At 42.4% G+C, this 144,179-nt stretch overlaps 1 protein-coding gene across 1 annotated transcript; it reads left to right on the forward strand.

Annotated features, from left to right (window-relative positions):
• Positions 1-1,354: 1,354 nt before the first annotated feature.
• ell (elongation factor RNA polymerase II) lies at positions 1,355-120,052 on the forward strand. The gene is made up of 12 exons (XM_087975839.1): positions 1,355-1,486; positions 8,784-8,831; positions 53,581-53,702; positions 69,403-69,566; positions 78,626-78,876; positions 82,186-82,310; positions 89,601-89,694; positions 93,210-93,705; positions 104,607-104,673; positions 108,376-108,547; positions 109,326-109,370; positions 114,749-120,052. The coding sequence occupies exons 1-12, from the start codon at positions 1,355-1,357 to the stop codon at positions 114,863-114,865; spliced, it is 1,833 nt and encodes a 610-aa protein (XP_087831965.1). The 3' UTR covers positions 114,866-120,052.
• Positions 120,053-144,179: the final 24,127 nt, after the last annotated feature.

Below are 144,179 nucleotides of genomic sequence, written 5' to 3' on the forward strand. Positions count from 1 at the left end.
ACTTGCTGTTTTAATTCAAGAAATACTACAGAGGTCCACACCCTGCTTTCTATCCCAATGCCTGTCACTGGAAGTGTCTTGGCAATTAGAGTAAATGACTGTTAGAAAGGAATTGGACACTTGCTGATTCTTTGGTTGTCATCTTTGTGTACTAACAGAATATTTTAATACTTTCAGGCAGACCTGACAGTAGTGCAGATGGACAGAAATTGTCTGTTCGTGTTTTCCCCTATTCGGTATTTCAGTTTCATTTATAGATTAAAACATTTTCGGGTTGGGAGCTGATTCGTTTATAACTGACATTTCTATTAGAGTTTCGATTTTACAAAAATAGCTAAAGCATAAAATACAGTGTGCAAAACATAGCTGTGAAGAGTTACCAATGTATGATGGCTCATTACTTTGGAGATCTGATTTGTCAGGCAATGGATTTGAAGCAACTGTTTTAATTACTAATCCCAGGTACAGTAAATGAAAAGTCTACAGGGTCCACTGCTGTCACATCTGCTTAGTGACCACATCAATGGTGAAATTGGTATTTGATTATCCCACACTGCTCCCTCCCCCCTCCTCCCCCTCCCCCTCCCCCTTCCCCCCCCCTCCTCCCCCCTCCTCCTCCTCCCCCCAGGCAATGCTAGTGGTAAACTATTCAACTTAAGGAATGTAACCATGCCTGAGCCCTTCTGTTTCATTTTGCTACGACACGTGCCTTCCAACAGGGATTTCTGGATGGTGATCAGGTGGGGAATCCCAAACTGATCAGAGAATCATAGAATGATAAGCATACACTTCAGTTCCTTGTGCCTGAGACAGCTTTTTTGAATGAGCTATCCAATTAGTGGTTACTCTGCTCATTTGCAATTACCCTATGAATTTTTCCACTCCATATATTCAATTAATTTAATTTCAATTGAATTTGCATCCACCTCCCTTTCAAACAGTCCATTTCTTGAAATGTACAAAATAAATTCTCCTAATAACCCTTGAATTCTTCCATTGATTGACTTCAATCTTTGTCACCTGATTGCCGTCCTTCCTGGAAGTAGAATAGAGTCCTTGGCTATTCTGTCACAATCCCTCATAATTTAGATTTTTTTTAATTTAGATTTTATTGTCATGTATACTTACTTGGGTACAAGAATACAGGAGGACAGAGTTGCCATACTCTGGCACCATCTTACTATTCAAAAAACAGAAGCAGAAATAAAAGAAACAGGGGACCCAAGTGTTTGCAGATTGAAGGATGGACTGTAGCTGTTTTCCTGGCAGTGAGGACTCATGATAGAAGCAAGAGGAAGTGATCTTGACATTTCCTTTTCTTTTGGCTGAGTCCCCACACAATACTGCAGCCAGAATGCCATCAGGTACAGGCTCAGGCTTGGCCCAGAGCCGTGCTGCTGATGCTAAGACCATGTCACCATCCTTTGCTATGTTGCTGCTGCCAGAGTCCACTGAAGCTGCTGGTCCTGAAATGGGCTCAAACCCAGTACTAGGTTGACCATGCCGAAGAACCTGATGTTTTGGCTTATGTTGGTGCTGCTCCCAATCCCTGGGACAATCGTTTCAGTGGAGGAGTCCTTAGCTGTTTCCTCTTCTTCCCCACACCCCCAGACACTGAAAAGCAAGAAGAAAAAGAGCAAAAGTAATTCAGGGAAAGTAAAAAGCATAATGTCAAATAGCTCCATTATATCACACTTCAGCACAGATAAAGAGTAATCGATGGGTGTATTTTTATGTTTCCAAAGGACTTTTGATAAGGTGCCATACCAAAGGGTTGTACAGTATTTTAGAATAGGTGGCAGATCTTTTTTCAGTGGAGAAGTAGTAAAGGAGAGGTAAACTGACAGGACAGTGTAACTGATGGACTGCCACAGTGATCAATACGAAGGTCTCAGCCATTTTCAAACATCTGGGAGGATCATTGTCAACCTTAATCAATGGGCATTCTCATTAATTGACAAGTGGGTTCTTCTGAAGCCATTATATAATAGAGATTATTCAACAGCTCGAACCAAGTATCGGGATAGTTAAGTGAGCGGGTATTGTACAACTTCAGCAAGACCACTCAAACCCAACATCAGGCTGGAAAAACAGCAGTGAATGACCTTTGTTGAGATACTGTAGAACATATACTAACTGACAAGCAAAATGCCACAGTTATCAAGGACTGAGAGAGGATAAGATTTAACATCGTCTCTATATGGATGCCCACAAGAAATTCCTCAGAATCCGTATTCCCAGTTTTTGAGAATAAAATCAATAACCAGTTATTCTCCTGTGCACAATATTCTATCAAAGCCTTTGTATAATAAACTTCATATTACATTCATCGTATCTGGTTTTATTTGGGCAGCACTGGGTTCACAAGCCAGACTTTCCATTAAAATGTCATCTCCAATAGAAGTTCTCCAAACTTAAAGACACCTGTACACTGAGCCAGGATTCCCCAGACACTTGGAAAATCCAACATCATTAGCAACTCAAAACGTTCTATTAAGAGGCTACAGTACACAACAACTCGACAGACAGTGGTCAGTTTTGAAAGCTGGTCACTGTTCAGTCTTGTGCACATTCCACAAACATGCTTTATCACTAAATAAAATTCCTCATTTGACAGAAATGCAATATCACCATGGTGATCTTCTAATGTGCCGAAACTCAATATCATTTCCGTAGAGAGGAACTATTTTGAACAAATAAATGGTACTGCTGTGGAATCTCCATTGTCACTGATTGTTTTTAATGTCTTTGCGGGGAAAAAAAATTGAACAAGCAACTCTGGATTTAATGCTGTCAGTTTCCCAGATGCAGTCCTATGGCCATGGATGTAGTATCTGTCATCCTGTTTTAGAGAGCAGGTATGTTGCATTTCTTGGCCTGCACTGCTGTGGTCATGTCCTGAATTAATGCAGCTTGGGGGTGAGTTCAAAATTGACGACATATTTTTGTAGTTCCCTGTACTATTAATCCATGATCTTTTATAGGTTTGCTGCATCTTCTCTGCTATTGTGGACTATGAATGGCATATCTGTCAGTATCTCGTAAAGATTCTGATGCAAGCCAGTAGTCTCCTTTTCAATGATGGCTCCTTGGATTGAAATGCAGTATTTAAATAGGACCAAGAGAGAATTACATGCAATGTTTGTACAGGGGATGCAAAATAGTTCAGTGAATTAAGTTGGATACTCACCTGATCAATGCTCTGCATTTATCAATGGTGACATTGACTAGGGTGAGTTGTAACTGATGGATTGAAGGTGAGGAATTGGATAAAGCATTAAGGAATGGGTGCCGCTAAAACTTAAGTATGTGCGATGAGTGATGTATAGACCATGTTGGCAATGCATAGTGCCAAGAGGGAGGGTTCTATCACGTCGCATACACGATTCAACAAAAGTAGTCAATTTTCTGACTCTGGTAATTAAGCTGCTAGTGCTGCATCTAAGACTGGGCACAATGTTTTTGCTCAGCTCCTATGACAGCACCCATCAGTAATTCCAGGGAAGCATCAATAAATCTAGTTATTACTGTTGCTGTTTGTGAGTTCAGTCTTAGTAATTCCTGCTCCACCCAAGTTCAGTTTCTCCAGTGATGCTTTAGAATGAACTTCTGATCCTGTCCTGTGGGTACATATCATACTCACTGCATAGCTTAGAAAAAGAAAACCCAGAAGTCACAACTTATTGCTGAAATTGATCTGAAATTGCTTATTAGAGGCCTTTATTTATGGCTTGTCTTTCTCACGTTCCAATTCTCAATCCTGGCTCCAGTTTGGTCTTTCACTTGTTGGGGAGGGATTTTAATTTGATCACCAGTTACAAAATTTAGTTGTGCTTTGTTGACAAGGTTGTAGAAACTGTTACCACAAGAAGTGATTGAAACAAAAAGCAAACATGTATTTGAAGTGTTACAACAGGAAAGCAGACAGCCAAACCAAATCAGTCTTTCTACCAGTGTATTCACAACACAGCAAAATTAAAACCTTCAAAGACCATCAAAATTGGCCCCAATGGTTCCTAACCAGAGTTGAATAACTAATTCCAAACTCTATGTATAATCAATTCCAGACACTGGTTTATATCTTAAACAACCTAGCAATTTATTAACAATATATCAACTTCAGGGTAAAACTAAAGACCAAAGTAATCTAATCAGTCTATGGTTTAATCCCAAAACCTTTGTTTTCAGCCCCATTCACATAAAAGGCAGGCAAGCAGTTAATTCATAAAATAACAAAATGGCCAGATTACTTAAGTTTTTTCGATGATTCATTGTTCAACAGCCATAGATGGTTTCTTCGTTGAATTTCTGAAGATGTCGATCAGGGTTACCTTTTACAGTTCACTCAGATAAAGGTGGTAGGACTTGTAACTTCCTTCTTTCTGAGCTGCTAAGGATTGCTCATGGAAGATTAGACAGGGAGTTTTCACATGTTCATGCTGTAGCATCAACATCAGGCGCCTCACAGAAAACACAGTCTAAAACCCAATTCAAACTCTGGCCTTCCTGACAGATCAACTCTCTTTTCCATAAAGTCTTGGTTACAATTCGACAACTGTCATCTACTTGAGCATATGGTCCTTTCCAGACTTGCTGGAACTAATTTCCAGGTACTGACCTTGCTAATAGCCAGTTTGTGCAGTATCTCTTGAAACATATTACTCTTCGGTGATGATATTTGATTTAATTTATTATTGTCATATGTACCTAGGTACAGTGAAACATTTTGTTTTGAATGCATTACAAGGAGATCATACCATACAAAGTGCATTAGAGTAACTGAATAGAGCAAAGAGTACAATGTTATGGCTGCAGAAAAAGAGCGAGATCAGCATTAAATTTAAAATTTGAGGAGTCCATTCAGAAGTCTAATAACCATAGGGAAGAAGCTATTCTTAAACCTGTTGCTACATATGTTTAAGCTTTTGTATCTTCTGCCTGACAAAAGTGGTTGGAAGAGATTATAACCAGAGTGCGAGGGGTGTATGATGATGTTGGCTGCCTTCCCGAGGCAGCAAAAGTATAGATGAAATCAATGGGTGGACGATTAGCTTGTGTTGTGACTAAGAGTGTGGTGCTGGAAAAGCACAGTAGGTCAGGCAGCATCTGAGGAGCAGGAGAGTCGACATTTCGGGCAAAAGCCTTTCCTGATGAAGGGTTTTTGCCCGAAACATCGACACTCCTGCTCCTCGGATGCTGCCTGACCTGCTGTGCTTTTCCAGCACCATACTCTTGTCTAGGATCTCCAGCATCTGCAGTCCTCACTTTTGCCTAGTGTGATGATTGAGCTGGATTCACAACTCTAATTTCTTACAGTCATGGGCAGAGCAGTTGCCATACCAAACTGTGATGCATCCGGATAGAATGCTTTCTATGGTGCATCTATAAAGATTGGTAAGAATCTTTATCGACATGCTGAATTTCGTTAGCTGACTGAGGAAGTAGAGGTGGTGTTGTGCTTTCTTGACCATAGCTTCAACATAGGTTGACCAGGACAGATCATCATTCCTTGGAATTGATGCTCTTGACCATCTCCCTCTTTGTGCTGTTGATGTAGATAGGGGTGTGCCCTCCACCTTGCTTCCTGAAGTCAATAATCAACTCTTTGACATTGAGCGATTGTTATCTTTATACTACACCACCAAACACACTCTGTCCCTCCTGTGTTCTGTCTCATTATATTTGAAATCTAGCCTACAATAATGGTTTCGGCAGCAAACCTATAGATGGAGTGAGGGCAGAATTTGGTCGCACAGTCATGGGTGTGTAGGAAGTAAAGTAAGAGGTTGAGTACACAGCCTTGCAGAGCGCTGAGGAGGTATTGTTGCCTCTTCTTGTTGATTGTGGTCCGGGGGTCGGAAAGTTGAAGATCCAGTTGCAGAGGGCGGTGCAGAAACCTAAGTTAAGGTCTTTGGAGATTAGTTTGTTGGAATTATGGTGTTGAAGGCGGAACTGTATCATTAAGTAGGAGCTTGATGTCCTTATCCTTGTTACAGAGATGCTCCAAGGATCACTATAGAACAGGGGAGGTGGCATCTGCTGTGGATCAGTTGAGACGGTAGGCAAATTGCAAGGGATCAAGGCAGGCTGGAGTTGATGTGAACCATGACTAGCCCTCAAACACATTTCATCATCATGCAGGTCAGAGCCACTAGGCAGTAGTCATTGAGCCACGTTGCACGAGCTTTCTTAGCATTGGGATGATGAAGGGTCTCCAGACTAGTTTTAATGGGGTGCTAACCCGCAGTTAACTTCTAACCTGGCCTTTAGAATAAACAAAAATGCTGAACGAAGAGACTTTGGAGTGCAGGTTCATAGTTTCTTCAAAGTGAAGTCGCAGGTAGATAGAATAGTGAAGGAGGAGTTTGGTATATTTTCCTTTATTGGTCAGAGTATCAAGTACAGGAGTTGAGAGGTCATGTTGCGGCTGTACACGACATTGGTTGGGTCATTTTTGGAATATTGTATGCAGTTCTGGTCTTCCTCCTATCGGAAGGATGTTGTGAAACTTGAAACGGTCCGGAGGAGATTTACAAGGATGTTACCAGGTTTGGAAGGTTTAAGCTATCGGCTGGGGCTGTTCTCCCTGGATCATTGGAGACTGAGGGGTAACCTTATGGAGGTTTGTAAAATCATGAGGCTCATGGATAGGATAAATAGATGTGGTCTTTTCTATAGGGTGGGGAGTCCAGAGCGGGGGTGCCTAGGTTTACAATGAGAGGGAAAAGATTTAAAAGGGATCCAAGGGGCAACTTTTTTATGCAGAGGCTGATGCTTTGGGACAATGGAATGAGCTGCCAGAGGAAGTGGTGGAGGCTGGTACAATTACAACATTTTAAAAGGCATCTGGATGGGTATATGAATAGGAAGGGGTTAGAGGGATATGGGCCAAGTGCTGGTAAATGGGACTAGATTAGTTTAGAATATCTGGTCAGCATGGACGAGTTGGACTGAAGGGTTTGTTTCTGTGCTGTACAGCTCCATGACCCTACAAAAGCTTGTTCGGTCTATCTTTCCTTTTAAGCTGTTACCAGCACTCCAAAAAGTCATTTTTAGCTCATAGTTCCTAGTTCACAGCTCTAAACCAAAATTTATATAAGAATAAAACAATAATAGTGAAAAGTTAGCAAGGGCTCTAACAAAAGGAATGCTCAAAGTGTATGAGAAATTGAGGTGAAGTAAGGTGGGCAGAGGCTCCCATACACTGCTGTGCTTGATAGAATGACATGTCTTTGCTGTAAGAAGTGATTGTTCCTATTTCAAACAGAGTGCCCACCCCACTGGACCCAAGGCATTAGTTGCTGATGATAACATTTTGTACTTCATTCTATATTCATGAGGCTACCTAGGTACAAAGCAGTGAACCAGGACTTTCTATGGCGCATAACTTAGCTGTTGAATATTTTAACCATTTTTGAGTTATTAGGAGAGCTTCAAATTTATAAAGTTTAAAGGGTACAAGAGTCATGTACTAAACCGTGATTGTATGATGTTGCTGTACTGATTTGCTGTGCATCCTGTTACACAACTTGATCCAAGTCATTAAGTACTACTCTCCAAATAACATTTGTTACTGAATGTGGGAAGTTAAGTTGCAGCAGCTTCCACTGTTTTCAGCTGTTTTGGAGAACTCACCTGTGTTCAGACATGTTGGAATTGACAAAGCAATATTGGCGCACTCTAACCCGAAGTCATAGAGATGTACAGCATGGAAACAGACCCTTTGGACCAACACGTCCATGCCGACCAGATATCCCAACCCAATCTAGTCCCACGACCCATATCCCTCCAAACCCTTCCTATTCATATACCCATCCAAATGCCTCTTAAAATGTTGCAATTGTACCAGCCTCCTCCACTTGCTCTGGCAGCTCATTCCATACACGTACCACCCTCTGCATGAAAAAGGCTGCCCCGTAGGTCTCTTTTATATCTTTCCCCTCTCACCCTAAACCTATGCCCTCTAGTTCTGGACTCCCCGACCCCAGGGAAAAGACTTTGCCTATTTATCCTATCCATGCCCCTCATAATTTTGTAAACCTCTATAAGGTCACCCCTCAGCCTCCAACACTCCAGGGAAAACAACCCCAGCCTGTTCAGTCTCTCCTGATAGCTCAAATCCTCCAATCCTGGCAACATCCTTGTAAATCTTTTCTGAACCCTTTCAAGTTTCACAACATCTTCCTTCACTGTAATGTATCGTATGGTTTTGTGGCACCTTTTTGTCACTAATTTCCTTTGCCCTGTTCTACCTTATGAAAGAGGTGATGTTCAATTTTTAGTTGGGAGTGGTGAGACAAGGCAACTTGATAGTTTTGGTAGTTTATTGGAGAAACTATTTCTAAAGGCTGGAATGTTGCTAACGAGAGGACTCAAATTTAAGGTAGCTAATTACAGAGTTGTGATGTGGAATGTGCTGTTTGAAAGTGTTGGCAGCTAATTAAATAGTAACATTCAAAACCAAAGTGGATCAATTCTTGAAAAGAAAAAATATGCAGCATTAAGGATAAAGCAAGTGAGTGGGGCAATTGGTACATAACTCTTTCAGTCCAATGCATCATTCTTTGAATGTACTACTGACTTCCCATATGCCTCTCCATTCTTAATATAGCATTTGAATCACTGCCAGCTATGGCACCATCTAGAAACTGCTGGTATTCTGGGTACTGAGTTTTGCCATACACTGTAGCAACACCTTTTTCAGAGGTTGATGCGTGCTATATAATGTAACTGGCTATGTATCCAGTACTGAAATGCCTAACTGTACTTCTATTCTTTTTTAGAGCAATCTGTCTTGCCAGCCTGGGATTCGTTTTGAAGGAAATCAAGGGGTAAGTCTTTGGAATTTCTGTTTTTTGTTTGAACCTTTGAAGCATTTTCTTGCGCAGTTGACTCTTTCTTTGTTCTTGGAAATGGCTTCACAAACCATTCAGCCCCTCGAGTTTTTCTGCCATTTACTTAATTACCGCTGGTGTGTATCCCAACACCATCTATTTACTTCAGATCATAACCCTTAATAAATATTTTTACCTAGAAAAAACTGTTTTTAAACTTCTATTTGAACCTATACATCCTTTTGGGGGCGTGTCCCTAGATTTCCATATTATTTAAATGAAGAAGTGCTCCCTGATGTCAATCCTGAGTGACCAGGCTCTGATTTCTTTGGCTATGCTTCTTGGTCTGGACTCATTTTAGAGGAAATAGTTTCTATCTAAAATATTGAATCTTTTAATCATTGTAAACACATTGTACTATGACTGCTTTGAGATTAATCTGAAAATATGAATTAGGAGAAGACCACTCAGCTCCTTGAGTCTGCCATCCAGTAAGATGATGGCTGATCCGATTATTCCCTTAGTCTGCCTTCCCTCCTATCTGAGCCTGTCAATGTAGTATTCTTATTCTTTCAAGAAAACAGTTAATAAAAACTAGCATTCTAATATTCAGTAGGATATAGTGCAGTACTGGTGGAGTGCAGCACTATCAGAGATGCTGTCTTTCTGTTGAGGTGTTGGAGGTGTTGGCTTTGGTCTGTGATTAACATGCAAGGTCATGTGCAATATTTAAAGAAGGGGGAGTAGAGTTTTCCTGCAATCCGGAGCCAATATTTATCTCTTAACCAACGTCGTTGAAAAAATGAATAGCTGATGTTGAAACATGCACTTTCACCAGGGGTCATCAGGTTGCTGCCATGAACACTCTGTTAAGTCTTTATCCCTGCACCTAACACTACAGGCAATTTAGCATAGCCAATTCACCTAACCTGCGCATTTTTGGACTGTGGGAGGAAACCGGTTTTGAGGATGTGTTTATGCATGTTTTTCCAGTAATTTATTTGTCAACTATCAGTCCTTGACTTTATCCCTTACGTTTTCCTACCCCCACCATTCATATGCCAAATTTGATGTGTTGACATTGTTTCTCATCTCCAACTATTGCTTGCCTCTCTCAATTGTAAAAGTGAGTTCTGAAATCGGTGACTAAGAATTAGGAAAGGTGATTTTGGAATGTGCTGCAGTTGTGAAGTGATGGAATGACTCTGAGATTGATTGCTACAGCACCATGGAGATACATGCGTAATCTGTAGACGCCAATGGCCTGACATTAATTGAAGCAGATGGACTGGCCAGGGTTTCTGTTCTTTTATTAAAATCCTATCTCACACTTTTATAGAAATATGAAACTTGAACACAAAGCTATTTATAGACTGAAGCAAGTGCCACTTGTCTACATAAGTATGCAGCTCTCAGTTTTGATGTATGAATCAGCAAGGTTAACCCATTTTACTAATGGTTCTGTAAATTCAACTGTTTTAATCATGCAAATACAATTCACTGTCAATGTCAGTCACAGCCTGCCTTTGCTCTTTCAGTTGTTAAAGTGACAGGCACCCCTATTGTGTAATTGAATGGACTTCAGTTTGCGCAGTGTTAAACCACACAGGTCAGAGCCTCCTGGCATTTGATGAGTTGAATTCCTAATTGGGTTACAACTCCTGATTGCCATCCAGTAATGTCTACTAAATATTGCATGCTTCCTGAAGCCAGAATAGGATTTTCCTTTGTGTTGTTTGAGGTTGAATATCCTGCATCACTCACAACTATAGTTCACAAATGGTCATTTTGGTAAATTGCTAGAGAATGACTGATCAGTGCCTTCAGGATAGGTGAACATTTGGTCAACAATCAACACAGCAGAATTACTTCAACAGATCTAGGCTTAAAAGGTATGAACTTCGATCAGAGGTGTCATTTAGTTCTGAACTGTAATGGCTAGTTTTATTGGTATGTAAACGTAAGCAGCAGGCTATTTTAGAAAATACATCTATATAGAGCTGTATCACATTTTTAAAAAAAAATCACAAGTGCTTCACACAGTTAATTGCCCTGAACTGTTATGCAGACAAGTGTCAAATACAATGCAAAAGAGTACGCAGTTCTTTTTGATATTATTGTTCAGGGGAAGAATGTGGCCACACTCAAGGATTTTTTACTCCTCACAAATGATGGCATGATACCAACCATGTCTACCTAAGATGTTAGAATATGCTGATGTGATCTTTATTTAATAACTCATTAAAAGCATGGTTCTAGTCAGCATTCTCTCAATATTTGGGTTCTGGGGTGATTTTTACCTCCTGAGCTGAAGTAACGCATTCTGCTTTGAAGGGATCCTGAGAGTACGTGGGGCAATGGTGCTAGAGTGTATCCCTAAATAAATAAAATTGCTGTGAAAAGTTGGTGGTGAGCTTGTGCTCTGACCCCTGCAGCACTTGTAGTGATGGTGTTCCCACAATGGTGTTACATTGGATGTCCAGAATATTTCTGTTGAGGGAATGGTTATACATATCCAAGTCAGGATAGTTTCTGCTTTGTATGACATCTTGGTAAAGATGGAATTCCAATTCCATTCCCAAACCTATGACTGTTCTTTGCTACCTTGAGTGTAGATTGCAGGGAAAGAATTGTGTATTTTTGATTGTACATATTGCTGCTACACTAAAACACTCATTAAGAGTGGATATTCAGTTTAGTGACTAACTCTTAAGCAATAATTTGGGTGGTGATGGTAGTTAGCTTCTTGATTGTTCTTACACCTTCAGCAATCTAGGCTAGTGTTTCTTTACTTGTTCAGAGGATTTGACCAGAGAACACTTGTGGCTCAGTTGTTAGCACTGCTGCCTCACAGCACCCGAGTCCCAGGTTCGAATTCAGCCTTGGGTTACTGTTTGTGTGGAGTTTGCACATCCTCACCGTAGGTAAAAACAATGACTGCAGGTGCTGGAAACCAGAATCTGGATTAGAGTGGTGCTAGAAAAACACAGTAGTTTAGGCAGCATCCGAGGAGCAGGAAAATCGACGCTTCGGGCAAAAGCCCTTCATCAGGAATACCCGTGTCTGCGTGGGCTTCCTCCGGATGCTCCAGTTTCCTCCCACAATCCAAAGGTGTGCAGGGCAGATGAATTGGCCATGCTAAATTGCCCATAGTGTTAGGTACATTAGTCAGAGGGGAAACAGGTCTGGATGGGTTGTTTTTCGGAGGTCTGGTGTGGACTGGTTGGACCAAAGGGCCTGTTTCCACATTGTAGGGAATCTAATCTAATCTAAACGTGTTGAAATGGCAAGCAACTGGTAGCTCAGGGTCTTTTTTTGCAGACAATGTAGGTGTTCTGCAAAGCAGTCCCCCTTGTTTTCAAGTATAATTTCCTAGTATCTCTCATCCAGAGGATTATCAGCTGCCATTGCCATCATCTCCAACAGGATGCCACCATCAGACAAATAGTTCCCTCCCCTCCCTTGTCAGCCTTTTGCAGGGGCTGCTCCCTCCCAATACCTTGGTTCACTCATCGTTCATTCTCAACATATTCCCATGGCACCTTCCTTCGCAAATGCAGAAGGTGCAACACCTGCCCATTTACTTCCTCACCCCTCACTGTCCAAGACCCAAAACACAAATTCAAGATGAAGCACTGCTTTACCTGCACTTCACTCAATCTAGTCTACTGTGTTCCCTGCTCACAATGTGGTCTCCTCTACTTTGGGAAAATGAAGTAGAGATTGCTTTACAGAACACCTACGTTCTGTCTGCAAAAAAGACTGAGCTTTCACTTGCCTGCCACTTGAACACACCATGTGTTCTCTGGCCAACATCTCTGTCTCGGACTTGCTTTAGTGCTCTAGCGAAGCTCAGCGCAAGTTGGAAGAAGAGCATCTTAGTTTCATCTTGGTAACTCTGCAGCCTTCAGCACTTAGATTAGATTAGATTCCCTACAGCATGCAAACAGGCCCTTCGGCCCAACCAGTCCATACTGACCCTCCGAAGAGTAACCCACCCAGACCCATTTCCCTCTGACTAATGCACCTAACACTATGGGCAATTTAGCGTGGTCAATTCACCTGACCTGCACATCTTTAGACTGTGGGAGGAAACTGGAGCACCCGGAGGAAACTCACGCAGACATGGGGAGAATGCGCAAACTCCACACAGACAGTTGCCGAGGCTGGAATCGAGCCTGTGACCCTGGTGCTGTGAGGCAGCAATGCTAACCATTGAGCCACCGTAACAGGTTCAACAATTTTAAGGCTTAGGCATCTTTTCCTATGCTTAACCCCACTCCCATACATTAGGCCGTGTCATCACATGGGTTGCTACCACATACAGCTTGTCAGCTATTAATAGACCCCATTAGCAGCTATTCATTCTCCTTGGCTGCTCTTTATCTATTCCTTTTGTGGTCAAACTCTTTTCTCTGTCTTTGGGCTGCATTTCTACCTACAGTTACCCCTCCCCTGCAATAAAAAGCATCCTTTTCTTAACTGCCATCAGAAGAAGGGTCACTGGACCCGAAACGTTAACTATGATTTCTCTCTACAAATGCTGCCAGACCTGCTGAGATTTCCCAGCAATTTGTAGAGTCATGGAGTTATACAGCACAGAAACAGACCCTTTTGGTCCAACTCTTCCACATTGCCAGATATCCTAAAATGATGTTTCATTTGCCAGCATTTGGTCCATATCCCTCAAAACCCTTCCTATTCATGTCCCCATCCAGATATCTTTTAAGTGTTGTAAGTGTACCAGCCTCCAACATCACCTCTGGCAACTCGTTCCATACACGCACCACCCTCTGTGTAAAAGATTTGCTCCTTGGATCCCTTTTAAAACTTACCCCTCTCACCTTAAACCTATGCCCTTTAGTTTTGGACTCCCCTACACTGGAAAAGAAACCTTAGCTATTTATGCTGTCCACGCCCCTCATGTTTTAATAAACCTCTATGTGGTTAGCCATCAGCTCCCGCCGCTATAGGGGGAAAAAGCCCCAACCTATTCAGTCTCTCCATGAAGCTCAAACCCTCCATTCCTGGCAAATTCCGTCTGCCACTGTTTAGTCTATTGACCCATTTGATGAAGGTTCTGATGTGTTCTGAGATAACCTCCTTCACTCTTCATTATCCCTCCAATTTTGGTGTCATCTGCAAACTTAATAACCATCATTTGTATAAATGATGAAAAGCAGTGGACCCAGCACCAATCCTTGTAGCATACCACTGGTCACAGGCTTCCAGTCCAAAAAACAACCCTGTACCACCACTCTCTGTCTTTCAAGCCAATTTTGTATTCAACTGGCTAGCTCTCCCTGGATTCCACATGATCTAACCTTGCTAACCAGTCAACCCTATAGAACCTTGTTGAATACCTTGCTGAAGTCCATACGGACAATGTCTACCACTCTGACTTCCTCAATCTTCTTTGTCACTTGTTCAAAAAAAATTGAATCAGGTTAGAAAGACACGATTTCCCACACACAAGGCCATGTTGACTATCCTTAATCAGTCCTTGCCTTTCCAAATATGTGTATGTCCTGTCCCTCAGAATTTCTATTTTTCTTTGAAATTTCCAGTATCCACAGTTCTTTTGATTTTTGTTTAGTGTTCCAACAGACTTCTGATTTAACTTGTGGAGAGACTTTGTAGGTTCAGGAGGTGAGCTGTTTATTGGAAATTAATCAGCTCTGAAGTAAGGTGACTTTTTAAGACTGTATTTACCTGACAACGACCTGGCATGTATGTTGTTTTTACTTATTTGGATTATCTGAATTCCTGTTGAAACCTAGTATAAACTCCTTCACTCTCAAAGCCTTTAAATACATCTGAACATTGTGGTATCATAGCAAACTTCTGCCCTTCTGGTGAAAAGAGGTTAAAAGGTCAAAACTCTTGAGCGAAATGTGCTTCCTTCAGAAGCTGTTGTTGCTCTTTGGCCTCAATCAACTATTGCCATCTTTCTTTGTGGTGACTGTTACCCCACCACTGCAGCATTTTCCTAAGACTTCCATTGGTCCCAGATGTTTGAGAGGTCTTTGGTGCCCTGTTTATCCAAAAACTGTCTTAATCTCAAAAACAATTATTCCCGATTCTTGCATGCCATCAAGACTTTGTGTACCCTCAAGCATGATGGTGTTGATGTGCTATTATTATTGATATCTGCCTGTATTCTTGAGCAGTGCTGGTGATCTGCATTATAGCTTTTTTCCTGCTTAGTGGGTTCTTTGCTTGTGGTTGTTAAGATGCTGAAAGGGTGAAAAAGTTACAGAAAAATTTGCATTAGGATCTTTGTGAAAACTTTATTGGGTGATGCAATTGGCGAAGTTTTCATCAAGCTGAATGAGACTTAAGATTGCCTTTGGGCTTTCCTGAGTGACTCTGTTTTGTGTCAGTAAGTAACCCAGTAAATTTGAAAGCTGAGAATTAGTTTAGTTTCCTTTGCCCAACTTTTCAGATACAATGTCAGAAGGTGGTTTAAAAAAAGACTTATATTATGAGGTTTTGGCTAGTAATGAAGAAGAAAGAATTCAAAACAGAACATCTAAATTGGAAGAAATCTAATTTCTGTAAGATGACAGGAGATTCAAGTGGAGCCAAAGACTATCAGGAGAACTAATGGAACATCTTGATCAAGATGTTTCATGTTCAGGCTTGGTGTGTATCAACAATTACAACAAGGACCAAAACCAGAATTACTTGGATTCAAGTATTATAGCGATGATACGAAACAAAGCAAACCATCACTTTGTTATACAGAGCTTTAATATTGCTGAGAAACATGTTCCTCAAGTTTTTTTTGGTTGTCATCATCGATGAAAATGCAGCATGGATTTTAGTCTATGTTGATACAACTATAGCATAAGGAGAAGGATTGTTCAGCAAGTGCTGCCCAATCACAAAATTGAATCTATGCACTCAAGTGTTGTTACTTGATTGCACTGCCAGTGTAGTGGCAGGTATGTAGACCTTACATGCCAAGGATTATACTTTAAATGTCCTTGGTTTCAGAGTAAAAGCTGTACTTGACCAACCTGTTTCTGGATCAGTGGTGCTGGAAGAGCACAGCAGTTCAGGCAGCCTGCTGCTCGTCGGATGCTGCCTGAATTGCTGTGCTCTTCCAGCACCACTGATCCAGAATCTGGTTTCCAGCATCTGCAGTCATTGTTTTTACCTCCTTGACCAACCTATGCCTATAAGACCCAAACATGCCTGCTGTTATGTAATTTTGCAATAGGACTGCATTTGCCGAACAATCCTGAGTGCACTAATGACTACACTAACAAATAATTTATGATAATTAGTTAAGCTCATAACATGGCTCATTTATGTTGGCTAGCAGCACATACATTCATATGTATGGACCTGGTCTTTGCAAAAAGGAATGTGCTTAAGGCTTGTGCTTTTGGGAATTTGGGGAGGCTGGAGATTCCCATTGGCTGAGGCAGTGAATGCAGAAAGGAATCAGAGTCCTCTTGCCAAATAGTTAGCTTTTTTCCTAATGTATAAATTGCTCTGATTGTTTGAAATTTGGTATTCTGGCAATGTGCCAGAAAAAACTGAGAACATACATAATTTTTGGTGCTGTTACATTATATATGATGCATGTCAGGTGAATTCTTCAACTGACAACCAAATCAAATATAATGGGGGGAAAAAACCAAACAACTGCAGATGCTGAAAATCAGAAACGAAACCAGACATTTCTGAAAAACCTCAGGTGTGGCAGCATCTGTGGAGAGAAAGCAGAATTAATGTTTTGAGTTCTGAAGGAGGATCACCTGATCCAAACATTAACTCTGCTTTCTCTCCATAGCCTCTGCCAGACCTGCTGAGATTTTCAAACCATTTCTGTATTTTTTTCTATCAAATGATAGGTTGAGGAGGAAACCGATGATGAAAATAAGATTAGCAAAGGGAGAAAATGGAAGTCAAATGTCAGTTAACCAAAGGGAAGCTAAGAATCTTGCATCAGCATATAAATTGTAAGTGGGTAATAAGAGATGGGGCTGACTGGGGGTAGATGTTCGCAGGTAAAGGGACAGCTATAAAATGGGAAGCCTTCAGAAATAAGATAACGAGAGTCCAGAGACAGAATATTTCTGTTGGGGTGAAAGGAAAGGCTGATAGGTATAGGAAATGCTGGATGACTAAAGAAATTGAGGGTTTGGTTAAGAAAAAGAAGGAAGCATATGTCGGGTATAGACAGGAGAGATCGAGTGAATCCTTAGAGAATATTGGCAGTAGGAATATACTTGAGAGAAATCAGGAAGGCAAAAAAGGGAACATAGCTTTGCCAAATAGAGTTAAGGAGAATCCAAATGGTTTTTACAAATAGATTAAGGACAAAAGGGTAACTAGGGAGAGAATAGATTCACCTGCACCTCCACCCACATTATCTACTGCATCCGCTGCAGCCGGTGTGGCCTCCTCTATATTGGGGAGACAGGCCGCCTACTTGCGGAGCGATTCAGAGAGCACCTCTGGGCCACCCGGACGAACCAACCCAATCACCCTGTAGCACAGCATTTCAACTCCCCCTCCCACTCCACCGAGGATATGCAGGTCATTGGACTCATCCACCGCCAAACCACAACAACGCGACGGTCGGAGGAGGAGCGTCTTATCTTCCGACTGGGAACCCTCCAACCACAGGGGATGAACTTGGACTTCACCAGTTTCTTCATCCCCCCTCCCCCCACCTTGTCTCAGCCGAATCCCTCCAGCCCGGCACCGCCTTCCTGACCTGCAGTCTTCTTCTTGACCTCTCCGCCTCCACCCTACTCCGACCTATCACCCTCACCTTGACCTCTTTCCACCTATCACATTTCCAACGCCCCTCCTCCAAGTCCCTCCTCCCTACCTTTTATCTTCTCCTGCTGAACACTCTCTGCTCATTCCTGAAGAAGGGCATGTGCCCGAAACGTCGAATCTTCTGTTCCCTAGATGCTGTCTGACCTGCTGTGCTGTTCCAGCAATAAAGTTTCAGCTTTGATCTCCAGCGTCTGCAGACCTCACTTTCTCCCCAGAGAATAGGGCCCCTCAAAGATCAGCAAGGCGGCCTTTGTGTGAAGCCGCAGGAGATGGGGGAGTTACTAAACGAGTATTCTGCATCAGTGTTTACTGTGGAAAAGGTCATGGAAGATGTAGAATGTAGGGAAATAGATGGTGACATCTTGAAAAATGTCCATATTACAGAGGAGGAAGTGCTGGATGACTTGAAAGGCTTGAAGGTGGATAAATCCCCAGGACCTGATCAGGTGTACCCTAGAACTCTGTGTGAAGCTAGTGAAGTGATTGCTGGGTCTCTTACTGAGATATTTGTATCAACGATAGTCGCAGGTGATGTGCCGGAAGACTGGAGGTTGACTAACGTGGTGCTACTGTTTAAGAAGGGTGGTAAGGACAAGCCAGGGAACTATAGACCAGTGAGTCTGACATCAGTGGTGGGCAAGTAGTTGGAGGGAATCCTGAGGGACAGGATATACATGTATTTGGAAAGGAAAGATCTAATTAAGGATAGTCAACATGGCTTTGTGTGTGGGAAATCATGTCTCACAAACTTGATTGAGCTTTTTGAAGAAGTAACCAAGAGGATTGATGAGGGCAGAGCGGTGGACATAATCTATATGGACTTCAGTAAGGCACTTGGCAAGTCTCGCTATGGGAGACTGGTTAGCAAGATTAGAATACAGGGAGAACTAGCCATTTGGATACAGAACTGGCTCAAAGGTAGAAGACAGGGTGGTGGTGGAGGGTGTTTTTCAGACTGGAGGCCTGTGACCAGTGGAGTGCCCCAAGGATTGGTGCTGGGTCCACTACTTTTCATCATTTATATAAATGATTTGGATGTGACCCTAAGAGGTGTAGTTAGTAAGTTTGCAGATGACACCAATATTGGAGGTGTAGTGGACAGCGAAGAGGGTTACCTCAGATTACAACAGGATCTTGACCAGATAGGCCAATGAGCTGAGAAGTGGCAGATGGAGTTTAATTCAGATAAATGTGAGGTGCTGCATTTTGGGAAAGCAAATCTTAGCAGGACTTATACACTTAATGGTAAGGTCCTAGGGAGTGTTGCTGAACAAAGAGGCCTTGGAGTGCAGGTTCATAGCTCCTTGAAAGTAGAGTCACAAGTAGATAGGATAGTGAAGGCAGCGTTATTGGTCAAAGTATTGAGTACAGGAGTTAGGAGGTCATGTTGCAGCTGTATAGGACATTTGATAGCCCACCACCTCAACAGCAATTCAGGATGGGCAATGAAGGCCTGGTCTTTTCAGTGATGGCTGTAATCCATAAATAAAATATTAACTGGTCTCTCATTTCATTGCTGTTTGCACTCCATCTGAACCAGGGTGAATTATCCACACATCAAACTAAGTCTGAACTTGCCTAAAGTCCACAAGTGGTGGTTCTCTCCAGTACGTGTTCCTGGTGAACAGAGCCAAAGGTCTCCCCTTATTTTCTCACATGTTAGCCCATTGACGCTAAGGTCAGGTGTGGAATCCTCAATTTGGTTGATGGCATTTAACTGAGCAGAGACCACATGTTTGACCCTGTGCTCAGACTTCTGCAGTTCAAGTTGTCATTGGATAAACTTACTGAGGTATCAGAAGAGCTGGATGTGTGATGCTTTGCATTCTGCTGGCAATCAGCATTTAGCTACGTGAGATTTTCCAGTGGCTGAAAAAGGGCTAACATGAGCTCTGTTACAGTTGGATCGAGTAAGGTTTCTGAAATTTTGTGATGTAGTGTTAGAAAGTTTGGAGATGGAAGAGAGGGAGACATCATTGAAACACCGATCTTTTTTGATGGTTTTCTCAGTGTTTGACTGTTTGCTGGTTAATGAAAGTGGAAAAAAAATTGGTAGTAAAGCATGATTTGTTTTAGTAACTGACCTGTCGTTTTTGATAGAGGACTTTTTATATATTTGAGTGTGCATCTGAATAAAAACAAAGCATTTTAAGTATTTTATTATTCATTGCTTTCATTCGAACTTCACTACTGAGATTTTCAGTACTGCAGTTTCTGTCCTTGTTTAGTATTCATGACCTGGCTGATAAGCCCCAGATGGCCCTGTTTAATTGCTTGTGTTGTGCAAGTTTTGGCTTTATAGGTTATATTCTTAGCCTGTCTCTCTGTAGTTTAACTATCCTTAAATAAGTTGGCAAATTTGACTTCTCCGCCCTTCACATATCTCCTGAAGCACACTGCTTCTGCGTCAGAGTTCCCAGGAAAGCAGCATTTGGGAGGCAAGTGCCCATCTGGCCTGTAGTATGAGCAAACTAGGTTTATTTTTTTAAAAATGGTGCTCAAGAAGAAAAGAGGATTTTAAAATTTATTTTGAATGCTTTGATACCGGAAGGATGTTGGTAAAAAGCAGGATCTTGGATGTAGAAGTCATTTGATGCAATCTGCAAGAGCCAAAATTATTAGCTAATCAAAATTATTAGGAGTTTTGAAGTATGCACTCCATCTGCCAATGAAATCTGCTCCCAGTAACATACTGGTTATGGAATTCACCCCATTTGTGCTGATGTTTGATAATGACGAGAATAATGTGCCATGATTATCAACAGCCCATCATTAATCCAGAATTATCTCTAGATAAAAACACAGTACTGGAGCAATTCCTGGTAGCATTTGTGAAGAGGCAAACAGTTGATGTTTTCAATCTGATAACATTTCTTCAGAGTTTATTTTTTTAAATAGTCAAACTCTTGAATAAGAAATACCTGCCTTTTTGCAATTAAATGAAACTTACATTGGTTTAGAAATGGATAGTAACTAAGTGACTAGAAAGAATGAACATCAACAGAAATAAAAATCTTAAATAAAAAGTAAGCAAATCCCCAGACCTGCTGGCCTACCTCCCAAGGGTTCAAGTACAGGGAGCTGCAGACGTGGCATTGGTTTTCCAAAATTTACATGATTCTTGAATTGGCCTCATGAATTAGATGGTACAAAATGGGCAGCGTGATGGCATTGTGGGTTGGTGCAGGCTTGATGGGCCAAATGGTCTCTTTATGTACTGTAGGGATTCTGTGAACATGCTATTGGAGAAAGGAGTGGGGAGAGAGAGAATGGTGCACTGCAGACTTATGGTCTTAACAATGCACTTAGAAAATCGCAAAATGATCAAAATCAGTCTTGTTTTACAGAGAAATTGTATTTGAAAATGTAAACAAAAATTTTAATGATCAATCTGGAAGCATGAAGATGAGCTATTAGATGGAATAAGCATAAATTCCTAAATAGAATTGTATAGGTGCCACAATAAATAAGATAATATTTTACAATTGAAGGTTGATTAATGATTCGAAAGGAGGGTGTAGAAAAATGAGACATTTCCAATTTAGCATGTAGTGAAATGCTCGAAGGGTCAGTGTTGGATCTTGGCTCTTTAGGTTTTATTTTGGAGGAAGAGAATGGGAGCAATGTATCCATAAAGAGTTGTAGATACATACAGCATGGAAACAGATGCTTAGGTCCAATTCGTCCATGCCGGCCAGATATCTTAACCTAATCTAGTCCCATTTGCCAGCACTGGCCCAAATCCCTCTGAACACATCCTATTCATATACCCACCCAGATGCCTTTTAAAAGTTGCAATTGTACCAGCCTCCACTACTTCCTCTGGTAACTCATTCCGTATAAGCAAGACCGTCTGTGTGAAAAGGTTGCCCCTTAGGTCCCCTTGATATCTTTTTTCTCCTCGCTCTAAATGTATGCCCTCTAGTTCTGGATTCCTTCCAACCCAGGGAAAAGACTTTGTCTATTTATCCTATCCATGCCCCTCATGATTTTCTAAACCTTTATGAGGTCACCCCTCAGCCTCAGAAGCTCCAGGGAAAACAGCCTCAGTCTGTTCAGCCTTTCCCTATAGCTCAAATCCTACAATCCTGGTAAATCTTTTCTGAACCCTTTCAAGTTTCACAACATCCTTCCAATAGGAAGAAGACCAGGATTGCATGCAATATTCTAAAAGTGGCCTAACAAATGTCCTGTATAGCCACAACTCCTATACTCAATGGTCTAACCAATAAAGGAAAAATTACCAAATGCTGCTTTCACTATCCTATCTGCCTGCGACTCCACTTTCAAGGAGCTATGAACCCTGCACTCCAAGGTCTCTTTGTTCAGCAACACTCCCTAGGACTTTCCCATAAAGGGTATAAGATCTGCTTTGATTTGCTTTTCCAAAATGCAGCACTTCGCATTTATCTAAATTAAACTCCATCTGCTACTCCTTAGTCCATTGACCCATTTGATCAAAATCCTGTTGTAGTCTGAGGTATCCTCCTCCACTGTCAACTGCACATCTAATTTTTGTGTCATCTGCAAACTTAGTGACTATACCTCCTGTATTCACATCCAAATCATTTATATAAATGACGAAAAGCAGTAGACCCAGCACTGATCCTTGTGGCACACCACTGGTCACAAGCCTCCAGTCTGAAAAGCAATCCGCTACCACCACCACCCTCTGTCTTCTACCTTTGAGCCAGTTCTGTATCCAAATGGCTAGTTCTCCCTGCATTCCATGAGATCTAACCTTGCTAACCAGTCTCCCATGTGGAACCTTGTCGAACGCCTTACTGAAGTCCATATAGATCGCGTCCACCGCTCTACCCTCGTCAATTCTCTTTGTTTCAATTCAAAAAGCTCAATCAAGTTCGTGAGTCATGATTTCCCACATAAAAATGACTATCCCTAATCATTCCTTGCCTTTCCAGATACATGTTAAGTCCTGTCCCTCAGGATTCCCCCCAACAACTTGCCCTTCGCCGACGTCCAGCTCACCAGTCTATAGTTCCCTGGCTTGTCCTTACCACCAGTCTTCCGGCACCTCACTTGTGACTATCGATGAAGCAAATATCTCAACAAGGGCTGAAAATGTGTTGCTGGAAAAGCGCAGCAGGTCAGGCAGCATCCTGTTCCTTGGATGCTGCCTGACCTGCTGCGCTTTTCCAGCAACACATTTTCAGCTCTGATCTCCAGCATCTGCAGCCCTCACTTTCTCCTCGAAGATCTCAACAAGGGACCCAGCAATCACTTCCCTAGCTTCCCATTGAGTTCTAGGGCACACCTGATCAGGTCCTAGGGATTTATTTACTTTTATGCATTTCAAGGCATTCACCACCATCTCCTCTGTGATATGGACAGTTTTCAAGATGTCACCATCTATTTCCCTATATTCTGTATGTTCCACGTCCTTCTCCACAGTAAACACTGATGCAAAAAACTTGTTTAGTATCTCCCCTATTTCCTGCAGCTGCACAGGCTGCCTTGCTGATCTTTGAGGGGCCCTATTCTCTCCCTCGTTACCCTTTTGTCCTTAATGTATTTATAAAATCCCTTTGGATTCTCCTTAACTCTATTTACCATAGCTATCTCATGTCCCCTTTTTGCCCTCCTGATTTCCCACTAGGTATACTCCTACTGCCTTTATACTCTTCTTAGGATTTACTCGATCTCTCCTGTCTATACCTGACGTATGCTTCCTTCTTTTTCTTAACCAAAACTTCAATTTCTTTAGTCATCCAGCATTCCCTACACTTACCAGCCTTTTTTTCCCACCCTAACAGAAATATTGTGTCTCTGGATTCTCGTTATCTCATTTCTGAAGGCTTCCCATTTTTCAGCCGTCTCATTTATCAGCTGTTCCTTTATCTGCAAACAGCTGCCCCCAGTCAGCTTTTGAGAGTTCTTACCTAATACCATCTCAATTAGCCGCCTTCCAATTTAGAAATTCAACTTTTAGGTCCGACCTATCTATTTTCATCACTATTTTAAAACTAATAGAATTATGGTCGTTGGCCCCGAAGTGCTCCCGCACTGACACCTCAGCCACCTGCCCTGCCTTATTTCCCGAGAGTATATCAAGTTTTGCTTGCTAACTGTATAAAGCTAGAAAGTAATAGAAGATACTGCAAAGAGGTCTGGACAGATTGACTGGGCAGGAAACAAATGGCAGATCGAATACAATGTGGATAAGTGAGAAAGTATTCACTTTGATAAAGTGAAGGAAAGCAGAATTTCTTGTGTTTTTAATATTTTTAAAAAGCACAAACATTTACTGTTTCAGGGCTTGAGCTTTATTGGGAACATATTAATCACATGCAGGTACAGCAGTTGGGAAAACCAACATTTCGTCTTAATGTTTTGAGTACAAGGAGCAGTCTTAGGAGTATTACATAGGGCTTTGGTGCGATCATATCTGGAGGGTTATGTGCGGTTTTGCACTCCATTTTTAGGTAAAAGGTATACTTCCCTTGAAGGAATATAGTGAGGGTTCAGCTGGTTAGTTACAGAGAGGGTCGTCTCCTGTGGTGAGACACTGAGTAATTTGGGTCTGAATTCTCTGAAGACTGTAAAAATGAGAGGTAATCTTATTGAAGCATAACAGATTCTGGAATCATTGGCAAGTAAGTCTGTTGCAAGAAGCCACTGCAGTGTGTACAGAAACAATTTAATTTCAAATGTCATATGTTCAGTTCTTTTTTTAGTTGCATGCCTTCCGATGTTTGTTTTGCATTTACAATGAAAGATGCCAAATTTGCCATCCCCTGCTCACCTTGCTCTATCAGTAATAACTCTATAGTGTCAGTCTGGGTGGATCATGAAACATTTAGATTTTCAAAATTGGCACTATATACTGTTAAATAATTGAAGGATAATGTAAGCAGATGTCAGATTTTTTTAACATACTGAATATAGATGATGCTTCCTGTAATGGAATGGCAAAATCTCTGCTCAGCAACTCTTCTGGTCAATGCTTTGTTGACATCTGACAATCACTGTCAGAGAATTGGCTCTCAGTGGTACTGTGTAGAGTGAGCTTATTATTTTGAAGTATTCTAACTGCTCAGCAACTTTTGAATTGAGCCACTGGTAATTAATGATTTAATTTTTTTTCATTTGATTGTGATCACACACCATGTTGTGAAAGGTCTGGCCATCACTTTATTTGAACTTAACAGTGTAGGGTGAGCATTTTGTCATCTGCAGTGAATGTCCTCCTGTTCTGATCGGTCCTTTTTAGTAATTTGATTCTAGTTGTCAATCATTACACTAAAGTCATTTTACCTGAACTTGCAGCCATGCTCGTGCATTTCTCTAAAATCACCTGGTCGACATGTGCTCTGTTTTTGTCGATGACAAAAGGCCTTCGACCTGGCAGCAGCTATGTGATTGGCTCGCCAGTGGCTGAACAGGTTTTTGGTATGAATATTTGGGAAACCATCGGATCTCCAGAAAGGAAAGAGCTGTCCATTTCTGCAATAAAAAAAGAGCCTGAAGAAAGCTGGTTTATTTTTCCTCATCAGTTGTGTAAGTCAGGCACATCGATATTATAAATCGGTCACCTGTGGCTTCTGCAAGCAAGTTAAAGTACCTGGAGAAGGAAGGTTGAGAAAGAGCAGCTCATAACTATCTGGAAGGTTTATCTCAGCAAACCTTGCAGACAGATCATTAAGCTGTCTTCCCAGTTAGGATCCCTGCCTTTTCTGATATATAACACATAGGCATGTGAATAAGTATTATGCTGCAATCTGAACCTTGGGAGTTCGGGGCAAAATTTTAATATTTTGCCAAGTATGTAAACCTTGGAAGGATTATGAACTGTGAGGAGCATAGTATTGAACTTTAAAAGAGCACAGAGTGAGGAGGCAGATGAAATTTGATACAAAGAAGTGCGAAGTGATTCATTTTGGTAAAAAGAACACAGACACTATCAAGGATAGTTTTTTAAAGGGATGCAAGAGCAGAGGGACTTAGGCGCATATGTGCACAAATTATTGAAGGTGGCAGGACAGATTAAGAGCATGCTTAATAAAGTATGTAGTAACCTAAGTTTTTAATAGGAGCATGGAGTGTAAAAGCAAGGAAACATTATTAAATTTGTCTTAGATCATTGATTTAGCTTCGCCTGGAGTATTATGTCCTGTTCTGGGTGCTATACTTTACCAAAGAATGTGAACTTATTAGCAAAAGTGATTCCCTGGATGAGGAACAAAAGCAACATGCATCAGATTTGAAATACAAAGCAAATGCTGAAGAAATTCAGATGGCTGGCAGCATCTATGGAGAGAAAAACAGAGTTAACGTTTTAGAACCGAAGGCTGGAAAATGGTGCATTTTGTACTGTTGACAAAGAAGGATAAGGAGCAAATTGAACAGATTGTGGTGGTCTACATTCTCTTCAGTTTTTCCATGGCAGCCAATGTGTTTGCTTCCACACACTGGTCAATGTGCACAGATGATCTGAGCGTCTATGTGGCTGCACAGTTTAGATGGAATATTGGTAATGGAGCCTGATGAAAGGTTCCAACCTGCAACTTTGACTCCCGGCTCCTCTGATGCAACTTGACCTGCTGTGCTTTTTCCAGCTCCACAGTTCATCGACTCGGCCAAGACCAAAACAAAGAGAGTGCTCATGGTAGAAAAGGAGAGATCTAGGTAACAAAATAGGTGTTAATTACAACAAGCATGAAAATTGACATCCATTTTTGATTTAAAACTCTGTTCTCCGATCCCCTGCTGTGATATTTTCAAATCAGCTTGTTCAGAGATGTTACCACACACTTGTGGAATAGGTGGGATGTGGACTCAGACCTCCCGGCTCAGAAGTAAAGATACTACCACAAGAGCCCTTTTACTTTTTTAATTTTCTAATCAACCTATTCCGAGCAGGTGGGACTTGAACCTGGTTCTCCTGGGGGCCTGTGAAGGGGCCGGTTTTAATGTCTTTAATAGTAGCTTCTAACATCACCACCAGTGATGTGCTAAGCTAACTGGCCTGTAATTTCCTGCTTCCCCCCCCCCCCCCTCCCCCTCTTGAACTAATTACCCAAGTACACTACAGCCATGGGCTGGAATCTAGTCCAGACCAAAGCAAGCGCATACAGTCTCCATTTCTCAGTTGCTTTTTTTTTAACACATAGCATAAATGATAGATGTAAATTTAATGAATGCTTCTAGAATTTCCGTTTGCTTTTATGAAGTTCTCAAGCAGAGCAATTTTAGTGGGTTAGTTGTCAAATGTCAAGCATTGTAGTAGATTGAAATACTTCAGATATTTTGCTGTCAGTAGTTTGCAGTTCCTTTCCGATATCCTGACACTCGAGTAAGTGGCTGACGGAAAAATTAGTTTGCCATTTCTGATTTATAAAAACACAGATTCAGTCTAATTAAGTGTAGGTTTGCTGTTTCTTATGTTTCAAGCCAAGGTTTAGATGTTCCCAGGTTGGTTCCCTGGTCTTTTCACTGTTAACTCTTGAAGGCCAAAGCATAACATGGAATTCTTCAATATCTCACGGTTGCATAAGGCTGCATCAGCTACATTTGCAGCTTCTGGTCACTAATTAGAAGGCACAAAAGAGAACCAATGACAATGCTGGAGTGCAGTTTCGCATCTGAGAAATGGAGGAAGGGGGAGGGTGGTTGGGGGGTACATTTCGCTCACTGGTTAGCACTGCTTCCTCAGCACCAAAGACCCAGGTTCAATTTCAGCCTTGGGCAACTGTCTGAGTGTGGTTTGCATGTTCTCCCCGCGTTTGCGTGGGTTTCTTCTGGGTCCTCCAGTTTCCTCCCACAATCCACAGATGTGCAGATCAGGTGAATTGGCTATCCTAAAATTACCCAGTGTTCAGGGATGTGTAAATTAGGTGCATTAGTCAGGGGAAATGTAGAGTAATAGGGTAGGGGGAAATGGTCTGGGTGGGTTATTCTCCAAAGGATTGGTGTGGACTTGGGCCAAATGACGTTTCCACACTAGGGATTTTCTGATTCTATGATTTCAATTTTTCTACTTCTCAGTGGGCAGTGAGAAAGTTGCAAAGATGACACTACAATAAATCTAAATTATCTCAAAACAAATTCAAAAGTGCTAAATTGAGTAAGTAATAGAAATTGCTATTTAAAATTTCCAAGCAGCAAAGCTGAAGAATAAAGCAAACTTTTGCCTTTTTGGTTAAGATGCAGAACTAGAGAGAGAAATAGAATCAGCCTCAGTTCATTCCCTTATTGGTCAGAGTATTGAGTACAGGAGCTGGGAGGTCATGTTGCAGCTACAGGACATTGCTTAGGCCACTTTTGGAATATCGTGCAATTCTGGTCTCCCTCCTATCTGAAAGATGTTGTGAATCTTGTAAGGGTTCAGAAAAGATTTACAAGAATGTTGCCAGGGTTGGAGGATCTGAGCTACAGGGAGAGGCTGAACAAGGTGGGGCTGTTTTCCCTGGAGCATCAGAGGCTGAGGGGTGATCTTACAGATGTTTACAAAATCATGAGGGGCATGGATAGGGTAAATAGACAAGGTCTTTTCCCTGGGTTGGGGGAGATCCTAATTAAAGGGCATAGATTAAAGGGTGAGAGGGGAAAGATATAAAAGGGACCTGAGGGGCAACTGTTTCATGCAGAGGTAGTGCTGGAGGCTGATACAATTACGACATTTAAAGGCATCTGGATGGGTATATGAGTAGGATGGGTTTAGAAGAATATGGTCCAGTGCTGGCAAATGGGACCAGATTTGGTTAAGATATCTGGTCGGCATGAGCGAGTTGGACTGAAGGGTATCTATGAATCTATGATCGTAAGGGAAGGGGGTGGCAAAGATTTAATGAGTCTTGACCTTGAGTTGCCTCTGGAATGCACTGAGTTGGCGATAGCAGAAATCACATGAAAGAGGTGCTGGAATTGAGTTGACTTCCATCCTGAGATTTCTTCCCTTTGTTTACTTTCCCTTTTTAAAATTTATTTGTGTGATGTGCCTGTCCTAGTTGCTCCTTGAGGTGGGGGTGAACTGCTGTCTTGAACCTCTGCAGTCCATCTGCTGTTGGTTGACCCACAATGCATTCAGGAGGGAATTCCAGATTTTGACCTCACGTCAGTGAGGTAACGACAATATATTTCCAAGTCAGGATGGTGAGTTGCTTGGAGGGAACTTGAGGGTGCTGGCATTCCCATGTATCTGCTACCTTTGTCCTTCTAGGTGGAAGTGACTATGGGTTTGGAAGGTGCTGTCTCAGGATTTTTGGTGAATTTCTGCAGTGCATCTTATAGTGGTAGTGATAGTTGTAGTTGTAACTGAGTATTAGATTAGATTTCCTATAGTGTGGAAACAAGTCATTTGGCCCAAAAAGTGTACACTGGCTCTCCGAAGAGTAACCTACCCAGACTCATTTCCCTCTGAGATGGAAATGTGTTGCTGGAAAAGCGCAGCAGGTCAGGCAGCATCTAGGGAACAGGAGAATCGACGTTTCGGGCATTAGCCCTTCTTCAGGAGAAGAAGGGCTAATGCCCGAAACGTCGATTCTCCTGTTCCCTAGATGCTGCCTGACCTGCTGCGCTTTTCCAGCAACACATTTCCATCTCTGATCTCCAGCATCTGCAGACCTCACTTTCTCCTCATTTCCCTCTGACTAATGCACCTAACACAATGGGCAATTTAGCATGGCCAATCCACCTGACCTGCACATCTTTGTGGGAGTAAACCCATGCCGACACAGAGAGAATGTGCGAACTCCAAACAGACAGTCGCCTGAGACTGGAATCAAACCTGGGTCCCTGGCGATTCGAGGCTGTAGTGCAAAACACTGAGCCACCGTGCTGCCCTTACTGGTGGAGAGAGTAGATGTTTATGGATGTAGTGCCAATCAAGCAGGCTGCTCTGTCCTGGATGGTGTCAAGTTTCTTGAGTGTTGTTGAAGCTGCACACATCCTGGCAAGTGAGTATTCCATTCACACTCCTAACTTGTGCCTTGTAAGTGATGGACAGGCTTGGGCAGTCAGGTCAGTTACTCGCTGCAGTATTCCAACCTCTGAGCTTTCCTTCTCTCCCTTTCTCCTTTCTTTCTCGGCAGTCTGATCCCTTTACCTCTCTTTAACACCCCTTCCCCTACCATTATGCCCCTCCCCATCTATATCCCTTCTCACTCTGTTACCTCTTTCACCCTGTCTTACTCTGCCCTGTTTAACTTCAAGGAAATAGTCCATGGGGCTTTGAGCTCATAATTGTATGAGTAGTTTCACCCTGCCGGCAAATACGTGGTGTTGAAATGAAAGCAGCCAAGTTTTTATTCCAGAAAGACATGATTCCAATCATTTCCCCCTTTACAGGCATGGATAATTCCACTACCAGTTCCCTTCTGCATCCAACCCTCGTCTTCTCCCTATGATGCGATTCTCATCTCCTCTTTCCTTCTGCCCAAGTCATATTATTCCTGATAGCTGTTTGTTCCCCTAATCCCCTCGCAGGCAAACTGCCACTGCATCAGGCCTCAGGCTGCTCATGGCTCCCCCAGACACCAGTTGGTTTTCTCCCACATTTGCTGTTGATTGGTAAACCAATAAGCCTGTAAAATACATGCAGGAAAGAAAGGCTCCTGATGGAAGGAACAGCTGCTTGAAAGATCTTCCAGTTTTACTTATCAGTATTTAAAACTCTGGCTTCAAATAAAGCACAAAACAAAAAAATTCAAAAACAATAACCTTTCACTTTAAGTCACTCTTTTCTCATCTGTAATTATTGTATGGCATTATGTAGTTATTAATTATGGGAACTGTATGAACAAGCATTACAATTCATCTCCATTTGGGTAGAAGTCTGGTTGTATGAAATACTCTGGTGGGCTGTAGGTTCAGTACACCAGGGCAATGGAACGTAAACTGGGAAATGTGAAGTGTTACGTTTTAGGAAGAATGAGGAGAGGCAAACTAAGTAAAACAATTTTGCAGAGTGTAAGGAGCACATCTGGGAGTGTATATGTGTAGATTAATCTACCGACAGATTCAGATTGCTGTTAAATAGATTAGATTACTTACAGTGTGGAAACAGGCCCTTCGGCCCAACAAGTCCACACCGCCCCGCCGAAGCGCAACCCACCCATACCCCTACATTTACCCCTTACTTAACACTATGGGCAATTTAGCATGGCCAATTCACCTGACCTGCACATCTTTGGACTGTGGGAGGAAACCGGAGCACCCAGAGGAAACCCACGCAGACACGGGGAGAACGTGCAAACTCCACACAGTCAGTCGCCTGAGGCGGGAATTGAACCCAGGTCTCAGGCGCTGTGAGGCAGCAGTGCAAATAGCACATTGAAATTCTTGGCTTTATCCATAGATGCATGGAGTAGAAAACAAATTGTGCCAAAAGTACAAAAACACTGGTTAGACCCCAGAAGGAGTATTGTAGTTCCAAACTAGGCATTGCACCTTCAGAAGCTGTCAGAATCTTTGTGACGATGCAGAGGGGGTTTAAGATTGCTTAAGGTGTCACAAATCTAAAGAGATTGACAAAATTACTGAAGCATACGGTCAGTTCTGCTATAACAAGTGTTCCTTCAGCTCGAATTGACTTTAACACTATTGAAGAAATTAGACCGTTATTGTAGAACACAAACTTTCCTTAGCTGTATTGGCTATAACACAATTCCAGCCCCATTAATTTAAATGGCACAACATCACACAAAAACAGAACCAACTGTATGTTGCTGTAGCATTGTGATTTGGAATACACTGGCTGAAAGGGAAGCACATTCTGCAGTAACATTTAGAAGTGATTTGGATAAATACTACCAAATGGGGAAATAGCAGGGGATTGCATTCGTTGGTTACTATGTGACACAGTTAGACTATGAGTAATAGGATCAGGCATAGACCATTCAGCTCCTCGAGCCTGTTCTGACAGCCAGTAGAATAGTGGCTGATCTGACACTCCTCACGTCCACTTTTCTGCCATTTCCCCATTTCAGAACATGCAGCTGTTAACTGCACCAAAAATTAAAATGACTAGCTCCACAGGCTAGAGTTCAGCCAACTAGATCAAGCTGACAAACTCTTCCAAGTTGATGACACGATTAGAAAGTAAGTACTGCATGAGGAGAATATGATCCCAAAATTACTGCTGTGTAAATAACTACCACAAAGTAAATTGCGCTAACATACTGTTTAATAGTCTGTAGACTCTGTTATGAACTGAGCATATACCAAATGAAAGCCTCATTGGCATATACGTTTTGCAACATTTAAAAAGAAAAGACTCACCATTTCAAAGTTATGATGTAGAGGAGCTGGTGTTGGATTGGGGTGGACAAAGTTAAAAATGACAACACCAGCTTATAGACCAACAGGTTTAATTGGAAGTACAAGCTTTCGAAGCACTGCTGCTTCATCAGGTTGTGAAGCAGGATCGTCAGACACAATTTATAGCAAAGAATTACAGTGGCATGCAGGTGAAATGATGTATCAAACAAACCTAGATTAACTCTTTCATCTTTTAGAATGGGTTTGTTGGTTTTGGTTGGCAAAGTTGCATTAGTAGAAAGAATCAGATCTTTAGCCTGTCTTTAAAATACAGAGATAAAGGCTAACTTCAGACTCGAAAACAATAACTGGCTTTGCACATTCCAAAAATAGGACTCAAAAAAAAAACCCTTTTCAATATTTGCATGAGCTAGGGTTCCCAGGAGACCTGTCGCTATATCGTTTTGGGACGTTAATTGAAATGTATTTGACCAAGTGCCCAGCTGTTTTTACCAGAAAAACCGATGCGGTTAGCTGTATTAACCGGAGCTCTATAATTTGCATAGTTTTAAAGTAATTGTGCATTTTTTACTTCAATGTGTGTGCAATTAACACCTTCAATGATTGCAGTTCAATTGTGCAGCACTTAATGTTACCATTTTATCCCCACCTCTTCTGAAAATACAGACTGTTGAAGAAGAGTTTCTGGGAGGCCAGTCACACCCTCACTCGAGTAGCCAATCCTTATGGGAGTAGTAGTCACTTACTCCAGAAGGAATCACACCATCAACTTAATCCTGTTCTCTCTACACTTCCATCCATACGTTTTGAGGTATTTTATCCTCCCTCCCTCATTTTGCGTTTTTATTCCATGTTTCATGAGGTTCACCTTCAAGGCAACCTTGATGCTTTAAAAACCCAGGCGACCTCTCAGGTGGTGTCCAGGTTTTAGAATTTTATCATCAGTCATATGACTCTGTGTATTCATGTCCAATGTTTGTGATCTAGAGTCTGATACGAAGTGCTGCAATTCCAGGTATTTCTGCTCTTTGAAGTATCTCAATGTTGGGCATTTTGTACTTCCATTTGATGCCTATAATGTGGAGAATGCAACTCGTGGCATCTGTTCAGGGGAGGTGTCAGAGGTCAGTTCTTTATACAGTCGTGGGTGCGTGGAATGCACTGCCAGTGGTGGTAGTCAAACCAGGTACATTAAGGACATGTAAGCAACTCTTGGATAGGCACATGGATGATAGTGAATTGAAGGGTATGTAGGTTAGTTTGATCTTAGAGTGGGATAAAAGGTCGGCACATCATCAAGTGTCGAAGAGCCTGTACTGTGGTGTACTATTCCATGTTCTATGTCCTTAAGCTGGTGGTTAGCCCATAGTCGTCAACCACTTTTGGAAAAGCAATTCCTGATCCTCTGAAGGCCATGCTCAGTGGGACAAGAGGCCAGAGTCATCAGCAAACAGCAATCCCGTGCAGTTATCTCTGAAAGCTGAAGATTGCGGTCATCTCAGATTGAAGAGATTGTCTTCTGCTCTGGATTAAATGTATATTCCATCAATATTTCCACCAAAAATCCAGAAAGCATGGCAGCAAAGAATATGTTGAACAGCACACACCCATGACACACCCTACCTCTCACCAAATGTTATGTTAAAAGGGTCGGTTATTCGGTCATGCATCACAGTCAGAGATTCCAGCCATCATTCCATTGTAAAAAGATTTTAATAATGTAATGTCTCTGAGCAGATATGATTCCCTGGTAACTGCCTGTATTATCCAGCAAGCACATGCAATTGCATGGAAGTATTGCAATTTCTGATGTTTCTGCAGGAGATGTAGATTTCACTCAGCTTGGACTAAGAATCAGTCATGACTCAATGTGGTGATGTGGCAATCTATTGGAAAACATAGAAACAGGATGTTCCACCATTCAGTGAGATCAACACTGATCTGTGGCCTAACCCCATATGCCTGCCTTGGCCCATATCCCTTAATACCTTTTGCTTAACAAAAATGTATCCATCTCCGATTTAAAAGTAAAAATTGATCTAGCATCAACTGCCATTTATGGAAGATTTCCAAACCTCTACCACCCTCTTTGTGTCAAAGTGCTTCCTAACATCTCTCCTGAGTGGGTGATAATGGAATCAGGCTTAGTTCTGATGACTTCTCAACTGAGTTGTTCACTTGTGAATACTGGGCTCTTTGAAAGGGAAACTTTAAACACCTTTGTAATCACTAAAAACACAGAAATGGAAAACACACACCGGATCATCAACACCACACTCTCAGAAATCAGATGCATTAAAGAGGAAGAAAAGGACAACCAACTCCCATTTCTAGACGTGATGGTACAGAGAACACCTAACAGAGAATTCAACACAAAGGTATAGAGGAAAGCCATACACACAGACCAAGTCCTAAACTACGAAAGCAACCACCCCAACACACACACAAGAAGTTGCATCAAGACACTGTTCAAAAGGGCCACAACACACTGCAGCACACCAGAACTGCAAAAAGAGGAAGAAGAACACCTCTACAATGTATTCGCCAAAAACGGATACCCGCGCAATTTCATCAACAGATGCCTAAGGGAAAGACAATGGAATGAGGACGTGCCACAACCCAAAGGACTAGCCACATTACCATACATCAAGAACATTTCTGAACTGACAGCCAGACTACTGCGACCACTAGGACTCATAACAGCACACAAACCAACAGCCACTCTCAGACAACAACTCACCAGGACAAAGGACCCGATATCCAGCATGAGCAAAACCAACAAAATCCCATGCAAGGCCTGCACAAAACGCTACATAGGACAAACAGGAAGACAGTTAACGATCCGTATCAATGAACACCAACTAGCCGCGAAATGACACGACCAACTATCCTTAGTAGCCACACACGCAGATGACCAGCAACATGAGTTTGACTGGGATAACACTACTATTATAGGACAAACCAAACAGAGAACAGCCAGGGAATTCCTAGAGGCATGGCACTCATCCACAGATTCTATCAACAAACACATCGACCTGGACCTAATATACCGGCCACTGCAGCAGACAGCTGGAACTGACAACCGGAAGCGGCAGATATAAATCACTATAAATGCCGGAGAAAACATCACAGAAGCACTTCACAGGAGGCTCCCAAGCACTGAGGATGTCACCTCGACAGAAGACTAAAAGTGTGCAACACAAATTCCCAGCTCAGCAAACAGAACCACAACAATGAGCACCCGAGCTACAAATCTTCTCTCAAACTAGGAAACTTTAAACTCAACTCAGTTTAGTTTAGTTCAGGAATCTTGGATACATCTTTCAGATGTTTCCTTATAAACAGAGCCCCTATATAAACTATCTCTTATTTGTAAATTGCAAATCTTTTTCTGACATAAGCAGAGTTCTCTCCCTTGTGGAGGTGCTGACTATCACTGGAAAATCAGTTGCCCTCAGCTTCATTGGCAGTACCTTGCAGAAGAGGATGACTTTCCCACACCTAGGGTGAGTCTGAAGGTGGCAGTACAGTTTACTACATTTAGAGCAAACAGTAGTCATGGGAAGGGGTTGGTGAGGTGTTGGTGTGGCAGTGTGCTCCTTGCGCTATTCTCACCTGGCTTCTGAATTCTCCCGTTGGTAAGTCTTGAGGTGTTTGATGCCTTCCCAAATGCTCCTCCACCACTTTGGATGGTCTTGGGCTGGTGATTCTCAGGTGTTTGGGGGGGCGGGGGTGGGGATGCTGCACTTTGCCAATGAGGTCTTGTGGGTATCACTGACACGCTTCCTTTGTCCACCTGGAGCTCGTCTGCTATTTCAGAGCTGGGACTACGGCACCTACTTGGAGTGACTTGTGTTGGTCATGCAAATGCTGTGCCCAACGCATCATAGCCATTCAAGGGTAGTCAGTGCCTCAGTGCTGGAGATGTTTGCCTGGTCAGGGACGCAGGTATTGGTACATCTGTTTTCCCAGCGGATTCACAGGATCTTGTGCAGGCAGCATTGGTGATACTGCTCCAGCACCTTGAGGTGTCTGTTGTAGACAGTCCATGTCTCAGACCCATATAGGAGGGTGAGAGCTACCATAGCTCTAAACCACGAACTTGATGTTAGATCTGATGATGTCTTCGAACACCCTGTTCCTCAGGTGGCCAGAGGCTGCGCTAGTTCACTTGAGGCGGTGCTAGAACTCTTCCTCAATAACTGCTTTGGTCGTTCGGATATTCCTGAGGTATTGGAAGATCTGTGGCCTCCCCCGGACCTTGATGATCAGGGGTAAAAATCACGTTCATTGTGTTCCTCTGCGACTGGACGCTGTAGTGCGATTCCTTGAGGATTCCCTCAGCCACAGGAGGAGACAATTGAGGAGGACCTTGGCAATGACTTTTCCAATGGTTAGCAGCACGGAGATTCCCCTGTAGTTACCACAGTCGGACTTGTTCCCTTTTTCGAAAACGCTCATGACAGGGATAACCTCAGAACTTCTCCCAGGATGCTCGCCTTCCAGGTAAGGCAGACATAGCATGTAGCTGCAGCAGGAGTTCTTTGCTTGTACACTTCAACACCTCCAACACAGCCTGCTCTAGTAGCTTTGTTCTTAAGCTGGCAGGCGGCCGCCTTCTTCGTGCAGAGGATGTGTTGAAGGACGCTTGGATTGATGTCAGCCTCCTGGTTGAGGAGATCTCTGAAGTGCTTCCCCCAGCGTTGTGTGTTGGCTTCTTCTGATTTTGTTAAGAGTCTCCTTGGTGAGCAGTGAGGTGGGGCCTTGGGTGTTTGGTCCATAAGTGGTCTTGACAGTACAGAAGAAACCATACACATCGTGGTTGTCGGCCATTTGTTGGACCTCCAGTGTTTTCTCCACACACCTGTTCTTTATGTTGCAGGTTTGTCATTGGACTTCGGCCTTCGGTCGCCTGTCGGTTTGCCTTCTCCCTTCCATGTGTGATTGCTGATTTACACTCAAATGCCATGTGCTTCTGGCTTATCAATTCTTGGATCTCCTGATTATTCTCATCAAATTAGTCTAGGTATTTCCTGGTTGAATGACCAACTGAGTTTTTGCAGGCATTGAGTGCGGATCAGAGGCTGTTAGAATCTTGCAACTCCATGTCACCAAGGGTCGTGAAGTTTGTGGGGAGGAGTTGGTTGTATGAGATTATTTTGTCTGAGTCTTTGAGTGCCTCAATTTTGAACTACTTGCAGCACTGTTTCTGTTGTCTCTGCTGCGGTGCGACTATATTTATATTGATCCTGGCTCAGATCAGGTGATGATCCCTCTGGCGATTGTCGACTCCTGTCATGGCGTACGTGATTCTAACACCTTTCTAATCTCTCGCTCTGGTGATGATGTAATCAAGGAGGTACCAATGTTTAGGGCATAGGTGCTGCCAGGTGGTCTTGTATTTGTTGGAACGGTGTGTTGGAGATGAGGTTGTGTTTGTGGTATTTGGACAGGAGAAGGGTGTCTTTTGAGATTTGCTTTCCTACTCCCTCTTTCTCGATTACATTGCCCCAATTGCTGACTCTGGCTTTGAAGTTGCCGAGGATTACTAGTTTGTCTGCTGCAGAGACCTGAGAGAGAGATTGGACAAGGCTGCATTAGAATTCCTCCTTGTTCTCAGTTGTTGCATCAAGCGTTGGTGCATGTGCACTAAATACCATGACATACTGGTTCTGAGTAAGAGTGAATTGAATTGTCATGAGGTGTTTGCTTATTCCGCAGGAGGAGTCTTTGAGTTGACCCCATTCTTTGATTGCAAGGATTCAGCGCTTTTCTTCGGCTTTGCCTTTCACCACCTTGCTCTCCGAGCTCTCCTTCCCCTGCATGCTGGGTTTCACACAGGCCGTCAGTGTCAATATTGTAGCGTCCGAGTTCCTGGGCAACAATGATGTTGCAGCGTTTTTGTATAGAACATAGAACAATATAGCACAGAATAGGCCCTTCGGCCCACGATGTTGTGCCGAACATTTGTCCTAGCTTAAGCACCCATCCATGTACCTATCCAATTGCAGCTTGAAGGTCGCCAATGATTCTGACTCTGCCACTCCCACAGGCAGTGCATTCCATGTCCCCACCACTCTCTGGGTAAAGAACCTACCCCTGACATCCCCCCCCTATACCTTCCACCCTTCACCTTATATTTATGTCCCCTTGTAACACTCTGTTGTACCCGGGGAAAAGTTTCTGACTGTCTATTCTATCTATTCCTCTGATCATCTTATAAACCTCTATCAAGTCACCCCTCATCCTTCGCCGTTCCAATGAGAAAAGGCCTAGCACTCTCAACCTATCCTCGTACGACCTATTCTCCATTTCAGACAACATCCTGGTAAATCTTCTCTGCACCCTCTCCAAAGCTTCCACATCTTTCCTAAAGTGAGGCGACCAGAACTGCACACAGTACTCCAAATGTGGCCGAACCAAGATCCTGTACAGCTGCAACATCACTTCACGACTCTTGAATTCAATCCCTCTGCTAATGAACGCTAATACACCATAGGCCTTCTTACAAGCTCTATCCACCTGAGTGGCACCTTTCAAAGATCTATGAACATAGACCCCAAGATCTCTCTGCTCCTCCACCTTACTAAGAACCCTACCGTTAACCCTGTATTCCGCATTCTTATTTGTCCTTCCAAAATGGACAACCTCACACTTGGCAGGGTTGAACTCCATCTGCCACTCCTCAGCCCTGCTCTGCATCATATCTAAGTCTCTTTGCAGCCGACAACAGCCCTCCTCACTATCCACAACTCCACCAATCTTCGTATCATCTGCAAATTTACTGACCCACCCTTTGACTCCCTCTTCCAAGTCATTAATAAAAATTACAAACAGCAGAGGACCCAGAACTGATCCCTGCGGAACTCCACGTGTAACTGGGCTCCAGGCTGAATATTTACTATCTACCACCACTCTCTGACTTCGACCGGTTAGCCAGTTTTCTATCCAACTGGCGAAATTTCCCTCTATCCCATGCCTCCTGACTTTCCGCATAAGCCTACCATGGGGAACCTTATCAAATGCCTTACTAAAATCCATGTACACTACATCCACTGCTCTACCCTCATCCACATGCTTGGTCACCTCCTCAAAGAATTCAATAAGACTTGTAAGGCAAGACCTACCCTTCACAAATCCGTGCTGGCTGTCCCTAATCAAGCAGTGGCTTTCCAGATACTCATAAATCCTATCCCTCAGTACCCTTTCCATTACTTTGCCTACCACCAAAGTAAGACGAACTGGCCTGTAATTCCCGGGGTTATCCCTATTCCGTTTTTTGAACAGGGGCACAACATTCGCCACTCTCCTGTCCCCTGGTACCACCCCCGTTGACAGTGAAGACAAAAAGATCATTGCAATTTCCTCTCTTTCTTCCCACATAATCCTAGGATATATACTGTCAGGCCTGGGGGACTTGTCAATCCTCAAGTTGTTCAAAATGCCCAACACATCTTCCTTCCTAACAAGTATCTCTTCTAGCTTACCAGTCCGTTTCTCACACTCCTCTTCAACAATACGGGTTCCTCTCGTTTGTAAATACTGAAGAAAAGTACTCATTCAAGACCTTTCCTATCTCTTCCGACTCAATACACAGTCTCCCACTACTGTCCTTGATCGGACCTACCCTTGTTCTCGTCATTCTCATGTTTCTCACATACGCATAAAATGCCTTGGGGTTATCCTTGATCCTATCTGCCAAAGATTTTTCATGCCCTCTCTTAGCTCTCCTAATCCCTTTCTTCAGCTCCCTTCTGGCTGTCCTGTATCCCTCCAACACTCTGTCTGAACCTTGTTTCCTCAACCTTATGTAAACCTCCTTCTTCCTCTTTACAAGACATTCAACCTCCCTCGTCAACCAAGGTTCCCTCACACGACCATCTCTTTCCTGCCTGACAGATACATACATATCAAGGATACACCGTATTTGTTCCTTGAAAAAGTTTCACATTTCCACGACATCCTTCCCTGACAGCCTATGCTCCCAACTTATGCTCCTCAGATCCTGTCTTACAGCATCGTATTTACCCTTCCCCCAATTGTAAAACCTACCCTGTTGCACGCACCTATCTCTCTCCATAACCAAGGTGAAAGTCACAGAATTGTGGTCACCATCACCAAAATGTTCACCCACTAACAAGCCCATCACTTGTCCCGGTTCGTTACCAAGTACCAAATCCAATATGGCCTCCCCTCTGGTCGGACAATCTACATACTGAGTTAGAAAAGCTTCCTGGACATACTGCACAAATACCGCCCCATCCAATCTACTTGGTCTAAAGAGCTTCCAATCAATATTTGGGAAGTTGAAATCGCCCATGACTACTACCCTGTGGCTTCTGCACCTTTCCAAAATCTGTTTCCCAATCTGTTTCTCCACATCTCTGCTGCTATTGGGGGGCCTATAGTAAACACCCAACAAGGTGACTCCTTTCCTATTTCTGACTTCAGCCCATACTACCTCCAAAGGCAGATCCCCCTCAAACTGCCTTTCTGCAGCCGTTATACCATTTCTAATTAGCAATGCCACCCCCCTCCTTTTTTACCACCCTCCCTAATCTTACTGAAACATCTGTAACCAGGAACCCCCAACAACCATTCCTGTCCCTCTTCTATCCACGTTTCCGTGATGGCCACAACATCGTAGTCCCAGGTACCGATCCACGCCTTAAGTTCACCCACCTTATTTCTGATACTCCTTGTGTTGAAGTAAACACATTTGAACCCATCTCTGTGTCCGCAAGTATTCCCTGTCAGTGCTACCTTCTCCACAGCCTCCCTACATTCTTGGACATCCTGACAAACAGCTAGCCTACTTGCTGGACTACAAGTCCGGATCCCATCCCCCTGCCAAATTAGTTTAAACTGTTAATGGTGGGACTGTCCATAAGGGTCCTGACATTCCAGGTCCTAATCTTCTTCATGAGAGAGTGGAAGGTGCCTGTGCAAGATGTAGGGAAACAGTTACACGTTGGCTATCACTTGGGCTTAGTAGGACAAGGTCTTGGTCCAGTGGCAAGATGTGGCCAAGACAACTGGAGATCAGGCACTGCTGTTTGACTTGAAATTGCCTGCAATGGAGTGCAGACACAGTTTGGCACTGGGTTAGTGCGAGGTCCAAGGTGAGGAAAGTGGGTAGAAGGGGAGAGAACTGGAAGGACAGTATGCCTGCTGGTCATTCTCAGTCTGTGATTGTGAAATCACTGAGCTGGGTGTGGGAGGTTATAAAATCACTGAACTGGGGAGGGCGGTGAGTATATACAAATACTGGTCTGGTAGGAGTTTATATAAGCAGTGGGCTGGGAGGGTGTTATAAAGTTACTGGTTTGGATGTTTAAAGACAATAAAAACATTGGGCTGAAGTAGTTATATAAATGCTGGGTTGACAGTGTTATAATATTACTGGGCCGTGAGGTGTTATAAAGTTATTGGGGAGGATTAGATAAACACTGGGCTGGGGGATGTTCTATAATTACTGGGATGTTATTATAAACACTAGCTGGAGGTAAGGGAAATCTCACTGCAGTAGCAGCTCAGGCGAGCTTGCTTTGAGCACCAGAAAATGCAGTTTGGAGCCCATCAGGAGATGGAAGGAGTGGTGCTCAGGCCTCTGTATCGGGAGCTGCATGAGCAGGAGAGGTCGAGCCGAATCTGAGGAAGGTGAGGGAAGGCAGGCAGGCAGTTGCAACAGACGCCTGAATGAATGTGGGAGGAATGGACAATATTGAGAGAAACAGCAGAAACCGGGAGAAAAATTTGGTGGGAAAGAAGTCTCTATTACTTCACCAAGAGGCTAACCTTATGTTGAGTGGCAGTTCTAAAGAAAGGTCACTGGATATAAAATGTTGACTGCTTTCCTCTGATGCTGCGAAACCTGAGTTTCTTCAGCTGTTTCTTATTTTGTTTATAATATATGAACTTAGAGGGATGAAGAATACTAGGAGAGAATTTGGATGCTATAAGCTGAGGTTGATTCATTCTTGTCAAGATTTCTATGCATATCCTTCCCAGGACCAGTGACTAAATAATGCCTGGAGATGCTAAGGCACCTTGAGGTGTCCCTAGCCTGAGATCCACTCATTGGTTGAGCCAGAAATCCCCAGGTTATACTGTTCCATTGAATCATAGGATTAACAACTGAAGCATTGCAATGGAACCATCCAGGAAATTGAGGCAACTTACATTAGATTCAAAATTACTATTCTCCAGGTAATGTTTGTTCTTCCATATATCTAATTTCGTTAGATAATTAAAAGGCGAATTAGTCAGGAAAATTTGCACCTTCCACAGACTATAGGCAAAGAAATTTGTGTTATGGAACTATAGTGATGTTGTAGATGGAGGTACGATAAAGACAAACTATAGTATAACTTAATGATGGGACAGGCTAGAGGAGCTGAATTATCTCTTGTTGCTGAATTCCTTAAATATCATGGGACTAGGAAATGGCCTGTAATTTAGTTGTGGACCAGTGAAACGTTCTAGACTTTCACAACTTAGACCAACTGTACTTCTGTCCTCTGCCTTTGACTTCTCTTTTTAGAACAATGCCCTATAAGAAAGGGTGGTTACAGGAATAGATTGTAAATGTAGGGGCTGTTCTCTTTCGGGACATTGAGAGAAGATTTAATGAAGGTAATTAAAATCATGAAAGATCCGAACAGAGCTAATGGAGAGCTATTTCCATTGGTAGATACGTGCAGAACAAGAGATTCTGAACTAAGGTGATTGCAAAAGAACCACAAATGGCATGAAGGAAAGCCTCTTTAGGCAGCAAGTGATTAGGAATGTATTCCCTGAGACTGTGAAGGCAGATTCAATCATAGTTTTCATAAGGAACTTTAAATCTAATATCTGAAGAAAAAAATAAAGCAAGACTTTGGAGAAAAGGCAAAGGAATAGCTGAGTTGCTGTTAGAGAGATTTGGCACTGATGAGCCATATTGTCACTTCCTGTGTTGTAATGGTTCTACAATCTATAAGTTTTTTTTGTGCTTGTTTTGCTTTGTGTGCATGCAGTGAGTAATGAGTTAATAGCTTTGCAGAAGCTTAGATTGTTTCTTACTTTCTGGTCCTGGAAACATGACAAAAAATTGTTTTCGCTTTACAGTAAGCTTATAAAATGACTTCCTTTCCCCTTGCTGGGAAAAGGTATATACCAAAGGGTTATTCCTGGAAATGGTGTTGAGGAAATGCAAGTGCTGTTATGTTGTGAATTATGCATTGGGACTTATTTATTAAGGACATTTAAGGTTTTGCGCCAAGTTTTGTATTCTTGTTTTCTCCCATTTCCAGAAGTCTTGCGAAGTGTTTTTCATTATCCTCACTAAATGTTCTCAGTTGTAGCTCAGTTGTTAGCATACTTGCCTCTGAGTCAGCACTCCCGAGATTGGAGCACAGCATCTTGGCAGACAGTTCCAGTGCCAGTACTGAAGGAATGCATCACTGCCACTGGTGCCATTTTTCAGATCAGATTTTAAACCATCTGACCCCTCAGCTGATGAGAAAGATCCTACATGACAATCTGAAGAGCAGGTGAATGTATTCTGGGCTATTTATTTCAAATTCAACGTTACTGAAACGGATAATCTGGTCACTGGCTGTTTGGTGTCAGTGCTTCTGTGGGAGCTTTGTATGCAAACTAACTGTTTGATCCTAAATTGCAAGTGTCTAAACTTCAAAACACTTCATTAATGCAAACACTCTTTCAGACATTCCAAGGACCTGAAAGGTTGCAAATCTGTCTCATGCAGCAGTTTTCATCATACCTTTAATAGTGTTTACAGCACAGAAGGAGGCCATTCAGTCCATCAGTTTCTGCTGTTTGATTAAAGATGTTATTCCAATAATCCCCTTTTCCCGCTCTTGGTCCAAAGACCTAGAGGCTATGGCAATGCAAGTGAATATCTAAATATTGCTTAAATGTTACAAGGTGTTCTGACTCCCCTACCTTTTAATGCAGATTTCCAGACTCCTAGCACCCTGTGGGAACAAATTTGTCCTCAACTCCCCTCTTATCATTCTACCTGCTGGCTTAAATCTATGTCATCTGGTTTTGCCCCCTCTATGTTCAGAGAAAAGTGCTTTCCTATCCACCTTATTTGTGCCCCCAACCATCTTATGCACTTCTGTCAAGTCCCCTGTCAAACTTCACTGCTCTAAGCAAAGCCACCCCAGCCTATCTGGTCTTGCCTCTTAGCACAGACCCTCCAGTCCAGGCAGCTTGCTGGTAAATCTTCTCTCTGCTTTCTCCAGTGCAGTCTCATCCTTCTTATACTGTAGTGACTTGACCTGCATGCAGTGCTCCAGTTGTGGCATAAACAGTGTTTCATATAAGAGTCCTACAATTCATGATGTAAACCCTTGCATTGATAGCCCTCCCCAAATGTAGAAATGCCCATTTTTTTTGTGCTTTCCCTGAGTCTACCTGCTTGACCATTGATATGTTCCTGCAGTTTCTGGTTATCCTTCTCACCCCTTAGCATTCTGCCAATTTTTCATTTGAGAACTTTTCAATCTTCTAGTCACACAAACATCCCTATGCCATCACCCTCTGCTTTCTGTTTCTCAGCCAATTTTGGATCCAACATGCCATCTTGCATTGAATCCCATGGGCTCTTATTCTCTTGACCATTCTGCCACGTGGGACCTCATCAAAAGCTTTACTTAAGTCAATGTAGATCACATCAAATGCATTACCCTCATCAACACTCCTGCTTACCTGCTTTAAAAAATCAGATTTGTCATACACTACTTTCTCTTAACAGATTCATGCTGACCAACCTTGATTAACTCATGCCTCTCCAAATGTGGATGTATTCTGTCCGTCAGAATTCTTTCTAATAACTTCCCAAAACCAAAGTGAGACAGAGTAGCCTGTAATTTCCTGATCTATTCTAGCAATCCTTCAGCCCTCTGCAACTTCCTTGTGACCAGAGTCAAACTGAAAATTACTGCCAGGGTGGATGATATCTTCTCCTCCCTTGCACCCTTCCCCACACACAATTACCTGGCAATTCTTCTGGGTCCACACACAGACTATAACTTTAGTTTCTCGAATGGCCCCTAGTTATTCTCTACCTCTTCATCTTTTTAAAAAATCTTTTGGATTTCCTTTATTCCACCCATCAATGGTTTCTCATGCACTCAGCTTTCCCATTTCCTTTAAACACCTCTATCTTACCTCCCTTGTGCTCTCCTCTCTCGTTTTCTCTACTCCTTAGCCTTAGCTGTGTGGTATAGCTTTTCATTTCCTTAATACTAACCTTATGTCCCTTGTCACCCAGATTTCTCCAGTCCTGTTCCTACCTTTTACCTCTTCAGGAGCAAATTTGCTCTGTAATGTTGCTGTTACTCCCTTGTCTGCCTCCCACTGCTCTGGCAGTTCTATTAATAGGTAGCTGTTGCTTGTCCACCTGGGCCAAACTGTATCTTATCATTTTGTATAATTATTCAAACCTAACAGAACTATTGACATTATTTCCAAAATGATCCAATACTGATTAAACTTCCACCTTCTTGGACTCATTTCTGAATATTAGATTCAGAACCACCCCTGCCTTGATGGGTTTTCTACATGCTTGCTGAAAAAGCTGGTGAGTGCAATTTAAGAATTTTGTTCCTTCCCTACCTTGCAGAATAAAACTCTCCCAATTAATATTTCAGATATTAATCTCAAATTAGTTATTACTGCCTTATTATTCTTTGAAATGTGATTATCTGTTTGATCTTCTATCCTTGATTTATTTGTACACCCTCAATAGCATGTTTGTCTTCATTTCTACTTATATGCCCTCATTTGATGATTCTTGCAAGACATCATAACTCCAAATTATAATTAATTCCTGGATCAATATTGCGATCCTCCCCTCTTCTATCTTTTCCCTCTCTTCTGTCTGACTACCCCATAACCAGCGATATTGTGTTGCAAATTGGTCCATCTTTCTAGAGTCTCACTCATAGGATTTCCTATTCATACACATCTACCTGTACATTCAACTTAGCTATTTTGTTCCTCAGCGTCCTTGTATAAAAATACTTTTCATTTAGCTTTGTTAAACTCACTTCTTTCTTACCTAGCCCATGTTTCTTCTGATTTGGAGATGCCGGTGTTGGACTGGGGTGCACAATGTTAAAAATCACACAACACCAGGTTATAGTCCAACAGGTTTAATTGGAAGCTAGTGTGCTTCCAATTAAACCTGTTGGACTATAACCTGCTGTTGTGTGATTTTTAACCATGTTTCTTCTGCCTCTTGAACTCCTCATTCTGCTTTAACTTCTAATTTCATCACTGCTTCTATCCCTTTTCAACATAACAAGATCTCCTCTCCCTGCCAATTCAGTTTAAATCCACTCCAGCCTCATGAGAAATGTTGGTGCCTGGATGTTGGTCCTGCTTGTTTCAGTTCAGCTGTAACCTATCCAACTTGTACATATCTCACCAAAACGTAACAGTCCCAGTGCTTCAAGAATCTAAAGTCCTGCCTCCAGCAGCATCTCTCCAGCCATATATTCACCTGCTCTACCCTTCTAAATCTATACTGTCTGTTGCAGAGTAATGGAAGTAACCTGGAAATAATTACCTTTTTGGAAATCCTGCTTTTAAACTTCCTAAACTCCCTAAAGTCTGCCTGCAGGATCTTTTTTCCTCTTTCTTCCTATGTCATTGATCCCAACATAGACCACGAGCTCTGGCTGTTGAGCCTCTCCTTCAGAATGTCTCGCAGCCATCCTAGGCAATATACCATCCTGGAGTCACAACTATGACCACAGAACTGTCTGACCTGTCCCCATCTCACCTGTATTTATTTAACTCTTGTGGGTTGAGTGATGTGTTAAAATTGAGGGACATTGGTGCCTTTGACCTCCTAGTGGTCTGATCTAATGTTTCCACTGGATGAACCAATTTTTAGTGTCGCACCTGTGCTGCAGTTGTTGGATTTCCTACCAAATGCTCATCCTGATTGATAAACATTCCTGCTCTTTTTTTTTCCAAGGTTAAAAATCGCACAACACCAGGTTATAGTCCTTCAGGTTTATTTGGAAGCACTGGCTTTCGGAGCACTGCTTCTTCATCAGGTGACCACTGTTAAAAAGGATTAGGTATAATCAAATAAAGAAGGAAAAGGTAAAGTCTTGATAAGGTGTAACAAGGAAAACCATTATCAGTGACAGCATGAAAAAGAATTAGGCAATTGTTGGAAATTGTTGACATTATTAAATTTAGAAGGCTGCTCACGTTAATTCTGCTTTCTTCCATATGATGGTGTGTTTCTTTCAGTCTATCTGCTTGAATTCCTGTCTTGCGATCTAATGTTTGTGTATGCAGGTCTATATGTGCTCTCATTTACAAATATTGGGATTTTTTTTGTTTTGTAATTTGACCACAGTCTTCTCCGTTAAACGGAGGCTTCATCTGTCTGTTCCATTAGCTCAAGATGATGATTTTAAAAATTCCACAGCGTATTTTGCACTAACCAGCATTCATCTCTGAACCAAAAGCAGATTGACTAATCATTCATCTTTTTGTAATTTTCAGAAACTTGTGCACATATGACGTCATGTTTATTTATACAACTGTGACTGGCATTGAGAGGCGAGTGTCAGACACTCCATAGAATCAATCACCTTGTGTTATTAAACTGCAAGTCAACTTTACGTAAATCCACAGCCTAGCGTAGCCACAGGCTTTGACAGGCAGTTTCTTAGGCTGCAATGTAGCTATAATTCCTACTTGAAGGGTTATTTATTGTTTTTGTTAACTATAAACCCAGTTTCTAAGTGTAACTAAAATACTGGAGAAGGTTGACATCGGGCGAAGTAATTTGCCATTGCTGGAGTTTATTACTCTGTCTGGTTTCAGCTTCTATTTAAATTCTTGTCCATTTTCCTTCATTTTTCCTTCTCTCTCAATCCCTCAGACAGTGTTGACAGGCACTATTCAAGTGAGAGTGGGATTTTGGGCAATTCCTCATAATGGATGTTGGTGAGCTTCTATTCCAGTTTGATGAGCTCTGAAATGTGAGGTAAAGCCCAGTGTCTGCAATCTACACACACTGCCACAGGCAAGGTAGACGGTGTGTGCAGAGTCAGATGGATGCATTATTTGGAGTCTTGTGCGCCCTCTCTTTGAAACCTCAACTTTGCTTTAGCATGTTGTCAATAACACATCTGTGTGTTTGTTTCCTTCCTGATTTTGGTCAGTCACAAACCTTGGTGTCCCATGAGTCTGAGACTCTGTTGACCTTGTCTCAGTTGCTTCGAGGGCATCCTTTCTGCTATCTTCCGGGAAGTCTGCTATCATAACCAAGTTCCAAATGCAGTTGTTGCTTTAAGAGTCTATAAACAGTTATATCAATGATGTGTTGTTACTGCTGAAGTTGCCCTTGAATGATTAGTGCTTCAACGATAGATTAGATTAGTTTAGATTAGATTCCCTACAGTGTGGAAACAGGCCCTTCGGCCCAACAAGTCCACACCGACCCTCCGAAGAGCAACCCACCCAGACCCATTCCCCTACACCTAACACTATGGACAATTTAGCATGGCCAATTCACCTGACCACATCTTTGGACTTGTGGAGGAAACCGGAGCACCCAGAGGAAACCCACGCAGACACGGGGGGAATGTACAAACTCCACACAGACAGTTGCCCGAGGCGGCAATTGAACCCAGGTCCCTGGTGCTGTGAGGCAGCAGTGCTAACCACTGAGCCACCGTACCGCCCATGGGAGTTGTCATGGGAGAGGATACTGCTATTGCCACGGGATTTTCAGGATCTTGATAGTGCTGCTTCCCCAGTGCTTTGAGGTTCCGACTTAAATACCTACTCTGTGTAGACAGTCAGCACCACTGTTTAATAATTATAAATTAAATTCAGTCCTGCTTGAACCTCATATGTACTTGTTTTCTAACGTTCTTCACAAATCATGGGGCCATGATCCCCAGCCAATATTTCTTTCCTCAAAACTAGGGATACTGAAGTATCATATTAACATCATACATCTGAGATCTTTGCACATGCCAGAGATGAAAACTCTGTGAAAACAGAGATCGTTCCTCTATAACTAAGTGTTACACCTATTTCCCAACAAAGCTGCTGTCTGGCTGACTGCCATCCTTTCTATTCCCCATATCCAGCATGACAGAATCTGAGTGAAAGTCTCTCTTTTCTAACACATTTTTTCATTTTTAAATGCTGCCTCAAATCCATTTTCTTGAACGAAGTTTCTCGCTACCAGTTCCAGTCGCTCTCCCACTGCTTTATGGGCATATTTCTACTCCTATCTGTGAAATACCTTGCAGAATTAGTCTGTGAAAGGTGCTGTTTAACACTGCAGCATGTTGGCGTTTGGTGGTGTTTGGCATTTACAGTATCTTATGCCTTGTTTTTGCTCAATTTTCCAAACACTGCCTCATAGAAATCACTGGTCAACCATATGTTTGGTTATAGTGGTCCTTTTTGTCCACATGAACTAATTCTATTAGAAAAATGCCTAAACATAATAAAGGTAAATTTATTTCAGTCTGTTATATCTAGGTTACAGACATCTCCTGTCATTCTGTATCCAAGGAATTAAAACACTCCATTGATTGAAAAGCAATTTGAATCCTGGAATTAAGAGTTTAATGATGACTATGAATCCATTATCGATTATCGGAATACCCCATTTGGTTCCCTAATGTCGGTTATGGAAAGAAATTTTCCATCCCTACCTGGTCTGGCCTACATGTGACTCCATACCCACAGTAGTGTGGTTGATTCTCAACTGCCCTTTGGGCAATTAGGGATGGGCAATAAATGCTGCCTGTGCTGCAACCCAGCACTCTCTGAACAAAACTACAAGACTCCAGGACAAGTTGAACTAATGGAGTTAAGAGAACCAACGTACAAAAATAGACTGCTACACAGTAAGCAGCCAGTGCTATGATGCAGTATCACAAAAGGGGTTCATGTGTCAGAATAGCCACTTGCTTTTATACAGCATTCTAAGAGCTACAAGACATCATGATTTTATACAAAAGTGATCAACAAACAAAATCTGACACAGAGCAACATATGAAGGCAACTAAGGAGATGACGATCATTTGTCAAGAAAGACATATTTTAAAAAGTTTTGTATAATAGGAGGGAGACGGTCAAAAGTTTAGGGAAGGAATCTCAGAATTTGGGGCCAAGGCAGTTGAGAGCATGGCTATAAACATCAGACGAGAAAGTGAGGTCTGCAGATGCTGGAGATCAGAGCTGGAAATGTGTTGCTGGAAAAGCGCAGCAGGTCAGGCAGCATCCAGGGAACAGGAGAATCGACGTTTCGGGCATAAGCCCTTCAAGGGCTTATGCCCGAAACGTCGATTCTCCTGTTCCCTGGATGCTGCCTGACCTGCTGCGCTTTTCCAGCAACACATTTCCAGCTATAAACATCAGAGGCAATTAAAACTATGATGCCTAAAAGGCCACAATTAGAAAGGTGCAGAGATGCAGTATTGAATAATCAGTGTTGTGCAATCTATTAGCCAATACCAACATGCAGAAGTTCAGGAACCTAGATGCTGTAATTCACATTTCCCATTAGTAAATAATAAATGACTAACAGAAAATTGTTTGACATGATTTGATACTCCTCCAGATGGTGAATGCACGCAGACTTTAACCTTCCTACAAATCTTCTCACAAACTTTCCTACATATTTATTGGGAAAATGATCAGAGAGTGCATTTTTATTCTTTATTCACTCATGCGATGAAGGAGTCTCATACTTGAATTAGTTAAAGGTAAGGTGTTTTCTTATTGCTGCAGTAGGCAATTTAGTATTGAACACAGTCCTTTTTTTTTTCAAGCTGTCCATTAGAACTAGAGGGCGTAGGTTTATGGTGAGAGAGAAAAAGTTTAAAAGGAACGGAAAGGGCAACCTTTTCACACAGAGGTTGGTACGTGTATGGAATGAGCTGCCAGAGGAAGTGGTGGACTCTGATACAATTACAACATTTAAAAGGCATCTGGATGGGGTCATGAATAGAGTCATAGAGATTTACAGCACGGAAACTGACCCTACGATCCAATTCATCCATACCGACCAGATATCCTAACCTAATCTAGTCCCATTTACCAGCACTTGGCCCATATCCCTCTTCCCGTCCCCTTTCCTATTCATATATCAATCCAGATGCCTTTTAAATGTTGTCATTCTACCAGCCTCCACCACTTCCTCTGGCAGCTCATTACATATATGCACCAACCTCTGCATGAAAAAGCTGCCCCTTAGGTCCCTTTTATACCTTTTCCCTCTAGCGGCTAAACCTATGCCCTCTAGATTAGATTACTTACAGTGTGGAAACAGGCCCTTCGGCCCAACAAGTCCACACCGACCCGCCGAAGCGCAACCCACCCATACCCCTACATTTACCCCTTACCTAACACTACGGGCAATTTAGCATGGCCAATTCACCTGACCTGCACATCTTTGGACTGTGGGAGGAAACCGGAGCACCCGGAGGAAACCCACGCAGACACGGGGAGAACGTGCAAACTCCACACAGTCAGTCGCCTGAGGCGGGAATTGAACCCGGGTCTCTGGTGCTGTGAGGCAGCACCGTGCCGTGCCGCCCACAGTTTTGGACTCTCCCAACCCAGGGAAAAGTCTTTGTATATTTATTCTATGTATGCCCCTCATTTTATAAACTGCTATAATGTCACCCCTCAGCCTCCGATGCTCCAGGGAAAACAGCCCCAAACTGTTCAGCTTCTCCTCCCTATTGCTCAGATCCTCCAACCCTAGCAACATCCTTGCAAATCTTTTCTGAACCCTTTCATGTTTCACAACATCCTTCTGATAGGAAGGAGACCAGAATTACACAAATATTCTAAAAGTGGCCTAACCAACATGCTGTACAGCTGAAACATGACCTCTCCAACTCCTATACTCAATACTCTGATCAGTACAGGAAAGCATACCAAACGCCGCCTTCACTATCCTATCTACCTGCAACTGTACTTTCAAGGAACTATGAATCTTCACTCCAAGGTCTCTCCATTCAGCAATACTCCCTAGAACTTTACCATTAAGTGTATAAATGCTGCTCTGATTTCCTTTTCCAAAATACAGCACCTCATATTTATCTAAATTAACTCCATCTGCCATTCCTCAGGCCATTGGCCCATCTGATCAAGATCTCATTGTAATCTGAATTAACCTTCTTCACTGTCCACTACACCTCCAATTTTGGTGTTATTTGCAAACGTACCAATTAATATCTTCTATGTTCATATCCAAATCGTTTATATAAATGATGAAAAGCAGTGGACCTAGCACTGATCTTTGTGGCATTCCACTGGCCACAAGCCTCCAATCTGAAAAGCAACCCTCCGTCACCACTACCACCCTCTGTCTCCTACCTTTGAGCCAGTTTTGTATCCAAATGGCTAGTTCAGGGTTCATTGCAGGTTTTGCATAGCCATCAAGTTTCAGTTCTATGTCTGTTGAAATAAAGCTTAGAGCTTGATTTTATGACCTTGCTAGCATCTTTTGGTAATTGGTGTCTTTGGACTCCCAGATTCCTCTGTTCTGTTGCTCCCCTGCCCCACGTTGACTTGACCTTCCAAGCAAGGTGACTTTCCTATTTCTCCTGTCAAAATATACAAACTCCTATTTGCCTGAGCTGACTGATGTACAGTCATAGATATGAAATGTTAACTGTTTTTCTGTCCAAATGCTGTCCAACTTCTGAGTGTTCCCATCAATTTCTGTAATTAATGTCTTTAGTAAACTCAAATTGCTTATTTCAGCTTAGTTTCACCCATATTGGCAAGACTCAGATTAAGAGCTGGATGAAATGAGGATGAAACCTTCACTGTTTCTCTTGTGCCATTATGAGCTAGTGTTGCAACTCTGAAATCTGCTGGAAGAGTAGCAGCTTCTAACTCAGTATGATACAAGGCATATGATCTTCTCGCTGTTGTAACCATAGCAATTGTTTGAGCTTTCCCATCAGTCATGCCATAATTCTGTCAGTGCCTGGTATAATTTTTCAAATAAAAACATGCGATTTGTTTTGTATCTTATTGAGTACCTTAGCTACAATTCAGGGCCTCTTGTGCTGAGGTAGAGTCCCTACTCCTGAACTGGGAGACCTCTACTCAAGTCCCAACCTGCTCCAGAGGTGTTTAATAACATCTCTGAACAGGTTGATTTAAAAATGGGTTAAATTAAAAAAAAAAATACCTTGCATACAAGCCATCACAGTTGCCTTTTCTGTATGACTAGATAAAAGTATCAACAGGGCAAATTACTACCAATTCATGTATTTTTGGTTGAAGTAGGAATGTTGGCCTAGTCACCATGAAAACCTTTTGTATTTTGCTAAATAGTGTCATGGAATCTTTTCTGTGTGCTGAAATGGGGAAATAGTCTCCTCTAACAGTATCTCTGACAATGTAACAGTCCTTCAGTCTGGCTAAAGTGTCAGCTCAGATTAGGTCTCGGAGAGAAACTTGAGCCTATGTACTTCTAACCGAGGCATTAGTTTTTTCCAGTTGAACTGAGACTGACTTTATTTTACATTGTTTCCATTGTGCCTTGAGTTATTTCTTTTACAACGTTTGAATTTTTCTAATTGTGCCCTACACCAAAGAAGTTCAAAATATGTTGAATGTCTTCAAAATGTGTTAGATTAGTCTTTTAAAAAGGCTTTTATTTTCTTTCCAACAGCGGATCACCATTCCAAGGCCAGATTGCCCAAATGAAGTGCGGACATTCACGTTTTACCTTTGTAATGTCGGCAGGGATAATCCCCAGTGCAGCTTTGACTGTATTCAGCAGTATCAATCCCGGTAAGTTTCTGTTTCTGCTATTATGCCAGGGACAGCACTTAAACCTTAGCTCAACTGTACAGCACAGAGCCAGGCCATTTGTCTCAACTGGACTGTACCAATGATGCTGCACCTCCTGCTTCATTTCAGCATGGGGCGGCACAGTGGCTCAGTGGTTAGCACTGCTGCCTCACAGCACCAGGGACTCTGGTTCGATTCCAGCTTTGTGGAGTTTGCACATTCTCCCCGTGTCTGCGTGGGTTTCCTCCAGGTGCTCCAGTTTCCTCCCACAAACCAAAGATGTGCAGGCTAGTTGAATTGGCCATGTTAAATTGCCCATAGTGTTCAGCAACATGTAGGTTGGATGCATTAATTGGGTAAATATATGATAGCATGGCAGGGGAATGGATCTGGGTGGATTACTCTTTGGAGGGTCAGTATGGACTTGGGGCCTGTTTCCACACTCTAGGGATTCTATGATTCATCTCATTTTGTCATATCTCATTATTTTCTTCATGTTTATTTAGAGCCATAGAGTCATACAGCACAGAACAGACCCGACGGCCCAACTCATTCATGTCCCCTTTTTGCCTTCCTGATTTCCGTCTTAAGTATACTCCTACTGCCTTTATACTCTTCTAAGGATCCACTCGATCTATTCTGTCTATACCTTATATATGCTTCCTTCTTTTTCTTAACCAAACCCTCAATTTCTTTAGTCATCCAGCATTCCCTATACCTACCAGCCTTTCCTTTCACCCTAACAGGAATATACTTTCTCGATTCTCGTTATCTCATTTCTGAAGGCTTCCCATTTTCCAGCTGTTTCTTTACTTGCGAACATCTGCCCCCAATCAGCTTTTGAAAGTTCTTGCCTAGTACTGTCAAAATTGGCCTTTCTTCAATTTAGAACTTCATATTTTCTCCATTCCCTGGGTAAAGAGGTTTCTCTTGAGCTTAGTAGTAGATTTATTAGTGATCACCTTCTGTTTATAAACTGATTTGGAGATGTCGGTGTTGGACTGGGGTGTAAAAGGTAAAAAATCACACAACACCACTCCTCAGCACCACACTCTACCGCAAACCCACGGATAACCTCACGATGATACACTCCTTCAGCTTCCACCCGAAACATATTAAAACAGCCATACCCTATGGACCAGCCCTACGCATACACAGGATCTGTTCAGATGAGGAGGAATGTGACGGGCACTTGGGAGTACTCAGGGATACCCTCATAAGAACAGGATATGATGCACAACTAATCATCTGCCAGTTCCGATGTGCCAGAGCAAGGAACCGTAATGACCTCCTCAGGAGATAGACACGTGCTGCAACCGACAGGGCACCCTTCGTTGTCCAGTACTTCCCAGGAGCTGAAAAACTACGCCATGTTCTTCGCGGCCTGCAACACATTATCAATGAGGATGAGCACCTCATCAAGACCTTCCCCACATCTCCAATTCTCACCTTTTAACAACCACCAAACCTCAAACAGATCATTGTTCGTGGCAAACTGCCCAGCTTTCAGGACAACACCAGGCAACCTTGTCACGATAGACGCTGGAAGACGTGTCACAATGTCAACACGGGTACCGCCATTACACATGGGGACACCTTCCACCATGTACGTGGCAGGTTCTCTTGTGACTCAGCCAACGTTGTCTATCTCATATGCTGCAGGCAAGGATGCCCTGAGGCATGGTACATTGGCAAGATCAAACAGAGGCTATGGCAATAGATGAATTGGACACCACAGAAGAATCTCCAAACAGAACTGTTCCCTCCCAGTCAGAACACTTCAGCGGTCCGAGACATTCAACCTTGGCCTTTGGGTGACCATCCCCCAAGGCGGACTTCGGGACAGGCAACAGTGAAAAGTGACTGAACAGAGGCTGATAGCCAAGTTCGGTACCCATGGGGATGACCTCAACTGAGACCCTGGGTTCATGTCACACTACAGATGACCCCATTGCAGTGCAGATAGACACACACTCTCTTTTCTCTCTCACACGCACACACACTCATAACCCACCACACATGCACACGCACGCACAAATATATATAAAAAAGTTTGTGGGGTGAATTTATACTTGCAGAATTACATTTTACTTTGCTCAAAAACTGCATGAATCCATGTAAGATTCTGAAAATCCGTTTTTGAGATTAGAATCAGTCTGACCATTATGGCACAGACAGCCTCACAGGGCGTTAACACCTTCAATACCTTATCTGGGCTGACATGACACCAGTTGTTAAAGTGCACTTGAGAATGTAACTTTTTAAAAAAGTTTTCCGATTTACATATGAAAGAACTGATACCAACATGGTCATTCTAAAAGATGAGAGTCTTCAACAAATAGGTCTTTTTCAATATATAATTTCAATTACATCACACTGGAAACTTTTGCTATAAATTCTGTGTCTTATAATCTTATTCTTCGCAATCACCTGATGAAGGAGCAGCACTTCAAAAGCTAGTGCTTCCAAATAAACCTGTTGGATTATAACCTGGTGTTGTGTGATTTTTAACTGTTTATAAACTGCTAGTGTTGGACTCTACTGCAGTTAGAAACATCTCCCTATCTACAATGACAAACCCCCATTCATATTTTCGGTCTTTTTCAAGTCATCCTTCACTCTATCTAAGCATAAAAGCTCTAACACGTCCAATGTTTCTGATAGCTATAACTCTCCATCCATCTCATTTTAATTAATCTCTTTGACATGTTATGACACGAGTTTGAGCAGCTGGGGCTTGAACTCTGGCCTCTGGCCCAGCGGTGTACACACCACTATTGCGCTGCAAGGACTCTTACTGCTCAGACTTGTATCATTGTTTATTTCCTTCTCCAGTGCCTCATATCCTTTTAGTAATAGGAAGTACGAACTGTGTTTGGCATTTCTATTGTTCTAATTCAAATTGTTATTCAAATCGGAGAGAGCACATACATCAGTTATAACACTCGAATCAGATCTTTAGCACGCTCATATTATATAATCCATAATGGTACTCTGGCAAATTATATCATACAGTTCCAGTATGACTATATCATTCTTTATTGAGCTCACAGTTAACTATGGCAATCCTGGTACATCTTGTTGTACAATCCAGTACAATTGTAACAAACTTAATATACGGTTTCTACTTCTGAATCTACGTTTTATAGATATAAGACACATGAAGTAACAACAGCATTATTATAGTAGTGACCAGATCAACACCTCCCAGACTGTCAGACATTGTTGAATAATTCTTCAATTCCCCATCCTTTCCTTCATCCAACATCATGAGTTATTCCTGTTTGGCAGAAAGTTGTTTCATCTTGTGATATTCTGATCCCACAAGCAAGATGCACTGCTGTCCTGACACTGTATATAGTACTCTAAAGTGTAGTCAAACCAACTATGCTGCCTTTCAGTTCGGATGAATAGTGTGACGATATAAATGTCATAATTTCATGGCTGTACTTGCTGACGCTGAGAAGCATGTGCATTAGCATCTGTAAATGTTAGATATTTACACATGTCAACTAATGACACTTTTAATGAATGAGTGTACAGAGTCACAGAAATAAAATGCTTTTATTCAGAATTTTAAAAATCGGATTAGTATTGTGCACATGCTCAATCGATGCATTAGTGATAATTACCAATTAAACATAATTTTAAAAGGGTATATTGTTATAATAGTATTTTATAGTGGTAATATAAATAAAATATGGAACAAAGTATAATTTTTTTCAAAATTTAATAATTGTCATGTGTGCATGTGTGTGGAGGGTTGGTTTCAACAGTATGGTGTGTCACAAGTATATCCTTAAGTTTGCTTAATTATTTGTATTTTAATAAATAGTGCCAATTTCTCTAGCTTCTCCCTGCAATAATACTTTCTCAGCTATGGAACAATGATAATGGATCTCTCCAAAATCATTTCCATGGCATTGCGATCTTACTACAATAATCACTGATCAATGATTTGTAAAGATTTAGCATTATCTTTATTTTCATACTGTTATATATTAATCGCATGATCCCTGTTTAAAGATTTATCAATTTGGACCTTGCACATTTTGAATCCTCCATTTCTAAGTACCAAGTGTCTCTACTCCATATAAAGACATATCTTTTCATGTATTTCTTGCTTAATCTTTCTCCAAAATCTGTTTAATTATAGTTCATAAAATTAAACTGCACCCAACATTGGCTAAACCTAATCATTCTACTCTCCAGAAATTGCCTGCAATTCTCTCCATAGCTAAATTTGTTAGGATTTTTTTTGTTTTCGCTCAAGTTCCAATCATTTATTAACATTGACCTCTTGGAAGCTGCTATTGAACTTGCAGTGGTCTAAAAACATTCGTTAATCGCTGTTCTCGCTTTTGTTATGAATTTTGACCAAATTTCTCAACATTTTGTCACACCTCCTTTAATATTGGGTTAATTTTATAAACAGGCTTCCTGTTTTGCATTTTGTCAAATATTTATATATATATATATATAATATATTACCGACTGATATTTCTTTATCATCACTCCCTTTTGATATTCCAACTGACAATTGGGGATTGGTCCCACTGCAAAAGCAAAACGGAGAATGTAACATCCAAAGTCCCAAGATCTCTCATTTCCCTAAATAAACCGTCACATGAGAAATGCCAAAGTGCTTCCAGGACATGGGGAGCCGAAACCTGAGCAAGTCCAGTTAGGTTGATCAGAATGAAAGGTTGCTTGTCCAGTCCTGCTGATCATGTCTCTGCCCACAGGTGGTTGCCTGAACTGTTGAGGGCAATTTATTTTGAGAAGTTATATTACTGCAGTGTAATGTCCTTTTACAGAAGAGAGCAGTGAACTCTCTGTATGTTAAAGTACGCTGTGCATTTAATTTTAGTGTTAACCATTTGTGTGAAATATTTCGTAGGACTTAACCTCTCATTCATCAGAGTTTATAATCTTCCCTTTTGGTAGAAGGAGAATATGGCAAGTGTTGAGAAATTGGGTGTATCATGGGAGATTGCAGAGGGGAAGAGAATTGATGCAAGCAGTGCTCTCTTTTTAGACCATCCTCTTTACCATCCTAAACTGACCTCATTGCTGAGCTCTGGATGTCCCCATGGGTGGAATTAGTACATAGAATACCACAGTGCATAACAGGCCCTTTGGCCCTCGATGTTGTGCCAACCTGTGAAACCAATCTGAAGCCAATCCCTCCTACACAATTCCATTTTCATCCATATGTTTATCCAATGACCATTTAAATGCCCTTAAAGTTGGTGAGTCTACGACTGTTCCATGCCCCAACTACTGAGTAAAGAAACTCCTCTGACATCTGTATATAACTATCATCCCTGAATTTAAAGCTATGTCTCCTCATGCTAACCAACACTATCCGAGGAAAAAGGCTTTCACTGTCCACCCTATCCAACACTCTGATTATCTTATGTCTCAATTAAGTCACCGCTCAACCTTCTGTCTAACGAAAACAGCCTCAAGTCCCTCCACCTTTCCTCATAAGACCTTCCCTCCATTCCAGGCAACATCCTAGTAAATCTCCTCTGCACCCTTTTCAATGCTTCCACATCCTTCCTATAATGTGGTGACCAGAACTATATGCAATACTGCCAAGTGCGGCCGCACCAGAGTTTTGTACAGCTGCAGTATGACCGAAACTCAATCACTCTACCGATAAAAGCTAACACACCATATGCCTTAACAGCCCTATCAACTTGGGTGGCAACTTTCAGAGATCTATGTACGTGGACAGAGGTCTCTCTGCTCATCCACACTACCAAGAATCTTACCATTAGCCCATTATTCTGTATTCCTGTTGCTCCTTCCAAAGTGAATCACCTCACATTTTTCCACATTAAACTCCATTTGCCACATCTCAGCCCAGCTTCGTCACTTATGTATGTCCCTCTGTAACCTGCAACATCCTTCAGCACTGTCCACAACTCCACCAATCTTAGTGTCATCTACAAATTTACTAACCCACCCTTCTACGCCCTCATCTAGGTCATTTATAAAAATGACAAACAGCAGTGGCCCCAAAACACATCTTTGCAGTACACCACCAGTAACTGAACTCCAGGATGAACATTTCCCATCACCCGCCACCCTCTCTCGTCTTTCGGCTTGCCAACTTCTGATCCAAACTGCTAAATCACCCTCAGTCCCATGCCTCCATATTTTGTGCAATAGCCTAACGTGGGGAACCTTATCAAATGTCTTTGTGAAATCCATATCCGCCACATCAACTGCTTTACCCTCATCCACCTGTTTGGTTACCTCAGAGAAGTCAATAGGGTTTGTGAGGCACGATCTACCCTTCACAAAACCATGTTGACTATCCCTAATCAACTTCTCCCTCTCCAGATGGTTAGAAATCCTATCTCTTATAACCTTATACAACATTTTACCCACAACCAAAGTAAGGCTCGCTGGTCTATAATTACCAGAGTTGTCTCGACTCCCCTTCTTGAACAAGGGGGCAACATTTGCTATTCTCCAGTTTTCTGACACTATTCCTGCAGATGATGATGACGACATAAGGATCAAAGCCCAAGGCTGTGCAATCTCATCTCCCCCCTGGCTTCTCCCGAGAATCTTAGGATAAATCCCATCCAGCCGAGGGGACTTATTTATCTTCACACTTTCCAGAATTGCTAACACCTCCTTGTGAACCTCAATTCCATCTAGTCTAGTAGTTTGTGTCTCCGTATTCTCCTCAACAACATAGTATTCACATTGAAGAAAGACAAACAAAAAGTATTCATTTAGAGGTTCCCCTATCTCCTCTGATTCTATGCACAACTTCCCACTACTATTCTTGATTGGCCCTAATCTTTCTTTTGTCGTCCTTTTATTCCTGATCTACCCTTAGGATCAAGGAAAACGCTAAAGCTTTCTATCTGCTAGTGGCTTCTCATGTCTCCTCCTACCTCTTCTTAGCTTTCTCTTTGGGTCTTTCCTGGCTAACTTGTAACACTCAGGCACCCTAACTGAGCCTTCACGTCTCATCTGAACAGTTGGCCGCTGCCTTCCTCTTGACAAGAGATCCAACTACTTTAGTAAACCACAGCTCCATCACTCGACCACATACTTATCAAGGACACGCAGTAGCTGTTCCTTGAATAAGCTCCACTTTTCAAGTGTGCCCATCCTCTGTGGTTTCCTTCCCTATCCTATGCATCCTAAATCTTGCCGAATTGCATCATAATTGCCTTTCTCCCAGCTATAACTCTTTCCCTGCAGTATATACCTGTCCCTTTCTGTCGCTAAAGTAAGCATAACCAACTTATGGTCACTGTCACCAAAGTGCTCGATTGCCAGAGGAACTTGTTTTGTTATATGAAGAGACACGACTGTTTTTTCACCGAGGTTGTAATCTAAATCACTTAGTCACAGAGAGATGTACAGCACGGACACAGATCCTTCGGTCCAACTCGTCCATGCCGACCAGATATCCCAACCCAATCTAGAGTCACCTGCCAGCACCTGGTCCATATCCCTCCAAACCCTTCCTATTCATGTACCCATCCAGATGCCTTTTAAATATTGTAATTATACCAGCATCCACCGCTTCCTCGGGCAGCTCATTCCATACACATACCACCCTCTGAGTGAAAATGTTGCCCCTTAGGTCTCTTTTATATCTTTCCCCTCTCACCCTAAACCTACGCCCTCTAGGTCTGGACTCCTTCACCCTAAGGAAAAGACTTTGTCTATTTATCCTATCCGTGCCCCTCATGACTTTATAAACCTCTATAAGATCACCTCAGCCTCTGATGCTCCAGGGAAAACAGCCCGAGCCTATTCAATCTCTCCCTATAGCTCAAATCCTCCAACCCTGGCAACATCCTTGTAAATCTTTTCTGGACCCTTTCAAGTTTTACAACATCTTTCCGATAGGAAGGAGACCAGAGTTGCACGCAATATTCCAACAGTGGCCTAACCAATGTCCTGTACAGCCGCAACATGACCTCCCAACTCTTGTACTCAATACTCTGACCAATAAAGGAAAGCATACCAAACGTCGTCTTCACTATCCTATCTACCTGCAACTCCACTTTCAAGGAGCGATGAACCTGCACTGTAAGGTCTCTTTGTTCAGCAACATTCCCTCGGACCTTACCATTAAGTGTGTAAGCCCTGCTAAGATTTGCTTTCCCAAAATGCAGCACCTCCCGTTTATCTAAATTAAATTCCATCTGCCACTTCTCAGCCCATTGGCACATCTCATCAAGATCCTGTTGTAATCTGAGGTAAATTTCTTGGCTGTCCACTACACCTCCAATTTTGGTGTCATCAGCAAACTTACTAACTATGCCTCTTATGCTCACATCCAAATCATTTATAGAAATGATGAAAAGTATTGGACCCAGCACCAATCCTTGTGGCACTCTACTGGTCACAGGCCTCCAGTCTGAAAAACAACCCTCCACCGCCACCCTCTGTCTTCTACCTTTGAGCCAGTTCTGTATCCAAATGGTGAATTCTCCCTGTATTCCATGAGATCTAACCTGCTCACCAGTCTCCCATGGGGAACCTTGTCGAACGCTTTACTGAAGTCCATATAGATCACATCTTCCACTCTGCCCTCATCAATCCTCTGTTACTTCTTCAAAAAACTCAATCAAGTTTGTGAGACGTGATTTCCCACGTATAAAGCCATGTTGTCTATCCCTAATCAGCAGTTCAGGCAGCATCCGAGGACAGGCAAAATCGACGTTTCAGGCAAAAGCCCTTCATCAGGAATAAAGGCAGAGAGCCTGAAGCGTGGAGAGATAAGCTAGAGGAGGGTGGGGGTGGGGAGAGAGTAGCATAGAGTACAATAGGTCAGTGGGGGAGGAGATGAAGGTGATAGGTCAGGGAGGAGAGGGTGGAGTGGATAGGTAGAAAAGGAGCTAGGCAGGTCGGACAAGTCCGGACAAGTCAAGGAGACAGTGTTGAGCTGGAGGTTAGAAACTAGGATGAAGTGGGGGAAGGGGAAATGAGGAAGCTGTTGAAGTCCACATTGATGCCCTGGGGTTGAAGTATTCCGAGGCAGAAGAGCGCCTCAGTTTCTAACCTCCAGCTCAACACTGTCTCCTTGACTTGTCCGACTTGCCTAGCTCCTTTTCCACTCCACCCTCTCCTCCCTGACCTATCACCTTCATCTCCTCCCCCACTGACCTATTGTACTCTATGCTACTCTCTCCCCCTCCCCACCCCCACCCTCCTCTAGCTTATCTCTCCACGTTTCAGGCTCTCTGCCTTTATTCCTGATGAAGGGCTTTTGCCCGAAACGTCGATTTTGCCTGTCCTCGGATTTTGCCTGTCCTCGGATTTTGCCTGTCCTCGGATTTTGCCTGTCCTCGGATTTTGCCTGTCCTCGGATTTTGCCTGTCCTCGGATTTTGCCTGTCCTCTGATTTTGCCTGTCCTCGGATGCTGCCTGTCCTCGGATGCTGCCTGAACTGCTGTGCTCTTCCAGCACCACTAATCCAGAATCTGGTTTCCAGCATCTGCAGTCATTGTTTTTACCCCTTTTATCCCTAATCAGTCCTTGCCTTTCCAAATGCATGTACATCCTGTCCCTCAGGATTCACTCCAACAACATACCCACCACTGACGTCAGGCTCACTTGTCTATAGTTCCCTGGCTTGTCCTTACCACCCTTCTTAAACAGTGGCACCACATTAGCCAACCTCCAGTCTGCCAGCACCTCCCCTATGACTATCAATGATACAAATATCTCAGTAAGAGGCCCAGCAATCACCTCTCTAGCTTTCCACAGAGTTCTAGGGTACACCTGATCAGGTCCTGGGGATTTATCCACTTTTGTGCATTTCAAGACATCCAGCACTTCCTCCTCTATAAAATGAACATTTTTCAAGATGTCACCATCTGTTTCCCTACATTCTATATCTTCCATGTCCTTTTCCATAGTAAATACTCGTTTAGTATCTGCCCCATCTTCTGCAACTCCATACAAAGGCCACATTGCTGATCTTTGAGGGGCTCTATACTCTCTGTAGTTACTCTTTTGCCTTTAATGTATTTGTAAAAACCCTTTGGATTCTCCTTAACTCTATTTGCCAAAGCTATCTCATGTCCACTTTTTTCCCTCCTGATTTCCCTCTTAAATATACTCCTCCTGCCTTTACACTTTTCTAAGGATTCACTCGATCTATCCTGTCTATACCTGACATATGCTTCCTTCTTTTCCTTAACCAAACCCTCAATTTCTTTGGTCATCCAGCATTCCCTATACCTACCAGCCTTTCCTTTCACCCTGACAGGAATATACTTTCTCTGGATTCTCATTATCTCATTTCTGAAGGCTTCTCATTTTCCAGCCATCCCTTTACCTGTGAACATCTGCCCCCATTCAGCTTTTGAAAGTTCTTGCCACTTCTGCATTGGAACATAACAAAACGTGGGGAGTGAGATTGAAGTTATAGAGATGCCTCATCAGCTGATAACCCCATTCGTGCAGATGCCAACAGTGTTCAGATTTCGGCATTGGCAGACAATTGCAGTGTCTAGTATGTCTCGTAATTAAAATCTGTAATATATAGGTAGAAGCTAAAAATATTTTCTCATTGGAAATGGGGTAGGAATTGACTGTCATTTTTTTTGTGATTTAATATTTTTGCAGTGGGTGTTTAGAACCTCACACTGCTGTTTTTTATGTACTCTAATCTTGACAAAATCTCAAACAATTCATAATGGTATTCCAAAGACAGATCTGCACTGTTTCTCACCTTGACAAACTATTCCCTCTTTGTGTACTTCCCTCAGAATTGTGTTAACCCAAAACAGCCATGTCTTTTCCATTCTGTCAGAGCGATGCCAGGTTTAGTACTGTCGTGAGTCTACAAGTGATTCTTCACTGAAAACTCAGCTTTTATTCCAATATGTAAAATGCATAGGATGATTTAAGGAGATATACAAAGTGACTTAACAGCATTCTCAAACTCTGGATCAGTGGTGCTGGAAGAGCACAGCAATTCAGGCAGCATCCAACGAGCAGCAAAATCGACGTTTCGGGCAAAAGCCCTTCGTCAGGAATAAAGGCAGAGAGCCTGAAGCGCATTAAGTACCCTCTGGGAGATGAATATGGCAGATGGTGAAATTTGAATTTAATGATGAAAAAAATCTGGAAGTAAGAGTTTATCAATGGCAATGAAACTATTGCTAATTGTCGGGAAAACTCCATATGGTTCACTAATCTTTTTCAGGAAAGGAAACTGCCATCCTTACCTGGTCTGGCCTACATGTGACTCCAGACCCACAGCAATGTGATTGACACTTAACTGTCCTCTTGGCCATTAGGGCATAAATGCTGACCTAGCCAGAAATCCCCTCTCCTGTCAATGAATTAAATAAAAACTACCTTGCACCTCTGCTTTCTCATTTTGTTTGATATTTTTAAACCTGTCTAACAATTTAACCCTCCCCCTCATTAGTTTAAAATGGCAGCACAGTAGCTCAATGGTTAGCACTACTGCCACACTGCGCCAGAGACCTGGGTTCAATTCCAATCTTGGGTGACTGTCTGTGTGGAATTTACACTTCCTCCCCATTTCTGCATGGGTTTTTTTCTCTGGGTGCTCCAGTTTCCTCCTCCAGTCCAAAGATGTGCAAGTTAGGTGGATTGGTCATGCTAGATTGCCCATAGTGTTCAGGGATGTGTAGGTTAGCCATGGGAAATGCAGGGTTACAGAAATGGGGTAGAGAGATGGATGTGGATGGATGATCTTCACAGGGTTGGTGTGGACCTATTGGGCTGAATGGCTTATTTCCATGCTTTAGAGATTTTATTCTATTCTACAACCATAGTTAAATAGTTTGTCAAAACACTGCTCCCAACATGGTTCACATGAAACCTGTCCCAATACGAGAAGTCCCTTTTCCCAATGCTGCTGCCAGTACTTCGTGAAATGGAACACATTTCTCCCATGTCACTCTTCAAGCCACACATTTACCTCTCTAATCTTTTTTGCTCTATGTCAGTTTGCATTTGGCTCATATTGTAATCCAGGGATTATTACTCTTGTGGTTCTCTTTTTTAAATTAACCCCAAACTGCTTGTAATCCCTCAGCAGACCGTAAGAACAGTACACCATGTGGTCCAGCCAAGAACCTGTACAATTGAAGCAAGATTTCATTCCTCCTATACTCTTTAATTTTCTTGTGATGATGAAGGCTAATGTTTCATACTAATTGCCTTGCTAATAGCTTGCTGTACCAGCATGTTAGCCTTCAGTAACGTATTGACAAAGACACCCTTTGCACATCTACACTTTCCACCTCTATACTTACCACCCGATTAGCAATTCACAAATACTCAACGTAGTTTCTATCAAAGTGGATGATTACATTTTTTCCATATTATATTCCATCTACCATGTTCTTGCCCAGTCATTAAGTCTGTCCAAGTCCTTTTTAAAATATTTTACATCTTCTTCCAAACTTTCCTAGTTAGCAGTTTATAATCTGCAAATTTGAGAATATTGCATTTTGTTCTTGTGTGCAAATCATTAATATAAGAACAGTCAGGGAGGTTATGTTGGTGATGTGCAGAAGGGTTAGGCCACAGCTGGAGTACTGTATGCAGTTCTGGTCACCACGCTGTAGGATGGATATGATTGCACTGAATGGGTGCAGAGGAGATTCACCCGGATGTTGCCTGGGATGGAGCACTTTAGCTATGAAGAGAGGCTGGATAGGCTCAAGTTCTCTTTGGAGCAGAGGTGAATGAGGGAGACCTGGTAGTGGTGTATGTTGTTGTGGTTCTGTTCGCCGAACTAGGAATTTGTGTTGCAGACGTTTCGTCCCCTGACTAGGTGACATCCTCAGTGCTTGGGAGCCTTCTGTGATGTTTCCTCTGACATTTATAGTGGTTTGAATCTGCCGCTTCCGGTTGTCAGTTCCAGCTGTCCGCTGCAGTGGTCGGTATATTGGGTCCAGGTCGATGTGCTTATTGATTGAATCTGTGGATGAGTGCCATGCCTCTAGGAATTCCCTGGCTGTTCTCTGTTTGGCTTGTCCTATAATAGTAGTGTTGTCCCAGTCGAACTCATGTTCATCTGAGTGTGTGGCTACTAAGGATAGCTGGTCGTATCGTTTTGTGGCTAGTTTAAAGGGAGTTTGAAGAAAATGATTTTCACCTAGGTAACAGGAAGTCTGGTATGCAGTATCTGGGAGGGTAGTTGGTCGAGAGATTACTTTGGCGAGCACTTGAAATGGTATAACATTCAAGGCTATGGGCCTAGTGCTGGGAGGTGAGACTAGAACAGGATTAGTATAGTTTTAGCAATACAGAGTTGATGGGCCAAAAGGCATCTTCTGTACTGTATGATTCTGTGAACAATACACCAATCGCGTACTTGTATTTGTGACATCACACTTCAGCTCTAACAGCTTGAAGGGGCTCTCTGCCCCACTTTTATCTTCTGCCGCCACTACTCATACAGCTCTGCTCTTTAAAACTGCTCCTCTGGCGTGCGCTTGACTGTTTCAGAAGCAGTTCATGTCCAAATGTCGCAGCACCTGGACAATGTCCAGGGTTAGGGTGACAAGCACCAAGTAACATTCATGTCACACAAATGCTAGGCAACGACTATATTGAACGAAACAAGAATTTAGCCATCGCCTCTGACATTCAATGATATTTCCATCAATGAATGATTGATTTGTTGTCACCTGTGTTTTACAGTGAAATATAAAAGTGAAAATATTTCATCTGGTGTCGTTTTGATAGTTTTAAGAATAGAAAATGAAAAGATATAGCTTAAAGAGGAATCAATCTGCACAATAGTTTTGAGCTGACTCAGAACCACCACTACTTTACCTGACCCAACTAATGTTTAAGTTGCCAATGCTCAGGTTTCATCTTTCGCCACTGGGTTGATTCACCTTTGCCACTGCCCGCACTGGGCACACCAACATTGGAGACTATCAATGCAGTCAATGTTGCCGTGGTGCTCTCTTGCCACCACTTCACTGCTGGGCCTACCTTGCTGACTCCACCTCAGGGCTCTTTCTTTCTGCACTGGGCTCACTCCAAACCAAATCAACCCCCGGCCCCACCCAATGATTCTTGCTGCCACTGTCACACATGTTGGAAGGCTATGCCTGCTCTCACCATGCCAAAGATGCCGATAAAGGCTTTTAAAGAAGAAAATAGATGAAAAAAAGCAGAAGGAGGAAACCAGAAACAAAAAGACAGGGGTCGGGACCCAGACCAGGAGCTCTAGCATAGTGCCTCTGCTCTGCTATCTTCGCCAATTGCCAGATAAATTCCCCACAATCAACATCTTGAGGGTCACCATTGAGAAGAATTTGAACTGCACTAGCCATATAAATACTGTAGCTAAAAGACACATTAGGAGCAAGGGCTTCCTTTGTTCTACAGAGCAGTGGAGGCAACAGCCTAGTGGTATTATTGCCGGACTGTTAATCTAGAGACCCAGGTAATATTCTGGGGGCCCTGTTCGAATCCTGCCATGGCAGGTGGTGTCATTTGAATTCAATAAAGTTAAAAGTCTAATGACAACTGCGAATCAATTGTCGATTGTCTGGAAAATACGTCTGGTTCACTAATGTCCTTCAGGGAAGGACATTAGTGAACCTACATGTAATTCCAGATCCATAGCAATATGGTTGATTCTTAATTGCCCTCAGGATAATCCAAGATAAGTAATACATGCTGCTCTCATCCCAATGCTGCCCTCATCCCATGAATTTAAAAAAAAAAGCTTGTCCACTGCAAAATGTAAATCGGTAGTGTGATGGGATATTCACCACTTGCTGTCATGAGTGCAGCTCCAACAACACTGAAAAGCTCAACATCATTGAGAACAAAGCAGCCCACTTGATGGCACCAGATTCACTCCCATTGCCACTAACACTCAGTAGCAGCGCAGAAATCCACCAAGGAGCCTTCCACAATGCCTTGCAAACTCTCAGCCGTCACTATTTAGGAGGGCAAGGGCTGCAGATATGTGGGAATATCGCCATCTACAAATTCTCCTCTAAGGCACTCACTGTCCTGATGTGGAAAAATGTCTGCTCTTCCATTGTCACTGGGTCAAAACCCTGTTACGCACTTCCTAAAGGCATTGTGGCCACTAAATGAACTGCAATAGTTCAAGAACAGAGCTCACCATCAGCTTCGCAAGGATACTTAGGAATGCTGACCCAATCAGCAATGCCTGCATCCCATGAATAAAGTTGCTTTACCCACTCTGTCCCGTTCTTTGTAAAGCTGCTGTCCCCACTCTCGCACTCTTACAAAAAGCTGTTTTTCCTACTCTTTATGAAGCTGCCTCCCTATGTCCTCTTGTGCTGTTGTGGAAGGTGCTGTCCCTGTTCTCTCATGCCTTTTTAGAAATTGATATTCCCACACTCTGTCATGTGTTTCAGAAGCAATTGTTATCCTTCTCTGTTGCGCCGTTTTAGAAGATGTTACCCCTGTACACACACTCACTGTTTCAGAAGCTGCTGACCTCACTGTCTCTCTGCGTTTTAGAGGCTTCTTTGGCTAAGACATCTGTTCAGCTTTGAACTTATTCCTGTTGTTCATCATGGCTTTGGTACCCTCTGGATAAATCCAAGGGGATTTCATGGAAGTTTCTTACAGGTTGCATAATGTGTAATGGGGGTGTTGTCTTGTGTTTACCTTTCATATTTAGAATGCTTTCTAATTGAATGTTGTCTTTGTTTTCTGATAGCTTCGGTAATGTGATGTTAGACTGTCTTGGAGGCATACAGGATAAAATCACTGTGTGCGCGACTGATGACTCCTACCAAATGACCAGGGAGCGTATGACTCAAGCAGAGGAGGAGACTCGAAGTCGTGGCGCTATAGTTATTAAACTGGGAGGCCGATACAGAGGTATGAAAATCCTGAGCTTACTAGTTGTATTCTAGTCAAAGACTCTCCTGACCCACTGTTCAGTTTTATGACTGACTAGTTTCTGAGCTATCCATTTAAATTGCCTTATGAACCTCAAAGTGTGTGCAAATGCTCTGATCGGTTTGATCAGAATGCTGAACTAGTCTTATTGATAGTGATGAGTGATGACCGTGCAACTTAATTATAAGTATTTCACCTCTCAGTGAGCTGGTAAATTTAAAGAAAACAAAAAGGTATGTTTTTCCAAAACAGAATTGATGGAATAAAAACAGAATTTTCTGGAAAAATCTCAGGCAGATCTGACAGTATCTGTGGAGAAAAAGCAAAGTTAGTGTTTCTGGTTCAGTGAACTGTCTTCAGAACTGGACCAGAAATGTTAACTCTCTATAGATGCTGCCAGACCTGAGATTTTTCAGCAATTTCTGTTTTTGCTTCTAATTTCCATCATCCGCCGTTCTTTGGTTATTTTTGTGTAGGTTTATGTATGTTGCAAGGAAAGTTAAAGGACCCCTTAATTTTGTGTTTAGCCCCTTCTGTATTCCGGAGTGTTTGAAATTAGCAATGTGGAAAGATTGGGATTCTTCTGAGCCTCCCGCAGCTCCCAGAACTTTTCCAGTGACCTCGCCCCAATATGTAGTGTATCTGTAAGTTTCCAGGAGTTCTCCTGAGTCCCAATTGCATTGAACTATTAAACAATTCCTGGAACGACCTCCTAAAGCCCCAATTAGGAAGTCTTGTGAATCCCAGTTCAAGGTAACACTTCCTGGCGCAAGTGCAGGGAGAAGGCTGATCACTGCCTCAGAGTAAATACAGTTAAGATGCACTTGTTTCAGGGCAGTTGGCAGAAACCCCCAGTGATGTTTGTAGGAGTGGAATTTAGTGTCATTGTGGGACAGTTTCCAGTCAGTCTTTTTTTTTGTGGTTTGATTCTCTTCAAACTCTTTAGTGTTGCAGCCTTTTAACACCTTCCCACTTGTGTGGCTCCATGTGTAATTGGATCCGACTGTTTACAATTACAGATCAAAATGTTCTCTCGTTAATGATTTGGCTCAATGTTGAGTGACATTTGGAGAATGAGCTGTGACAGTCTGTTACACACAACAGCAGAACTCCACTTCTCATTACAGTTTACATTAATGTTAAATATCAATGTGAGTAAAAGTAAACACAAGTATACAAGGCTATCGATTCCTAGCCATCCACTCAATCTGGGTGCCCAATCTTTTCTTTATTATTCGTGAGCTTTGTAGGTAATTCCAGCAATAACTCCCATTTATATAATGCATTTAAAATATTAAAGTATTCCAATGACGTCTACAAGAAGGATACCAAGCAATGTTATGATCCCAACTGATGCTATTACTGAGCAAGTCAGATTCCAGATTGAAGTCTGGCAAAGTTGTTTGTTTTTTTTGTTTTACTCAGTCTATCACTGAAACATAAGCATGCAATACTGCAGACTTAGTTTTAACAGCAAAACAGAAGTTTATTATGTAAAATGAACAAAAATGAATTTAAAGATTTCAGAACATACAGTAAAATACAATCCCATTAATCCCAAAACAGCCCCATAACGATGCTCACATCTAGAAGGCTTAATTTAGCCGTGGCTTTAGTGTCCTGTCTTGAAAATCCTATGCCTCCTCCTGGGATACATACAACCTGGGATACTCAAGTGGCCTGAACTGATGGAATGTAGTGCTGGAGGAGGTTACATATCTCGCGACAAGACTATGGAAGGGTTGAACACAAGATAAAAGTGTTCAAATTAAGACATCCCCATAGTGGGAGGCAGTGTAAGTCAGTGATCAAAGTGAATTGGACTTGGTGTGAATTGGGCTACCAGAGAAAAATTATGAATAAGTTGACACTTATGCAAGGTGGGAGGCTAGACAGGGGACCATTGACCAATGAAATATGGGCATAGAGTCTTTTTTTAAAAACGTGTAGGTTAGAGTGTGTTTTTGCAGGAGATGAGCAGGATTGGGGTGGAGATTCTCTGTTAACTTGAAATCAAATTGTTTCCAAAATATATAAAAACAGGAAATGACATCACCAACCCAAAGAAACCCAAACATATAAATAGAAAGCAGGAATTTTCAGCATTGCTTCGCCTGAGGCCCACTGAAGATGTTACCTAGTAGGGTAACAGAATGTCTGAAAATGAACCTTGCAGCTCAGCGAGCAAACCTACGTCCAAAACCTCAACTTGAGCTACAAATCTTCTCAAAACTCGCTAGAAACTGTCTCTGAAGAATTGTTATATAGGACTTGAAGTGTTAACCCTGATTCTCTCCACAGGTGCTTTTCCCAGCACTTTTTAATTTCATATTTCTAGCACCCACATTATTTACTTCTGTTATTTTGTTTCAAACAAACTTGGGCTTATCATCAGACAAGCTTGCCATCATGAGTTATTCGCCGTTAGACACCCCTCCACAGACTAATTTTGAGGAAAACTGCTTGAGACCATCATGTTCCATGATTTGTGCTCAATAAGCTTAACCGAGGTGCACATTTCACTTATCATTCAAGCTGTTGATAAAAACACTGAGGGCCCTCTTGTGGTGAAGTGATAGTGTCTCTACCCCTGGACCGAGACACCCGGGTTCAAGTCCCACCTTTTCCAGAGGTATGTAATAACATCCCCCCTACAGGTTGATTAGGAAATATAGGTTGATGAAAACAGCTTGCACAATGGATTCCAACTGCCAATAATGAATGCTTAGAGAATTAAATTATGATGATTGCTGCAGCTCTATTAGAAATGTTGCTGCTTTGCGCTTGCATATTGCAGCCAGTTTTCATCAGCTTTTCTTTAACTTCAGTATCCTAATCCTGTCTCTTAACAGCAGCTGAAGATGAAGGATTGGGAAATATCTAGGTGTATGGTGAGCGGCTGCATTAGAAATGTCTGAATGCAATACTGTATTTAGATGTACTTAATTCACCAGGAAAGCCATGATTCTTCTGAGTGATCACCAACTCTTCGAATTGTTCTATTTTTCTTGAACTCATAACTCCTCTCCTAACTCTCCACCCAATGCAGCATCTCTGCTCTTGTTAGCTAGTTTAATGCATCTCTCGTCTCTGTCTTAGATGTCTATGGCTCCCAGCCTCTCACTTTTACTATTCCATACCACTTCATTAGCAGTGTAGCCCAAGTTAGAGAGACTGCAGTTTGTGCAGAGTTGGTGTCTTATTAGCTCAGTCTTGAATTCTTTGCGATCACCATATGTAACTATTTGCAATGGCAAGCTTTTCCTCCTCCTAGTTATCTTGGAGCACGTAATGTTGTAGATTTGACCATTCTAATCTCAACTTCGTAACAATCTGTTACTTCGTTTCCTTGCTTTTACTTCTCCATCTTCACCTACAAGACCCAAATTCTGCCCTACTCTTATCACTCATTTCTGAAATGAGTTTTATGTTCTCCCTTCTCAAATATATACTTTCCTTTATAAAACAAACTGAATGCTTAATTTGGACTCTAACTGTCTAGTTAAGTCCAACATTCCCAATTTACATTCAGGGTTTATACCTACCTGCTGTCAGTGTGTTTGTTTTTATGTCTAGGACTTTACTATTTACTGTTGACTGTTGCTGATTGGCACTATCTAAGATCATGATTTGGAGATGCCGGTGTTGGACTGGGGTGTACAAAGTTTAAAAAAATCTCACAACACCAGGTTATAGTCCAACAGGTTTAATTGGAAGCCCTAGCTTTCGGAGCGCTGCTCCTGACAACCACCTGATGAAGGAGCGGCGCTCCAAAAGCTAGTGCTTCCAATTAAACCTGTTGGACTATAACCTGGTGTTGTGTGATTTTTAACTATCTAGGATCATGCCAACCCATTCCCTTATCTCCAGCTTCCCTGGGATGAGGTTCCAGAATTGTATCCTGCAAGATCTGTTGCCTTAAAGATATGGAAGAGAGTGAAGAGGAATAAGAAAAAGTCATGAACGTTTATTGATCACAGTAGATTGATTTCATCCTTTGAACACATGGGAATTGTGGCTGAAATGATTTGCTGTTTGAATAAAGGAATTGATAATGTTCTCTGTTTTTATCAAGAACTTCAGAAGTTTGTCCCTGAGAATAAAATCTTGGAATCTTTTTGAAAAGAGGGCAACAACAAGTATTTATTAAAAAAAAGTCTTATGGCTAGACCTTTGGTAGACTTTTAGAATATATCTGCTAAAGAGTCTGAGATTTATGAATAAAATGAAAATGATCAAAGGGAGAATAGTAGTTGTCTGATTCAGAAACCATTGAGTGTCCCTGTCTCTTTGTTCTCTTCCCTTGTTCCACTGCTTGGTCAGTCACTTTCTGATCATTTGTGCCACTCTCATTCTTTGTCATTGCTCACTGCTTATAGACAATGAGTTAATTTGGCGGAAGGGTAAGTGAAAACAGCCTCACCTGGCATCTGTATGTCATCCTTGGCAGAGCTGACTGGATCTGAGAAAGAGCACACAGACTGCTTGATTTATTCAAACCTGTGTGCCACTGTGCTACCTTCCATGTTGCATGGCCTTTCATCTGAACTTTGAAGTATTGTCATCATACCGTCATAGAGCTGTATAGCATAGAAACAGGTCCTTTAGTCCAGCTTGTCCATGCCAACCAGATATCCTAAATTAAACTAGTCTCATTTGCCCCATATCCCTCTAAACATTTCCTTTTCATGTACCACCCAGATGCACTTTAAATGTTGTAACTGTACCAGCCTCCTCCACTTCCTCTGGCAGCTCATTCCATACATGCACCACCCTCTGCATGAAGAAATTGCCCCTTAGGTCCTTTCAAATCTTTCTGATCTCACCTTAAACCTATGCCCCTCATGGTTTTATAAACTTCTGTAAGGTCACCCCTTAACCCCTGAGGCTCCAGGGAAAACAGCCCTAGCCTTTTCCGCCTCTCCTTATAGCTCAAATCCTCCAACACTGGCAAATCTTTTCTGAACTCTTGCAAGTTTCACAACATTCTTCCTATATCAGGGAGAATTGAACACAGTATTCCAAAAGTGGTCTAACCAATGTCCTATACAGCTGCCACATGACCTCCCAACTTTTTTACTTGATGCACTGACCAATAAAAGCAAGCATACCAAATGAGGCCTTCACTATCCTGTCTACCTGTGACTCTACTTTCAATGAACTATGAATCTGCACTCCAAGATCTCTTAGTTCAGTAGCAGCCCCAGGACCTTACCATTAAGTGTATAAATCCTGCCCTGATTTGCCTTTCCAAAATGCAGCACCTCACATTTATCTAAATTAAATTCCATCTGCCACTACTCAGCCTATTGGCTCATCTGGTCAAGGTCCCATTGTAATCTGAGGTAACCTTCTTGACTGTCCACTACACCTCCAATTTTGGTGTCATCTGCAAATTTATGAACTATATCTCCTATGTTCACATCCAAATCATATATATAAGTAACAAAAAGCAGTGGACCCAGCACCGATCCTTGTGGCAGACCACTGGTCATTGGCCTCCAAGCTGATTATCTGCATCTCATTATTTAACCAGTATCCAATTTTAATTGCTTCCTTTATTGGTCTGTGGAATCTGATGAGAATGGTTTGGTGCCAAGGGATTATTCTGTTTTAAGCAAAGTTACAGTTTTGCTTCCCTTTATCTACATAGAACAATACAATACAAGAATGGGCCCTTCAGCCCACAATGTTGTGCCAAACATAGCACCAAATTAAACTAAACCCTTCAGCCTGCCCTCGGTCCATAGCTCTCCATTTCTTGGATATTCATGTGCTTATCTAAAAGTCTCTTAAATGCCCCTATCATGTCTGCCTCCACCACCACCCCTGGCAGTGCATTCTGGATTCATACCACTCTCCGGGCAAAAGACTTGCGCCTCTTCACTCCTTTGAACTTGTCCCCTTTCACCTTAAGTGCATGCCCCTTAATTTTAGACATTTGAACTTGGGGGGTGTGATCCCTCTATCAAGTCTCCTCTCAGCCTCCACCACTCCAAAGAAAACTGCCTGAGTTTTTCTACCTTCTCCTTATAGTTCATAAATCTACTGAAATAAAAAGAGGCAGATGAATATATGGAATAATTCTGATTCCGTTTTATAGAAGTCACAAAGATAAGGGCAAACTGAAAGAGTTGCAGTGACTTGGCCACTGACCATAATAATGACATTCATGTAACAAAATATATCATTTTCTCCATCGACTAATTCTTAACTGTCTTCCTGGGACAAATCCCCCATGTGCTGTACTTTTATCTTTTTAATACTGCTCCAGCATTTTTAATTGCAGTTACGTTGAGCGATGGAAATGGATAACTAAATACTGCAGGGCAAGATTATAGCTGGGGCAAAGGCAATTATGAGGTGATTAGGCACAATTTAGGATGCATAGGATGGGGAAGAAAACTGCAAGGGATGGGCACAAATGAAATGTGGAGCTTGTTCAGGGAACACCTAATGCGTGTCCTTAAGTATGTACCTGTCAGGCAGGGAGGAAGTGGTCAAACGAGGGAACCATGATTTACTAAAGAAGTTGAATCTCTTGTCAAGAGGAAGAAGGAGGCTTATGTTAAGATTAAACGTGAAGGCTCAGCTAGGGCGTTTGACAGATACAAGTTAGCCAGGAAGGACCTAAAGAGAGGGCAAAGAGGAGCCAGGAGGGGGACATGAGAAGTTTTTGGCAGATTAAGGAAAACCCTAAACTTTCTATAGGTATGTCAGGAATATAAGAATGACTGGAGTAAGATTAGGGCTAATCAAGTACAGTAGAGGGAAGTTGTGCGTGGAGTCAGAGGAGATAAGAGAAGTGCTAAATGAATATTTTTCATCAGTATTCACAGTTGTTGAAGAGAATACTGAGATACAGGCTTTTAGATGAGACAGGATTAAAGAGGTGTTAATAATTTTAGAAAATGTGAAAATAGCTAAGTCCCCTAGGCCGGATGGGATTTATCCTCAGATTCTCTGGGAGGCTAGGGAAGAGATAGCAGAGTCTTTGGTTTTGATATTTATATTGTCATTGTCTACAGGAATAGTGCCAGAAGAGTGAGGATAGCAAATATTGACCCCTTGTTCAAGAAGGGGAGTAGAGACAACCCTGGTAATTATAGACCAGTGAGCCTTATTTCGGTTGTGGGTAAAATGTTGGAAAGGATTATAAGAGGTAGGATTTATAATCATCTAAAGAGGAATAATTTGATTAGGGATAGTCAGCATGGTTTTGTGAAGGTTAGGTTGTGCCTCTCGAACCTCATTGAGTTTTTTAAGAAAAGTGACCAAACAGGTGGATGAGGGTAAAGTGGTTGATGGGGTGTATATGGATTTCAGTAAAGTGTTTGATATGGTTTCCCGCAGTAGGCTATTGCAGAAAGTACGGAGACATGGGATTGAGGGTGATTTAGTGGTTTGGATCAGAAATTGGCTAGCTATGAGAAGATTGATGCGGTGGTTGATGGGCAATGTTCATCCTGGAGTTCAGTTACTAGTGGTGTACTGCAAGGATCTGTTTTGGGGCCACTGCTGTTTGTCATTTTTATAAACTACATGGATGAGGGCAGAGAAGGATGGATTAGTAAATCTGCGGATGACACTAAGGTCGGTGGAGCAGTGGATAGTGCCAAAGGATGTTGCAGATTACAAAGGGGCATACATAAGCTGCAGAGCTCGGCTGAGAGGTGGGAAATGGAGTTTAATGCGGAAAAATGTGAGGTGATTCACTTTGGAAGGAGTAACAGGAATACAGTACTGTGCTAATGGCAAGATTCTTGGTATTACGGATGAGCAGAGAGATCTGTGTGCATGTGCACTGATCCCTGAAAGTTTCCACCCAGGTTGAGCGGGTTGATAAGGCATATACAGGTTCTATTGATAGAGGGATTGAGTTTCGGAGTCATGAGGTCATGTTGCAGCTGTACAAAATTCTGGTGTGGCCACACTCGATTTGCATACAGTTCTGGTCGCCACATTATAGGAAGGATGTGGAAGCATTGGAAAGAGTGCAGAGGAGATTTACCAGGATGTTGCTTGGTCTGGAGGGAAGGTCTTATGAGGAAAGGCTGAGGGATTTGAGGCTGTTTACATGAGAGAGATGATGATTTAAAAGTGACTTAATAGAGGCATACAAGATGATCAGAGGGTTACATACGATGGACAGTGAGAGCCTTTTCCCTCAGATGGTGATGGCTAGCATGAGGGGACATACCTTTAAATGAAGGGGTGATAAATAAAGAACAGATATCAGAGGTAGTTTCTTTAATCAAAGAGTAGTAGGGGTGTGGAATGCCCTGCCTGCAATTGTAGTAGACTTGCCAACTTTAAGGGCATTTAAATGGTTATTGGATAAATATATGGATGAGAATGGAAAAACATAGGTAAGATGGACTTCAGGTTGGTTTCACAGGTCAACGCAACATCGTGGGCTGAAGGGCCTGTACTGTGCTGTAGTGTTCTATGTTCTAAGTTCCTTCCTCCCTTGCTCAGCTCAATGTAACATAGGTGAGCTATTAAATACAAGGGAACCCAGAAATTGTTGCACAAATATAATTTACGGTTCCTTCGTCCAATTAAATGAAATTACAATGATAGAGTCCCTATAAGTTGTTGTAAACCGGTCTAGACATGGCGAGGAAAACCCCCAAGTACTGGAGAGTCTTGGGAATCTGAAGGCCAGTGTTATCTGTGTCTTGCTAATATATTTAGCACTTGTCTCCTATTACTACCATTATGTCAATGTGATTCTGCACCAGGTGAGTTCTTGATCCAGTGATCTTCCATACTTCACCTTTGACCTAGTGGCAATGAAAGTACAATGGTATGACCATAATGTAACAGTAAATTGGTGTTGGTGCTGGCCCCTTTATGAAATATTTGTGTTGGTATTTGTCCTGTTGTGCCTGACTGTTTAATGGGTAAAGGTTAGTTTGGGTGTATATAACAGGTCTACTAACAGAAGTTCATGTTTCTGCCACACTCAGGTCTGACTGGGTTCTTATATGTTGTCTGTCTGGTTCCTTTCATTTCAGTTTTTCTTCTACTTTCAGCTAAAAGGGTGCTTCGCAAACCAGCACCTGGTATCCCTGATGCTGTTCCCCAAAGGAGGCGACCAACACCAGTGAACCTGGCAAATACAATGAAGAAATATGTCAGCAACGTTTCTGATCGGCCCTATCGAGACCGGGTTATCCACTTGTTGGCTCTAAAACCTTACAAGAAACCAGAGTTAATTCTTCGATTGCAGAAGGATGGAATCACCCAACAGGATAAGGACTCTTTGGAAAATCTCTTACAACAGGTAGCAAGCTCTCTCAATGTTCCAAAAGACTTCGGAGAATAGGCTAACATGAACAGGGTTGAGTGAAGTATTAGAGACTGTCAAGTGACTTAATGCACGCAGGTTCAAGTACAGCCCAAATGACTGGTTAAAAGCCTCCTCTTTTCTGCTGATTCTGACAAGCCACTGACAGCTTCAAGCCTGTAGTGAGAATATTAGAGTGCTGAACAGTCTCTGAACTGTGGATTTGAGGCAGAGTAAAGGGAGTTTTACTCTGCATTCAAATTCCACTGTAATTTGGTACCAAGAATATCAAATGATAAAGCAGAGGCCATGGGCATGCCCAGCACTTTGAAAGAGATATGCAGTTAATCCACTCCATTGCTCCCTCTCCCCTGTAATTTATTTTCTGTTTAAGTACTTGTGTGTTTCTTTTGAATGATGTACTAAATCTGCTTCCGTCATGTTAACTTGTTTAAGAAGAGAAAACTCCTTATCTCTGCGTTTAGTTCTTTTGCCAGTTCCTGGCAAATCTGCATCTACTGATTAATGACATTCTGCCACTAGATTATTTACTTTTCTCAAGACAGCATTATGTCCACCGCTTTTCTTGATCTATATAATAGACTTGGGTTTGGATGAATTGGGCACAACTTCAAAATTTACAGCTAACAGAAATTTTGACATATTCTGAATTGTAAGGAAGTTAGTGATAGGTTTCAAGAGACTTATGGACAGGCTGAAACAGATTGACACATGGTAGATGAAACTGTGTGAAAAGATATAATTCTGGAGCAGGAACAAGAGAGGCAATATAAAATTAAGGATGCAATTCTAAAGGAGATTCAGGAGCAGAGAGATCAGGGGTATAGGTGCACCAAGCATTGAAGGTGACAGAGCAGATGAGAAAGCGACTAACAAGGCATTCTTCATGTTTGACGTTATAAACAGTGAGAGAATACCAAAGCATGCAAGTTGTGCTGAGCGCTTTAGAAGGCATTATCTAGTTAGAGAGCGGAAATTTCCACCACTACACACTCAACTCAGATTTCCAGCACCTGTAGTCCTCACTTTTTCCCACTATCTAGTTAAGGATGTAAAGGCATCAGAGAGGTTCAGAAAAGATTCACAGGAATGGGTCCAAGGATAAGAGAATTTAATTACATGGATGGATTGGTGAAGCTAGAGCTCTTCCTCAGATAGAAGGTTGGGAGAAGATTTTATAGTGATGGGTAGAAATTGCATCAATTGGCAAGGGATCAATAACCAGAGGACACCAATTTAAGGTGAATGATAAAAGAATAAGTGACGTGAAACAAGTGGTTAGGATTTGGGATGTGCTGCCTGAAAGTGTGATGGGGTGGATTCTATTGTCATTTTCAGAAAGGAATTGGATAATCCGAAGGGAGAAAGTTATCAGAGAGGAGAGGAACCTCTGTCGAAATTATACTGTCCGTTGGAACGCTCTCTGGGCAGGTACAGCACAAGGTTAGATGCAGGTTAAAGCTGCTTGTACACTGTTCCCATCACAAATTCCCAGAACAGGTACAGGCAATTTCCTTGTGCCTGACATTAAATTCAGTATTGATTGGAATCTGTTATTGGTTAGATCCATTTGGTGTGAAGCTGTTTATCCTTGTGTCACTTCTGATTCTTTGATAGGGGCAGGCTGCACCTTCCCCCACCCCACCCCACCCCATCCCCAAAGAAAACAAAGAGTCATTTCATGAGTGGAAGTAATTTACCCCAGCTCCTCTGTCCAGGCACCTCATGACTTTGGCTAATGGATAATTTCATGTATTCATTCTCCTTTATTGGATGATACAGTCAATAGTAAAATTACCTTCTGTATTTGTGTTGAATTTTTTTAAGTTCCTAAAGAAGATAAAATAGCACAGATACCAAAGATTGTGTCCTTACGTATTATTGGACCAGTACTATTGAATCAATTAAAATTGGAATCTATAAATAAATACTTCAGCATTATGAAAACTCATTCTATTTCCGAAATGAACGCTCACACATTGTAATAAACTCCTCCTCACCCACCATACATAATATCCATTCCTTGTTCCAGGACAGCCAGTATTTTGTTGAAACGCCACCAATTATCAGAAGTCCCCTTCGTCTGGGGTCACCAGTATGTTCTTGAACTTATTGAAGATTTGTTCAGCCAGTTTCTTTGGCTCAATAATCAGTGCTTACGAAGCACTTGCTAAGCTTTTAGCTTTAGCTCTTGTGAAGTACCAGTATGTTGTGACTTTACAACATGATTATCAGTAGCCTTTCTAATACCTTAAAATCAGCTTTTCAAGAGACTTTGAAGTCATCTTCACCCAAGTTTGATTTCAGCTCAGCATTCTTTGTTAAGTAAGGGACACAAAAGCATGGTTCTTTACATGTGAATGCATATCAAAGCATGTCTGAGGTGTCTGCTAATTGTGTTTGAAACTTATGGATCCTTTATCAAAAGCATTGTATCAACCAATTGGTCATTTATCTTCTGCCTGGCTGACCCTTGGACATCATGGTGACTATTTTAAAATCAAAGATGCAACAAGATTCCCCATCAGTACACTGCAGTATGCCATTTCAGATGTAATTATCCGGTCCCTAAAAGAAAACAGGAAGTACAATTTCAGAACAAGATTATTATTCTTCTTAATCTTTGTGTGTTTTATTATCCAGTTTTGTTTACCGTAGCTTTCTCCTTCAAGGGATTAAACCTTGACTGTTTCTGAACTACCTTCTTTAAAGGCAACTTTGCCCCGGAGGATCCATTAGTTAGTGTTGCAGTTAACTGCCTGGCTATTTTAGCATTTTCAATTTAAATTTCAAACATAATTTTTAAATTGGAAGGGAGCAGCAAAAGATAGTAGTTAACTGCAGTCATTAATTGATGCATTTCCCGTTGCAACATCTCTACCATTCAGAATCCACTTGCTAGCCTATCTCCTCTTCTCTCATGCAGTACAAATGTTTTTTTCCCCTCAAATTTGTATTTCTTGTAAATTGTCCTGATGAGTTCTAGATGAATAGCTTTGACAAAATGTCTCTTTTTCAACCTTTGTGCTCTCAAATGACTGTGTACAAATAAATTCGTATTGTTGTGACGCTACACGCTTTAATGTCATTATACTATTGATGACTTATTCTTTACTCTACCCATCTTTGGGTGAAAATGTTCTGTTGACTGCCCTGCTTATTCTTAACTTCCAGGCTCTCAACTTTTGTCTCTGAGTTTGATTTCCCTTATTGCTTAAATAATTTACCATCTAATTTGGGGTCTGAAATTGAGAGCTGTGTTGAGTTGTATCTGTTATGTTGCAGGTAGCTAACCTGAACGTTAAGGATGGCACCTTTACCCTGAAAGACTTTGCCTACAAGGAGATCCAGAGAGATTGGCCTGGGTACTCTGATGGCGACCAGCAGTTACTGAAGAGAGTTCTTGTTCGGTAAGTAACATTAACAACACAGTGGGAAATATTAAAGAAAGCATGCTTAAAGAGTTGGACATGAATTTCTGGTAAGAGTTGTGGGTGACCAGAAGGTTACCAAAAATATGGGTATTTAGCAAATTTTTAAAAGGGAAAGACAATAATAATAGCATAGGCTATCAAGATAGGACTACTAAATAACACGACATTAACATTGCACAAGTAGCCTCAACGATCGAGATCATAATCCTCTGCCCTAGGCAGCAGCATGTCTTTATATCATGCAGAAATGCTTAACAATTTTTACAATGTCATTTTACATTTGTGATTATATGTTCTCCTCTCTACTTTCTTTGAGAAACTATCCATATTTCTCTTAGATTAGATTACTTTAGATTACTTAGTGTGGAAACAGGCCCTTCGGCCCAACAAGTCCATACCGACCCTCCGAAGAACAACCCATCCAGACCCATACCTCCACATTTACCCCTTCACCTAACACTATGGGCAATTTAGCATGGTCAATTCACCTAACCTGCACATCTTTGGCCTGTGGGAGGAAACCGGAGCACCCGGAGGAAACCCACACAGAGAATGTGCAAACTTCACACAGACAATTGCCTGAGGCGGGAATTGAACCCAGGTCTCTGGCGCTGTGAGGTAGCAGTGCTAACCACTGTGCCACCGTGTGTGATATAAATGCTGAACCTCTTGTACTGTGCCGTTCATAGTGTGAGACATTGCATTATAGAGATGACATCAAAGAAAAAGAGGAACCATCTTGATCCCACTGCTGTTTGTATTCTTACAAAATATAGCTGAAAAATATAACTTCCATCATGATGCTAGTGAGTTCTGCTCAACTAGAATGATCCAGGCAAATGTGATTCAACAAATGGAGCTCTGTTTGTACCTATGTGGATCCATATAATTTTACTGCTCTGTACTGAACACTGCTAGCATTTTATTCCTATTTGTTTTATGATATTCTTGGAATGGTATTCTTTAGCTTTTTCCTGTTGAGAAAGTTTAAATCAATTTAGATGCCTTGACAACTGATATGCTGGATTAAGAACACTAGAAATAGGAGCCATTCAGTCCTTTGAGGCCACACCACTACTTGTTAAGATCGTGGCTGATCATCTACTACAACACTGTTTTCCTGCATTATTCCTATAGTCCTTGATGTTGATCTGTAGAAATTTATAGATTTCTGTCTGGAACATACTCAATGATTGAGTCTCCACATCTGTCTTATGCAGAGAATTCTAAAGATTCACCGTGCTCTGAGTGAAGAAATTCATTCTTCTCTTGGTGCTAAATGACCTGCCCCATGTTCTGTCACCATGTGCTTGATTCTAGAGCCTCTAGCCCGGGTAAACATCCTTCCTGCAGCTATGATTTGGAGGTGCCGGTGTTGGACTAAGATGTACAAAGTTTTTAAAAAATCACAACTCCAGGTTTTAGTCCAACAGGTTTATTTGGAAGCAGCAGCTTTCGGAGCGCTGCGCCTTCATTAGGTGGTTGTCAATGTTTTAATCCAATCTAAAAAAAACCTGATGAAGGAGCAGCGCTCTGAAAGCTAGCGCTTCCAAATAAACCTGTTGGACTATAACCTGGTGTGAGATTTTCAACTTCCTGCAGCTGCACTGTCAATTAGGATCACTCTGATCCTTCCATACTCCAGAGAATATAATCCCTGTCTATTCAATCTTTCAGGACAGCCCCTCCATACCACAAATCAGTTTGGTGAACATTTGGGTGAGGGCACCAAAGCTACACACGACCTCCACGTGTGATATCCTCATTACAATGAATCCTCCCGTCTATGTTTGTATCATCAGTAAATTTGGATACATTACACTGTGGTCCCTCCTCAAGACATTAATATAGATAGCAAATAATTGAGGCTCTGGGACTGATCCTTGTGGCACTCTGCTAGCTACATCTTTCTAACCTGAACTGTCATCTGTGTGTTTAAAAAAAACTGATCCTAATCCAGGCTAACACATTACCCATAACACCATGAGCTCCTATCTTATACAACAATCTTTTATGTGGCATCTCATTGAATGCCTTTGGAAAATCCAAATAGACTGTATCTACTGGTTATCCTGTTAAATAATCATTGGTTCTATACAATTACTGAAGAGCGATTCTGCAGTTTCACGGGTGAACCTTGCCCAGCTGAGCTTGAAGGGATGCATCAATTTCTTTCATTTCCCACATCTCCACTGGTGACAACAAACCTTACATTTAACCAGTGTTTGGGGCTGCACAATGGCCCAGTGGTTAGCACTGCTGCCTCACAGCGCCAGGGACCCGGGTTCACTTCCCGCCTAGGGTGACTGTGTTTGTGGATTTCCTCCGGGTGCTCTGGTTTCCTCCCACAATCCAAAAGTTGTGCAGTTTAGGTGGATCGGCCATACTAAATTGCCCATAGTGTTCAGGGGTGTGTAGATTTGGTGCATTAGTCAGGGTTAAATGTAGAGAAACGGAGAATGGTTTTGGGTGTGTTACTCTTTGTGGAGTTAGTGTCGACTTGTTGGGTTGTAGGGCCTGTTTCCGCACTGTAGGAATTATATGATTCTATGATCTGTTTTAGTCCATGTTTATTTTAGTATCTGAAACAAGTTAGCCAGGTTCTTTATTGATAGAGTCATAGAGATGTACAACAGGGAAACAGACCCTTTGGCCAACTCATCCATGCTGACCAGATGTCCTACATTAGTCTAGTTCCACTTGCCAGTACTTGTTAGTCACAAAGAATAAACCCATCATGATCAAGGGCTCCAACCCAAAATGTCAATTTTCCTGCTTCTCGGATGCTGACTGACCTATGCTTTTCCAGCAACGCACACTCAACTCTGATCTCCAGCATCTGCTGATCTTACTGTCTCCACAAAGAATAACACAAAAAGCTTGCTGACAAAGGAAAGGTCTAGGCTTTGCAGTGATATTCAAGCATCTTAAATTTAACCTGAAGCAAGCCTGTTAAGACAAACAGTGGTCAAATATCACCTTACAATGCATCTAAATGCATTTGATCAGGACAAATCCCAGCTATCTCAGAAATATTCTCTCCAGAGAAAAAGGGATTGCAATGCTTCACTTCTATTGATCTGGCCCTAAAACTCTCTCAACAGCTGCCCATCGTGAGCTCTGTGTTCTAGTATTTCACCTTCCTCTTTGGGCATTGCGCTCCCTTGGACTCTTGGAAACGGTGCTTCAGCTTTTAACAAACGGTGAGCTTCATCAAGCCCTTGGCTTTGTTTCCCAAATTATAACCTACCACAGAACAAATACCATTTGTGGGTTTCTTTCACCCTTGTCCACAACTGCACTGAACTGCCAGGATTTCCTCAGCCCTGACCTTTAATTGTCTAACAATTCGTAGAATATCCTTGAGAGTTCTAATAGTACAGAACTATTCAACTACACCTGACTTCTCAGGAGCCCCCAGTTACACCGACCTGGATATAATACAGTTGCCTTTTCAATAATCCAGCTAAACAGTTATTTTCTGCATGGAGCTTGCTTCTGTCTTTATCTGACTTCTGGCTGTGACACCAGAATTGCTATCACTGACCCCTGAACAATTTTGAGTGATGTATTGAGGAGCCTTGCCACAAGTCCTGCCCTTGTTTCTAGGCAAATATAATGTAACTAATATTTTGGACAGTAAAGTGTAGCTATCAGCAGTGGATTTGATTGTAACAACCTCTTGGAACTGTTTGTCCCCTGAATGTTACAATGTTCATTGAAACATCTGCCAGCTACTGGGCCACAAACTGATAAAACAAAAGAATAAATACACCACACACAGCATAGGTATACAATGAGTGAGCCTTACCCTGAGGAGTACCCTGCAGACATTCCTGTGCTTTTATGCAAATAAAATAACACAGTTCGGCAAAAGACCCTTCGGTCGGACTTGTCTGCGCCAATCAAACATCTCAATCTAACCTAGTCCCAGTTGCCAGCATTTGGCTCATAGCCCTCTAAACCCTTCCTATTCATATATCCATAAGATGCCTTTTAAATATGTATTTGTACAAACCTCCACTACTTCCTCTGGCAGCTCATTCTACACATGCACCACCCTCGGCGTTAAAAGAATTACCCTTTAGGTCCTTTTTAAATCCTGTCCCTCTCACCTTCAACCTATGCCCTTCAGTTTTGGACTCCCCCAACCTGGAAGAAAGACATTGGCTATGAGCGCTATCCATGCCTCTTATATTATAAACCTCCCCGTTACCCCTCAGGCTCCAGTACTCCATATCAAATGGTGTTTGCTTTTTTTTCTATGTAAAGCCTGTAATGCTAAGGAAGCCCCTTTTAAATATTCAGCATGTTATTAGTTTGTATATTTTGATGTTCTGATCTGTGTTAGAGTCAGAGTGCAGCATCGTTGTTATGCTCTTTATCAGCTGTGATCTTATGGTTGTGTCTGAAGAATCAAGTATTTGCTGCAATCTGCTTTCTCAACAGGGTTTCCTCCATCCAAACCATAATTTTCTCATGAGCCGTGTTATGGGTTCTGCAGCAGCTAGATCTATAAATATGCACAGGAAAGAATGGGTTTAACCAAGTAAACAGCTTGCATTTCCCTGCCACCACTCAGGCATCAGAAAAGAAAATGTTACCTGAAATATTTCCAACTACTGTGGCATTTATCTGGTGGACACCAAGGAACATGAGACATTGCAGTTATGCAGAGGGAGGTCTTTAAGGAAGCTGCAGCTTTTTGTATTTTCTCAGCATTGGTTCAGTATTGGCTCTGGATTCTCCATTCGGTGTTTCTCCTCCAAAAAGTGTGGAAGGGATTGTATGATGCAAGACAAGTGATGACCTATCCAAAGAGTGACACCATTTACAAACTATCAGATGCATTGTTTTTGAATGTCATTATTCAAATACTGTCTGATGCTGGAAGACTAAGGGGTGACGTGAAACACTCTGCAGATATGGTGTTCAGTAGCTGATGTTTTAATTTGCAAGGGGAGACTATAACTAAATGCCTAAGGTCTCCAGAAAAAGCATTCTTAACTTCAGAATGGTGAGGAAGGTACTCTCTATCATTTAGAGTATTTGAGTTGAATAATATGCATTTCAGGGGAAGCTAGATAAACATGAGACAGAAGAAAATAAGTAAGTTGCATTGCTAGAGATAAATGAGAGGATATGGACCATAAATAGCAGCATTACTTTGTTGGGCAAGTCTGTTTCAACGTAATACCTTCGAATGATTTAAGTGTAGGATGTGAACTTTTTTTAACCATTTTTCAAAGCTTTTGAGGAAATCTCTCCCAAAAACCTATCAATGCTGGGGATTAACTAAAATTACTATAAATGACATTGATGAATTTTCCTTGAATTAAGTGGATCCAGGGATATCAAGCAATATCATATAGAGCTGTCTGTCAGTGCAGTCCTAAGTCATGCTGCAATGGTAGAGGTGCCATCCTCAAACAGCAGTAAAATTAAACCTGTTCTCCTGATCAAATTAGCCCCTCAATCAACATGAGATTAAAAATTCACTGTTTATTTCCTTAAAAATCATACAATATGAATGTTCATAATTATAATATTTACAACAGTTGCAAGATTCAAGTATGTCAATGCATATGGGTTGATAATGTATGTTTGTACGGGGGGGATGAGACCACAAATATTTACTTTTGAAGGTTGACTCTAGCTATTATGTTAACTAAAATATCAATCACTTGAGAGTGAGTCACTATAAATTAATCGGATGTTTTACAACGCAAAAGACACTTTCTAAACTCAAGGGCAATTACTGCTCATGTTCAACTATGAACTTGTTTATCAAATAGCCAGGTGTAGCTTTTTTTTTTCAAAAAATGCAAAATATTGTGGATACTGGAAATACAAAATAAAAGCACAAGTGCAGGAAAAGATGCGCAGAATTTCATTTCTGAAAAAGTGTCTCATTGGATTCAAAACATTGTTTTTCTGTCACTGCCAGTGCTGCCAGATCTACTGATTTCTTTCTTTTTGTTTAAGGCTTTTTCAAAACTAGGTTGATATGTGACCAGAGACCATGAGTGTTATGATGTTGGAATAAAGGCAGGAAGTAGCTAAGCTGTAAAAACTGTTTCCAAACTGTCATCAACAATGTTAATCAGCTTATTTTTCATTCTGCTAATATCCCATGATTAGTTGCCTGAAATCTTGCTCCATTAGGTTCCACATCTTGTTCAGTGTCTTGGTCTGAGTGTCATGATGTGGAGGTGCTAGTCTGGGTCAGAGGTGGACAAGGTCAGAAGTAACACGACGCCACTCCACCTGACAAAGGGGCTCAAACGCTTGAGATTTCAAATGAACCTGGTGTCATGTAATTTCTGATTTTGATCAAATGTGACAGAGTTAAGGCTAATCTTAAACCCTATCGCGGGTCAGAAAGCACACAAAACCCCAAAATGTATTAATTTATGTCTAGTCTCACACTCGACTTGCTTCACCATTACAGACCCATAGCCTCAGGACCAGAGCTCCTGCTCCAGTTCTTCTCTCCCCACTCCTCCTTCTCCACTCCTCCTCCTTTCTGCTCTCTTCCCCCCCCAAAAAAAATATAATTGAAGCGCTCAAAGCTTTTCTATTGGGCAGTATTCAAATTTTGAAACCACATTGTTGAAAAAGAGCCTTCGATATGACAAAATGTCACTTCACAAGATCAGTAATTAACAGATTTTGACAGTCACATTGCGAGATATAATTGATAAATGTGGTCGGGTTTAAGGAGCCTTTTAAAGTATGAATTCAAGGCAGTGTGTTTTCGGGAGAGAATTACCTCCCTATAGGATCTAGACAGCTGATAACCAGGATTGCCAGTAATTGCTAAACAAACTGGGAAAGTAAAAAAAAATGCCAACATTCAGGGATTGCAGATACTTCTGAGGTTGTAGAGATGGGGCAAAAGCAAGGCCATGGAGGAATTTGAAAATAAGGGTGAAGAACAGAGCAACTTGTTGATATTGAAAATTTGACGGATGCAAAATTATTGTGGCTTCAGGGATGTCACCGTGATGCTTAGAATAGCAAACTGGATTTTTTCAATTTATTGCGAATGTGCTAAGAGAACTTTATCTGTCAGGTAGAATCCAATGAGCACGGTGAGGCGTCAGGCCAAGGTCCCCATCAGCAAGTGTTGCTGACGTTGATTTGATCCTTGGTGTGTTCACATGAGGAATATACACCAGGGTAATCTTGTGATGTGGGTATGCAAAGTCTCTCTGTCCTCACACCCAACCTCTGTCACTGTTAGAGATTGTTCTATTTCTGCAGGAAATCCTGTCAACCACACAATGCCACTGGGGGCTCTGGGGAGACACCTTCATCAAGTCCAAAGGACAGTGCAAATTCAGCCTCTCCACCACAGGTATGACACAGCATATGCTATGGACCGTACCTGTTTTTATATGTACTGTACTTTTGCGTCTTTTAAGGACAAGCCTTGTGACACACCAGGCTGGAGTGACTATTGTAGCAGCCCCACCTGGTGGATGTTCAAGTGATTACAGACAGAAATTCATGAATAGTCAGTAAATTAGATTTATTTAAACTTGTCTTCAACTGGAAGTCTCATTGTGATCCAGTGAATTCACAGTTCTGTATCACTGAAATGAATCCTTAGATTATGCCCAAGCCTTAGATTGCAGCTCAAACCAGAAACCTGCCAACTTTAACAAGGTGCACCGGCTGAGGAATCGATCAAGTGGTTGTTACTATGCTGAGCTCTCAACACTGGAGCCAGTCAAAAAGCCAATCAAAAGATTAAGCAAAAATTGCCCTGAACACACACAACCAGTGCTATTTTGCTTTGAATTTTCCCTCTCCTTGCTCTAATAAGGCAACGTGTGTATGCACCCCAATGTGTTTCCAGTAACTTGTTGATAAAGTTTCAAACATCATCTTATAATTTCCTTGCTTTAAAGCTCCCATTTTAGTCCACAGTCCAAACCACAAAATGTGGCCTTTACACTGGAAACATGCAGGGTTTAATTGCTCTTGAGAACAATGGTGGTTAGTTGTTTAAGGTTGATTGCCTGGAGCTTCACTCAATTAACCATTCTGTAGGAGTACATTTAGGCAGAGTATGTTCAGAAACTCTACCATGTGGCAGTTCTGGTTCTGACCTTACCCTTGTCAACACTCTAGCATTGGCCAATTTTCATTCTGTTGTCAAGGCACTAGAGCCAGTCAGAGCATCTTTTTTAGCTCACAGATGAGATTTCTCACTCCAAATAGGCAGAAATAGACCAAGGTCTGAGAGAAAGTGAGGGCTGGAGATCAGAGCTTAAAAATGTGTTGCTGGAAAAACGCAGCAGGTCAGGCAGCATCAAAGGAACAGGAGAATCAACGTTTCAGGCATGAGCCCTTCTTCAGGAATGAGGAGGATGCGCCAAGCAGGCTAAGATAAAAGGTAGGGAGGAGGGACTTGGGGGAGGGGCATTGGGGATACGATAGGTGGAAGGAGGTTAAGGTGAGGGTGATAGGCCGGAGAGGGGCCTCTTATCCGCCCTCGATCGCTTCATAGCCAACTGCCGCCGCGACATTGACCACCTCAACCTGTCCACCCCTCTCACCCACTCCAACCTCTCACCCTCACCGAACTCATTTCTGCATATCTCGATACGGTCCTGTCCCCCTTAGTCCAAGACCTCCCCACCTATGTTCGGGACACCACCCATGCCCTCCAACTCCTCCATGATTTTCGCTTCCCCGGCCCCCAACGCCTTATCTTCACCATGGACATCTTATACACTTCCATCCCCCATTACGAAGGCCTCAAAGCCCCCCGCTTCTTCCTTTCCCACTGAACCAACCAGTACCCTTCCACTGACACCCTCCTTCGACTGACTGAACTGGTCCTCACTCTGAACAACGTCTCTTTCCAATCCTCCGACTTCCTCCAGACCAAAGAGGTAGCCATGGGCACACCTCCTCCCCCCTCCCACTCCCCTCCAAGGCCCCAAGGGATCCTTCCATATCCGTCAGAAATTCACCTGCACCTCCACACACATCATTTACTGCATCCGCTGCACCCAATGTGGCCTCCTCTACATTGGGGAGACAGGCCGCCTACTTGCGGAACGTTTCAGAGAACACCTCTGGGACACCTGCACCAACCAACCCAACCGCCTCGTGGCTGAACATTTTAACTCTCCCTCCCATTCTGCCAAGGTCATGCAGGTCCTTGGCCGCCTCCATCGCCAGACCATGGCAACGCGACGCCTGGAGGAAGAGCGCCTCATCTGCCGCCTAGGAACCCTCCAACCACAAGGGATGAATGCAGATTTCTCCAGCTTTCTCATTTCCCCTCCCCCCACCTTTTCTCAGTCCCAACCCTCAGACTCAGCACTGCCTTCTTGACCTGCAATCTTCTTCCCAACCTCTCCGTCCCCACCACCTCTCCGGCCTATCACCGTCACCATAACCTCCTTCCACCTATCGCATTCCCAATGCCCCTCCCCCAAGTCCCTCCTCCCTACCTTTTATCTTCGCCTGCTTGGCACACCCTCCTCATTCCTGAAGAAGGGCTTATGCCTGAAACGTCGATTCTCCTGCTCCTTTGATGCTGCCTAACCTGCTGTGCTTTAAGCCAAGGTTTGAGAGACCCAATATGTATCAATTTAACTTCCATATCTTTTAACAGTGAACCTGCAAGTACAACCTCTTGTCATGTTTGTGGATTACTGCTTCAGGGCAGAAAGCCAGCCTAGATGATATCTGCTGATCATCATCATCATCATGCAGCAGATTCATAAGAACAAAGGACTACATGGCTCCTCAAAATTATGCTACTGTTCATTAAAGTCTTGCATGATCTTTCAGTGTGTGTTAATTTAACTTTCCCAACTAATTCCCGCAATTCCCTGATTGTCCAAAAAGCTGTCAATTTCAGCAATTGAATATCTGCAGCAAACTATGACAGAACATTCCAAAGATTTCTCCTCATCTCAGTTTCTAAACTCATGACCTAGGGGAGCAGTTTCTCAAGATCGACCCTGTTATGTCCTATACAAATTTTATATTTGCTTTAGGTATAGGTATACTATATATACTCAACTCAGTCTATTCGAAGGATATAATCTAATGAAACCTCTAATTGTGCATCCTCTAAGCTATAGCCATCCAGAGTTAAACGGACCAAAACTCTGTACTGAACTCCAGTTGTGGTCTCATCAGTGCAGTAAAACTTCCTTAGTCTTGTATTCCAGCCCCCTTTCATAAAGGCTGAAATACCAAAAACAGCAAATACTGGAGATCACAGCAGGTCAGAGAGCATCCATAGAGAGAGAGAGAGCAAGCTCATGTTTTGCATCTAGATGACTTTTCATTAGAGCTAAAATATCCTTTACTTTCCTAATTACTTGTTGACTTGTGTACAATGTCCTCCTGCTCCATGGACTTATAAATAACATTTACTGCCTCTGAACTTTTTGAAAAAAAAAGTTCTGCTTTTCTATTCTCCCTAACAAACTGGATAATTTCACATTTCCCTATATTGTTCACCATATACTTCTTGGCCATATGCTTAACCAGTTTATGTCCCTTCAGGGATGTAATTGTGCAGGGGTAGTGTCTCTATCTCTGGACCTCTGTTTGAGTCCCACCTGCTCCAGAGGTATTACAAGTAAGTGGTAGCCCAGTGATATAATTCAATTCCACAGCATTATTACTAACTTTTCATTCCAGGTTTATTTCATGGTGAAAAATGTCAAGCTACTGAACCATGGTAAAATTGCACCTGATTCTTGTATTTAATCTCGCTTTGTGTTGAAGAGTTTGATTTCTGTTCTCGTGTTATTTACTCACTACACCAGGTTAAATCTGTTCTATCTGTTAGGGTTGTGCTTACTCTGAGGTAACTTCACATGTCTCCTTTCCTAGAAACGCTCACTACCCAACGATTTCATTGATCCTCTGGCCAATAAGAAGCCAAGAATATCTCTGTTGACCAGCCGGGTTCCACCAACTTTAAATGGCAGGTTAAATCCATCCAATGGGAAAGAAACAGGAGCTCCTTCAGTGCAAACCGCTGCAGCCGATTCAATTAGCTCCACCTCTACCTTGCCAATGCTTGTGGAGAATCAGAGACCGAACAATCTTTCATCAGAAGTCAGCAACGATTCGAGTCACAACGGCCGGGACTCAGAAAGCCAGGAGACCCCAGAGCGAGCAGTTTGCCCACGGCCCCCTCATTTTCCTCGTCCCAGTGCACCTTTACTCCACGTCAAGTCAAAGAAAAAATCTAAAAAGCACAAAGACAAGGAGCGAGTGAAGGACAAAGGAGGCAGCGAGAAAGGGTGCGGAGAGCTTGTAAGAGACAGTGAGTTTCTTCAGAGTTGCAAGGAGCAGAAGAAAACTGTTCCACCAAAGGCTGCAGGTGAATGTTCACAACATCAATAGAACTTTATTGTGCAAATGGGAGACTGTTTGGTCCAGTGTACCTTTGCTATCAGATAAGAAGCATCCAACCTAGTTATACTTTGCTTCTTGCTCCAAAGCTTTGCAGGTTATGGCACTTCAAGTGCATATCCAAGTATTTTTAATTAAATATGAATATTTCTGCCTCTAGCACCTTTTCATGTTCAAAGTTCTAGATCCTCATTATCCTCTGGGTAAAAAGATTTCCCTTCAAGCCCATTTTTTCCTTTTCCCTTAAATCTGTACTGTTTAATTTTAGATTCTTTAACCAAGAAATTAGGGTCTTTCTATCCACTTCATCTAGATCCTTTAACCTTTAATTAGGTTGGATTAGGTCTCCCTTCAGTCTCTTCCGTTCCAAAGTAAGTAGCCCTCCCTATCCAATATTTTCTCATGACTAGATTTCTCTGTACCCTCCCTAATGCAGTCACTTTTGTTTTAGTGTGGCAACATTGACTACACGTTTTGCTCATTTCCAGCATAACATAGGCATTAGGAACAGGAATATAGACCATTTGCCCCCTTGAATGTGCTCTACCATTCAAAAGAGCATGGCTGATCTGTTGGTGTTTGGAATTTCCCATGACCATTTACCTCCAATAATTGATACCCCTACGTTTCAATAATCAGTTCACTTCCACTTTAAAAATGTTTAATGATCCCATTTCCATCATTTTCTGAAGCAAAGAGTTACAAATTAGCACAACTCTGAGAAACAAAATTATCCTCATCGCTGTCCTAAAAGCATGGCACCTATGTTTTAAACAGTGCCCCTAGTTCTGAGACAAACCTCAAGATCTATTTTCTAAAATTAGTACCTACTCATCCTCTATCTCTTCTCAATTGCCATTACAGCTGACTTTGCCTTTGCTGTGGGGTACTTTCCCATCTGTTCCGATTGGTGTACCCCTCTCCTTACAGCATAAAACATCACTTTTCTTTCACTTCCAAGAAAGAGTCATACTGGATTCAAAATCGACAATTTTTTTGATCTTTCAATGGATGCTGCCAAACCTGAGTTTTTCCAGCAGTTTCTGTTTTCACTCCAGATCATCAGCATCTGCCGTTTTTCTTTTGCCTTAATTACTTACTGTATGTACCTGCCTATTAGCTTTCTGTGACTCATGAACCAGAGCACTTAAGTCCCTCTGCAGTTTGGAGTTTTGCAGTCAGTCTCCTTTTAATTGCAACATTGCCTTTTTGTGCTTCCAGCCAAAACAATCAATTTCACGTTTTCCCACATTATATTCCATCTGCTAGATTTTTGCCCACTCAGTCAACTTATCTACAACCACTTGCAACTTCCTTCTGCCTCCTTCACTACATACTTTCCTACCTATCCTGGCGTTGTCTGCAAATTAGCTCCCTTCATTGAAATCATTGATATAATTTTTAAAAGTTAAAGTCTGAGTAAAGATCCCTGCAGGACTCTACTTGTCACGTCCTGCCAATCAGTGAGAGACGTATGCATACGGTTTTGTGCCAGCCAGCTAATCTGCTGTCCACTGTCTACACCATGTGCTTTCACCTCTACACCATGTGCTTCTATTTTTGCACAGTAATCTTTTATGCAACATCTTGAGATGTCTTCTGCAGCACAAGGTGTCTGCAGGCCCTTCTCTTCACAGCACAAGTCATTCCTTCAGTAGATTGGTTAAACATATTTTCCTTTTCACAAACCATGTAGACTCAGCCTTGATTATGTTGAGGTTTTTCTAAATGTCCATGTATAACCTCATTGTGATTGATTCCAACATCACCGCACCATAGACATCAAGCTAGCTGTCCTGCAGTTTCCTGTTTTCCGCCTGCCTCCCTTGAATAGAATGGTTATATTTGCTACATTCCATTCTGACAGAACCTTTGTAGAGTTTAATAAATTTTGAAAATTATCACCTAACACATCTATTATTCCATTAGCAATTTCTTTTAAAGCTCTAGGATGAAGTCTACCAGCAGCTGAGAACTTGTCAACCCACAGCTCCATCAGCTTACTCAGCACTGTTTCCCTGGTGATTGTAATTTCACCAAGCTCCCCTCTCCCTTCCATCTGCTGATTTTTAGCTATTACAAGAATGATTTTTGTGTCTGCTATAGCGAAGACAGAACCAAAATATATGTTAATCTCATTAATCATTTCCTGACTATCTGGTATTAACCCCCAATACTTAATCTCACTTATTTTCTTTGAGTATTTCATAGTCCTCCACCTGACATCTATATCTGCATCCTCCTTTTCTGTTGTGAATATTGATGTAAAGTATTCATTGAGCACTGTGCCCAAGGTCTTCTGAGTATACACATAGATTACTTCTTTGCTTCCTAATGGGTCCTGCTCATTTGCTAATTACTCTCTTGCTTTTTATATACTTAAAATTACCCTTTGGGTTATCCTTTATTCTGCCTACCATTGCTTTTTCATACACTTTTTACTTTCCCAATTTCATTTTTATGGCCCTTTTTGTGCTTTTTATGCTGTCGGGACTCTGCCTTATTGAACCCTCTGTATCTGCCATAGCTTTTTTTTTTAAATACTAACCTCTATCTCCCTTGACATCCAGAGTTCTCTGGTCTTAGTTTCACCTTCTTGCTATTCCCTCTTTGAATGTTCTGTCACAGTTTTATCGAAAGGTAGCTGCTGTCAGTCCACTTGGGGAAAATAGCCTTGTCTGACCAATATCAGCATTTCTCTATTTTAGAACTTTTATTGCAAGCTTATCCTTTTCCATAACCATGCTAAAACTAACTGAATTATGGTCACCATCCCCAAAATGCTCCCTACCTGATGCACCTTTCACCTGTTCAGGTCATTTCTGATTATTAGTTCCAGAACTGCCTCCCATGTTAGGTTTTCTATATACTGGCTAAAAACATTCTCACATATGCAATTTCAAAATTTTGTTCCTTCTCTGCCTTGCACACTAAAACTAACTTGATTCCTGGAAGAATTGAACAAAGGAGTAGGAATGTTATACCTCAGATATACAGGGTAGCTGTAAGACTATTCCTGAAGTACTGTGTATAGTACTGGTCATCGTATCTAAGGAAGGATGTCAGTGCATTGGAAGCATTCAGAGAAGCAATACCTGGAATGGCCAGGTTGCCTTATGAGGAAAGGCTACAGGCTAGGCGTGTGTCCTTTGCAATTTAGGAAAAAGTGAGGACTGCAGATGCTGGAGATCACAGTCAAATAGTGTGGTTCTGGAAAAGCACAGTAGATCAGGCAGCATCTGAGGGACAGGGGACTTGACGTTTTGGGCATAAGCCCTTCATCAGGAATGTTGGGGGTTGGAAGGGGGCTGAGCGATAAATAGCAGGGAATGGGGCTGGGGGAAAGTTGCTGGGAAGGTTATTGGTAGATGCAGGTTACTGGTGATGGGTAGCAGAGGGTGGAGCAGATAGGTGGGAAGGAAGAAGTGGAACAGTTGAAGAGGGTGGTGTGGAGTTGGAGTTGGATCTGGGGTGAGGAGAGATGAGGAAACTGGTGAAACTGATGTTGAAGCTGTGTGGTTGGAGGGTCCCAAGACTGAAGATGAGATATTCTTCTTCCAGGTGTTGGGTGGTTAGGATTTGACAGTGGAGGAGGCCCAGGACTCTCATGTCCTTGGCAGAGTGGGAGGGGGAGTTGAAGTGGTCAGCCACAGGATGGTTTAGTTGTTTGATGCATGTGTCCCAGAGATGTTCTGTAAAACATTTTGCGAGTTGGTGTCCTGTCTCCCCTTTGAAGAGGAGACCACATTAAGAGCAACAGACAGAGTAGATGAGTTTAGAAGAGTTAGAGGTGACTTAATTGCAACATGCAAGATGCCGAGAGGACTTGATCAGGTGGATGTCAAAATGCTCTTTGCTATTGTTGGAGAATGTAGAACCAAAGTCAAATGGCTGCCCATTTAAAACAGAGATAAGAAAACCATTTTCTCTGAGAGTCTTTCGAGTTCCCTTCCTCAAAAGGCAGTGGAAACAGAATCTTTAAATATTGTTAAGGCAGAGATAGATTCTTAATTACCAAGGAGATGAAAGATTATCAGGATATTTAAGAATGTAGAATTGAGATTACAATGAGATCAACAATGATTTTATTGAATGGCAGAGCAGGGTCAAAGAGCTGATTGGAATATTCACAGCTCAGTTAATATTTGGCCAGATTACATCCCCGACAACTACTCTATTACTGCCCCACTTCTTTGTAGCTTGATTACATATTTGATCACCAATCACTCCTTGACCATTTGCTGGCATATAATATGCACACAATAGGGTGCTTGCCCCTTTTGTGTTTTTTTTTTCCAATAATCTGCCCTTATTTGATTATCTTTCCAAGATATCATCCATAGTCACTGCTATAATTGATTTCTGAATCAATGTTATGAACCCCTCCATCCCACTGTATCGTCTGATTAACCTCTCTGGTATTCTTTATGTTCTGTCCAATCATCTGACCTGCCACTAACTTCTGCATAATTTGTATTCATTTTCCTTAGGTTTTATGCCTTCCTTAACTACTTTAGTTAACCACAGATGTTAGCTGCTCCCCCTAGAATTTTTCCTTATAGCAGGAATATCTTTATTCGCAGCCTTTTGAAATGTTCCCTTAAATGTTTTCCACAGTTAATCTCTAAGCTTTTTATCTGAGGTTTGGCTAATAGTCAAGTATCCAGTATGTTACTGAATAGTCTTACTTAGTTGTCAGTCCACCATCTGAGATCTGTGGTACTGCACTCCAAGGTGTCTCTGATCCTATACAGTTCTGCATGTCCTGCCATTTATTGTGTATTCTTTTATCTTGTTAACCTTCCTCAAATGCATTATTTCTCATTTATCCAGTTTAATCTCCATTTGCCACTTTCCCACTCCTCCCTGCACAGTCCTTTGATATATTTCTGTACAGTTTCTTAGCACAACCATTTTTATATTATCTGCAAATTTGAGTTGTATCTCCTATATTCAAATCCAAGTCATCAATATACACCGGAAAAGCAAAGGATTAAGTACTGAGTCCCGCAAAATGTCACTGCACACACTATTCCAGTCGCAAAAGCGCCTGTTGACCAGTCCCCTCAGCTTCCTGCCTCTGGGCCAATTTTGGATCCAACTTCTCATTTTGACTGCCTTGGAATCTGTAGACTTTTACTCTTTTGACCAATCCATCATGAAGGACTTTATCAAAAGCCTTGTTGAAATCCATATAGATTGCATCAAATACATTATCCTATCAACTGTCCTTACTACCATCTCTAAAAAGTCCACCATTAGTCAGACACTATGTCTCTTAGCACATCCTTTTGCTTAATCTGTCTCTGTCTAAAGAAAGGATGTATCACATTGCATAGAATTGTTTTGCAATATTATTCACATTACTGAGGTTAAACTAACTGGGCTCATCATTCAGTTCATCCCCTTCTGTTTTAAAACAATGGGCTAGTGTTAGCTATTGTCCAGTCCTCCATCAACACACACCTGAAGACAATTGGGAAAATAGTTAGCAATTCAGAGTCGAGAAAGAATTTCATCTGATCTTTTATATGTTAAATCCCCTAATGTTTTCACGATATTAAATTAATTTCATCCAGTACTTCAAACCATCCCTCAGTTTTCTTTTAGCTCCTTTTATATCTAAAAACTGTAGAATCAGGAATACTCAGCTGCCATTCTTTCCCTTCTTTCAGTTATCTAGAAGTAACAGCGATAATATCATCCGCCCACATGTTAATCTGTGCTCTCAGCACATTGTGTCAGTGTGAGGTGAATTAAACCAATCTCGTGTGAGTCCCTCACACCCAATCTCTGAGGCATGGATCCTCTACACCGACTCTCCTTGGGCATAGGTCTACACTTATAACATAGAACAATACAGCGCAGAACAGGCCCTTCGGCCCTTGATATTGCGCCAACCTGTTAACCAATCTAACCCCATCACTCTAGACTATACCATCATCATCCATATGCTTACCCAAGGACTGTTTAAATGCACCTAATGTGGCTGAGTTAACTGCATCGGCAGGCAGGACATACCAAGCCCATACCATTCTGAGTGAAGAGCCCGCCTCTAACATCTGTCTTAAATCTATCACTCTTCAATTTGCATCTATGCCCCCTCGTACGAGCAGATGTCAACATCCTAGGAAAAAGACTCTTACTGTCCACCCTATCTAGTCCTCTGATCATCATGTATGTCTCTATTAAATTGCCTCTTAGCCTTCTTCTCTCCAATGAGAACAGACCCAAGTCCTTCAGCCTTTCCTCATAAGACCTTCACTTCAGACCAAGCAACATCCTGGTAAATCTCCTCTGCACCTTTTCCAATGCTTCCACGTTCTTCCTGTAATGGAGCGACCAGAACTGCGCATAATACTCCAAGTGAGGCCGCACTAGCATTTTGTACAGTTGCAGCATGATACCACCGCTCTGGAACTCAGTCCCTCTACCAATAAAACCTAACACACAATATACCACCTTAACAGCACTGTCAACTTGGGTGGCAACTTTCAGGGATCTATGTATGTGGACACCAACATCCCTCTGCACATCCACGCTACCAAGAATCTTTCCATTGACCCAGTACTCTGCCTTCCTGTTATCCTTCCCAAAGTGAACCACCTCACATTTATCTGTATTGAACTCCATTTGCCGACTTTCAGCCCAGTTCATCCAAGTCTCCCTGCAACATTTTTCTACGCTGTCCATCACTCCACCGACTTTAGTATCATCTGCAAACTTACTAAGCCATCCACTTATGCCTGTGTCCAAGTTGTTTATAAAAATGACAATCAGCAGTGGTCCCAAAACAGATCCTTGTGGCACACCACTAGTAACCGGACTCCAAGCTGAATATTTTCCATCAACCACCATTCGCCGCCGCCTTACAGAAAGCCAGTTTCTAATCCAATCTGCTAAGTCACCTTCAATCCCATGCCCCCGCATTTTCTCCAGTAGCCTACTATGTGGAACCTTATCAAAGGCTTTACTGAAGTCCATGTATACCACGTCAACTGCCCTACTCTCATCTACATGCTTGGTCACCTTCTGACTATTTCCAATCAAATTATTGCTTGCTAGATAATTATAAATGCTATCTCTTTTAATCTTTTCCAAAACTTTTCCTCCAACAGACATAAGACTCACTGGTTTATAATTGCCTGGGTCATCTCTACTGCCCTTCTTGAACATGGGCACAACTTTTGCAAATTCCAGTCCTCTCGTACTAAACCTGTAGCCAATGACAACTCAAAGATAAACATCAAAGGCTCGGTCACCTCTTTCCTTGCTTCCCAGAGAATTCTCGGAAAAATCCCATCTGGCCCAGGAGACTTATCTACTTTCACACCTTCTAGAATTGATAATACCCTTTCCTCTACAATATTCTCCTTTTCCTAAGTGAAAGTAGATGAGAAATATTCGTTTAGAACCCCTCTGATCTCCACAGAGTTCCACACACAACTTCCCACTTCTGTCATTGGCAGGCCCTATTCTGACCCTCGTCATCCTTTCATTCCTCACATATTTGTAGAAAGCTGTAGGGTTCTCCTTTATTCTACCAGTTAAAGACTGCTCATGTCCACTCCTTGCTCTTCTTAATTCTTTAAATCCTACAGCTACTCTGTAACTCTCCATCGCCTTATTGGAAGCTTCATGCCTCAACGTCGCATAAGCCTCCCTCTTGCACTTAACAAGCAATACAATTTCTTTAGCAAACCAATATTCCCTTACCTTATCACTTCCTCCTTGCCTGACAGGGACATACCTATCAAAGACATGCAATATCTGTTCCTTAAACCAGCTCCACATTTCGATTGTCCCCATCCCCTGCATTTTGCTGCCCCATTTTTTGCCTCCTAAGCCTTGCCTAATCATATTATAATTGAACTTCCCCCCCCCATCTATAACTCCTGCCCTGTGGTATGTACCTATCCCATTCTATCGCTAAACTAAATTTAACCGATTATGGTCACTCTCTCCAAAGTGCTCACTTATAACTAAATCAAACAGCTGGCCTGTTTTGTTACCAAGTACCAGATTCAGTGTGGTCTCCCCTCTTGTCGGCCCTTCGACATACTGTGTCAGGAAACCCTCCTGTACACATTGGACAAAAACTGATCCATCTGACATACTAGAGTTATAGTGTTTCCAGTCAATGTTGGGGAAGTTAAAGTCCCCCATAATGACCACCCTGTTGCTTTCATTCCTGCCCAGAATGGATTTCCAGATCCGATCCTCCACCTCCCTGGAACTTTGCGGAGGCCTATTAAAAAAATCTCCCAGCAGTGTGACCTCTCCCCTCTTGTTTATAATCTCAGCCCATACCACCTCAGTAGACAAATTCAGCCACCGTTAAACCCACCTTGATAACAAAGCCATACCTTCTCCTCTTTTACCACCTTCCCTGATCTTAATGAAAGATCTAAACCCTGGAGCCTGCAACATCCATTTCCTGACCCTGCTCTATCCGTGTCTCAGTAATGGCCACAACATCGAAGTCCCAGGTACCTATCCATGCTGCAAACTCGCCCACCTTATTTTGGATACTCCTGTTGTTGAAGTAGACAAACCAGCTTGCTGTCTGCCAGCACACTCCTGTGAGTGTGAAATCCTGTCCATGTCCTCCCTACTTTCATCCACCTGTGTACTGGGACTACAACACAGGTTCCCACGCACCTGAATAGCACTAGCAAATGTCCCACCCAGGATATTAGTACCCCTCTGGTTCAAGTGAAGACCTTCCTGTTGGTAGAGGTCCCACCTTCCATAGAATACATCTCAATTATCCAAGAACCTGAAACCCTCCTCCTGCAGCTACATGTTCAGCTGATATCTCTCCCTATTCTTTCCCTCGCTATCATGTGGCATGGGTAACAATCCAGAGATGATAACTCTGTGGTGGAAGCTAGGCTCTCAGCTTCCACCCTAGCTCCCTGAAATCCTGCCTTACATCCCTATCCCTCTTTCTACCTATGTCGTTGGTACCTATGTGGACCATGACTTGAGGCTGGTCACCCTTTCCCTTCAGAACCCCAAAGACACAATCCATGAAATCACAGACCCTGGCACATGGGAGGCAACACACCAACCCGTGAGTCTCTTTCATTCCCAACAACCTTCTATCTGACCCTCTAACTATTGAGTTCCCAATGACCAACACTTTCTTCCTTTGCCCTCTTTCCCTTCTGTGCAACAGGGACAGGCTCTGTGCCAGAAACCTGCACCCCATTGTATGCCCCTGATAAGTCGTGTCTCTTCCCCTCTTTCCCCCCCCCCACCCAATCAGTATCCAGTTTTTCAAGGGAAAACACAGGGGATCCCTGCACTGGCTTTTTTTCTCCCTTCTAACAGTTACCCAGCTTTCTTCATGCCTAGGAGTAACTACTTCCCTGTAACTCTAATCTATCACAGACTCTGCCTCCCGAATGATCCGAAATTCATCCAGCTCCTGCTCCACTTCCCTAATGCTGTCTTGGAGGAGCGAGAGTTAGGTGCATTTCCTGCAGATGTACTTTGATGGGACACTAATGGCGGCCCTCACCTCCAACATCATTCAGGAGGAACGTTCCTCTCCCTGCATTGCCATCCCTGCTAGTCCCCTTATCAGAATCTTAAAAAAAAGCTTACCTGATGTGTCCCTAGTGTTTAAGGTTATAGGAGGTGGATGGGTGGGAGGCCGTACAAGGGTAGGGTCTTGGGTTTAGAAAATGCTGACTTATATAGCTGAGGGGGAAAAAAGGTCCCTCCTTTCCCAGAACCCTGTGCTCGCTGAGGTGCTGCTGCCGCTGATGATCGAGGTAAGCTTTTAAAGTTTTAAGTCAGTGACTGACCTTTGCCGACAGTCCCCTGGTCCAAGCTTCTGCTCTTCCTGCAGTTGGCAACTGAAAAAGAAAACACACAGTTCCTGATTCCTGTTGTCCAATCCCTCCTGTTATTTCTGTCTCCTCATCCATGGTGTCTGCTGCATATTATCAGAATTGCTGCTTTATTTTAGATATGCAACATTTCCTCGGTAGCTGTAATATTGGGATCTATGGTGGAATCCAGAGTGTACGTTGGCTCCACAAACTTTCCTGCAGTTTTGTGATGAAGCCACCAGAGGTCCCTGTTTCCATTTTCCTTAGACATTTGTGTTGGCATATTGTCTACCCCCCCCCCCACCAGTAAATTGGATGTAACTGTGTGGTATGGAGAGGTCAGGATTCACTGACACGTGCTTACTGCCATGTGCAGCTTCCTCCACTCCAATGTGGGATTCTGTGATGAACACAGACTGCTGCTTGTGTGGCTTTGTCTAATTATCGAGTGAACTGCACTTTACCACTGTGGTTCTAATCATCATCTTCACTCAACTGTGTAAGTATACAAGGACTGATGGCACAGTTTGAAAAACATGCACCAGGAAAGCAATAGGACACCTTCATCCATGATAGTGCTCAACCAATCCTTCAGCTCAGTAACCTCCAAATGCAGTTGAGCTGCTTGGTATTGCCATTAGAATATATCAATCCCGGTCCCTTTAAGAGAGGAGAGAGTTGGGGTCAGGTGTAGTTGGCCCTGGCCCTGGAGAGGAGTGAGGGTGGAACGGAGAACTATGTCCTGGGGCTGAAGAGGCCAAGCCAGCTAATGTTCTGGATTAGTGGTTCTGGAAGAGCACAGCAGTTCAGGCAGCATCCGAGGAGCTGAACTGCTGTGCTCTCCCAGCACCACTAATCCAGAATCTGGTTTCCAGCATCTGCAGTCATTGTTTTTACCAAGCCAGCTAATGGGCAGGAAGTGGATGTGGAAGCTTTGGCTCTGAAAACCATGTTGTAGTAGTCTGCTATGTGATGCTTTGGGTTCCTGTGTTTACTTTGTTTTAAACTTCAGTTTGTTTCCTTGTAGGGTTGAATGGGATGTGCAACAGCTCAAGTGTTCCAACATCAACATCAGATGTGCCTGATTATTTACTGTAAGTACACGCTGTGTAAAGGGTTCTGGGCTCGCCCTTTGTGCTATCTGGTGTATTATTGCTTTCAGTCTTATTCTTCCAAATGCATTCATATCCTGCATCCACTGAGATGTTGGGCATACTCCAGTAAATGCCCATCCTTCATGTCTTGTTTTTCAGTAGTCAATTCTGATCATGTCACCACTGTTCTGTACATGCATTCATGCTTGTATAGGTCAATGTGATAAGGAGCGGTATCTCTGGCTAATAACATTCTCTCTTCCTGTTCCAAGTTACTGTTATCAGCTAACTTAGCTTTAGTGGAATCTGGGAGGTCTGCATCTGGTAACTCAGTTCTTTCTTTGATTGGTCTCTTGACACAAAGAGCAGCTTCTTTCCCCTGCAGAGTGGTGGGCTCTGAGCTGATTGGCTTGATGCTGACTCTTCAAACCCTGCTGGAAGGTGGTGTTTGAAGAGACAGTGGTGGGACACTCGTGTTATTGCTTGCTCCTGTTTGCTCTAGGCTTCCATCTGTGCCTGTCGGAGATGGTCAGCACTTTTGTAGACTTGTCTCCAGTTTGGGTGGTGTTTGGTGAGACATTCCCAGGAGTCAGTGGGATGTTGCATTTCTTAAGGGAGGCTTGAAGAAGCCCTTGGAACATTTCCTCAACCCTCCTTATAACTCCCTGCCAAGTTGAAACTTTCGAGTTCCTGAGTCAGGCATTGGGATTATGAGGCCCACCCATCACAGCTGATGGACAAGAACCCATGCTGGGGATGTTGGCCTGAAAGAGAACACTGATATTGAAAAACCTACCCTGCTGGTGCATTTGCAAGATTTTGAGGAGAATTTGCTGCTGATATTTCTCAAGGGAGTTGAGCTGTCTCCTGTCCACTGTTCATTGTTTTGATGCACATGGAGGAGCAGGTGCACTGTAGAAAATGAGTTTGATGATGGATTTGAGGTCTCTGCTATCAAGTATTCTCTCTCAGATCGCTAAAGTCTGCGCTGGCATTTGGGAGGTTGTGTTGAATTTCATTGATGTCTGCCCTGGATGAAAGTAGACTCCAAATATTTGAAACTTTATTGCTGGAACAGCACAGCAGGTCAGGCAGCATCCAGGGAACAGGAGATTCGACGTTTCGGGCACAGGCCCTTCTTCACGTCGAATCTCCTGTTCCCTGGATGCTGCCTGACCTGCTGTGCTGTTCCAGCAATAAAGTTTCAACTTTGATCTCCAGCATCTGCAGACCTCACTTTCTCCTCCAAATATTTGAGAATTGATCAACGTTGTCCCGTGGTTTGCAATGGCTATTGATTTTGATTTATTATTATCGCATGTACCTCGGTAGAGTGAAAGGTTTGTTTTGCGTGCAGTGCAGGCAGATCATACTAAACAAAGTATATAGGGTAATAGACAAGAGCAAAGAATACATTGTTATAACTGCAGCAAAAGTGCACAAATGGCATGATCAACAGTAAATTTGATGTGGAGGTGCCGGTGTTGGACTGGGGTGGGCAAAGTCAGAAGTCACATGATACCAGGATATAGTACAATGAGTTTTTTAAAATCACAAGGCTTTGGAGTGCTGCTCCTTCGTCAGGTGAAGTGAAAGGAGGTGCATGGGTACAGAATATATAGGTGGAGAAATAATGGAAAGATAATTGCAGGAAATTAAAAGTCTCAACAGATAATAAATAGAGAATAGAGACTGGAATTATCTTACCATTATCTCTCAACCTGTATGTACTGTACCTGTGCACCACCTGACGCAGGAGTCACCCTCCAAAAGCTTGCAATTTTAAATAAATCTGTTGAACTATATCCTTGTACAGTGACTTCTAACATTAAGGTTTGAGAGGTCAGTTTGGAAATCTGATCACTGTAGGGAAGAAGCTATTCTTGAACCTGTCGGTTCAAGCATCATCTGATTACCACAACTATTGACGGCTGACAGAGGTTGGGGTGGACTGGAGGTGATACAGGCTGAACAATTTCCCACTCGTCCTGAAGAAAAGCTCCATTGTAGTAGGGAGCTTCATGGAGATGGAGTGTTGCAACGAGAAAGGTGGGCAAGATAATGGGGGCAATGGCACAATCTTGCTTGATCCCAGTTGATACATGTTTTGGATCTGTGATGGATCTCGTGGTGAGAATTGCAGTTGTACGTTGTCATGCAGCAATGGAGAATGGTGACTAGTTTCTGTATGTGGCTACTTTTGAAAAGGATGCCCCATTGATCTCCAGGTTGACACAGACTATAGCCTTTGTGGGGCTGAAGAAAGTGATGTTCCAAGGTTGCTGCTGGTGGCTCAATATCATGGAAATTGGCTCCTTTCCCTTTCTAGCTGATAATGTGTTGCTGGAAAAGCGCAGCAGGTCAGGCAGCATCCAAGGAGCTGGAGAATCGTCGTCAATTCTCCTGCTCCTTGGATGCTGCCTGACCTGCGCTTTTCCAGCAACACATTATCGGCTCTGATCTACAGCATCTGCAGTCCTCACTTTTTCCTTTCCCTTCCTACTAACTTTGGCCAGTAGGGAGCAATCCGCTCTCTGAATGAAATTGTTTTAACCAACTTTTTGGAGTTTTCTGTATTGTATTTGGATTTCTGGAAAACATTTGACAAGGTGTCCATGTAAAATCTTATTGTGCAAAGTAGAAGCAGATGGTGTGTATAGGAGTGCAGTTAACATTCACGTGAACAGAGGATTGGCCAACTGGCAGAAAACAATGTTCACAAATGGATCAGTTTCTAATTGGCAGGATGTGACCAGTGGAATCTGTGGTGGGGAGCCTTTGCCTTTTACAATTTATTTCGATGGCTTAGATGAAGGAAGCGGGAGCATGATGGCTACATGTATAGATGATACAAGAATAAAGAGGACAGCATGTTGTGGAGAGGAATAGAGTTTACTGGAGTTCAGAAGATTAAGAAGTTATTTGAATTGTAAACGATCCTGATTGGTCTAGAGATGGTGGACATGGAAATGAAGATACCTCTTACAGGTGAGTCTAGAAGGAGAGGGCAGTGTTTCAGAATTAGGGGGCATCCTTTTACAGTGTTATCTTTCTGAAAGTTCTGTGATTTTGGGAGTCTCTGCCTCAGGTGGTGACAGAAGCTGGATCAATGAATGTTATTAAAACTGAGGTAGATTGATTTTATTTTCTAACGGGGAGGGGCGGTGGAAGAAACAGATCATCCATAATCATCTTGAATAGAAGAGCAAGCTTGAGGAATAGATAGCTCCTTGTTTAGATGGCAGTACATTCGGAGCACGGTATTGTCTGAGGCTCAGTACGTTCGGGGCACTGTGTTGTCAGAAGGGGTGGCATCCTGTCAAAGGGTCAGTGCTGAGGGGGTGCCGTGCTGTCGGAGGGTAGGAACCAAGGGAGTGCCACACAGTTGGAGTTTCAATCCTTTGAAACTGAAGTGAAAGTTCACCAGATAGTTAAGATGAGCATCCAAGATCCCACTGTATATCAGAACATAAGCTGATTAATCTCGTCATTGTTGCTGAAATCGCATCGCAAAAAGCATTTTCCATGTCTTTCATTCAGGTATTTGCTGTTGCATTTCTCTGCACTGTTAACTTTTAGAAAGCCCATCATGGTATATACATCTATGTACAGCACTGAAAGATGTGACCATGTTCTGCAGCAGTTCCTCTTCTGTCTCTCTGCACCCACCTAAGTGTTATCTGGTGTGGATTTCTTCCTCAGCAAATACTCAGCAATTGAGTCACAGGAGCAGAGACAAGGTTACAAAACTGATTTCAATGCAGAGTACAGTGAGTACCGGGACCTGCACTCCAGGATCGAGAGCATCACCAGGCGGTTTACACAGCTGGACGCTGAGCTGAAGCAGCTCTCTCCCGGGTCTGCAGACTACAAGGTAAGCATTAATTTACTTCAATTGAGAAAAAGTTAATACACTGCCCCTCCTGCCTTCCTCTCTCCAACATAGGGTCAGTTGATGCCTGAGAGAGGACACCTAACCACAGGTGGATTTTGTGCACGTTATTTGCATGTTTTAGAGAAGCCCCCAACTTCCTGCTTACTCTCACCACATACCACCTCTCCATGTGTGTGCATCAAGTGGTGTTTGAACCCACAGATCGAATCACTTGTTTATTCTGGTTTAACACTCTGTTTGCTCACCGTTTGAGGTACTAGTTACCCAGACTCTCAGCTCTACCTCCTAGTGGTTCAGGTGGAAGTGAGGACTGCAGTTGTTGGAGACCAGAGTGAAGTGTGACGCTGGAAAAGCACAGCAAGTCAGGCAGCATCCGAGGAGCAGCAGAGTCAACGTTTCGGGCACAAGCCATTCATTCCTGATGAAGGGCTTCTGCCCGAAACATCGACACTCCTGCTGCTCGGATGCTGCCTGACCTGCTGTGCTTTTCCAGCACCACACTTTTCGACTCCCTAGTGGTGCATTTAAGTAGTGCTTATGCATTTTGTATTTTGAGAGGGAGTGTAATAAGAAGATTGGTATACAAGGTGAAAATTGCCCTTGTAGCACATGTTTTACATTGAACCAGCAAATCAGATTCCACTTGGTTACGTGAGGCTAAGGAATGTCCTCCTCTTTGGTTCATATTGTGCATCTGTACAGTCAGAATATCTGTTGCTCTTCTCAAATCTTTTACACACGTATCTTGTTTCCCCAGAGTACACATGACCAGATCTTACAGGAGTATCGGAAAATCAAGAAGGTAAGTGTCTAGCAGAAATAGATGTAGAAATTGCTCCAGTTCCTTTTGGGAATGGGGCTCGTATAGAATCATAGAACTCATTCAGCCCATCGAGTCTACACTGACCCTTGAAAGGACTTTCCACCTGGACGCAGCCCCCTACCCTACCCCTGTAACCCTGCATTTACCATGGCTAATCCACTTAACTTACACATCCCTGGTCACGATGGGGCAATTTAGTATTGATAGTCCACCTAACCTGCATGTTTTTTGGAATGTGGGAGGAACTAGTGTACCCAGCAGAAACCTACACAGACCCGGGGAGAACATGCAAACTCCACATAGAATGTCACCCAAGACTGAAATCAAACCAGGGTCCCTGTCGCTGTAAGGTAGCAGTGCTGACCACTGAGGCACCATGCCGCCCCCAAAACAGTTAAGAGTCACAGAGATGTATAGCACAGAAACAGACCCTTCCTTCTATCCAACTCGTCCATGCCAATCAGATGTCCTAAATTTAGAGCAAACAGGGTCACAGTTTTCAGAGGCAGTAGATTTAAAAGATATGAGCAGAAATTACTGCTCTCAAAGGGTAATGACTCTATGAATTCTATGTACCCCAGAGTACAATGGATGCTGAGACATTTGAGTAAATTTAAGGAGATAGTCACATTTTTAAAGGTTAAAGATTACAACTACTGTCGTCTTACTATTAATCTATCCTCTAATACAAAACAAACCCTAACACTGTGCAAAGCAACGCCAAAAAAAAGAGAGAAAAGCAAAAGAAAAACCACAAAACACAGAACAGCTATGCTCGGGGTGTGGGCATGTATTTGTCCAAATGCCTTTTAAATATTATTAATGAACTCGCCTCAATCACTTCCTCTGACAGCTTATTCCGTATGCGTGCCACCCACTGTGTAAAAAAGGTTGCTTTTCTGGTTCCCTTTTATTCTTTCCCCTCTAACCTTAAACTTTATTCTTTCCTCTCTATTCCTCGATTGCCCTATTTCTGGGAAAAAGACTGAGTGCATTCACCCTATCCATGCCTCATGACCATACACCCCTATAAGGATCCCCCTCAGCCTGCTATACTCTGAAGAAAAAAAAAGTCCTAACTTGTCCAACCTCTCCCTATAACTCAGACCATTGAGTCCAGGCAAAATTCCTGTAAATGTCTTCTGCACTCTTTCCAGTTTAATAACATCCTTCCTATAACAAGGTGACCAAAACTGAACACAAGACTCCCAAGTGCAGCCTCACCAACATCCTGTATAACTGCAACATAACTTCCCAACTCCTATACTCAGTGTCCTGACTGATGAAGGCCAGTATGCCTCCTTCACTGCCCTGTTTGTGACACCAATTTCAAAGAACTCTGAACCTGAACTCTAAGATCCCCCATTCCACCACTTTTTTTTTTGTAAATATATTTATTAGCAAATTTTTTTAACTTTACAAACATATAAAATTATTGAAAAAAATACAATCAGTAACAAATATCAGTATAATAAAAAGAAAAAAACACAGATTACAACTACTGTCTCCTTACTATTAATCTATCCTCTAATACAAAACAAACCCTAACACTGTGCAAAGCAACACCAAAAAAAAGAGAGAAAAGCAAAAGAAAAACCACAAAACACAGAACAGCTATGCTCGGCGCAAAGCTCCCAAACAGAGGAACGGGAGCATTGTATATATACCCATATTAACTCAGGAGACCCCCTCCAGGGCCCAGGGCTTGACAAATCTAACCATCCTGGTTAAATGAACGCCCTAGTTAAGACAACTGACAAATCTGTTTCCAAATAACTCAAGTAGGGCTGCCATGTCTTATAAAAATTGTCTGTTGTGTGGTGCACCATGTTTAGAAAAAGAAAGTTCAAGGGAATGTGCTCCATAATTAATTTCTGCCATCCCAGCAAGCCCGGCGGGTTCTCAGACACCCAGTTCATCAGAATATTCTTCCCCGCACAGTGTGCAAGAATATTAAATAGTTTCTTCCCATGCCTGTCTAAAGCTGGTAAATTCGGTAGACCTAAGAGGAGAGATATCGGGTCTACTTTGACTTCAGTCCTCAATACCCTCCCTATCTCTCCCACCACGGCGCTCCAATAAACACGGAGCCTGTCTCACGTCCAGAAGCAACGGGTAAGAGTACCTACACTTATTTTACATTTGGGGCACACTGAAGATGTCCCTTCTTTAAACTTCGCCAGACGTTCTAGGGCCAGATGAGCCCTGTACAGAACTTTTAACTGCGTAGCGCATGTCCTATTACAGATTGAGAACTTTCGAGCATTTTCCCATATGTTCTCCCATGTTTCAGAAGAGATCTCCACTCCTAGCTCTTGCTCCCAGACCTCACATAACCGGTTAATATCCTGCCAGGCCCTGCCACCCAGCAGGCAATAGAGGGCACTAACCGAAAGGGTGCTTGTGGACCGGAGCAACAACCTCTCTGTATCGGGCTTATAGGGCTTAGTGAGGAGCATAGTCTTCTTCTGGAAGAAATCCCTAACCTGAAAAAATGGAAAAGATCTCTGCTGGGCAACTCGTATTTGCACCTCAAAAGACATCATAACCTCCCCCTCAAACAAGTCTCCCAAACTAGAAACTCCTCTTGCTGCCCATAGTTTGAACCCTAAGTCCATCATTCCTGGTCGGAACCCTGGCATGCCAACTACAGGTGTAAGTGGCGAAGTCTTGGATAAACAACCCTCACTCTGACGCATCGCCCTCCATGCTCTGACTGTACTAATGACAATGGGGTTCCGGCAGTGGTCCATAACTGTCCTCATCTTATCCATGAGCAACAGTTTAATAAGAGGACACTTTGTTTGGGAGGCCTCAATATCCAGCCATATTGAGTTTGAATTGTTACCTACCCAATTGCGGACAAAGGACAGCAGGGAACTGAGTTGATGCCTTCTGATGTCTGGAAAATCAACTCCTCCCCTTCCTTGAGGCAACTGCAATTTAGTAAGTTTGTTGAGGGGCCACCTACGATGCCAGACAAAGGAACCAAGCCACCCCATAAGCTTCCGCAGCATTGACCTGGGAAACATTATAGGCATGGGATAAAGCAAACGAGGAAGAACATTCATCTTAATGAGAGATATTCGGCCTAGCCATTAAATTGGAAGAGCCTCCCATCTCTGAGATCTCGCCTAATATTGTTGAGCAAGTGAGCAAAGTTAGTCTGAAATAACAGATCAAACTTGGGGGTAATAAAAATGCCTAGGTACCGGAACCCTGCGCGTGACCACTTAAAAGGGAACTTAGAGCCACCTTCAACCTCTGGCACATCCTTAAGGTTCCCCAAAGGCACTGTCTCCGATTTTGCAAAGTTAATCTTATTTCCTGAAATAGCCCCAAATGAATTGATACATTGTATCAAATGGGGTACAGAGGTCATCGGGTTCGATAAAAACAGATCCCACTTCCGGAGCGGTTATGTGGATGTTCTGACGAATGGCCTCTGCCAGCGGCTCTACCACCAACATAAACAACGATGGTGAGAGGGGACAGCCTTGCCGACTACCCTGACCAATCCTAAAATTCCCAGACTTCACCCCATTGGTGATGACCACGGCCAGAGATTGGCGATATAAAGCCTCCACCCACCTAGCAAAGACCCCACCCATCCCAAACTGTTCTAAGACATAAAAAAGTTACAGCCATTCCACTAGGTCAAGTGCTTTCTCTGCATCTAAGGTAATCACCAACTCCTGAATCGATCGTTACTGACACACTTGGACCACATTCAGTAACGTTCTAATATTATTACAGGATCCACGGCCCCTTATAAAGCCTGTCTGGTCCTCTTTAATAATATGGGGCAACAGCCTTTCCAATCTCAGCGCCAGGATCTTGGACAGAACCTTGAAATCTGAATTTAAAAGAGAGATGGGCCTGTATGAGGCGCAATCCTCAGGAACCTTCCCCTTAAGAATTAAGGAAATAATAGCTTCTGTCAAAGATAGAACATAGAAAAATACAGTGCAGTACAGGCCCTTTGGCCCTCGATGTTGCGCTGATCCAAGCCCACCTAACCTACACTAGCCCACTATCCTCCATATGCCTATCCAATGCCCGTTTAAATGCCCATAAAGAGGGAGAGTCCACCACTGCTACTGGCAGGGCATTCCATGAACTCACGACTCGCTGAGTAAAGAGATGGTGGTAAACGTTCATGCATATAGGAGTGATTGTACATCTCCAACATCAGCTCTGACGGAATCCCTATAAATTCCTTCTAAAACTCACCCGTGAGGCCATCAGGGCCAGGTACTTTTCCACTCTGAAGTTGCCTAGCTGCCTCCTGTATTTCCTGTTCTGTCAAGGGGGCATTAAGGAGAGAGGCCTGTTCCAAGGTTACCCTGGGAGGTCCAGGTTTTTAAAAACGTCTCCATATTAGCCGTCCTGTCTTCGTAACCTTCAGACCGATACAATTCAGAGTAAAAGCTCCGAAAAGCCTCATTAATCTTTCCACCACACGCCTTAAGCCCCTACAATTCAACATGAAACTCCTACCTTGATTTGACTTTCCAAAGTGCAAGACCTCGCATTCATCAAATTAAACTCCATTTGCTATTTCTCGGCCCACTTACGCAGCTGATCAAGGTCCTGTTGCAATTTCTGATAACCTTTGGCCTAAGGAGCCTTTAATGCTTTCCTGCAGGACCTAGGGGTTATGTCCCTCTCCTCCAGGAGCTGGGCTTTTCTCTCCTTGAAGCTGTTTTGCCTCCTGCACAGGGCCAGGTCCATTATTCCCCAGAACCATCTCGCCTCCCCTCTGTGAGGACCCTTTCTTCTTCACTCCTGTGTCAGTCCACCCTAGGGGACCCCTTCCTTGTGCTTAGCACCATGTAGTTCATTTCTGTAGAAGGTCAACTGCAGCCTGACAGGAGTTTGTGAGCTGCCCCTCCCCACTTCTGAGGCCAGTTGTAACACCCTACTCAACATAGCCCAGGGATTCAGCCAGTCCTGTTTGAATAGATGGACACAATTTATCATGGGCTTCACCAATTGAATTGCAATCACAGAACTGTTGTACAAGTGTCACTCAGCCATTGTGGATCAGCAGGCTGAAATCCACAAGTATCTTTGAGCACATTAGTTTTTAATCTCTGCTTTTCTCAATGCTAGTTAATGTTTGGTGTTATCAGAATAAGGCCATTCAACCTTTGCTGCCTGTGCTTTGTGGAGCAATCCAAAGGTAATCCCACTGTTCTGCTCCTCTCCTTCATCCCTTACCCTGCCTCATCCAGAGCTCGTATCAAACTACTCTCACTTAAAGGTTGTATCTTAAACTGCGGCCACTATCAGGCAAGTCAAGTGTGTGTGAAATCTATGATATGAACGCAATGTCATTTTTGTTTTTTATGCAGACGAATCCCAATTACAGCCAGGAGAAATATCGCTGTGAATATCTACACAACAAACTGGCTCACATTAAGAAATTGATAGCAGAATACGATCAGAAGCAGCTGCAATCCTGGCGTTAGCGTGACTACTTTACCACCAAGAGACAGAAAGGGAGAGCGATACAGCAAGCAATTGCATCTAATTGTGTTTCCAGCTTCCCCTGTGTGTGTGTGTGCTTCACAAGAGGAGGAAACTGCACCGACTGAGACCAGCACTAACTTTAATTAGAGAAACTTGTGGGGATGGGAGGGGGGACCCCAGTCAGTAACTGTCTAGTGAGGAGAGTTTAGTGTTCTAAAGGACAAAGGCTTTTAAAAATAATTGGAAGATGTACCCAGGACTTGCTGTTCATTGTGTCCCCTGACTCCTCAAACAAACAGTGTCTTCTCCCCCTCACCTGACTCTTCAGACTTGTTCATTATGTGCCCCTCACCTGACTCTTCAGACTCTTCCTTCTGGGAGTGATGTTTTTGCTGCTGTTGCCTTTGTCTGCCTTCTTCACTGTACAAGATATGGTCCAAGTGTTAGATGTAAAATCTGCCATCCAAAGAGACTGGTTTGAGGGGTTGGATCTGTCTGTTCAAACACCATTTGCCCTGGTTTTGTTTGGCGTTAAATGCTCTCTCTCCTCGTAAGGTATTTCAAGTGTCTGTTCAGAAACACCAACAACTGCAAGAACTGGTGATTCTGTGGCAGCACTCTGCTGCCTCACTGGGTTGCAGGTATAAATGACAGCACATAGTGAGCTGACTCTGAGGATATGTCACTCCTAAGTGTCAGTCAGGCACCTGTTAATGGTCACACTGCATCTGCTTCTCAAGGTTTGCCTAATGCTCTAGCTGTCTGAAAGACCACCCACCAACTCCAAGAAGAGATGAATGAATGAACTCATTTAAAGGTGTTATTTACTATGATCAGTGCAACTGGACAACTGCTGCAATGAAATGGCAACTTCTGCCAACAGGCCAGGTAATGATCAAATGTCAGTGTTCAGTGCTGTGACCCCGAACCAGACAGGAATGGATGGAATCACAATCAAGTGATTATAGAAAAAGATATAATGAATAATGTTTTGGCAATGATGGGATCCAGAACTACTACACTGCCTAAAAGACTCACTTTCGTGCCAATGTCTCCCACAAGAACCTCTATTGTGGTGCTTTGGGCGTGAGACTAAGTTTTTATGTTCTATTCTTCATTGTCCCTTGCTCCCCTTCCCCCCCCAAGGCAGATGACAGCTGGTTATGTCACGAACCTTTGCCTGGGGGGGGAGGGGGGGCGGGGTCTTGCCTCCCTTCCAGAGATTCAACTGTGGCAACTCCCCGTCCTCTCTCCAATCCACCACCACCACCATTTCACCTTTTCCCCCAGGCAGCCGCTGCTGATTAATGTTTGTGCATTATTTATTTTATGTATTTCTGGCTCCTGTCCCTTTAACTAGGTTCCTGACATTAAAGCCATCTCTTGACCCTAATTTGCACTTGCTATGCAACTTGCCTTCCACACTCTCTCGTCCTTGAGTTGTTGAGATACGTTGGGATGTTAATTTCAACAGTCTAAGAAAATACAATGTGTTTTTAACCCATTGCAAAGCACATTGAGAAATATGACTGGTACAGTTTAGTCAGATTAAAACATAAGAGGGTGCAACATTCAAGCAGAATCAAGTGTTCAGTTTTCTCCCTTTCAGTCTACATTATGATTCTTCCCTTCCTAAGCTAGTCCAGTTCGATGAGATGGACAAAGAATAGTTTAAAATCTACACTGGATACTAAACTGCAGCTTAAACCTGCACTGGAGATAAAGGAATGACATTTCATTAAATATTTCCATACTTGAAAATCCAAATTGTCAAGTTCTTTGTCCCACCTGGTTCCTTCAGTTTTGGTAACTGTGATTTAGGATTCGCTTCTCACCAAGTGCTGAATTCATTCGCAAACACCAGCAGCTACTGGAGCTGATTTGAGCCAGGGTCCACTGTCTTATTTGTTCAGCATTAATCGGATTTCAGTCAGCAGCCTGACACTATTCCCTACTGCTTGAAATTTGATTCACTGAGTTTGAAATAGCAACAGATTTGATCAGTACGTTTTTGAGACGTTACCTGTCATGGCTGAGGAAGCAAGTATCACCTGGGTTCAAAACTCCTGTCTGCACTTGCCAAGGTTCTGAATGGGTCGACCTGTTTTGAACCTGTTATTCTTCCCTGCTGTATTTCCACAGACTCCCACTGTTTCTTTTGAGTGATTTGTTTATTTTCTCTGATTGTGGGAGATCTGCGAACTGTGGGACATCTGAAGATATTCTGAACAAGTTAATGGCTATTAAGTGCTGACATAGCTGTCCCCTGGGAGTTTAAATAGGATCTTCCAGTCATGTCTTGAGCAATTCTTTGAGTATTTTAATTTATTTAGAGTTGGAACTGTGAATTGTTTTCCCAGCAAGGGCTCAGTCCACAACTGGAAAGCATGAAGTAGGAAATTAGGCGTTTTCATTCTTTTTTTCAGTGTCAGTAAATGTTATTATTTTCCCAGTCGAACAGCAACAGGGTCAGGTCTTCTACTGCAGCCCACAATGGACAGGATTATATTTTCACGGCTGAAATTGGAGTTCAGAAACATGTAGCTGTGTGCTGAACATGTAGCTGTGTGCTGAACATGTAGCTGTGTGCTGAACATGTAGCTGTGTGCTGAACATGTAGCTGTGTGCTGAACATGTAGCTGTGTGCTGAACATGTAGCTGTGTGCTGAACATGTAGCTGTGTGCTGAACATGTACTGCAGGTGCCAGTGAGAACTGTATTTGCAGGAGGTTCAAATGGCACAGTATTTGACTGATTGTGGAGACTAATGAGAATCAACACCTTGAATATGAGGATAACCTAATCAAACCTGACATTGTTTCCTTTACACAGAAGACAGCAGAATGGTGTTCATACCTGTCCTAGCTTGCCAGTATTCTAGCTCCATCAAAGTGATGCCTAAACATCAAGTTATACACAGATACAGCTTAACTGAGTGCAGACATCCCGAGTCCCGTATAATACCAATAGATTCAACGTATTCAAAGAGGGTAAAGTGGGTGGTGTAGGTTCCTCAGGAATTTGTCTAGGAGCTGACCATTCGGAGGACTATTGAGTGTCGTTGTCAAGTCTTGCTTCAATGAAATGTGCCCTCCTCCCTACTGTTTTAGCATTGTCCCAGCCCCACCGACCCTTAACCCCAGCCTCTTCTGACACCCTTGCCCTAGTTCCTGCTAACCCCTGAGCCCTCACCCCCAAACTGCATAATGATGTTCCCGCGCCACCAGCCCTGCTCTGTGCCCAGTTTTCCCCAAACCACCTCATGCTTGAACTTTTTTCACACCAGTGGCCTCCCCATTGTGATTTATCCAGATGTATCACAGATATTCTCCTGATAATATCATCCCAAACTCAAATCTTCCAAGTTGCAGCCAAAACCTGCTATTCTAAATTTGCTGAAACCCGCACGGCTGCTTCTGAAATTGAGATCTATATTCCAGTACCTAATACACTCAATGGATGCTTTGAGTTAAAATTTAAAGCTAATTTAGGAGGGTGCATCATATCACTAGTGCTGGGAATGTGCCTAATTCCGGAAGACTTCGAAATGTTAGTGTTTTTGTACTGCAGCCTGTATCTTGTAAAAGTATCAGACCAGCTTACTGGCATTCCAGTCCTCCAACACTCCCTTGCCTCCGCTTTATCTAACCACTTCTCCTCCTCTTTCCTGCTTGTCCTCCTCTCCCTCTCTCTCTCTCCCCCTCCCTCCCCAATCCTCTCTTCCCACCTCCGCCCTGACTCTGCCCCCTTCTCTCCCTCTCACTCTCCAATCATTCCTCCTCCTCCCCCCCCCGCCCTAAGAATACTTTTCCCTTTGTACATATATATTGATCATTCCCTCTGTTCAATATGCCTGATGTCTTGAGGGTACTCACAATGAGTAGCACGTTTTGCTTCTGAGTGAGGAGGTGGTGGGGTCAAGCACCAGTTTAGGACTCGTAATATGTAATCTCAGCTGATGCTGGAGGAGGGGTGAGAGTGCTGCACAGTTGAGGGTTTGCTCTGGGGAGGGATCAAACTCGGTGTTCTCTAGAATACCCACAGGATTGTGTTGGAATCAGTCAAAAACCAAATGAATGAATTATCTCCCTCGATAACATTTGTGGGATGTTACTATTGTGTTCACCTTGCTAATGACATTGCACATCAGTGTGAGTCCTTGTTTGAGATATGTCTAAAATGTAAATCTGCTCTTTAAATGTGTTATGCCCTAACTGACTTCAGTGTTACAGATGATCAGAATGGTGCTATCATTCCTTCCCCTTCTGTTCCACATCTTGGGCTAGAGCCTTTCCCCACATGACCTCCACTAAGGCCAATTGTGAAAGAGGTGGTGGTGAACACTGGGTGTGATAGAGCGTGATTCAGATTTTTTAAAATCTTCCTCAGTTGCAATTTTCTGTTTACCACAAGGAATGAGTGAAATTTCTTATGCTACTTCATATTCATTGCCACACAGGGATTGGTGAGAGGAGTTGTGTGTGTATATACAGTAAATGGATCAGTATCTGGCAGGAAGGATTAGGAAACCAGTTTGGTTTGGTGGTGCCTGTCCTGCTTTACTTTTGGGTTTTTGCATAATCAGCATCCAAAGCTTTATTCTTCCATCCTGGTGTTTGAAAGAGATTTCTCATTTATGACTTACTGAATGAACCAGGAGGCTGAGTAGCTGGACTGGCATCTGCTACCTTGCTACACCCTGTCCTGTGTTACAGTAACACAAATTGCTGGAGGAACTCAGCAGGTCTGGCAGCACCTGTGCAGGGAATACATAGTTAACAGCTGTGAAGAAGGATCATGACCTGAAACGTTAATTCTGCTTTCTCTTCACGGATACTATCAGATCTGTTGTTTCTCCAGCGGTTTCTGTTTCAGATTTCCAGTATATGCAGCTTTGTTTATTATCACAGTGTTATAATACCAGTTCCACCCAAGTCTGAGAGAATATTTCTGAATTTAAAAAAATACAAAAATTTAAACATTTTTGAACCTTCTGGAGTTTAAATAAAACTATTTTTTGAGAACAGTATATATAGATGTCGGATTAAAATGTTTCTACACTCTTAATATTTTTGAGTGAACTTGTATAGCTAAGGAACTGATCATGGAATTGTACATACCAAGGAATACAAGCTAGTATGACTGTAGAATTATAGAATATTTAATGATTATATGTATAAGTATTAGTATTTGTTTGTGTCTTTATTTCCTGGTTGCTTCTGTAATGTTATGAGTAGGAACCTCAAGAATCAATTCATTTGCCTGTTACGTCTTTAAGTTAGGTCACCACTAATTTGTTTCTCAACTCCATCAACCCACATCAGTAACTCTTAAACCTTCCCATATAAACATATTATCAACCTCCGTTTTCAAACTTTTCAATTCAAGAGTTTTTCAGGAGGTGTGTAGTGACATGGAGACTGACAGTTTTCAAGAAGAAACTGGACTCAAAATGTTAATTGTTTCTCTTCTCTGGTGTTGCCAGTCCTGAGTTTTACCAACATTCTATTTGTTTCAGATGCCCAGCATCTGTAGCATTTTGCTTATATCCCATTATTACAGGAGTTTGTTTCTAATCAGCTCTCTCTCAAACTTTAATTTTTCCCAATAATTAGTTTCTATTCACCTTCTGTTCCATGTTCGCCAACCAGTCATCTATCAGTGCAAACATGTTACAACCTGCACCTGAACTCTTATTTTGCATTGTAATCTTTGATGTGGTACTTGATTGATGTCTTCTGGAAATCAACTAAACCCCAGGGAACGTGTTGCTGTGAAAGCGGCACGGTGGCTCAGTGATTAGCACTGCTGCCTCACAGCACCAGGGTCCTAGGTTCGATTCTGGCCTTGGGCAACTGACTGTGTGGAGTTTGCACGTTCTCCCCGTGTCTGCGTGGGTTTCCTCCGGGTACTCCGGTTTCCTCACAGTCCAAAGATGTGCAGGTTAGGTGAATTGGCCAGGCTAAATTGCCGTGGTGTTAGGTGAGGTCTGGGTAGGATGGGTTACTCTTCGGAGGGTCGGTGTGGACTGGTTGGGTCGAAGGGCCTGTTTCCACACTGTAAGGAATCTAATCTAAAGATTAAGTGCAGAGGAGCATCAGTAAACTGAGATATTGAATAGATGTTGGAAAGAGGCAACATGAAATTATATAAACTTCTTGGAAATGAAGGCACATGAATGCTGGAAACATTGGGAGTTGGCTGCAGAGGCAGAGGGAACTTCAGTTTGGTGCTAATATCAGAAATAGTTGAGGATGGCAGTGAATTTGGCAAAGACCAAGAACATCAGATAGGGAAGGAGATGGTACAGTGCTGTGTGCTAGGAACATCAGTGAAGTTGGATGTGTTGAAAAATGGAAAGCTATAGAAGTTTTCAAGTAAGAAACAAAAGACCAACTTCTATTGTGCTTTTAATGAATTAAAACATTCTCTAAGACATCACGAGCATTCTTAGACTCAGACAGTACAGTATCAAGTCTGTGAAATATACTATCTGCACTAGTCCCACTTTCCTGCAGTAGGCCTGTAACCTTGAATGCCATGATATTTCAGGTATTCATGCAAGTGCCTTTTACAGGCTGTGAGGTTTCCCACTTCAATGCCCCTCCCAGGCAGTGTATTCCACACCCCTACCACTGTGTGGGTGAAAAGGTTTTTCCTCAGATCCCCCCAATACCTCTTGCCTTTCATTTTAAAATATGCCCTTTGTTATTGACCCTTCAACTATGGAAAATGATTGCCTTCTATTCATCCTGTCCATGCCCCTCATATAATGATAAACATCTCTGTGAAGGTCCCTTCAACTTTCTCTGCTCTAAGCAAACAATCCAACTTTATCCAGCCTCCCTACATCGCTGAAATGCTCCATCCCAGGCAACATGGGTGAATCTCCTCTGCACCCTCTCCAGTGCAATTCTATCCTTCCTATAGTGTGGTGATCAGAACTGCATGTGGTGGTTGAACCGAAGTTCTGTAAGTTCCAACATAACCCTGCTCTGGTAATCTACATTATGACTGATAAAGCCAAATGTCCTATATGTCACTTTACCTACCCTATTAATCTATCTTGACACTTCTGTGGATTTGTGGACAAACACCCCAAGATTCGATTCCTCTGAGCTTCTTAGCATCCTGCCATTCATTGAGTACTCCCTTGTCTTGTTCCTTCTTCCAAAGTGCATCACCTCAGATTTATCAGAGTTTAATTCAATCTGCCTTTGATCTGACCAATCAGTTTGTATCCTCCTATAATATGCTCCCGTAACCTAACACCTTCTGCCTCACTCATCCACAAATTTACCTATCCCTCCTACACTCTCATCTACATCATTTACAAATGTCACAAACAATAACGGACCAGGGACCCAGCCTTCCACCATCACTCTCCATCTCCTGTCACAAAGCCAATTTTGGATGCAGGAGAAAGTGAGGACTGCAGATACTGGAAATCAGAGTCAAAAAGTGTGGTGTTGGAAAAACAGCTGGTCAGGCAGCATCAGAGGAGCAGGGGAGTTGACATTTTGCATATAAGCCCTTTGTCAGGAATGTGATGATGAGGAGCTTATCCTCAACGTCAACTCTCCTGATAAAGAGCTTACACTCAAAATGTCAACTCCCCTGCTCCTCGGATGCTACCTAACTAGCAGTACTTTTCCAGCGCCACACTTCTAACTCAAGTTTGGATGCATCTTGCCAAGTTACCCTGGATCCCATGAGGGTTTTTACCTTCTTTATCAGTTTTCCATGTGGAACCTTATCAAAAGCTTTGCTGAAATCTATTTAAACTCCAACTGTATTATCGTCATCTGAACCTTCGATCACTTCCTTAAAATATTCCACCAGATTTGATCAGCGTGACCTCCCTCTGACAAAGCCGTGCTGACTATTCCCAATGAAGCCTTGCCCCACCAAATAGCAAATTTTTTTCTCCTTCATTATTTTCTCCATTTAGGTTAAAATAAAATCTAGAATTGAAAGCAAGTTCCACCAGCTGCTGTGGTAGGAAGTGAACCCGTGTATCCAGAGCATTAGTCTGGGCCTTTGGATTACTAATGAGTCCGGTAACCTCCCACTGAGCCACCATCTCCTCTTGGGAGAAGGAGTATTATAAAACAACATTTGACACCAAGCTGTGTATTACATATTACCAAAGGTTTGGTCAAAGGCAGAGTTCAAGGTGCATCTTGACGTTGTGGATAGAGAGACTGGGGAATTTGAGAGGTTTCAGGAGAGACTTCTAATGGCTCCTGGCATCTGAAAGTACAGCCACCAATGATGGCAGAGTTAGAGGCATACTGCCATCTTGGAGGTTTGTAGGGTGAGAGGTAATGCAGCATGGGAGGATTGAGGCCATGGAGGGATTTGATAATGAGCATTTTAAAAGTAATGCAACTATCACTTGAGTGTTGATGGAGCCCAGGAGCTTGCTCAATGCAAGGCAGTTTATTAAAAGAGAAAATATATATGGGGAACAGAATTTATGTTGAAGAGCAACTTATATCAATCAAATAGGAATTGACGAAGAGTCTGAACTGTATTTTATTGTTTCATGGCTTGGTGCATTGGAAATACCACAAGAGCAATAGTGAATCACTTGACTCCTCAAACTTGCTCTGCTATTCATTTAAATTATGATTCTTGAATCTCAATCTCTACCTTTGCTCAAAATGTGACCCAGAACAAATGGTAGACTTGGACTACAGTGGCCAGAGAATGATCAGGTTTGACACAACTTGGAATTCAGAGAGAATGAAGAACATGACTCTGGTATGTAGCTTTAAAATTAGCAGTAAGCAAATTAATTGAGGTAGTTTGAATCTGTAGAGTTTAATCGGGGAATATTTAAAGATAATATCCTGTAGAATATAGATTTTGCCTCGGTGCAGCAATTCTAGATTAGATGAGTCAGAGGGAGTAACGATCAAATTGTACAAAGCTCTGCTCAGATTGCACCATAAACACTGAGTCCAGCTGTTAATTAAGGGAGGTGATTAGAAATTCAGGTATTGAAATCTATCCACCAGCTGAGCCAAGTTTCAATGCTCTCACCTGTGGGACAAAACTTGAGAGATGTACATTTGTTTTAAATATGAGAGGCAGTGTTGGAGAAATGATCTTTATTGAGGGATTGGAAAAGGGAAAAGTTATTGGAAAGGTATATCCTGCAAGTTCAGATGGAATCATTGATTCAAACTTATTAAAGACAAACTGATGAACGAATAGCACCATTGTCTTTTTAGACAGTAGCTTATTCCACCATTCGGTGCAGTCGTGGCTTTACTGATGCTTTACTGCCTTTTCCTCTTTTAAGGCATGATCCTCATGCTGATTAAAAATCTATCTTCACTTTGAATATACTTTAATGACTCCGTTTCACCATCCGTCTGCGGTAAAGAATACCACAGATTCATGAACCTCTGAAAATAAATTCCTCTTCATCTGTTTTAAATGCATGACTGTTTATTCTGAAATTATTCTGTTGGGTCTGCCAGCATCTGTGGAGAGAGAAACAGAGTTAATGTTTAAAGGTTATTGTGACTTCTTAAGAAACAAGATTTGGTGCCTGGCTGCTTTGGAAATGTTTGGAATAATGCGGGCACCAGGTGATGCTGATGCAGATCCCAGTGGAACACATCATGTTACTTTTCCACAATGTTATTGTGCCTCCTAAATGTTTACGCAAAGACCATGTTTAACTGCCAATTAGCAAATGGCCTCCATTCATAACCCTGGCCCTTGAAGCAACCAAGTCTGCCTCCACCATAATATAATCATGAAATGTTGCTGCTCTGCGGAAAACTGATTTCAAGGTCTTGAATTCCAATTATTTCATGGCCTCCTTTCCCTGTCAACATACACACACCCAGCTCCTCTAACATTGGTTACTGTGAATTATTGGCTGTTGTTCATACCCGTGTTACTTAATCCCTCCAATTAACCACAAATCCATCTGCTTCAAAAGAGCCCTTAACAGTCTGACTGTGCTGTCTACCTTTCTGAGTCTACTCAGTAATGGATGCTGAAGTGGTTTCCTGAATGGGATGAGAGCAAAAAGAAATCTAAAGTGATTATAGGATCTAGTAGAGATTTACTGCAATGATACCTGGATACCACGGATTAAATTACGAGAAGAGATTCTGCAATCTAGGGTTATACACTATGGAATTTAGAGGGTTACGGGAACTTAGTCAAAGTTTTTACAATATTAAAAGGACAACTCTGGTAGATTAAAAGAAGTTGCTTCAAAATGCCCCACTGCATAGAGATCTGGTAATCTTGCATTAATTGCAGAAAGCTAAAATGCAGGTACAACAGGTAATAAAGAGGGTAAATAGAATTTTGGCCTTTATTACTAAAGGAGTAGAATTCAAAGTTTGTGAGAAGATTTGTAGCTCGGGTGCTCGTTGTTGTGGTTATATTCACCGAGCTGGGAATTTGTGTTGCAGACGTTTCGTCCCCTGTCTAGGTGAAACCCAATATACCGGCCACTTCAGCGGACAGCTGGAACTGACAACCGGAAGCAGCAAATTCAAACCACTACAAATGCTGGAGGAAAGATCACAGAAGCGCTTCACAGGAGGCTCCCAAGCACTGAGGATGTCACCTAGACAGGGGACGAAACGTCTGCAACACAAATTCCCAGTTGGCGAACAGAGCCACAACAACACTAAAGGAGTAGAATATAAAAACAGAGCAGTGTTGCAGTTGTACATGTCATTGCTACGGTTTTGGTCTCTTTGAGGAAGGATGTAATCACATTGACGACAGTTCAGAGATGACAGGTTTATTTTATGAGAGATTGAGAAGTTTAGACATATACTCAGTAGAGTTTAGAAGGATGAGAAGAGATTTAATTGAGGTATATAAGATGTCTAAGGGGGATTGACAAAGTAAACGTAGAGAGAATGTTTTAGGCAGTCTCAGTTTTAGGACAAGGAGTGGCAGACTTAAAACAGATGAGAAATTACTTCCGTCATGAGTCTGTGGAATTCACTCCCCCAGAGTGCAGTGGGTGCTGGGACATTGAATAATGGGTTGAGGCTTGTGGAAACTGGGCAAGAAAGTGGAGTTGAGACTAAGATGAGATCAGCCATGATAGAACTAAATGGCGAAGCAGGCTTGAAGGGCATGTTCTTCTGTTGGTTGGAGAGGTGCATAATGTGAAAATTAGAGACAGACCATTCAAAAGTGAAATTAGGAAACACTTTTATAAAGTGTCTTTCAGAAGAGGAATCTTTGGTATTCAAAAATAAAATTGTCAATGGAATGTATGTGTTGTTGGCTGGGCCAGTATTTCTTGCCTGTTCCTAATTGCCCTTGAGAAGCCAGTTCTGAACTTCCTTCTTGAAGCACTGCAGTCGATGAGAGTAGGAATACTCAATGCTATTATGAATGGAGTTGCAGGATTTTGACCCAGCGTTAATGAAGGACCTTTCTGGTCAGGGTGGTGAGTGACTTGGAGGGGAACTTACTGAGTGTTGTTAGAATTGCAATCATCCCGGCAGGTTGTAACTTATCAAACATGTGTTTACCCATTCTCAGAATGCAACTGGTGTGTGGTGTCCTTACACAATAAGAGATATAAATTGGGTTGAAGTGATCCAAAGAGTTAGTGCAACAATTCTTCACCAGTCAGTCTGGGACATACAATAGTGTCACATCCTTAACTAAAGATTTGGAATGGGAATCACTGCACAAAGAAGAGAGAGAAAAATAGATGAGTATGTTCTGGAAAATATCGAATTGATGCTGGGAATTGAAACAAATACCAGGTGCTCTCCTACAATGATAGCACACGAGGCTGCCTCCACATTAATGATAAAGGACATTTGTTTCCAACAAGTGCATCAACAAGCTGTCTTCCCAAGGACAGGGCAATTAGAAATGGGCAACAAATACTAGTCTAGCCAGTGACGCCCACATCTTGTAAATGAACTGAAAACGATCCCACATTGAAACAAGCTCCCAGAATAGTCACAGCCTCAACACTGAAAATCTACACAACTCACCTTCAGACTACTTCCATTTAAAAGGTTTCATGAGGATGTCAACCTTGGCGGTTCATGATGAATGTAGCCAGCAGCACCAGGTAAATACTGTGATGTTGACACAACTGAAGCAGAAAGGGTGGTAAAAGGTTTCGATCTCTTTTACACAATTGAGAATAACAGAGGATTTTACAATTAAGCCACATTATAGAGTAATTTTGCAGGTCAGCATAATAACGTAGAATGCCCGAAGTAATTTGGGGGTGGGGGGTGCTGAATGACATCAGTTCCTGTACGGAGTCATAGGATCTACAGCACAGAAAAAAGACCCTACCATCCATTGTGTTCGTGCTGGTCAAAGCAGCCACCTAATTATTCTAATCCAATTTTCCAGCACTTGGCCCAGTGATGTGGCATCACTAGTGCACACCTAAATACTTAAATATTATTGGAGGGTTTCCATCTCTACCACCCTCACAGGCAGTGAATTCCAAATTCCAGGCACCCTCTGGATAAAACATATTTCCTTACATCGCCTCTAAATTGCCCCTTAGTTTAAATCTATGCCCACATTGATCCCTCCATCAAGGGAATACGTTCTTTCCTGCCTACCCTATCTATGTCCCACACAATTTTATATATCTCCATTATGAGCTCCCTCAGTCTCTTGTGTTCCAAGAAAAACAACTCAGTCTGTTCGATCTCTTCATCATTGAAACTCCCTAGCCCAGATGACATCCTGGTAAATCTCCTCTGCGCCCTGTCCAATGCTGTCACATTCCTCCTATAATGTGAATTCCAGAACTGCACACAATACTCTAGCTGTGGCCTAACCAGCATGTTATACAATTCCAGCATCACCTCCCTGCTCTCAAACTCTATACTGGGATAATAATAAAGGCAAGTACACCATAGCCTTCTGAATCACTTTATTAACATGCCCAAACACCTTAAGGGATCGATGGACATGCACACCAAGGTCCCTCCGATCCTCGTGCTTCCCAGGAGTTCTACCGTTTATCGTGTATTCCCTTGCCTTGTTTGTCCTGCTGAGGTGCATCACCTCACACTTATCTGGATTGAATTCCGCTTGCCTCTGACAAGCTGGTCAATACCCTCCTGAAACCTAAGGGTCTACTCCTCACTGTTTACCCCACCTCCCCACCAATTTTTGTATTGTTTGCAGGTTATGAATGGTTATCATTCTTGAATACGTTCATAACTTAGTTTATATGCAAGTGGGAACACAATACAGTTCAATATTGTTACATCATGGGGTAAACCCTCTTGCTTAATTTAAACCAGTAACCCAGAAATGATTTATCCCATGCAGCAATCTGTGAAAATTCAAGAGGCCAAGAACAATTTAAATGAACAACTATTTACAACTCCTTTCTCTAACCTATATTTTACCTTCCCTTCTAGAATGCTAGTCCGATAAAACCCCCCAATTAAGATTTACCAAAAGTTCAAGTTTTCAAAACCAGCCAGCTGTCGAATCTTCTATTTGGATCTTCCTGTGTCTTTTTTTCTTCTTAGGGATTATGCTGTCACAGATCGATAAAGGTACTTTTAAGGGAGCTATTTTTTGGGCAGTCTCTACATGGTGGTGTGGCAGTGCTCCTCCCAACTGTTCAATTTTCCCAGGTCTTATACCCCCAAAGCATTGGATTATGTCATTGGCTTTTAAGATTGTCAAAATACTAAATTCAAATATGATTGGGGATATAATGTAAACTGACTGGCCTAATTCGAATCTGTTCTTGTCTTCAGGCAACCAGCTACTCCAGTAGCTGGAAAATATATTACATTCTATCTTGTTCAGAACACATGGTAGTGTCAGGTAGTTCTGCTAGCTTTTAACTCTTAAGGGTACAGTACACCCATATCCTTATAACACCTCCCCCTTAAGATAAAAATGAACCATCATAACGAAAAGCTGGCTTTTCTTTTATTCTTTAAACACATTACCCTTTCATGTAGATAACTTTAATCGAAGTTCATCTTAACTTCTTCCCACATGACTGTGTATATGTATATAACTAACTAAAGGCAAATCTCATCTAAATTTTAAAGAACATAGAACATTACAGCGCAGTACAGGCTCTTCGGCCCTTAATGTTGCACTGACCTGCAAAATTAATCTGCCCATCTAACCTTCACCATTCCATTGTTATCCATATTATCAGTTAAATCCACGATAACACATCTGTAATTACATTCTTATGACCCGCAACGTGTATGATTTTTAAGTTAAAAGTCTAACATAAGACTCCCAATGAAGTAATCTCATATGCTTGTCTTTAAAGTGTTCTAAGAATGTAAGTGGATTGAGATCCATGTACATAACCATCTCCGACACATTGAGATGTTGTAAGGCCAGTACCAAACTCAATAGTGCTTTTTCGATTGTGGAGTATTTTCTTTGGTGGATGTTGATCTTCTTCGAAAAGTAACCAACGGGCAGTTCAATCCCATTCTCATCTTCCCGTCGAAGTCCAGCTCCAACTCCAGTGTCACTAGCACTGATGGTGACTTTAAAAGGTTTTGAAAAGTTTGATGTATCTAAAATTGATTTGGTGGCTAATATTGATTTCAAATGGTCGAATGCCTCATGGCATGGTTCTGTCCACCACAACTTTGTGTTGTTCTTCAGCAAATCAGTTAATGGTGCCACTAAACTGCTGACATTTGGAACAAACTTCCAATAGAATCTGCTGAGTCCTAAGAATCGAAGCACCTCTTTCTTTGTGGTTGGTCATGGAAATTCCTAATGGCCTTCGTCTTGGCGTTCTGTGGGATTAACCTTCCATGACCAATGTTATGTCCCAAGAACATCACCTCTGCTTTCGAGAATTCAGTTTTATTTAAGTTTATCAACATTTTTGCTTCTCGCAGTCATTCAAAGAGCCCTGCCAACTGTACCATGTGATCTTTCCAGGACTTACTAAAGATCACTACATCATCCACTACGTCACAGTTTGCTAACCCAGCCACAACTCTCTTCATGAGTTTTTGGAATGTGGCAGATGCATTCTTCATTCCAAAGGGCATCACTTTAAACTGATATCACCCATTTGAAATTTCTTTTGCCATTTCTGGTAAAGGTACCTGCCAGTAACCATGCATTAAATTCAACTTGGTGATGTAACTGGCATGTCAGACTTTCTTGATACAGTCGTCCAATCTAGAAATTGGATATGAGTCCGATTTTGTAACAGCAACAACCTTCCGATAATCTTATAAGAATCGTTCAGTCTCCCGTCTGCTTTGGGAACTAAGACAATCAGCGAACTCCACTCGCTCTGACTTGGTTTGATGATGTCCTTGTCGAGCATGGCCTCCACCTCCAACTGCACCTGTCTGGCTTTGAAAGGATTAAGCTGATAGGGGTGTTGTTTTATCAGAGCAGTATTTCCTACGTCTACTTTATGTACAATAACATTAGTCCTCCCCACCTGATTCTTATATACGTCCTTAAACTGCAGTAACAAATCTTTCAATTGTGTTCTATGTTACTGAGACAGATAGCTTACTAACCTATCCCACTCCTCAAGGACATTTTTAAAAATCTATTTTGAGGCACATCAAAGTCCATCTGGATTTGATTCCTCACCTATTTCTCCAGTTCTCTCTAGTATAATACAGTTTCAACATGTTCACATGACATCCCCAATACCTTTTGCTTTCTATCTGGCATCTTTACTAGATAGTTCACCTGACTCAGCTTTTCCTCAATTTGATAGGGACCACTAAACCTGGCTTTGAAGAGATCTCCTATCACTGGTAACAGTACTAACATGTCATCCCCTTGGGAAAGCGTCTGAGTCTCAGAGCTTGTATCTACCACCTGCTTCATTCTACACTGTGCCCTCTTTAGCTGCTGTTTAGCTAACTCACCTACTCGATTTAATCTCTCCCTCACCTCCGATACATAATCTAAGTGTGAAATCTCCGACTTTGGTCCTGTCAATTTTTCTTTAATTAGTTTCAAAGGCCCTCTAACTTCATGTCTGAGTATTAACTCGAAGGGAGTGAACTGAGTAGATTCCTTTGGAGCATCTTTACCAGATTTCCGGAGGCAATACCATTACGGACTATCAAGGTAAAAAAGGTGGTTGAGGAGTTAGTAGCTTTCTTCACATGGACCAACTTTTACTGCTAGGCTGTTTAAGGTAGTTATGGATAGCTTAGGTATACAGCACTTTAAATCCAGTGCACATTATCCTGAATCCCAGGGAGGTTTAGAAAGGTGGCATCAGACCCTGGAGACCATGTTGAGAGCAAACTGTCAGGATAACAATACAAATGGGATCCCTTTATCCCAGTCATTCGGGTAATCCTGACAGTTTGTTCCATGGGGAACCTTGTCGAACGAATGTAGATCACACCTACCGCTCTGCCCTCATCAATCTTCTTTGTTACTTCAAAAAACTCAATCAAATTTGTGAGACATGATTTCTCACACACAAAGCCATGTTGACTATCCTGAATCAGTCCTTGCCTTTCCAAATACATGTACATCCTGTCCCTCAGGATTCCCTCCAACAACTTGCCCACCACCGAGGTCAGGCTCACTGGTCTATAGTTCCCTGGTTTGTCCTTACCACCCTTCTTAAACAGTGGTACCACGTTAGCCAATCTCCAGTCTTCCGGCACCTCACCTGTGACTATCGATGATACAAATATCTCAGCAAGAGGCACAGCAATCACTTCCCTAGCTTCCCACAGAGTTCTAGGGTACATCTGATCAGGTCCTGGGGATTTATCCACCTTTATGCGTTTCAAGACATCCAACACTTCCTCCTCTGTAATATGGCCATTTTGCACGATGTCACCATCTATTTCCCTACAGTCTATATCTTCCATATCCTTTTCCACAGTAAATACTAATGCAAAATACTCATTTAGTATCTCCTCCATTTTCTGTGGCTCCACACAAAGGCCGCCTTGCTGATCTTTGAGGGGCCCTATTCTCTCCCTAGTTACCCTTTTGTCCTTAATGTATTTGTAAAAACCCTTTGGATTCTCTTTAATTCTATTTGCCAAAACTATCTCATGTCCACTTTTTTCCTCCAGATTTCACTCTTAAGTATATTCCTACTTCCTTTATACTCTTCTAAGGATTCACTCGATCTCTCCTGTCTATACCTGACATATGCTTCCTTCTTTTTCTTAACCAAACCCTTAATTTCTTTAGTCATCCAGCATTCCCTATGCCTACCAGCCTTCCCTTTCACCCTGACAGGAATATACTTTCTCTGGATTCTTGTTATCTCATTTCTGAAGGCTTCCCATTTTCCAGCCGTCCGTTTACCTGCAAACATCTGCCCCCAATCAGCTTTTGAAAGTTCTTGCCTAATACCGTCAAAATTGGCCTTTCTCCAATTTAGAACTTCAACTTTTAGATCTGGTCTATCCTTTTCCATCACTATTTTAATAGAATTATGGTCGCTGGTCCCAAAGTGCTCCCCCACTGACACCTCAGTCACCTGCCCTGCCTTATTTCCCAAGAGTAGGTCAAGTTGTGCACCTTCTTTAGGCAGGTACATCCACATACTGAATCAGAAAATTGTCTTGTAAACACTTAAGGAATTCCTCTCCATCTTAACCCTTAACACTGTGGCAGTCCCAGTCTATGTTTGGAAAGTTAAAATCCCCTACCATAACTACCCTATTATTCTTACAGATAGCTGAGATCTCCTTACAAGTTTGTTTCTCAATTTCCCTCTGACTATTGGGGGGTCTATAATACAATCCCAATAAGGTGATCATCCCTTTCTTATTTCTCAGTTCAACCCAGATAACTTCCCTGATGTATTTCTGGGAATATCCTCCCTCAGCACAGCTGTAATGCTATCCCTTATCAAAAATGACACACACACACACCCCACACCCCCACCTCTCTTGCCTCCCTTTCTATCCTTTCTGTAGCATGTGTATCCTGGAACATTAAGCTACCATACTGCCCATCCCTGAGCCATGTTTCTGTAATTGCTATGATATCCCAGTTCCAGTTCCTAACCATGCCCTGAGTTCATCTGCCTTCCCTGTTAGGCCTCTTGCATTGAAATAAATGCAGTTTAATTTATCAGTCCTACCTTATCCCTGCCTGCCCTGACTGTTTGACTCACCTTTGTTCTCAACTGTACCAGTCTCAGATTGATCTCCTTCCTCACTATCTCTCTGGGTCCCAGCCCCCCACTTTGCTAGTTTAAAGTTGATCCCTCTCTCTAAGTTATTTTGGGAGTAAGAAGAGTATAGATGAATCAGGAAATCTTTGGAGCAGAGGTGCTGGGATTGATCAGCGAACACTCAAAGCAAAACCTTCATGTGGTGAGTATAATGTGGTGATGTAAGTCATATTTTCTACAAATAGATTGTTGTGTCAGTTCAGAAAGATGTTATGCCTACCATACAATTAAGCAATGACCTGAATCTCAGTGCCAGGTACATAGCTTGTGCACCCCAATGACTGGCTGTTCAAATCAAAGAATATGTTCCTTGGATCATTCATAAGAGGCAGAATATAGAGTATACTCACATCGTCTGTTCTTTCAAAACTCCAAATAAAATATCGCTGTTTGATGTTAATCTCTGATTTGGTAACACTCACTGAACACAGTATTAGCTATAATACCAATCAATTTAAAATAATTAAAACTGTTTATAATGTGACTCATGTACACTTTTTGACACAACATACAATTCAGACAAAGGGTCCCATTCTCTGCAAAAACAAAGGAAAATGTCTTAGCCTTGATCCTTTCTTGAAATGCACAGGAGCTTGGGTAGTTCCCTATTGGTTTATCTGTGGTAACTGCATGGCTCATCAGAGCCAACCTGCCACCCAGCAGCATCTCTTTTCTCTTGTAATATAAATCGTTGTGATTGTTTGAAATTTGTCGTTCTTCTGTTTATTCTGATGAGTGCAGGACAAAATGCATTGGAAAAATCTTCTCTTTTCAACAATATTCAAGTTCTTTGTTTCCAAGCAGCTGTTTAATACATTTGTCAAAGATGTTTTTCCCTTTGTCTGCTTTTTGATTTGGAACAATCCTTCCTGCTAACATTGCTCAGCTCTGCACCATTTCCACCGACTCAGGTACCAGAGCAGCTGGAAACATGTAGAGACTACGTTAACCTCCATGGGCAGTGGCATTGAAGTGCAATTGATAGTCAAGATAAGATGAAGGCTACCTCTTTATTAATTGTAACAGAACAGCAGCAAGGTGGCTCAGTGGTTAGCACTGCTGCCTCACAGCACCAGGATCCCAGGTTTGATTCCAGCCTTGGGTGAGTGCCTTTGTGGAATTTGCACATTCTCTCTGTATCTGTGTGGGTTTTCTCCCACAGTCCAAAGATGTGCAGGTCAGGTAATTGGCCATGCTAAATTGCCCACAGTGCTAGGTGCATTAGACAGAGGGAAATGGGTCTGGGTGGGTTACTCTTTGGAGTGTCAGTGTGGACTGGTTGGGCCGAAGGGCCTGTTTCTGCACTGCAGGGAATCTAATCATTGTTCTACTTTTGCAATTTGTGACCAAGTTTTATAATATATTATCATTTGGAAATTTGTGTTCTCAGATAAGGATAAATAAACTTGTCGTTTTAATACTGTGAAAGGGTCTTTTTTTTAAAGGGATCAGAAAATTATTTTTGAACAGTGAATTCAAACATCATTTCCAAGAAAACTTGTGAATTAAACTAAATGACTTAAGCAACCTACTCAGGGGAGTTAATTGATGAAGTTGTTGCAAAGTTAAACTTCTATGACATACAGAAAGACCGGTCAGAGACCACAACCAGAATTTCAGTTGAAAAGAAAGAATTCATACCAGTAGATGGGCAGTTTAGGTTTTGACAATTTCTAAGCTATCCGAACTTGAAAGAAATCTGAAGCAGTTTTAGCAGCCTGTAGATACTTTAGAATTCAGTGAGAAACGTCAGTGAATTAGTCAGTGTCTATATGTCCCCGGGGCAGTTGGAGAGAATCAGAAATTTTACAACATAGGTGAGTGATATTCTACTGGGCAAAAGTGAGGACTGCAGATGCTGGAAACCAGAGTTTAGATTAGAGTGGTGCTGGAAAAGCACAGCAGGTCAGGCAGCATCCGAAGAGCAGGAAAATCGATGTTTCGGGCAAACGCCCTTCATCAGGAATGGAACATATTCCACTGGGGTTGACTATCTGTCAAGATTGTTGCTAGGAAAAAGGGTTTTAATCTTGCTTTTTGCTGTTCATGGTTACATCTTTCAAAATTCTCAACTGTAAAAATATAGAGAACTTTGTTTCTTTTTTTGTGTAATAAACTTTGTTCTTTGTTAATAGTTCTTTGGGAACTTCTTGTGAATACGTTTATTGACTGACCACTGCACTATCCAAATTGTAACAAACAAACAAAAAGCTCATGTCCAATCAAGCCACATTTCACGCTGGAATCATATTTGTCTGGTGTTATCATCAGTGAGGATCATTACTATATCCCAAAAGATCATGATGGCAGCCACACAGCTCATGGCAGTTTGTGGAACTTTGGTGTGCACAGATTCCCTTCAAACATAACATGGACAAGGAGTTAAACTGGAGGGTCCAGTAAGCATGCTATTTGTCTGCTGCTTTTCCTATTCTGACTAGACTTCTAAAGCTGCACTGGGCAGGACATTTTGTTCGTATGCCTGATACCAGACCCCCAAAGCAACTACTCCAACTGGTACTCAGTCATGGAAGTAGACTCCCAGAGGATCAACACCAAGCACCTCTGAAGAGGTCAAACATCCCCAATTTGACTTGTGACTGGCCAAAATGATAAAGGTTCTTTCAGCAAGTTACCAAATGTGGCCAGAGATTTAGGAACACAGGCCAAGTCAGATAGAGCTCACAAACAGCTCAACAATCCAGTCCACCCTACAAGCAGCACCTGCCCCATATGTGGCTGAGTCTGCAGTTCAAGTGGTTTATTACCATTTAAAAAAACATTGAATTGGTTAGAAGCAAGTCATTCCCTATCTTGTGGGGCTGTATAAGATGAAGAGAAACAATTCTGTTGTAAATCACTGACTGCAAAATGCTCTTGGATGCAGTTTCATCCGATTAATGTTTAATTTGGACTGAAATTATGAATAGCACTGTTTATTTATTTCACCTTCAGAGCAAGATAGAGAAAATTGAGGATTTAAACCCATTTTTAGATTTGTTTTTAACAATGAAAGTTACAGTTTAATTTATCAAGTTGGAGTAATCTTGATTACCCATCACAAGTGTCACATATACATATATTTTCTGCCTGATCTTTCTACAATTAATCCCATATGTCTACATGTATAATAGATTCTGCTGTTTATAACCTGATCATACTGCCACTACTGGCAAGAGGCTGTCATTACAATGTGACAAGTTTACATACACTGGTTCCATTGCAAGTTGTTACTGATTTTGTCATGAACGTGAGCATTGTCAGCATGGACAGAATTTATTGCCTATTTGTATCAAACCTTAAGAAGCTGGTGATGAGCCGCCTTCTTAAACCATTGAGGCTTTGATCTAATTCAGCAGTGTTGAATTGTTTTAGAAAATAGTGGAGACTGAACTGCATCGCTAGGAGTCACATCCAGACTAGACCAAATGAGGAGGGCAGATTCCTTTCTAAAAAGACATTTGGGCACTAGATGAGCTTTTCTGATCATTTGGATCATTTCATGCTCGCTATTACTGATATGAGCTTTTTATTCCAGGTTGACTTTGTTAACTGAATCTATATTCTCCAGATGGTGCATTGGGCTGTCTCCAGAATCATTCCTGGTCATGAGTGACCACACCAATCCACCCCAGTCTTCATGGCAAGCAATGAAATAGGAAACAATTGCTGGAGGAGAAGGAGAGAATTTCATAGAATTAAAGAAATTCAGGGATACTTGTGGGGAGTGGGTTAACTGGATTGTGTGTTTGCTTATCCCTGATGTTTACCCATGTAGTACTGATAACACTATAGCTTGCTCAGCTGTTTAAAATATTTTCTTCGAACTGTAGTCACATTTAAACAATTCAGTCTGGCTTAGCAAGGTCAGAGAATATTGGCTAACACATGGGTCACTGATATAATGGTGATTCTAATGTTTGCTCTTTGCAAGCTTTAGTGCACTTAATGACACTTACCCTTATCCTTATCCTGATTAATATTTAATTGACCCTGCAACCAGAGATTGGAGTCTGTTGATAACTCTATCAGGCTGTTATCTTTGCAGGAAAAAGAGTGTTCTAGAAACAGGGGAGGGCGGAGGGTTCTGAGGAATTTTGAACTCTCTGATCACAAGAGGAAGAAAGCTTTTCAGCCATTTTTCTGGATAGTTCTGACAGAGCAATCAAATATAATGTTTTGAATATAATTCCAATATTCTAGCCCCCAATCCCCGATGCAGCTCATTCCTGAAGACCCACTCACTCCTTTTAGTGATGATCTGAATCTACCCATGTCATAATGGGTCCTTTCTAGTGTAACTTTGTGATTATCCCTCATGAAGAATCCAAGTTCATTGGTCAGTCGTTGTAACTCTGGGATCAGTTTTGGGTTCTTGCTGACACTAGGTCGATTCCTGCCTCGAGCTTTTTCTTCCTGTTGCTCAATCTATGACTTTACCCCAAACTGGGGAATAGTGGTGGTCCCTCCCTCAGATCCACACCTGCAAGAACAGATCCTTGCATAGTCTCTGCTAAGCTTGGATTGGTTTTCACAGGACTCCTGTTGATTTGGTGGGACAGTTACACCAAGTCCATGGTGAATCCTTGGGCTATGTTCCTAATGGCAGGATTCCATGTGTTCTCACTACCTCTGACTCACTGAATCTGGCCAAGTCTCTGATTCCACTTGTGAAACTGAGCTGCTGCTGCTGCTGCTGCTAAACTCTCTCCCTGCCTTGACAAGTCCATTTGATGCTCAGTATCACCCGGTCCAAACCTTTGCCCCACACACACACACACACACACACACACACCCACCGCCCCCACCTCACCCTGCCCTGTGCTGCTGTATCATCCTTTCCTGGGAGACAGAGCCATGGCTGAGAGCAGGATTGTTGAATCTTCTTACTTTCATGTGGAACTCTGGAAAGCAGGATTTACAACAAAAACAGAAATTGCTGAAAACACTCAGCAGGTCTGGCAGCATCTGTGGCGAGAGGAAAAACAGAGTTACTGTTTTGAGTCCAGGATGACTCATTTTCAGAACTGAAAAGAGTTGAAAAAAGATTTCCAAACAGCATTTACAGCCGTGAGTTCATTCTTATCATTGCCTTTTCCGGCAACACCTGAGTGAGTTACAATCAGAATCTCAATTCCTAAGGTACAGAGGATTCCAAAAGATATACAGGTGAGAAATGGACCTTTCGGCCCCACCAATCCATGCTGGTGTTTAAATTGCACTTAAATCTTATCCAATCTTTCCTCATCTTAATGCATCATGTCCATTTCCCTCTTGTCTACCTTCCCTGAGAGTATATTATCTCTGTAGATTGACATGATGTTGTAATGGTGGTTTCAAGTTTGTTCCCGTGGCCATCCCCTTCAGAATTGAAGTGCAAACACTTTTGTCATTTTAAAAACCTGGGTGTAATTTTAGAAGGTCCTGATCAACATGGGCTAAGAAGAGAAAGCAGACAAGTGACTCCTTTCTCAATGCAGGGGGCAACTGGCTGCATTTGCAGAGAATGTTCCGGGTGTTGAGATGAGATTCTCATTAGGCAGCAGCAAGATGCCTGTAAGATGGTTTTGTTTGTAAACAGCTTCATTGACACTGAACCTCACTGCATTAATATGTCGCTTCATGCTATTCCTTCACCATCAGGAAACTAGATGTTGACATTCCTAACATGAAAGTCCAAGTGGGAATATGGTGACTCCAGATGAACGCATGCTCCCCTGGGCTACCACCTTGGATACTCAGCAACAACATCTCCAGGCACGCTCCATGGACACTAACTGTAGCACACATTCACGGATACTGCCACCTGACATTTACCAACAGTTCAGAACCTCCATGGCCCCTCTTCAATCCACTTTCAAGATGCTACTGCACTTTACAGCACACCAACTAACATGATAAAGATGCTGCCATGACCCAGTGTGCAGGGACAGACACCCAGCTCACCGTCTGGAGCAGGCTGCGTCTTGGGGCTGCTGATCACTCACTCACAAAGAGAAACAGCCTCTGTAAAACCCAACAAAATTGATGCTTGGCCCAAGGTCATTACAGGAGAGAGAGAGAGAACCTGCACAGTTACTGCCTTTACTGTTTGAATTCATGTTTCGTTGGACATCGGAGTGCATCTGGGAAAATTAACAAACGGTGAAATTCACAACTGATCTTGGAGGAATTATTGGGCGAAGTTCACAGCACAGAATTAGATAAGTTAATGTTGTTTTAAGTGTGGCCTACAGAGAATCTGCAGTAGTGAGTAGAGTGGGTTCTTTCTTGATTATATGTTTTTGGAGATATGTCTCATGATTAAACTTAAAATATAAGCCATAACTACTTATTTAACCTGGGGCAGTGTTTGTAGAGGAATAAGACGGTGTTAATGTCTGAGTCTGTAGATTGTGAAGGAGCAAGAATGGCCTTTAGTACAGTGATATGTACTTCTTGTCAGATGTGGGATTTTAAAGAGAGTTGAAGGGTTACTGCGGATTATATCTGCCATAAATGCTGTTGATTGCGAATCTTCTCAGATTGAATGGATCGGTTGGAGAGACTGTTAAAAGCAATGAGGAATTTGCAACAGCAACAGTATGTGATGGATGACAGTTATAGGAAGGGGGGAAAGTCTTAGATACAGTCACATAGATGGGTTAACTCCAGGAAGGGTGAGAGAGGTAGGCAGCTAGAGCAGGAGTCTTTTGTGGATATACCCATTTCAAACAGGTATGCTGTTTTGGAAAATGTAGGGGGTGATGGATTCTCAGGGGAACGTAGCACGAACAGCCAAGTTTCTGGTGTTGAGACTGGCTCTAATGCAGCGAGGGGTACGTCGGAATTCAAGAGATCAATTGTGTTAGGGGATTCTGTAGTCCGAGGTACAGACAGATGTTTCTGTGGCCAGCAGAGAAAAAGCAGAATGGTGTGTTGTTTCCCTGGTGCCAGGATCAAGGATGTCTGAGAGGGTGCAGAATGTTCTCACGGGGGAGAGGGGCCAGCAGGAGGTCACTGTCCACATTGGAACCAATGACATAGGAAGGGAAAAGGTTGAGATTCTGAAGGGAGATTACAGAGAGTTAGGCAGGAATTTAAAAAGAAGGTCCTTGAGAGTAGTAATATCTGGATTACTCCCAGTGCTACGAGCTAGTGAGGGCAGGAATAGGAGGATAGAGCAGATGAATGCATGGCTGAGGAGCTGGTGTATGGGAGAAGGATTCACATTTTTGGATCATTGGAATCTCTTTTGGGGTAGAAGTGACCTGTACAAGAAGGATGGATTGCACCTGAATTGAAAGGGGACTAATATACTGATAGGGAAATTTGCTAGAGCTGCTTGGGAGGATTTAAACTAGTAAGGTGGGGGGGGGACCCAGGGAGATAGTGAGGAAAGAGATCAATCTGAGACTGGTACAGTTGAGAACAGAAGTGAGTCAAACAGTCAGGGCGGGCAGGGACAAGGTAGGACTAATAAATTAAACTGCATTTATATTAACGCAAGAGGCCTAACAGGGAAGGCAGATGAACTCAGGGCATGGTTAGAAACATGGGACTGGGATATCATAGCAATTACAGAAACATGGCTCAGGGATGGGCAGGACTGGCAACTTAATGTTACAGATACAAATGCTACAGGAAGGATAGAAAGGGAGGCAACAGAGGAGCCGGGGTGGCATTTTTGGGAATATCCTCCCTCAGCACATTTTCAGCTGTGCTGAGGGAGGATATTCCTGGAAATACATCCAGGGAGGTTATCTGGGTTGAACTGAGAAATAAGAAAGGGATGATAACCTTATTGGAATTGTATTATAGACCCCCTAATAGTCAGAGGGAAATTGAGAAACAAACTTGTAAGGAGATCTCAGTTATCTGTAAGAATAATAGAGTGGTTATGTTAGGGGATTTTAACTTTCCAAACATAGACTGGGACTGCCATAGTGTTAAGGGTTTGATGGAGAGGAATTTGTTAAGTGTGTACAAGACAATTTTCTGATTCAGTATGTGGATGTACCTACTAGAGAAGGTGCAAAACTCGACCTACTCTTGGGAAATAAGGCAGGGCAGGTGACAGAGGTGTCAGTGGGGGAGCACTTTGGGGCCAGCGACCATAATTCTATTAGATTTAAAATAGTGATGGAAAAGGATAGACCAGATCTAAAAGTTGAAGTTCTAAATTGGAGATAGGCCAATTTTGACGGTATCAGGGTGAAAGGAAAGGCTGGTAGGTATAGGGAATGCTGGATGACTAAAGAAATTAAGGGTTTGGTTAAGAAAAAGAAGGAAGCATATGTCAGGTATAGACAGGATAGATCGAGTGAATCCTTAGAAGAGTATAAAGGCAGTAGGAGTATACTTAAGAGGGAAATCAGGAGGGCAAAAAGGGGACATGAGATAGTTTTGGCAAATAGAATTAAGGAGAATCCAAAGGGTCTTTACAAATACATTAAGGACAAAAGGGTAACTAGGGAGAGAATGGGGACCCTCAAAGATCAGCAAGGCGGCCTTTGTGTGGAGCCGCAGAAAATGGAGGAGATACTAAATGAGTATTTTGCATCAGTATTTACTGTGGAAAAGGATATGGAAAATATAGACTGTAGGGAAATAGATGGTGACATCGTGCAAAATGGCCATATTACAGAGAAGGAAGTGTTGGATGTCTTGAAATGCATAAACGTGGATTAATCCCCAGGACCTGATCAGGTGTACCCGAGAACTCTGTGGGAAGCTAAGGAAGTGATTGCTGGGCCTCTTGCTGAGATATTTCTATCATCGATAGTCACAGGTGAAGTGCCAGAAGACTGGAGGTTGGCTAACGTGGTGCCACTGTTTAAGAAGGGTGGTAAGGACAAGGCAGGGAACTATAGACCAGTGAGCCTGACGTCAGTGGTGGGCAAGTTGTTGGAGGGAATCCTGAGGGACAGGATGTACATGTATTTGGAAAGGCTAGGACTGATTCAGGATAGTCAACATGGCTTTGTGTGTGAGAAATCATGTCTCACAAACTTGATTGAGTTTTTTGAGGAAGTAACAAAGAGGATTGATGAGGGCAGAGTGGTAGATGTGACCTCTATGGACTTCAGTAACGCGTTCAACAAGGTTTCCCATGGGAGACTGATTAGCAAGGTTAGATCTCACAGAATACAGGGAGAACTAGCCATTTGGATACAGAACTGGCTCAAAGGTAGAAGACCGAGGGTGGTGGCAGAGGGTTGTTTTTCAGACTGGAGGCCTGTGACCAGTGGAGTACCACAAGGATCGGTGCTGGGCCCTCTATTTTTTGTCATTTACATAAATGATTTGGATGCAAGTATAAGAGGTACAATTAGTAAGTTTGCAGATGACACCAAAATTGGAGGTGTCATGGACAGCGAAGAAGGTTACCTCAGATTACAACAGGATCTTGACCAGATGGGCCAATGGGCTGAGGAGTGGCAGATGGAGTTTAATTTAGATAACTGCGAGGTGCTGCATTTTGGGAAAGCAAATCTTAGCAGGACTTATACACTTAATGGTAAGGTCCTAGGGAGTATCGCTGAACAAAGAGACCTTGGAGTGCAGGTTCATAGCTCCTTGAAAGTAGAGTCGCAGGTAGATAGGATAGTGAAGAAGGCGTTTGGTGTGCTTTCCTATATTGGTCAGAGTATTCAGTACAGGAGTTGGGAGGATATTGGTTAGGCCACTGTTGGAATATTGCGTGCAATTCTGGTCACCTTCCTATCGGAAAGATGTTGTGAAACTTGAAAGGGTTCAGAAAAGATTGACAACACTGTTGCGAGGGTTGGAGGATTTGAGCTATAGGGAGAGGCTGAACAGGCTGGGGCTGTTTTCCCTGGAGATTCGGAGGCTGAGGGGTGACCTTATAGAGGTTTATAAAATTATGAGGGGCATGGATAGGATAAATAGACAAAGTCTTTTCCCTGGGGTGGGGGAGTCCAGAACTAGAGGGCATAGGTTTAGGGTGAGAGGGGAAAGATATAAAAATGATCTACAGGGCAACTTTTTCACGCAGAGGGTGGTACGTGTATGGAATGAGCTGCCAGAGGATGTGGTGGAGGCTGGTACAATTGCAACATTTAAGAGGCATTTGGATGGGTATATGAACAGGAAGGGTTTGGAGGGATATGGGCTGGGTGCTGGCAGGTGGGACTAGATTGGGTTGGGATATCTGGTCGGCATGGATGGGTTGGACCGAAGGGTCTGTTTCCATGCTGTACATCTCTATGACTCTAAATTTCGTGAGATTCTGCCCAGAGTTCAGCCTTTTTACAATGAATAAGAAATCACACCTCACTATCCTTTCCTGCCATGTTATACCCACATGTTCATGGTATCAACATTGTCAGTCTTTGCTGCACCCATCCATAGCTTTCTATAATGCACACTGATTAGAACTGCACATAGTAAGCAAAGTGCAATCCAATCAAGGGCTCATTGCAGGCTTACCTAACCATCCAACATTTCAATTCCATTTCTGTTGAAATAAAGCCTAGAACCGTGGGCGGCACGGTGGCACAGTGGTTAGCACTGCTGCCTCGCAGCGCCAGAGACCCGGGTTCAATTCCCGCCTCAGGCGACTGACTGTGTGGAGTTTGCACGTTCTCCCCGTGTCTGCGTGGGTTTCCTCCGGGTGCTCCGGTTTCCTCCCACAGTCCAAAGATGTGCAGGTCAGGTGAATTGGCCATACTAAATTGCCCGTAGTGTTAGGTAAGGGGTAAATGTAGGGGTATGGGTGGGTTACGCTTCGGCGGGTCGGTGTGGACTTGTTGGACCGAAGGGCCTGTTTCCACACTGTAAAGTAATCTAATCTAATCTAACATGTTTTTGTTTAATGGCCTCACTAACCTGTAGAGCATCTTGTGGTGATTGGTGTCTTTGTACTCCCAGCTTCCTCTGTACCTCTATCCACATGGACTTGAGCTTCCAAGTAAGGTGAATTGCCTAATTCTTTGACCAAAATGTACAAGCTCAGATTTATCTGAGCTCAGCTTAATTCGCCAACCATTTGCTCCTTCTGCAAGTTTATGTCCTGTCATTTGTTGTCATCGGATTGATTATTTCCCACCAATTTAGCATCATCTGTAAATTTAGAAATTGTGTTTTTGATTCAAATATCCAAATCATTAATCTAACTTAGCACACCGGGA

This window comes from Chiloscyllium plagiosum, unplaced genomic scaffold (genome assembly GCF_037043375.1).
Source record: "Chiloscyllium plagiosum isolate Xiang-an unplaced genomic scaffold, Cpla_swu_hap1 HiC_scaffold_28, whole genome shotgun sequence".
NCBI lineage: Eukaryota > Metazoa > Chordata > Chondrichthyes > Orectolobiformes > Hemiscylliidae > Chiloscyllium > Chiloscyllium plagiosum.

Coding starts and splice junctions, on each gene's coding strand:
- ell (XM_087975839.1), top strand. CDS start 1,355: ATGCCATCAGGTACAGGCTCAGGCTTGGCCCAGAGCCGTGCTGCTGAT. Junction 8,832..53,580: donor GTTTTGAAGGAAATCAAGGG/GTAAGTCTTTGG, acceptor TCTTTCCAACAG/CGGATCACCATTCCAAGGCC. Junction 93,706..104,606: donor TGTTCCACCAAAGGCTGCAG/GTGAATGTTCAC, acceptor GTTTCCTTGTAG/GGTTGAATGGGATGTGCAAC.